The following is a 141834-nucleotide window of genomic DNA, read 5'->3' on the forward strand; positions in this document are numbered from 1 at the left end:
GTGGATATGTAGGGGGGTGGGGGTGCGTATGCAGAAGATGGGGCTCCAGCTCTGAGGCAAGTGGCTAACCCCCTCCCCAGCTCCTCATAGGAAGTCAGCCAAAGACCCCATCCTGGCTGGGTCCTCAGGCCATTATTCCAAAGGAGTCCAAGAAGAGGTGATGCATGCAGGGTTACATACAGAGCCCATAGCAGCTCGGGGGAAAGCTTCTTGTCTCCAAATGGACGCTCGCTCCAGCTCACCCCAACACCATGCTGCCTGGTGGTGACTTGGTCAAGAATGCGAACTGAACCTGAATCCCTTGTATCAAAGCCCTCCCTGCTGGGCTGGCCCCAACCCTGAGCAAGAAGGAAGGGCACAGGGAGGTGTTCCAGCAATTGCCTTTATTCCTTATTTTGCTGGGGAGTGTGGGGTACAACATTTGCACATTGTCACCGGGAACTGGTAGTGGGCAGCATGGGAGCCCCTCGCTGGGCCAGGTTGGGTAGGCTTTGGGCCCTCAGCCATCGTCTTCTCTGGAGGGGAGGGGCAGGGAGCGATGGCTAAACCCGTGCAAAGAACGGGAGAGCAGCCGCGGCAGAGCCCAGGATGAACTTGCTTGACAGAGAGAGTCCAGTGGCTCCTGGGGAGAGACGAGGGATGAGCAGAGCAGCACAGGAAGGCCTGGGCAGCAGAACTGTGGGGTCAGAGGCTCCAGGGCCCCTCAGGAGGACCCACAGCCCAGAGATTCCTCCCCTCACCCCAGCTTCTCCGTCTCCCAAAACCCCAGGATCTCTGCTCTGGGGAGGGCAGACAGCTGCATGGGGACATGACCCTGCTGGTGCATCTGAGAGCAGGTGCTGCCTCCCATTCCATGGAAGAAGGCTGAACCCCAAGTGGGGTGGTCAGGCCCCAAGTGACCCAGCAAATCCAGTTCAGGCAGAGTCGGCCTGAACCGTCTCCAGGCGCCCCAGGCCGGGCTCCTTCCCTCCTTCTCTGTCCTCCTCAGGGAAACCCAGTGCCTGAGAGTTGATGTAGAGAGGGAGAGATGGGGAAGAAGAGAGCCCTCCCAGGCGTCAGCTGGATCTCTGTGCTCTGATCCTCCCCACACCCTCCTCCTCACCCTCCACAGCAAGCCCGGCCCCGGCACTCACCCAGTGACTGCAGAGTGGCCACCAGGCTGCCCGCGGCAACACCACCCCCGTTGGCAATGGCCGCAGCGGACATCATCTTGGCAGCGATGGAGGAGGCCGCGATTCCTGTGCTAGTGAAGCCCACGGCGCTGAGTACCACGGGCACAGCCCCCACGGCTGCAGCTGGGGGAGAGGAGTATTGATATTGGGGGATGTGCTTAGGGGAATGGACCCCTCCTTCCAAAAACACTGTCTATCAAACTTGGGGGACCCCAGGGTGTCTGGTGGAGGAGGTGAGCTCTGTTCTTGTGAGGGCCAGGAAATGGCCAGAAGCCCCGTGTCGAGGGGGTGGGGCTGGGAGGGTTGGGGAGGGCTGGGAGGGCCCTGAGGACAGGGCAGCAGGACGGGCTCAGTTTGCAGCAGGGCCTTCCTTGGGCAAAGTCACCTGCCCTCAAGGCGTCATGTCTGCCTTGGTAAAGTGCTGGAACAGGGGAGAGTCTTCCCGGAGGAAATCTCACCAAGGGGCCTGACCTGAGCAAATGCTACATCCAAGCTCTGCGGGAAGCAGTGGCAGGCTGCCGTCCTCCAAGTGCCTGTGGCACCTCAAGGCTCCGGGGCAAGGCCACAGAACACTCTGGAAGCCAGTGGCTCCAGGGGTTTGAGCGATGGCCTCTCTGTAAAGATCCCACTGTGTCAAGCTCTGCCCCTCATCCCAGAGGGTCCTTGCAGAACCCTGAGTGGTCTGATTGCCTGGTCTTCAGGGGAGGGGCCAGGGCCCAGAGGAGTTCACAGACACCCCAAGGCCACCGACAGAAGGTTCTGCCCTGGCTGCCTCCCTGGGACCCTTCTTTAGCTCCTTATCCCCAAGTCTCTGCTCATCTCTACTATTCTCTCCTTGCCTTGCCCATTTTCTTGAGGTCTGGGGGAAACTGTGCATGGACAGGGCCGGGGTCTCCCCTAGACCCAGGGTTCCAGGACAGATGGGGCTTGAGCCCCTTCCGTGCGGCCACTCACCTCCTCCGATCACAGCTGCAGCAGCTCGGGCTGGAGACCAAGAGAACACTCAGTGAGCAGGTCCACACTGGCTTCCCCTTCCCTTCCGCGCCCTGAGTCCGTCACCCCAGTGACCCCTGCCCGACCCCTCCCTTCTTCACCCAGAGAGGCAGGAGATCCTGAGCAGGTGATGCCCCCGTCCCGAGTTGGTGATGGTTGCTGGGGAGTCTGACCCCAGAGGCAAAAGAGACCTGCCCTGAAAGGATTTGCATGGCCCAGTCCAGCGTTATTTGGACTCAGTGGGACTGAAAGGTATTACTCAAAAACTCATCCATTAGATATGAGTGACTGGGGTTTTTATGGGGGAAGATCAGAATTAAACCATCCTTCTTTTCCTTCCCTTCTCCTAAGGCAAGTTTGGTTACAAAATGAAGAAACCAAACCCTAGATGAGGGAAGGAAGGCATTTGGCTGCTGTGGCGTCCATTGTCGGTGAAGGCGGGGTATTGGGAAGGTCACTGGGGCATGGTGGATGGAGTGGGGCAGGGGGAGGCGAAGGAGAGGGTGGGCGCTGCGCCCCGAGCTCAGGTGTTCCTGCAGTTTAGCAGGGCCCAGGTAGTTACTGGGGGATATGTGAATTTCTGCAGTAGCCCAGAAAGAACTCATCAGGCAGCAATAAATCCTCATGGGGGAGAGAGGCCTTCCTTTGGCACCTCCTAGCTGTGCCAAATGTTCCTGATTCTTTAAGACCCAGCTGATTGCCTCCTCCTCCAGGAAGTCCCCCTGGATCCTCCCCATCAGAACCCATGCCTCCACTCCCGCCCCCCACCTTTGGATGGAGCTGCTTCCAGCAGGGGACCACATTTAGTTGTGCATGGTCCTGGCTCCCCAGCACTGTGAGCCCCTGGGAGGCCAGCACCGCAGCCCGGGATCAGGACTGCAATCTTGGTGGCCACTGAGGGCCAGGAGTTCCAGAGAGAGCAAGAGGCACAGGAGGGAGCTCAGCCAGCTCCCCGGGGACAGAACTTTGGGGCGGCATTAGGGACAGGGAAGGGGTAATGGTGTGAAGGCCAGATACAGGGACTCAAGATCAACACCTGCTGAGAAAGAATCTGCCTTTCAACTTTGCAGACAGGAGAGGGGATGTCCACACGCTGGGCATTGGGGTGTGCCAGGGCCCCAGCCCACACAGGATACAAATAAAACCAGATGTGCAGTAAAGATGTTAGAACATTTGACTTTGTGGGAAGTGAAATGAGAGGGAAAGTGGGGAACAAACAGCAGGGTGAGTAAATAAAACCAGAGAAGGGCTCTCAGGAACTAGTGAAGGCAATGGGCCTAAACTGAAGTGTTTTGTGAAAACTCAGCCCTCAGGATCTGAGCTCCAACAGGACAATCTAGGAAAGGCTGGTCGATAAGAGGACACTTAGGTAAACACCCAAAGGAAGTGAATTCTGGAGGCAAAGCCAGGGAAAATGAGAGATCCTGAGAGAGAGAGAGAGAGAGAGAGAGGGACCTAATGAGAGTGAGACCCATGCACAGACAAAATCATCAGTTTATGACTGAAGACATTTATCAAATTTAAATAACAGCTAAGTTTCATCAAGGGCCTTATGTCCTCACACACCTGGCACTGAACTTTATCAATTTGTTTAGTTCTTTTAGCCCAGTGAAAGGTAATATCGACCCTTATTTACAAATAAGGCCACCTTTGTCCAGCTCCCCAGGACAGGCAGGAGGACCCGGGTCCCTGGCCCAGAGCCCAGGACAGGAGGTGGAGTATAATTGCCGTGCGCCCAGCACAGCGGAGGCCCTGGGCTTGGAGGAGGCCTCACGGCAGGACAGGGCTGAAGAGCACAGGAGACGGCAGGGCCCCTTCCCCAGGGATGACCGTCTGGCCAGCCTGGCAGGCAGGATCCCACAGACAGCACCCAGCACGGACGAGAGCGGACAGACCCCCTGTGTCTATGCAGGAGGAGGCCGCGGCCCAGAGTGGGGACCTGCCCAGATTCCAGAAGCCACGCCCAAAGGACCCGGAGCTCCTGGGCCTCCAGCAGGGTCCAGCCTCCTTCCAACCCTTCTCAGAGCGAGGCAGGGAGGACACCGAGGTCCAGGCGTGCAGGGCAGGGTGGAGAGGTGCAGGCGAGGCCCCATCACCCCTCACACCAGCTTGGGTTGTTTTCTGGTCCCTGGTCCCTCGGCAGGGTCCTCGGCTCTGCCCCTCCTCCAAACCAGCCCATAGAAGGATCTCTCACCTGCTGCCGCTGCTGATGGAAGGGCAGTCAGGGCACCGCCAGAGATGATCCTACTCACGCTGGCCACGGCCACGCCTGACAGCACATTGGAGGCCACGGAGTAGGCCGCGATGCCTGCCCTAATCAATGCCATGGCAGCCTGCTGGGGTGGAAAAGGTGGATGGGGTGAAGCTTTGATGGGGGCTCCCTGCCCACTACCCGGGAAGACTTGGGGACTCCTCGGTGCTAGAAAGTCTTCTCTGACCTTGCGTGGACAGTGGGGATGGGACGGGTCCCAAGGAGACGGAAGAAGGGATGTGGGTCTTGGGGTCACAGGAGGATCCATGTGACAGGAGAGGCCTGGGGAATTTTACTTTCCCAGATGCTCTGCTTCCTTCCTCCTGAGAACCCCAGCACCAACTTCTTTCACTTCTGGGACTCCCTTAAATCTCCACCAAGCAGAATCAGGAAATTGGAGCACATTACATTTTTAGACACACACCACAGTCGAGTTGCTCTTGGAACCTATCTTACATAATCTCACTAACTGCAGAAAGGTGGGGTCCATCTCCTCATTTTAAAGATGAGGAACATGGGCTCAGAGAGGGAAAGTGATCCCTCCAAGGTCCCGAGGCTTTGCCTGGCAAAGGGAGAGCAGGCCCCGGTCCAGCTGCCCCCGAAGCTCAGGCCTGTAGCCGCCCTGATTTGGAGCATCCTCACACTTCCCTCCTCCCCCTTCCCACCCTCCCCTTCCTCTCCACACCCCTGCCTTGAAGCTGCAGGAGCACAGGGCATGGCCCGAGCTGATAGCTCCCACCCAGGGTCCAGAAGCAGGTGGGCTGCAGCCGCTTCCTGCCCAGGACGCACTCTCTCTAATACAGCTGCAGCCGCCCACTGGGAAACAAAGCAATGGCCACTGGGTGTCCCTGCATTGCCCCCCCCCTCCACTCCCTGAGCCCTCCGCCCTCCTGAGCTTGGGGTCCAGAGAAAGGAGTAGCCCCTGAACACCCCTCCCTCCTTACCTAGAGGAGCAGAGGCTGAGGGAGCTGGAGATGTGCCTGGAGGGTCTGGCTCTGAAGCCTATTATAGTCCCCCTTGACTCGGGCTCCGCCCACAGGGACACAGGTGGCCAAGGGGACTGGTTTGGTTTTCTAGGAAACTGAAACTGTAGGCATTTTACTCCTCCCTTTGTTGAGCAAGGGGGAAATCTGTTGTTAAAGACATGGGATTTTGGCCAAGAGTCCTTAATTGTAAGCTGGTATAAGATGCTGAGTCATTTAATTCGGGGATGAAGACATGCTCCATACCTAGTAAACTTCATAAGAGCCATCATCACAGACAGATACACAATGGATAAATTTGATCTCTAATGAAGACAAGAGAGTGATTTTCAGAATTTGAATCCTTGCATTGGACAGATGGTCAGTTATTCCAAAACTCTAGACTGAAGGCCCACCATGCCAGGCCCTGATCTAGTGGGATAGAGCTGGATCTAGTGATGCAGTCGATGAGCAGGGAACAAAATACAGCAAAGCATCTGCCTCCTGAGGTTTCCCAGCTCGTGGGGGGAAAGTATCCAAGATCACTACATATATAGTATATTAGATGATAAAGCGCTGAAGCAAAAGGTGGCAATGTACTGAGCTGGGCAGAATTATGTGGGGAGCCGTCCCGGGTGGAGGGACCATCATTGGCAGAGAGCCCAGGTGTGGGGGCAGCAGCAGAGAGGCCAGCGTTCCGGAGGCAAGTGTGCAAGGGAGAGAAATAGGTGCTGACGTCAGGGGGTAACGGGAAGCCAGGCTGTGTGAGGCCAAGCCTCTTCCGGGACCTGATCTTGTGCCCTAAGCGAGGTAGGAAACTACTCCAGGGCTCACCATAGAGGAACAACATGACCTGATGGCAAATCTCCTGCCTCTCCCTCTGGCCCCAACTGAGGAGTCTGGCACCCAGGAAGGACCTCTGTTTCCAGACTTGACTACTTTTAAAATGGCCTGGGGTAGGCCCAAGGGCTCCTTCCCACCCCTTGGGGACAGAAGGCCAAATGCCCGAGTGCCTGTAAATTTGGGAGCAGTGAGCAAACCTTTATGGCGCTTTTGATACAGGCACCAAGTCACCTGTGTCCCGGGAGACACAGAGGGGAAGGGGTAAAGGATAGCATGGCGAGATTCTGGACTTTCCACACTGGCATGGGGTCCGGAGGTGACCGCTACCCTGTGGATGGTCCCTTGACCCTTTGGCTGCACCTGTGGTCGTCTTTCCCACTGAGGGACGCATTACGGGATTTGATAACCTGCCCTACTGCACATCCCAGTGGTGACTGCAACACCCTCCCTCGTCTTGATAAATCCCGGCTATCTCTATTGAGTGTGTGACAGATGGCACTCCCCTTGTGGCCAGTGAAAAAAAGGTAAGTGGGGCATAGCATCTGAGTGTAGGCCATCGGTGCTTGAATGCAGCAGTGCCTCTTTTGGCACTATGGTCCCAGACATTGTGACTCTAACAGAAGCCATTATGGCCTCCATCTGCATTTGGTATGTGGTCATTGACCTGGCAAACACATTTTTTGCTGTCTACACCGGGAGAAAGACTAGGATCAACTGGCTTTCTAATCACATGGCCTTCAGGACACCCATACTGTCCAGCCTCAGGGGTACTGTAACTCCCTCACTATCTGCCACCAATAGGTGAGCTAGCCGCCCATGCCCGAAGGTCTCATGTGCTCCACTACATGCATGGTCTCATGTCGATGGGGCAGAGCGGGGAGGAGCCTGCCTGGGGATTGCACACTTTGCTAACTGGGCTTCTACAGTGTTCTGGTTTGCTAATTGTGCCATTTTGCAAAACACCAGAAATGGATTGCCTTTTATAAAGGGGATTTATTTGGTTACAAAGTTATAGTCTTTAGGCCATAAAGTGTCCAAGGAAATGCATCAATAATAGGGTACCTTCACCGGAGAAAGGCCATTGGCATCCAGAAAACCTCTGTTAGCTGAGAGGCACGTGGCTGGCATCTCCTTGCTCCCAGGTTGCATTTCTAAACGTCATTCTCCAAAATATCAGCTTTCAATGGCCATCTTCAAAATGTCTCTCAGCTGCAGCACTAAGCTCATTCTGCCTGAGCTTGTATATAGTGCTCTAGTAAACTAATCAAGCCCCACCCTAAATGGCCAGGGCCACACCTCCATGGAAATTATCTAATCAGAGTTATCACCTACAGTTGGGTGGGTCACATCTCCATGGAAATGACTTAATCCAATGATTCCAACTTCATCAAGACTAATACATCTGCACCCACAAGATTGCATCAAAGAACATGGCTTTTTCTGGGACACATTATATATACAAACTGGCACAGACAGTCTGTCTGGGCCATAAATCCCAATAAGATAGAAGGCCTAGCCCAGCGGCTCACCTTCTTAGTCGGGGCATCCTGGGGACCCCGAATCAAGGATGTCCCACCAGATGGTCAGCACTGGTTCACTGATGGATCAGCCAAGCTGAAGCCCTTGGGTCTCTAGTGGGCAGGAGCCGCTGATTCCCTTGCCTTGGGGAGAAAATGTACCACTTCTGGCACTGGAAAAAGTGCCCCATGGGATGAACTGTGAGCAAGACTCTTAGCCCTGGAACACTCAGACCCAATTACTACCATGTACCTGTTTAGTGACTTAAGCCAATGGCTTAGCAGTCTGGACAGTTTCATGGAGGGAACATGACTAGAGAATTGTGGTGGTTGAAGCTGTTGTGATTTCAATGTTATGTTATGGCCCAGAAAAGTCCATGTCCTTTTATCCCATTCTTGTTATAGGTAGGAAATTTGGTTAGGTTATTTCAATTGAGATGTGAACCACCCCTTTCAAGGTAGGCATTAAATCTTTTACTGGAGCCCTTTATGAGAGCATAAAAGACAGAAAAAGCCCAGAGAGCCCAGAGAAAAGCCCTGGAGAAGCGAAGGAGGACCCACAGAGCTCAGACAGGAAGCCTTTGAAGCCAGAAACTGAAAGCAACGAAACCCAGAGCGAAGGACGAGCAGACATCAGCCATGTGCCCTCTGGGTGACAGTGGTGTCCTGGATGTCTGGAGCCTGTCTTCAGAGTCCAGGTATAGCCCAGTTGATGCCTTGAGTTGACATTTTAATGGCTGAAGATCTGTAATTTGTAAGTTAATAAATCTCTACTATAAATCCAACCCATTTCTGATAAATTGCATTCTGGCAGCTTTAGCAAATGGAAACAAGAATCAAAGGTCCCCAGTGTGGGGAAGGAAACAGTTGGTGGTGTGGAAAGTCACCATCGATGTTACCCATGTAGATCCACATGGCAAGGGTCCATATCACAATGAACATCATGGAATGACCTTGCCAGTAAAGGATGCACCCAGCTGCTTTTCACCCCTGATGAGGCCAGAGATCCTCCTGGGACAGGACGCCAAGGATGAGTCCTGCCCGGAAGATGAGGACAATGAACTTATCATTGGTGACCTCTGTGAAATTCTGACCCCAGGAAATGATGGTCCCAGGAACATGGAGTACCTCTCTAATTACATAGGCCCAATCTGCCATTTACCAGTGTGAGTGATGTCAACTACAAGCCAAAACCCCTAAAGGGCACATTTAGGACCTATTCCCAGAGTGGCTGCACCAGGCTGCTAATGACAAGGGGACTAAATCGGCTCTCTCCCACCGTCACATCTGTCCTATGCCTTGGTTGAGGTGGACACCTATTCAGGCTATGGCCTTATCTTTCCAGTTCATTGTGCAGACATGGTACATACATGGGATTCCTTAGATATGCAGCTGTGCCAGCCCTTCTGGTACCCAAATGATGTCTCCTCTGACCAGGGATCAGATTTTACTGCACAATCCACCCAACAATGAGCCCAGACTAACAGAATTAGATGGACATCACCCACATGCAGCCATTGTTGTAGAGAACTTTAAAGGCATCCTGATGAAGGAGCTTCAGCGTCTGTGCCCTGACAATTCTCTTCCTGGATGGACTGTCCACCATACATGGGCCCTCTGGAAGCTAAACTCATCAGTTCACTGCAAGAAAAACCCAGCCTTATCCTGCTTCTTAGTGCAGGGAGAGGACAGGTTGGGGGAGGAACCAGGCTTTGCTGCATGCCTGCCCTTACACCCACCAAGATGAGGATTGAGCCTGAAAGGGGGACCTAGAATACAACACTTAGGACTCTCCTATCCAGCCACTGTTAGGGACTCAACCCGCTTGTACTCCATTATAATTTCCATGTTATTTCCAAGGTGGTGGAACATTGGTCTGGTAGATGAAGGGGTGGATTGACAGAAGGGGGCCTAAAAGTACTTACACACATGGGTGAAAATAGAGTGTGTTGGACCTGTGCAGCCACTAGAATGTGCAGCAGCATTGGTTATCATCCTCTAAAGCATTTCCCAGTGGTAAACAAGAGCACAGGGGCAGCCAAAGGGCCAACGGATCATGTACAGGGGAGGCTTTGATACAAGGGATTCAGACTCAGTTTGCATTCTTTTTTTTTTAATTCAGTTTTATTGAGATATATTCACATACTATACAGTCATCCATGGTGTACAATCAACTGTTCACAGTACTGTCTTATAGTTGTGCATTCATCATCCCAATCTATTTTTGAACATTTTCCTTACACCAGAAAGAATCAGAATAAGAATAAAAAATAAAAATTGAAAAACAACACCCAAATCACCCCCCCATCCCACCCTATTTTTCATTTAGGTTTTGTCCCCATTTTTCTACTCATCCATCCATACACTGGATAAAGGGAGCGTGATCCACAGGGTTTTCACAATCATGCTGTCACCCCTTGTAAGCTACATTGTTGTACAATCATCTTCAAGAGTCAAGGCTATGGGGTTGGAGTTTGATAGTTTCAGGTATTTACTTCTAGCTATTTCAATATATTAAAACCTAAAAAATGTTATCTATAGAGTGTGTAAGAATGTCCACCAGAGTGACTTCTCGACTCCATGTGAAATCTCTCAGCCACTGAAGCTTTATTTTGTTTCATTTCGCATCCCCCTTTTGGTCAAGAAGATGTTCTCAATCCCAGGATGCTGGGTCCAGATTCATCCCCGGGAGTCATATCCTGCATTGCCAGGGAGATTTACACCCCTGGGAGTCAGGTCCTACATTGGGGGAGGGAAGTGAGTTCACCTGCCAAGGTGGCTTAGCTAGAGAGAAAGGGCCACATCTGAGCAACAAAGAGACACTCAGGGGGAGACTCTTAGGCAAAATTATAAGCAGAGTTAGCCTCTCCTTGTAGCAACAAGCTTCCTAGGGACCAGCCCCAAGACAGAGGGCTCAGCATGTCAAGCCATCAGTCCCCAATGTTTGTGAGAACATCAGCAGCAATCCAGGTGAGGAAGTCCAACACCTCTGCATCCTCCTCTAGCTCTTCAGGGGCGGCCCAAATACATATTTTTATTCTCCACCCAAATTACTTTAGGCTGTGTTGCTATTTCACTCTAATCTTTACAGACCTACCATATCTCACTTCCTATTCAAAGTTCCATGTAATTGTAGTGTTTGAGCAAACTGACTGTAGAAGTTATATTGTTTAGATGTTTGCGTTCTTGACCAAGTCACCACTGGGCAGCGTGGTTTTGGGGTGAGCTGGAGTGAGTGTCCATTTGGAGACAAAAAGCTGTCCCCTGAGCTGCTGTGGTCTCTGTATGTAACTCTGAGCGCATCACCTCTTCTCAGATTCCCTTGGAATAATGGCCTGAAGACCGCACTTATGATGGGGTGTTTGGCTCACTCTCGTGATGGGCCGGGGATGAGCGGGGCCACATCCCTCAGAGCTGGAGCGCTATCTTCTTGAACACTCACCCCTACCCCCACCCCGCTCCATATCCACGACATTTCCCAAACGCCCTGGCTCAGGGTCAGACAGCACAAGACACAACATTCCTGCCCTGTCCAAAGTCAAATCCACTGCCCAGGGCCTGACCTTTTCCTCCTCAACAGCCAGCTGGAAAATTTCATTTTTCAGGGGGCTCTGACCTTTCCTAATGAGGACCGTGCTCCCAAATTGTCCTTCCCCTCCCAGAATAGAGCTGTGTAGGAAATCCTCTTCTTTAGGGCCAAACGCACATTCCCAACATGAAGCCTGCAGTCTCAGGGCTGTGGGGTCTGGAAGGCCTCTCTTCCCTACTCGGCCAGCAGACAGCCCCGGGAGCACCCATGTATCTGGGCTTCCTGTGTGTCCTGTGCCCTGACCTGCCTCTAGCATGACAAACCTGCCCCCACCCTCATGCACCCATGAAGGTGAGGCCTCCAGGTTCCCCAAGGGCTTCTTTCCATCCTGCCATGGAGCTGCTGTCCCCACCTCTGGCTCTCTCCTGGGTCTCACCTTGGGCCCCGCGGATTTGCCCTGCGTGGTGGTCCTAGGCAGGATCTGAGGATGACCCCCGGGAGCCTTCCCTTTGACTGTGGATGGATCCAGCATCTGTGAAGATGCTGACATATCCCTCCTGTGAGTTCCTTACACTATTGCCAGAAGGAAGGTTAACCAGTGGGCTTCACCCAAACTCAAGCCCTTCATAGGCAGAGCTTTCTTGCTGGTAGCAGAAGAGGATTCAGCGACGTGAAGCACAGGGGAGTGGGTAGAGATTTGATCTGCTGTTGATGACCTTGAGGATGGAGGGAGCCACAAGCCAGGGAATGTAGGTGGCCATTAGGAGCTGAGAACAGGCCCTAGCTGACAGCCAGCGAGAAAATGGGGACCTCAGTCCTACAATCCCGAGGAATGGAATTCTGCTAACAGCACAAATGACCTGGAAGCTGATTCTCCCCAAATTCCCGTTGGTGACACCTAGTTTTGGTCTGTGAGACCCTAAGCTGACTTCTCACCTACAAAACCATGAGATAATACATAGGTGCTGTTTAAACCGCTAGGCCTGTGGTCATTTGTTTTGCAGCAGTAGCACTCCAATACAGCCCTGATGCCTGTATTCCTTTACAAGCTGAGGCTCCTTGCCCTGCGGAGCTGGATGAACTTACTCCAGCAACCCCAGGATTCCGGGAACTCCTAGCCCCTGTTGGCCTCAGGACTCCAGGTCCTGCTCCTGTGGGGAAACAAAGGTCCCACCTGCCCTTGGGTGCTTCCTCTGTCAGGGGACGCCGGGCACCTTCACCTCCAAACGTGCTCTGGGCCTCGGTGCCTCAGCGTGCTGCCGGGGAAAGCTCAGGGAGGCAGAGCTGACTCCTCATCGTGGGGATCCTGGGCACTTCCTGTTGAGACGGATGTGTCCATCCTAGTGGCGGAGGCGGCCGGTGCTCACCGAATGTCTGCTCTTACCTTCTGGCTTAAGTGAGCACAGATTTTTGGCTGGGCAATGCCCCCTAGCAAAAGCCTGAATTCCCCGTCTCCCTTTCAGCTCGGTATGCTCACAGGGGTGAGTTCTGAGCAGCAAGAGGTGAGCAGAGATGAGGTGTGCATTTATAGGGAGCAGGTGTGCCCGCCTTTGCTCCCCAGGTGGGGGACTGGCTGATTTACACCCTGCAGATGGGAGCAGCATGTTAAGGGTGGCCATGCAAGAGAACTACAGTAGCATGAAACCGCCAGAGCAGAGTCACCATCCCAGCGGAGGCTTACACCCCAGAGAAACAGAGAAAGTTCTCTTGGTGAAGCCAAGGGGGTTCCCTGTACAGCAAAGGAACATGTATTATAGCACAGCAGGGACTCTTTCAGTTGCAAGCCACAGAAAAACCAGGTCAAAAAACCAGGTTTGATTTTACCTGTGTTACCTCTCAAAACAGTGAGGGCAGGGCAGAGAAAGCTTTATTTTGTGTGATTCAGATATTGGCGAAATTACCACCTGTTCTAGTTTGCTAATGCTGCCGTTAAGCAAAACACCAGACATGGATTGGCTTTTATAAAGGGGGGTTATTTGGTTACAAAGTTGCAGTCTTAAGGCCATAAAGGGTCCAAGGAAAGGGGGTACCTTCACTGAAGGATGGCCTGAAAATGGCAAGTGACTCAGACATCTTTCCCCAAGATAACCAGTGACTCAAAGGGTGGGCTGTACCTCTCCAGGGTTTATCTTCCCTTGTAGAAAGCAGAAAAACCCCACTGTGTCAGTTTGGATGTATTATGTCCCCCAAAACTCCCTGTTCTTTGAGGCAATCTTGTGTGGGCAGATGTATTACTGTTGATTAAGTTGGAATCTTTGGGTTAGGTTGTTTCCATAGAGATGTGACCCACCCAACTGTAGGTGATAACTATGATTTGATTATTTACATGGAGGTGTGCCCCTGCCTATTTAGAATGGGCCTTGGCTAGTTTACTAGAGCCCTATATAAGAGCTCAGACAGAAGGAGCTTGCTGCTGAAGCTGAGAGACTTTTTGAAGATGGTCATTGAAAGCTGATATTTTGGAGAACACCATTTTGAAAGGCAACCTGGGAGCAAGCAGATGCCAGCCTAACAGAGGTTTTTCTGGATGCCAAAAGCCTTTCTCCAATGAAGGTACCCTATTTTTGATGCCTTAGCTAGGACACTTTATGGCCTTAAGATGGTAACTTTGTAACCAAATAAACCCCCTTTATAAAGGCCGATCCATTTCTGGTGTTTTGCAAATGGCAGCATTAGCAAACCGGAACACCTGCCATTTAGTTCACTTCCTGCATAGGTCATTGGAGCGATGGGAGAATGCACCCTCAGATTTCTGACCCTCCCCTTGAAACAGGCCCATTGGGTTCAAACTGTAAAAAGAAATTCTATGTAGGACCTCTTCTGCTAGCTCTGGGGGCTTGGGGAAAAGAATTTAGTCCTTTCTACAGACAGGCCTGATCATCCTGCATAGAATAATGGTCTGTATAGGAACCACCAAAGCCCTCCTGATGTGTGGCAGCCACTAGTATTCCCAAACTTTTACCGTCAACCTTGTTGAGAGCTACAGGTCGATAGGCCTGACCTGTCTTCAATTTCATGTTCAAGGCAGGAGATGCGCTAATGTTGTGAAAGCTAATGAGGAGGAGCAGAGGCTAGGTTTGGTAGAGAGGCCAAGGGTGTAATGTCGGGGAAGACAAGGACACACTCTGAGACCATGTCCCAGCCCTTGTTCACCCCTCTCCTTTTCTCTCTTAATGTATGTGTGCAGGTGTTTATGATGCTTCCACTCTTGTTTATTTGAATGCACATGTTTAATTTGAGTCCTTTTGTTCATATTCGTGTGCAAGTGTTCGGTATGTTTCTATTTTGCATGAGGCCACAGGCAGCTGGGGAAGACATTAAATCTTTACCAGCCAAAACTGCTTGCCAGGGCACAAAGGTTGCTCATTGGCAGAGCTCCTCCCCCTGGAGTGTACAAAAGCTCGGCACTCAGTCAGTCCAGTGTCCCTCATCTCTGACATGAAGCGAGGCAGACAGAGCTGCTGAACAGCTGGCCTCCCTGAGGCACCAGCCACCAGTTTCCCCCCATCACCAATGTGGACAAAGGCATATGGAGCTGCTCCACTGACACTGACCTGAGTATTTGCTTCCCTGTGGGAACAACAAAGGTGGGATCTTTTTCCTTACTCTTTTGGATACTTTGTGCTGAGTAACCAATAAAGCATTCATTTGCTGGGAACCTCCATTGTGCCTGAGCCTGTACTCCTATCAGACACTGTGCCAGTTTGAATGTTTTATGTCCCCCATTAAAAGCCATGTTCTTTAATGCAGTCTTGTAGTGGCAGACCTATTAGTGTTGATTAGGTTGGAATCCTTTGATTGAGTGTTTCCATGGAGATGTGACCCATCCAAATGTAGGTGATAACTCTGATTAGATAATTTCCATGGAGGTGTGGCCCTCCCTATTCAGCACAGGCTTTGATTAGTTTACTAGAGCCTTATATAAGAGCTAAGAGAGGAGCTTGCTGCAGCTAAGACAGACATTTTGAAGACAGCCATTGAGAGCCGACACTGACATTTTGGAAAACACCATTTTGATTTGCAACCTATGAGCAAGCAGATGCCAACCACATGCCTTCCCAGCTAACAGAGGTTTTCTGGATGCCAGTGGCCTTTGTCCAGTGAAGGAACCCTATTGTAGATGCCTTACCTTGGACACTTTATGGCTTTAAGACTGTAACTTTGTAACCAAGTAAACCCCCTTTATAAAAGCCAATCCATTTCTGGTGTTTTGCAAAATGGCAGCATTAGCAAATCGAAACACACACCATATAGCAACTTGCTTCACATTTCTGTAACTTAAATTGAAACAATCATCAAGGGTAGTGTGTCATGAGCATGTCATTTTAGTTACTTTAGGCTACCCTCTGATGGCAGTCTGTAGCCCTACTCAGAATCCACAATCCCATGTGGCTACTTCATCAACACCAGAGGATTTCCCAAAGCATAATGAATGTCAGAAATGGGAAGAATTAATAGCTTGTAATCAACATAATGAGTATTGGAAATGACTTTTATTAGTAAGATAATTAAAATCCATGCAAATTGAATAAAATGTTGTTGGACAAATGCCCCACATTTTCAAAAACAGAGCATAAAAATCCAGAGGACAATGTCCTCCACTTGATAAAGAGCATTTACAAAGCCCTGCAGCTGACATCAGGCTTAATGATTGGAGATTGCCTTCTTTCCCCCTAAGATTGGATATAAGGAGTCCTCTCACTCTTCCTATTCAATGTTGTAATGAAATTTCTAGCCAGTGCAATAGGACAAGGAAAAGAAATTAAAAGTGTACAGACTGGAAAAGAAAAATTAAAGTTGTCTTTATTCACAGGTGACATGATTGTCTATGCAGAAATTCCCAAAGAAACGACAAAAAACTCCTGGAACTAATAAGTGTGTATAGCAAGGTTGCAGGATACAAGGTCAATACACAAAAGGCCATTGCTTTTCTAAGTAGCAGCAATGAATAATTGGAATTTGAAATGTTAAAAAAAAGAAACCATGTACAGTAGCACCAAAAAGAAAATCCATTTATGCTCAGCAGAGAGATGCTTGGAGAATGACACTGGCAAGACCCTGAACACTGGACCAAAGTAATGAAGCTATAATAGAGTCAGATGCCACTGTGAGCTATTTTCTGATGGCTTTTAAGTCTAACACTCCCTCCTCCTCTTCTGCCCCACATGTAGGCAAAGTGATAAAGAAGCCCAGAGCTCCTGTCTTGGTGCTGGACAAACCCTGTGTGGAAATCCTCAGCCCAGCCTCTCCCTGTAAACGCCATAAAATCCCCAAGCCAGTTTCCTTTCCTGGCTCTCTCAAGCCATTTTCAGATATGCTTGCAAACCACCTTGATCACCCTGAAAGCCTCATTATATGAGTGTTCTAGTTTGCTAATGCTGCAAGAATGCAAAACACCAGAAATGGACTGGCTTTTATAAAGGGGGGTTATGTGGTTACACAGTTACAGTCTTAAGGCCATAAAATGTCCAAGGTAATGCATAAACAGTCGGGTACCTTCACTGGAGGATGGCCAATGGCGTCTGGAAAACCTCTGTTAGCTGGGAAGTCACATGGCTGGCGTCTGCTCCAAAGTTCTGGTTTCAAAATGGCTTTCTCCCAGGACCTTCCTCTCTAGGCTGCAGTTCCTCAAAAATTGCATTCTTAGTTGCTGTTTGGGTGTTTGTCTTCTCTTAACTTGTCTGGAGCAAGAATCTGCTTTCAATGGCCATCTTCAGACTGTCTCTCATCTGCAGCTACTCTCTCAGCTTCTGTGTATTCTTCAAAGTGTCCCTCTTGGCTGTAGCAAGCCTGCTCCTTCTGTCTGAGCTTATACAATGCTCCAGTAAACTAATCAAGGCCCATGCTGAATGGATGGGCCATATCTCCATGGAAATTATCCATTCAGAGTTATCACCCACAGTTGGATGGGGCACATTTCCATGGAAACAACCTAATCCAAATGTTCCAACTTAATCCCCACTAATATGTCTGTACCCAAGAGATTGCATCAAAGAACATGGCTTTTTCTGGGGGACGTAATATATACAAACCATTACAATGAATAAGAAATATTTTCCTGCTATCTTGGGGTTCTTGTGGTGTTATCTTGACATCTGATCCAAACTTTGGGTTGGGGTCCTTCCTCCTTTTGTGGAGTGACTAGAACAGATACCGAGACTCAAATCATGCCTGTTGGGTAGATGGGCACATGGCCAGCTTGTGGGCTTGGTTTTTATCCAGCAATTCTACAAAATTGCAACAGTAATTGCAACTTCTCTTCCCTCAAGCTTCCACCAAGCTTACTCTCAGATGATCACTTCTTATTTCATCAAGGAGTGAGAAACATTCTGAAAAGGATGATCTTCCCAATGTCAAATCCACCAAACCCCAGCATCGAAACACATACACTCTGCCTTCTCTCCATTTCTATGGATGAACTATCCCAGCTCCTAGAACTTCATCCCCTCTTGCTACACATAGACTTTGATCTTGCAGCTATCCACGTCCTCTCACAAATCATCATTTTTCCAATAACTTCCTGGATCCCAACACCTCTCCAATTGCCATTCAGTTTCTTGGCTGCCATTACAGTAAACTGTTTAAAGAGATGTGTATGCCTGCCCTCCTCTTTCTTACCTTACAGGCTCTCTTAAAATTATGCACTGTATTTAACAAAGAGATACTTTGAGGCAGCCAAAGAACTATAGATAATATAGCAAATGCTCATGTGCCCACCACTTGGATCAAGAACCCAAACAACCAGATACAGTTAAAACAACCTGAGAATCCCTCCCCAAACCCCTTTCTCTGCTTCCCACCCCAAGGTAACCATTCCCCAGAAATTAGGGTTGATTATCCCCAGGCATGTATTGTAGTTTTAACATAAATGAATGTTAGTGCAAAACTTCCTGTTCATTGGCGTTTCAGCCTCAAGTTCAAAAGCCATGACCAGTTCAAAAATGTGCCAAGAAATTCCACCACTGAATATCAGAAGTAGAGGATTAATTAGGGAGTTGACATTGGAGAGGAAGGAGAGAGAGGGAAAGAGTGTGGGAACTGGTATGCTGTGCTTTTCCCTAGCCCCGCAGGTGAGAGGAGGAGCTGTACTTCTGCCTAACAGAAGCTAAGTGCTACCTCCTGGGAAAGCATGCCATGAACCCCATGGAATTTGAGGGAAGCAAGGGCAGGTGTCTGGAAGCTGCCCATAAAGTGCAAAGGCAGGAGACTCTGGGTGGGGACAGCCCTGGGACAGGAGAACTAGGGGCCATTTTGGGGATGAGGTGCCCCTTTAGAGCTTGGCACTGTGTTTCCCAGGGGCCAGTGTGACACCAGCCCAATGGAGCTAAACTAGCTGAGGACCTGGCCGTGAGCACCATCTGGAAGATCAAGGAGAACACAAGAGGAGTGGACAGTTGGAGAGAAGTGTCCGAGGACAGAACCGGAGGTGTCCACCCAGGGAAGGCTTCCCTTGGCCAAGGACACTGTGGCTCCCTGCTGAGAGGAGGTCCCTCTCAGAAGTGACAAAGGAGCTGGCATTTCGAATCTGCCCACCAGAGGGCACCAAAGACAGACTGCAACAGCATGGTGGCCTGTTCATGATGATGGCGGACTCTTCCATGCCAGGCACTCACTAAGCACTTCACATATATTATTACCCCATATTCAGATGACATAATGAGTCACAGAGAGGGTTCTTTGCAGACTCTCCATGGGGCCTCCCACCACACCATATGCTGGGGTAGGCAATGCCCTCGATGCCCAAGTTCTCTGGACCTTCTCTTTCCCTGCTCCTGCCTCCCTGACACACCCACCCCTCCACCCAGTACCCATTGTGGCTTTCTGCTGGATTCTCCACACAAGGCAGGCACCCCTCTTGGGTGGGTCCTTTAAAGACAGCGCAAGCCCCATTCCCCTTCCACAGCTTCTGTGCCACCCTCAGGAACTCAGGCTTCCTCGTGCTGCCTCCCAGCTGTCATACCCACGTCCACTCTCCACATCTTATCTGCAAACGGGAAGCCCTGGACAGATTCCAGCAGGCTTCAAGATGCAGGTCTCGAAGCTCTTTCACACCACCTAGTACTTTGGGGCTCCAGATAGGAACTGAGAAAATCAAAGAACCTGTCAGTCCCACTATGAAATCTCCACCAGAGCATGCCTGACACAAAATGGACAACCAGCATACATCTGTAGAATGAGTTCTTTCAAACCATCTTTTCCAGTGAAACTCATGCCCTCTCATATACATGCAGGATGTAGCTGCTAGGGGATGAGAGTCACAGGATTTGTTCTGCTGTCTTATATTCAACCCTGAAGGAGCATGTCCACACTCTTTGGAAGTGGTGTTCATATCCCCCACTGTTCTCAGCTTTGAGTCTGAAGCTGGTTTCTCCAAAATAGAAAGTTTCTTTAACATCCTGCTCTAAAGGACTACTGAAATAAGGAAAATGCTAAATAAAATGTGGCATAATATTACCATAGAATACTAAGTAGCAATTTAAAAAAATGAAAAAGACCTGTAGAAAAAAGCTGGCTACAGATCAATACATAGATTTTTTTAAAGTATCAATAAAAAGGCCAATAACAACGCTACATAAAATGTTATTAGAAGAGACACGCAAGCAAAAGATACCATTTTCAATAACAAATAAAAAAATCAAGTACCTAGGAATAAACTTAATCAAAGATGTAAAATACCTATACAAAGAAAACTACATAACTTCTGCTAAAAGAAATAGAAAGGGACCTTAAAAGATGGAAAAATATTCCATGTTCATGGATAGGAAGGCTAAATGTCATTAAGATGTCAATTCTACCCAAACTCATCTATAGATTCAATGTAATCCCAATCAAATTTCCAACAACCTACTTTGCAGCTAGTAATCAAATTTATTTGGAAAGGAAAGATGCCTCGAATTGCTAAAGACACTCTAAAAAAGAAAAACGAAGTGGGAGGGCTTCCACTCCCTGACTTTGAAGCTTATTATAAAGCCACAATAGTGAAAACAGCATGGTACTGGCACAAAGACAGACATACTGATCAATGGAATCAAATTGAGAATTCAGAGATAGACCCCCAGATCTATGGCCAACTGATCTTTGATAGGGCCCCCAAAGCCTGGGACATAACAGTCTTTTCAACAAATGGGCTGGGAGAGTGGGATATCCATATCCAAAGAAGGAAAGAGGACCCCTACCTCACACCCTACACAAAAATTAACCCAAAGTTGATTAAAGACCTCAGTATAAAAGACAGTACCATAAAACTCCTAGAAGATAATGTAGGGAAACATCTTCAAGACCTTGTATTAGGCAGTCACTTCCTAGACCTTACACACAAAGCACAAGTGACAAAAGAAAAAAATAAATAAATGGGAACTCCACAAACTTAGAAGTTTCTGTATCTCAAAGGAATTTGTCAAAAAGGTGAAGAGGCAGCCAACTGAATGGGAAAAATTTTTAGAAACCAGGTATCTGACAAAAGACTGATATCTTGCATATATAAAGAAATCCTACAACTCAATGACAATAGTACAGACAACCCAATTATAAAATGGGCAAAAGATATGACAAGACAGTTCTCTGAAGAGAAAATACACATGGCCAAAAAAAAAATCATGAAAAAATGTTCAGCTTCACTAGCTATTAGAGAGATGCAAATTAAGACCATAATGAGATATCATCTCACACCAATTAGAATGGCTGCCATTAAACGAACAGGAAACTACAAATGCTGGAGGGGATGTGGAGAAATTGGAACTCTTATTCATTGTTGGTGGGACTGTATAATGGTACAGCTACTCTGGAAGTCAGTCTGGCAGTTCCTTAGAAAACTAGATACAGAGATACCCTTCGATCCAGCAATTGCACTTCTTGGTAAATACCTGGAAGACCTGGAGGTGGCGACATGAACAGATATCTGCATGCCAATGTTCATAGCAGCATTATTCACAATTGCCAGGAGACAGAAACAACCCAAATGTCCTTCAACAGTTGAGTGGATAAATAAAATGTGGTATATAAACAAGATGGAATACTACACGGCAATAAGAAGGAGCGATGTCATAAAACATGACAACACGGACGAACCTTGAAGACATAATGCTGAGTGAAATAAGCCAGGCACAAAAAGAGAAATATTATATGCTACCACTAATGTGAACATTGAAAAATGTAAAATAAATGGTTATAATGTAGAATGTAGGGGACCTAGCAATAGAGAGCAATTAGTGAAGGGGGAACAATACCCTAATAAGAAAAGGTAAGCTATCGTGCGTGAATTTAACATTCTGGGAATGCCCAGGAATGACTATGGTTTGTTAATTTCTGGTGGGTATGGTAGGAACAAGTTCACAGAAATGTTGCTATATTAGGCTATTTTCTTGGGGTAGAGTAGGAACATGTTGGAAGTAAAGTAGTTATTTTAGGTTAGTTGTCTTTTTCTTTTTCCCTTGTTTTGGTTTGTTTGAAATGTTTTTTTTTTTTATTGTTTTTTTTTTAATTTTTTTTATATAGTTTGTAGTTAATTTAAAAAAAAAAAAAAAACAATGAAAAAAATATGCAGAGCCCGCCTGAGGAGCTGGGGGAGAATGCAGGGGTGTTGGGCTTCCCCACCTCAATGGTTGCTGATGTGCTCACAGACATTGGGGACTGGCAGTTTAATAGGCCAAGCCCTCTATCATGGGACTTGCCCTTGGGAAGACTGTTACTGCAAAAGAGAGGGTAGGCCTGCTTATAATTGTGCCTAAGTGTCTTCTCCTGAATCCCTCTTTGTTGCTCAGATGTGGCCCTGTCTCTCTAACTAAGCCAACTTGGCAGGTGAAATCACTGCTCTCGCCACTACATGGGATCTGACACCCATGGGTGTAAATCTCCTTGGCAATGTGGAGTATGACTCCCAGGGAGGAATCTAGACCTGGCATTGTGGGATGGAGAACATCTTCTTGACCAAAAGGGGGATGTGAAATGAAATGAAATGTTTCAGTGGCTGAGAGATTCCAAAAGGAGCCGAGAGGTCACTCTGGTGGGCACTCTTACACACAATATAGATAACCCTTTTTAGGTTCTAATGAATTGGAATAGCTAGCAGTAAATACCTGAAACTATCCAACTACAACCCAGAACCCTTGAATCTTAAAGACGATTGTATAACAGTGTAGCTTATGAGGGGTGACAATGTGATTGGGAAAACCATGTGGATCACACTCCCCTTTGTCCAGTGTATGGATTGATGAGTAGAAAAACAGGGGCAAAAAAAAAAAAAAAAAAAATGTTTGCTAAGGCAATATTTCTATCTCTGTATCTCTCTACCATACATCCATCCTTCCATCTGTGGTGGTTGAAGCTGTGTGTACCACAGAAAAACATGTTCTTAAATTTAATCCATTCTTGTGGGTGTAAACCCATTGTAAGTAGAAACTTTTGATGAGGCTACTTCCGTGAAGTTGTGACCCACCTTATTCAGGATGCATCATATCTGACTACCAGAGTCCTTTTTAAATGGAATGAACACACAGAGAGAGAATGAAAGCTATGGAGGTAAGAAGCTGAGAAGGAAAAGACCAGAGGACACCGCCGTGTGCCTTGACATGCGGCAGAGGAGCCAAGGTTCGCCGGCAGCTGGACTTCAGGATGAAAGCATGGTTTTGAAAAGGACTTGATTTGGACATTTTCCCGGACTTGAACCTTAGGCGAATAAATTGTCATTGTTTGAGCTGGGCCATTTCATGGTGTTTGTTTGGAGCAGCTGTGGGGATCCATGGCCTGAGCCCCCTCCACCCCCATAGTGAAAGGAAGTTACTGCACGTAGCCACCTACTTGACCAGGAGAGACATTAAAGGTCATGAGCTCCCTGGGGTGAGGAGGAATGCACAAATGGTATCATAAACAAAGCACTAAAACTCTCCTCCCGGATCACTGTTGATAACAAATCTCCACACCCGTGTCACGAGACCCTGCCAAAACTCTGTTATCACACCCTATGGAACGTCTTTGTCCTAACCCTTATAAACCACCCCATCGCCCCCTGCTCTTTGCAGAGCGCTCACTTTCATCTTTCCTGGCCAGCTGCCACCGTGGAACCATTTCCTGTCTGTAAGTCCTAATTAAACTCATGTCTAACTCCGTGCTTGGCATGTTCTTCTGTCTTGGGGCTGAGCTGGGTTGGAACAACAGCCTAGGCAACTAAAACGCCATCTATCTGTCTATGGCTAGAAATAACGGTCAAGGGGCATGGACAGGTATGTATCCAACTGACAGCAGTGCTTACTTCTGGGAGTGGGAGGGAGGGGCAGCGATGGTGGGGGAGGATGGTTATCAGAGGCAAAGAGACTTGAGCCTTATCTGTAATAATTCAGATTTTTAGGAGCAGAATGCATTTGAGGATTTCTTAGGTATTTTAAATGCAAGAAAATGTTGGCTTTCATTAGAATATAATATAATCATAATCACATTTTGTAAAACTATAAAGCAAAAAGACCTACCAATCACCTGCCTTCAGACCCAATGGGCCTTTCCCTAATGGCGAAGAAGTGGGAGGATAAAAAATCAGAGAAAGGAATAGCACTCCTGGTGGGTGGACTGTTTTGGTTTTCCCCACAAAGGCCCTGGAAGCCCAGGCTTCCCTCAGAGCACAACCCCCACACTGTCTGTAGACAGCATCTGTCTTCCGCCACCCAGTGTCATTCACCCCTATCTGCTTTGAAACAGAAACCTACTTCTCTTTCATGTATTTGAGCCCCACCCTGGTTTATGGGAAAGAAGACTCTCCTCCCAGCCCCCAAAGGTGGGCTCAGACTGACTTAAGTCAATCATTACATCCTGTTCCACGGGCCAATGTAATAGCTTTAGGATGAGTCCATGACTTCACTTAAAATGATAACTTCAATGGAGGCATTTTCCAGAGGTGTTTGGAAAAGAAATTTTCCTGCTCTTCAGCAGAAGGTACTTGGGAAAATGATCTCATCTGGGACACATGAATAAAGACTCAGGTAACCTCCAGAGCCTGCTAATAACCAGCCTTGTAACCATGGAGCCACAGGGTGAAGCCGGGATATCAGAAAGCAGGAGGGAGGAACAGAAAAAAACAGGTCCTTGGCATCAGTGTCAAGCTGCTGAATCAAACTGCTGTTGCGCTGCTGAATCCTGAAGCTCACTTATCCTCGGACTTTTTGGGTTCCGTAAGTCAATAAAAGTCATTTGGGGGACTGTCATCTGGAGGCCCTAGAGGGTCTCCTCCAACCTGGAGCCCCTCCCTGATTCAGTAGTGCGTCCAGCTGGGGGAGAGGTAGTGGGAGCCTTTTTTGAACCCCATAGGCAGGCCCCAAGAGCTGACCCCGCAGAGCCCAGAATGATGTTGGATGACGTGGAGAGTCCTGCTGCCCTTGCAGGAGAGGGAGGGTGAGTGTGTCAGGGGAGCCAGAGACCCTAGGGCCCCCCAGGAGGCCTGAGGCCCAGATATCCTAGTCCCATTTGCTCCCCTACTTTCTGAAAGCCCCAGAAGCTCTGCTCTGGGGAGGGCTTAGCAGGCTGCATGGAGAGGAGACAGGAACTCTGCGGTGACCCCCCAGTGAAGGGCCAGGCCCTCTGGGAACTGGCAGGCTCCTCCCTTCCACAGGATGGGGCTGAGGCCCAGGGAGAGGAGGGGACCTGCCCAGGTGCAGCAGGGTTGACCAGAATGTAGACCTCCTGGGCTGCACCCCCGGATCCCCCAGTCCCTCCCCAAGCCAGAGTGGGGACCTGAAGGAGAGACAAAGGGCCAGGGATGCTGAGGGTCATGGAGCTTGAGGAAGAGGAGAGAGCCTCCCTCAGGCTCAGCTGCTGGGCTGGATCCTCTCCCAGCTCGGGTCCCCCTCTTCATCTTTCCTTCTCCTGCCCGGGTCACTCACCCATTTACTGCAGAATGGCCACCAAGCTGCCCGCGCTAATGCCACCCTCATTGGCGATGGCCGCAGCAGACATCATCTTGGCAGCAATGGAGGAGGCCGCGATTCTTGCGCTGGTGAAGCCCACGGCGCTGAGCACCATGGGCACAGCCCCCACGGCCACAGCAGGGGAGAGGAGATTTGGGGTTGGCCCTGTGGGGCAGTTCCCCAGGCCTACCTGACTTCTCTGGGGAGATGAGGAAGGAGGGGTGTCTGCTGGCTGTTGGAAGACAGGGTCCCAAGCCAAGGAGAGTGACCACAGGAGATCCTGGATTCCAGGCCTGCGTCTGCCTCTATTTTGTTGTGTCACTTGCAAAGGCTCCTCCCCATTCCTGGACCTCAGTTCCCCTTGTAGAAAATCAGTAAGTTGATATATGCAATGGTTTTCAAACTTCCTCTTTTAACTTCCTCTTTTAACAAATAGAGTAATATCTCTCCCCGAAGCACAAAGTTGACAGAAGATAACAATGGAGCTGCTCTAGAAGATGAGGTGGGGGTTGGAGGGCTTCTGCACTCTGTCCCCCTGTCCTGCCTGGGGGGCCACTGAGGGCTCCCTTAAATCTCTAAAGCAACACAGTCACAGAACTTGTTCTGTATCTGTACTCTCCGCTACAGGAGCTCCATGTGGCTACTGAACACTTGAAATTTTATGGCTGGTGTGACAGAGAACTTTATTTATTTTCTTTATCTTTGGCCACCATAATTGAGGGTAGATCTAGGTCACAGCTTGAAAAGTTCTGGGCTCAGCAGATGAGCTACCAGGGTTAGTAAAGCAGTTCCAAAGCAACAGAAACATCTCAGCGTACACATTCCCTACAACCATCCGGAAGGACATCATTGGTTCTGCTTGACAGAGGAGATTCATAGACACAGATAGGGGAGACGACTCGCCAGGGTCACACACTTTATACTTAGTAAAAGCTGAGCCTGGACCCCAGGTCCAGCTGCTTCCAAAGCCAGTGCTGTTAATGGCTTTGCTTTGGTTCCTGTACCCCAAGGTTTGCTTTACCTCCCCTATTCCATCTCTGTCCTCCTGCTCACACACCCCTACCCACTCAGGAATGAGGGGATCCTGGGCTTGGTCAAGGTCACTTGTTCTCAGAGACCCAAGGGCAGGTGGGGGCCAGAGCTCCTCCCCAGCAGAGGCTCACCTCCTCCTATCGCAGCCACAGCAGCCCTGGCTGGAGACGAAAAGAAATCGCGAGTGGATGCACGATGGCCTCTCTCTACACTCCTGGCTCTGCTCACGGTGGGAAGGGCTCTCGGAGGTTGGGATCAGAGAAGGGATCACCCAGAGAAGCCCAATTTCCCAAGGATGCAAAGCTGGGCAGAGAAGAGTCCAGGGCTCTGTGAGACTCCCCGCACCCCCCCACCTTTGCCCCAGTGGTGAAGGGCACCCACCTTGAAAAAAGCTCCATGCTGCTCTTTGAAGCCAATACATTTGGTATACTTTTCTCACAAAAAAAAAAAAAAAAAAAAAAAAAAAAAAAGAACATGAAAAGCGTGCTGTTTTTATCTGCAGTGGTGTAAATCAAACTTTTCTATTCTCTCTTCCAGAAGCCTGAAAGCTATCCCAGGCCATGGGTCAGAGTGGAAGTCCTCCACCCTTCAGAGCTTCTGCAGGAAGCCTTCCCCATGCCCCCCATCAGAAGTCACCCGGCCTCCTCTGTGCTCCCTGCCATGGGGCTAGAGCCCCCTGAGCATGCCTGGACCACACTGAACTGCTTAGAGCTCCCAGGGCTTCCAGGGACATCTGACAATGGCTGCTACAGGGACTGGTGTGCTTGGGCAGACGGGACCAGGAGATTTCCGGGCCTGCTGGTATGAGCTCAGCCAGAGCCCCAAGAGCAGCTCCCATCATTTCTTACAGATTTTGGCTCATGGCTCATCACCACCCCCACCCCCCTCTCCATCACTACTCTGGGTCTATTAGGTGATTTCAATATCCGCTTACATGACATTTCTGATAAATTGTCTTTCACTTCAATCTTACTTTGAAAGACCTGTACTCTATGTCACACATCCCTGTGGACACACCCAGGGCCCAGGCTGCCCACTATGGGCATTAAAATGTTTAAATTTTAATGAAATTAAATGAAGTAATGTTAAAAACCCCGTTTCTCAGCTGCACTGGCCACATCTCAGGTTCAACAGCCATGTGTAGCTAGTGGCTGCTGTTCTGGGGAGTGGAGAGTGTGGTCCATCACCCAGAAAGTTCTGTTGGACAGCCCTGCCTTCAACCTTGTTATTAACAAAAACTGCACCCCTCCTGACTGATCCAGTCCAGCACCCCCTAGAGCCCTCCACCTCCTCCCTTTCCAGATTTCTGATTCTAATACAAGCCCTGAAGTGTGTCCACGTTCGGAAGGTGTCCCTGCCTGCACACAGCCTCCTGTGACCCACTCGGCCGGCTGCCCTCAGTCCTCCCCACACTGGCCTCGCAGCAACGTTGTCACATGAGCCACCATCCCCGCCCGCTTCCTGGCAGCATCCTTCTCGCCTGCCTCCAGGGAGCCATCCTTTCCCTCTTCCCTTGCCCTGCACTCGCCTCTCCTGCTCAAGTCAGCTGCCTCCCTGACCTGCAAACCTCGGGGTGTCCACGGCTCTGTCCTCAGCCCTCACCTCGTATTCAGACGGGCAGATCGACACCACCTCGGCTGAACAAAACCAGCTCTCCCCTACCTTACTGGGGTCCTCACCCCTTCCCAGAGCAACAGGAAGCAGAGCAGCAGGCAGCGGCCTCTGTGAGCACAGGGGTGTGCTCCACCCAAGACCCCTGTGTGGAAGGACGTGTGCCCGCTCAGAGCTCTCCGCTGCCTCCTGCGGTGAAGGCCCGTGTTCGCACCCACCGGTAGTGAGATTGAAGGGCGCCTCTTCCTCACACCCTGTGTCAGCAAAGCCCGCCTTCCCTCGCCCGCAGAGACATGCAGCCCCCGGCCCTTCCTTGCACCTCTGCCTTCCCATCCTGGCCCGGGCCCCCCAGGTCTCTGGCTGGGATGACTGCAGGGGGTTCCTCCCTGGTGCCCCGGCCTCTGCTCTGGCCCCCTCCTCGCTGCTCCAGCCGGCAGCCACTCTGTCAGCAGCCCAGCCCGGAAACCTCGACGTCGTCGGTCATGGGCTGAATCGCGTCCCCCAAAGAGACAGCTGCAAGTTCTAATTAGCAGTAAGTTAAGACGGGGTCTTACTGGAGCAGGCTGGGCCCTTGGTCCATGGAAGAAGAGGGGAGAGAGTCAGAAAGAGACCACCAGGTGAGGATGGGGACTGTGCCAGTTTGAGTGTGTGTCCCCCAAATGCCATTATCTTTGTGGTCTTGTGTGGGGCAGAAGTTTTGGTGCTGGTTGGATTTGCTTGGAGTGTGCCCCACCCAGCTGTGGGAGATGATTCTGATGAGATGTTCCCATGGAGGCGTGGCCCCGCCCATTCAGGGTGGGCCTTGATCAGTGGAGCTATATAAATGAGCTGACTCAAAGAGAAGAAACTGAGTGCAGCTGGGAGTGATGTTTTGAAGAGCAGCAAGCTAGCTAGAGAGGAGCGTCCTGGGAGAAAGCCGTTTTGAGGCCGGAGCTTTGGAGCAGACGCCAGCTGCCTTCCTAGCTAGCAGAGGTTTTCCGGACGCCACTGGCCATCCTCTGGTGAAGGTACCCGATTGCTGAGGTGTTACCTTGGACGCTTTGTGGCCTTAAGACTGTAACTGTGTAGCCAGATAAACCCCCATTTCATAAAAGCCTATCCATCTCTGGTGTTTTGCATTCTGTAGCATTAGCAAACTAGAACAGGGACACACGGAAGGAAGAGGCCACGTGGACATGGCAGCAGAGATTGGGCTGCGCTGCCACCAGCAGGAATGTCGAGGACTGATGGTAACCGCCAGAAGCTGCAAGAGCAGGGAGGATCCTCCCCGAGGGCCTTCAGAGGAGCGAGGCTCTGCTGAGCCCTCGACTGCAGACTCCCAGGCTCCAGGACTGTGAGAGGACACATTTCTGCGGTTCTCGGCCACCCAGTTTGTGGTACTTCATCACAGCAGCCCCAGGGAACACACACACCATCCCTGACTCCTCTCTTTTTTGTCCCACTCCACATCCAATCTGTGAGCAAATCCTGTCAACTTCACCTTCAGTGTGTGACCAGAGCCTGGCCTCTCTTTGTACTTCCACCGCGACCACACAAGTCCGCCATTGTTGTCCGTGATCAGACATATAAGAAGTCACCCCACATGGAGACATGAGAGTAGGCTGCTGGGATACACAGAGGAGCATGGCACTGCCCCATCTGTCTGCTGACAGCCCCTCGGCATCCCTGGGCCCTGAGGGTAAAGCCCGAGCTCTTCCAGGGGGAGGAATAAGCCGCCCACGCTCCATCTCGGCCTCTCTCCCCAAGCTCACTGCTGTCAACACCCACTCTGGGCTCCCGAGGGAAAGAACAGAAGCCGTTCCCGGCTCTTTGAGGCCTCTGCTCCTTTGCTGGCCAGATCCAGGCAAATGTTAGGACCCTGCCTTCTGACCCTTCCTCCAGGAAGCCTGCCCCGGCCACGCATTCCAGCCTCCCTCAACCATCCGTACTTCTGCCCACAGAGCTGGATGTGCGTCCACTGTGCGCCTTCTGCCACGGCACTGTCCTCAATGCGGTGTCCTTCTCCATCTCTTCTGCTGGATTTCGACCTCTCTAAGGCCAGGGCCTTGACTGATACGCCCCCCAGAGCCAAGCACAGCCTGGGAGTGAAGAGGTACTGAGTATTTCAGGGAAACAGTGGCTCGGGAGTGCACCTCTCGCTGCCTGCCCCTTCGCTGGCCCCATGTTGGAGGTGAGAAGGCTCTGGGAGGAGGAGGACATTAGTAACCAAGGCCTGGGAGAGTAAGGGAGGAAAACCTTGGAGAAATGAGACTCGCCCAGGGGCTTTGGTGAGGCCAACAGGCCAGGGGACGGGCAGTGGTATCTGCCCGGCAGTAAAGCCAGGGCTGAGCCTATGCCTGCTGGCTGCAGGAAGCCTGAGCCACAGACCATTTGCAAAGAGCCCAAGACCAGCGTGAAGGGTCCCTGGACCACCCAATCAGATGCAACCTGTGCCCAAATGCTGCTGCTGGGAGACACCTGAGAACCACCTCCTCCTACCCCTGCATTTGAGGACTGGGAAAATTCATCCTCCTCTGGAAAAGAAGCAGAGGGGAGCATGTGGGGGGCATGGCAGCTGTGGGGTCAAAGGCCTCAAGCCCCCTTGGGAGAGCCTGAGGCCCAGAGACCCCACCCAGTGTCCTCTTCCATTTTCTGAAGCTCTCAAGAACTCTCATTGTGGAGGGGACGTTAGGGGCAGCTGCCCTGAGAGGTGACTGACCACTTGGAGGTGACCCAAGGGAAAGACAAAGACTGAGCCCAGCCTTAGCTAAGGGCTGGCGGGGCCCCTCACTTAGAGAGGAGGCTGAAGCCGAGAGGGAAGGAGACCTGCCAGGACACATGCAAGTCAGTGGCAGCTCCCGGCCCCCTCTGCCCCGGGCCAGGGCTCCTGCTTCCCGCCACCCCAAGCCCTGAGCCAAGGAGCCTCCCCAGAGGGCACTCGCCATCAGACTGAAATTCCTGCAGGATGGTGTCAGCGGCAACTCCATCACCGTTTCCTATGGCTTGTGCTGACATCTTGGTGGCAGCGCGGGCAGCACCAGGTACACAGAGCCTATGGCCTTCCCCAGAAACACAGCGCACGAAAGTCAGCCCATCGCCCGACTGCCCGTGGCCTGGGGTGGGGACAGAGGCTCATCTCTGTGCTCTCAGCCCTGCCTTCGCTCCTATAAGCAGTTTGTGGACCATGTGCAGGTTGCCCGCAGATCTGCACAGCTTTTAAAGACAGTGACTGCTTGGGTCCCTAATCTCCTCAGTTCTGCTTATTTCTAACACTCCATCTCTGATCCCCGCCCACCATACCCGCTGCCAGTCCAGGTTTTAGGGCTTGAGGGAAACCGGGGCTGGGGCACAGCCAGTTACTCCCAGCCTCAGAGTAAGGGTGCACTCGAAGTCCTGGATGGGGGAAAGGGGTTGCTGTGAGCTCAGGGTCCCCGTGGCTCCCTCACCTCTCATTTCCCAGGCTCCTGCCCACCTCGGGGAGGGAGCTGCCTGAGAATGGCATCCTGAGAGAAGAGAGGTGGCTGAGGAGCCCAGCTCTCCAGATGGGTAAACGGCCCCACCCAGAGTGAAGTCCAGCTCCAAATGTCCAATAGAGCCAACAAGTCCCGAGAGAAATTAAGTACAGTTCAGGGCCAGTTAGACCTTACCTAGGAGTGGGTATCTTCTTCGAGATAATCTAATTCCAACACATTCAAAACCAGGAGCATTTTTTTTTTCCTCTCAAAATCCTCTTCTCACATATGTGGGCAATTCATTATCCTTGTCATAAAACTTTGACCCCATTTCTTAGGAGCTTTATTTTGTATAGAGAGAGCAAGAAAGGCAACCTATGGGATGGAAAAGAGTAGGACAATCAGTAAAACAGTAAAAACACCGTGAACACAGTTAAGAGACAAGGGACTGACTGAGGGGGAAAAAAATCCCCGGACAGCATTAGCACGTCTAATTTAAAGAGAGTGCTTTTGAATCAAGTTTTAAAAAGAGCTGTCTTTAAAAAGAAACTTAAAAGATGAGGCAGTTTCTAAAGGGAGAAATACGGATGGCCGAGAAATGTTTGAGAGGATGTTCAAACTGATTTAGATCAATCTGATTCCCAATGCCAAAACCCTCCCCAGGTAGAGATGACCGTCAACAGACAAAAATCCGCAGGAAGTTAAATGTTCAGACCTCTCAGCTTTACTAAGCATCTCATGAAATAGGCAACATCCAATCCATAAAATGGATGGTGGCTCTGAAAGAGGGAGGCTTATACAGGAAGAATGGGGAGTCCCATGAGTCCATCTTGGGCTTATTTAATTTCTAAAATGAGTCACTTTCTTATTAGGAGTTTTAGGAGCCCAGCTGCTCCAACCACTCCAAACACCTTCGTGACAATTACCCATGGCTGTTACGGGTTGTCTTTTTTTTTTAATTCAATTTTATTGAGATTATTCACATACCATGCAATCATCCAGGGTGCGCAATCAATTGTTCATGGTACCATTATACAGTTGTGAGTTCATCACCACAATTAATTTTTTTTCAATTTTAGAACATTTTCATTACTCCAGAAAAGAAATAAAAAGAAAAAAGAAAACTCAAATGCTCCCATACCCCTAACTGTTCCCCCTCCATAATTGACTCATAGTATTGGTATAGTACATTCGTATAGCACAATTGTATAGTACATTTGTTACTATTGATGAAAGAATGTTAAAATATTACTAACTGTAGTACATAGTTTGCAATAGGTACATTTTTCCCTACATATCCCTCTATTATTAACTTCTAGTTACAGTGTCATACATTTGTTCTAGTTCATGAAAGAAATTTCTAATATTTGTATAGTTAATCACGGACATTGTCCACCACAAGATTCACTGTGTTATACATTCCCATGTTTTAACCTCCAACTTTCCTTCTGGTGACATACGTGACTTTAAACTCTCCCTTTCCACCACATTCACACACCATTCAGCACTGTTAGTTATTCTCACAATAACGTGCTACCATCACTTCTGCCCATTTCCAAACACTTAAGTTCAACCTAGTTGAACATTCTGCTCATATTAAGCAACTGCTCCCCATTCTTTAGTCTGTTCTATATCCTGGTAACCTATATTTCATGTCTATGAGTTTACATATTATAATTAGTTCCCAACAGTGAGATCATACAATATTTGTCCTTTCGTGTCTGACATTTCACTCAAGGTTCATTCATCAACCCATTTTTTTAAAAGACAGTTTCGTTCATGCACCATACATTCCAACCTAAGTAAACAATCAATGGTTCCCATAATTATGCATTCACCACCACCACCACCACTATCTATATAAGGACATTTCCATTTCGTCCACAAAGAAAGAGGAAGAGTCGAAAAAGGTAGAGAGACAAAAGAAAAAGAAAGAAAAAAAGACAACTAAAAAGCAACAAAGAAAAGATAAAAATAAAGTGCAATAAAAGAGTCAGACCACATCACCAATGCAAAGAATCCCATACCCCTCCCTTATATCTCCCTCTTACAGGCACTCAGCTTTGGTATTTTGCCTTTGTTACATTAAAGGAAGCATAATACAATGTTTCTGTTAACTATAGACTCTAGATTGCATTGTTTGTGTTTTTCCCCAACACCATCCCTTTTTCAATACCTTGCAAGGTTGAAATTCATTTGTTCTCCCTCATATAGAAACTTATTTGTACACTTTATCATAATTGTTGGCCACTCTAGGTTTCACTAAGCTACACACTCCCAGGCTTCACCTTCCCTCTTTCCTTCTGGTGTCCCACATGACCCCAACCTTCCTCCTTCAACTGTACTCACAGTCATCTTTGTTCAGTGTACCCACATTGTTGTGCTACCATCACCCAAAATTGTGCTCCAAACCTCTTACTCCTGTCTTTTCCTATCTGTCTGTAGTGCTCCCTTCAGTATTTCCTATAGAGCAGGTATCTTGTTCACAAACTGTCATTGTCTGTTTGTCAGAGAATATTTTAAACTCTCCCTCATATCTGAAGGAGAGTTTTGCCAGATATAAAATTCTTGGTTGGCAGTTTTTCTCTTTCAATATCTTAAATATATCACACCACTTCCTTCTTGCCTCCATGGTGTCTGTGGAGAAATCTGCACATAGTCTTATCAAGCTTCCTTTGTATGTGATTGATTGCTTTCCTCTTGCTGCTTTCAAGATTCTCTCTTTGTCTTTGATGTTTGATAATCTGATTATTAAGTGTCTTGGCCTAGGTCTATTCAGATCTATTCTATTTGGGGTATGCTGGGCTTCCTGGATCTCTAATTTTACATCTCAACTTGTTGATTTGAGTTTTGGAATGTTTTAGGAGATTTGTTTGATTAATAATTAGTTGCTTCAATTCCTGCATCTTAGTTGAAGTGTAAGTTTGTTCCTTTGACTGGGCCATATCTTCATTTTTCCTAATGTGATTTGTAGTTTTCTGTTGTCTAGGCATCTGGTTTTCCTTGATTACCCCAATCAGATTTTCCCAGGCCAGAATGGGCTCAGGTCTCAGAAGGGGACAATATTCAGTATCAGGTTTCCCTGAGGGTGTGTCTTAGAAGATTGACAGACTTTCCTGTGAGGCCTCTGGCGACTGTGCTTTTCCTAACCTGCCCAGCAGGTGGCACCTGTCAGGCTGTCACTCCCAACTGGTGTAAAGAGGTGTGGCCTCTTTAATTCTCAGCTTAAATTGTTTCTGGTTTGATTGTTTCCCCCCAGGCCCTGGGGTCTGAGTTCTGAAGTGAGAGCGGGCACTTGAGCTGGGCCCTCCATTTAGGGAAGATACACCCCCTAGGGAGTTATCTTCTGCACTTGAATTAATCCTTTGTCTCTCTGACTCTGTTAACTCCACCCCTGCCTGGGTCAGAGCACTGAGAGCTGAAAATGCCTGAGGCTTTCTCCACTGAGCCACTCAGATTGAGACATGAAAAAAGGGGAAAGAAAGCCCCTTTTCAGAGCCAGTCTCCAGTCCCACAGTTTCGCCTGTTGGCCAGATAGTGCCCGGTCTTCTGTGCTCCTTTTCTTGGGGCACACACTTTTTAGAGTATTCTAAACACAGTCGTCTCCAAAAGCCTCTGTATTTATTTTTCCACCAGCCTCACCTCCTCTCCACTAGGAGTGACCTCACGGTACTTTGCTGCTTCTTAGGGGTTTGTCTGTGTTTGCAGCTTGTATTCAGCAGTCCACATTTGTTAATTAAAAACCTGGTTGGAGCTAGGTTGAGCTATATTCACTTGCTCCCAACAGGGAATGCTGCTTTCTCCCACAGCGAGCTCCTGCAGCTCAGCCTGCTATGGGGGTGGGGGTTCCCAGCACAGGTCCACAGCTTTTACTTGCAGCTTTTATGCTGCAGTCTCAGCCATTCCACCCATTCCAGGCTGGTGTGTGATGTATGGACAGTCACAGTTGTCCCCCAGCAGTTGTTCCAGACTATTTAGTAGTTGTTCCTGGCTGTTTACTAGTTGCTCTAGAGGACTAACTAAATTCCACACCTCTCTATGCCATCATCTTTTTATATGTCAAACCTGTGATCTCCGTTAGAAAAGGCTTGAGCCTTATTAGGTCGTGATTCAGTGAGTTTGGGCCTCATTCAAGCAACCTCTCACTTGAATAAGAGCCTAGGGACAGACAATAGTTTGAAAGTAAAGAGCGCTCAAGACAAGAATGTAAATTCAACACATATTTACTAAAGAAGCACTTAAGGTAAAAGGAACAAGTTTACGATGTAAAAATAAATTGATATATTTCTAAACCCAGGGAGTTTTGCCCTTTCCCGACGCAGCTGGCTAAGAGATCAGAAGACCCTTCCAGTCTAAGTTACAGAGTATTTCTAGAGCCTTTGATTTAGAATACATTCAACTAAATCATATTCCACTTTTATGTTTGAACCAAGGGTGGTGAATTATAGGTGATGAACCACCAGTGAATTAAAAACAAAGGACGGTATTTACAGCATTATCAGAGATTTAAACTTAACCTTGAATGTTTGCAAAACTTTACTGAAAATATTTCTACTAATTAAGGTATGAGTTTTGTAGGAGCAATATAACCCACCTTTTACTTATATAAAAACTAAAAATTAGAAGAGAGATTACTATTGCTTATATCTAACTTATTAGTATAGTTTTCTTATTTCATTCTATAATGAGTTTAGCCATTACATCACTTCTTCATTTTTTTACTTGGGCCTGTTTAGCCTCTCCCTCAGTACAGTCTTCTAATATAGAACTCAAAGGATATGAATCATCTGTACCAGTCATTATAGAGTAAGGCCTTTCCACTTTCTATAATTTGGAAATTGTACTTGAGTATTTTGGGGTAAATATTCTGTTAAATATGCTTCTATATCAGAAGGAATAACTGGTCTTTCATTATCAGAACAGAAAGTGTCAGTGGTATATGAGAGCAGCAAAGCTCCTCAGCTATCTGATCCTTACATAATGAGGAGGCAGCATCCATATTTTCAGATTCAGTAGTGGTATTATCCTACAACATGGCCCAGATCCACTTTTTTATCTTTTTGGAAAACCAGTCTACACATTGGCAAGGACATCCACTCCAGTTACTGGCAATGGAAGTTTCTGGAGGGGCTTTTAGCAACTGGGACCCATCCCTTTGATGGGTTTTCTAGATCTTAGTTACCTTTATGAACAACAGGAACAAAAAAGCAAATCCTCTGTTCCAGTTTGCTAATGCTGCCTTCTGCAAAATACCAGAAATGGATTGGCTTTTATAAAGGGGATTTCTTGGTTACAAAGTTATAATCTTAAGGCCATAAAGTGTCCAAGGTAAGTCATCAGCAATCGGGTACCTTCACTGGAGGATAGCCAGTGGTGTCCAGAAACCCTCTGTTAGCTGGGAAGGCACTTGGCTGGCTTCTGCTCCGGAGTTCTGGTTTCAAAATGGCTTTCTCCCAGAACGTTCATCTCTAAGTTGCAGCTCCTCAAAAACATCACTCTCGGTTGTTCTTGGGGCATTTGTCCTTTCTTAGCTTCTCTGGAGCAAAAGTCTGCTTTCAAAAGCCTGCTTTCAAAAGCTGTCTCCAAAATGTCTCTATAAGCTAAAGCTCCTCTCTCAGCTCCTGTGTGTCCTTCAAAGTGCCCCTCTTCACTGTAGCAAGCTCACTCCTGTCTGAGCTTATATAGTGCTCCAGCCAACTAATCAGGGCCCATGCTGAGTGGGTGGGGCCACAATTCCATGGAAATTATCTGATCAGAGTTATCACCTACAGTTGGGTGGGTCTCATCTTCATGGAAACACTCAGTCAAAGAATTACAATCTAATGAACACTAATAAATCTGCCCACACAAGATTGCATCAAAGATAATGGCGTTTTTGGGGACATAATACATTCAAACTGGCACAGCCTCCATTTCCATTAAAATAAATTATGTTTTTTATTTTTTTAGAAAAATAACTATTTTAAAATTGGAATATTGAGAAGGACAAGTACCCATATTTTCAAATTTACATATTTTCAAAATGTACAAATAATTCAAATTTTCCTAAATGACTTCAAAATGCCATTTATAGGTGTATTCTTTCCCTCCCCCAATCCAGGATCCAATCAAGATCATGCATTTCATTCAGCTGCCATGTCTCTTTGATCTCTTTTAGTCAAGAGCAGTGCCCTGGGCTTTTGGTTTTCATGACTTTGACTTTGTCAGAGCCCAGGCCAGTTGTCTTGTAGAATATTCCACAGTATGGATTTGTCTGATTGTTTCCTCATGATTAGATTCAGATCAAATAGTTTAGAATACCACAAGAGTGATGTTATGTAGTTGGAATCTTTTTTTCCTCTTTGACTTTTTATTTTGAAATAATTAAAGATTCACAGTAAGTTGCAAAGACATTACAGAGAGGTCCCCTATACACTTCAACCAGTTTCCTCCATTGATTACATCTTATGTAACTAGAGTACAGTAGCAAAACCAGGGAATCGACATTCGTATAGCCTGTGTGTGTAGGTCTATCGTTGTATTGCATGTGTGACCACCACTGCTAGCAAGATGCACAACTATTCCACCACCACAAAGATACCCCTCAAGATGCCCCCCAATTCCCAGCCTTTCCCTTTACCCAGCAAAGAACCTGGTTAGGCAAGGTTCTTTCAAGACAACCCCACAACCCTCCAAGGTTTGTATCCAGCCTATAGGAGACAAGATCCCTTGTCCAGCCATCCAGGGACGGGCCACCCTTTCTCCTCACACCGCCATCAGGGACCGCTCCGAGGCTCTTATAGTGAGACTTCCTCAGGTACCAGTCTAGCACTGGCTCTGTGTGACCCAATCTGTTGGGTACACACTGGAACTTCTCCCAGAAGATGAGGTGAGCTCTGTCCCACTGTGGCTTCACAGACCCCCACTGTGGGGTGAGGTGGAAGCTCCCATGACCTAAGCATGGTGGGCACTGCCCCCCTCTCCACCTCCTGGCCAAAACACACACACTTCATTGTCTCTTGGGACTTCCCAAGGTCATCCAGAACAGAAACAGTGTATTAAAAAGGGATACCTGAATGTCCTATGATAGCAATATCAAAAATATAATTATCTACTATAAAGCTGATGCCCCTGCATAAAACAAAGGAACAGTATAGTTAGTGATTAAAGCTTGGGCTTTGGAGTCAGGCAGACCTGCCTTAAGTATCAGTGTGCAACAGGTGAGGCATCAAATGCTGGGGAGCCTGTCAACCAAGATGGCAGTGTACGATGCTCCAGGATGCCATTTCCCCACAGAATCTTTGAACGACTAGCAAAACCCGGCAGAGCCATCTTCCTCAAAACTCCAGAAAACAGTTAAAGGGTTGCAGTAACTGGGCAAGAGCCAAATCAAGAAAACACAGGTTTTAAAAGGAAGGAGGTTGGGTCAGGGGCTGGGAAAGGAGGAAGGAAAAGCACCCGGTGCTGGCCCCACTCCACCCACACTTGGTGCAGTGTGGAGCCAGCCTGTGCTCCCATTGTGGGTCCCTCGCCATGTTCCAGAGGTAACAGAGTAAACCCTATGCCCCTTCTGGAGTGTCTGTATGTCAGTGACAATCTATCCAGTGGCAACCTAAAAGTCCGGGAACCCTCCCTGAACTTCCCTGTAGGCAGAAGCAGCTTGCTGACAGCTAAAGCAGTGCAAGAAACAATTCAGTCAGCAAGGTCTGGGGCAAAGGATCCCTTGCTTTACTGTATGTGCTGGTTTGAATGTCTTGTGTCCCCCAAAATGCCATTATCTTTGATGTAATCTTGTGCAGGCAGATGTATCAGTGTTGATTAGATTGTAATTCTTTGAGTGTTTCCATGGAGATGTGACCCACCCAACTGTGGGTGATGACTCTAATTGGATAATTTCCATGGAGGTGTTACCCCACCCATTCAGAGTGGGTATGAATTAGATTACTGGAGTGCTATACAAGCTCAGACAGAAGGAGCAAGCTTGCTATAGCCAAGAGGGACACTTTGAAGAATGCACAGAAGCTGAGAGAGTAGCTGCAGATGAGAGACAGTTTGAAGATGGCTGTTGAAAGCAGACTTTTGCTCTGGAGATGCTAAGAGAGGATGTTCCAGTTTGCTAATGTTGCCAGAATGCAGACCATCAGAAATGGACTGGCTTTTATAAAAGGAGGTTTATTTGGTTATACAGTTACAGTCTTAAGGCCTGTGATGGTTGGGTTCATGTGTCAACTTGGCTAGGTGGCCTAGCTGTCTGGTCAAGCGGGCACTGGCCTGACGATTCCTGTGAGGCTATTTGAGGCTGGTTGGTTTGTCGGATCATCAGTCAATTGACTGCAGCTGACTGATGACTCATCAAGGGGTGTGCTTCCACAGTGAGAGAATGCAATTGGCTGGATTTGGTCCAGGTGATCAGTTGGAGGCTTATAAGCCGGACGGTTAGAGAACCTTCACTTCTTCTTCAGCTGCTCAGTGAAGCTTTTCCTGGGGAGCTCGTCGAAGTTGCCAGTTCGTTTCCTGAGGAGTTTGTCAAAGTTGTCGGTTCGTTTCCTGAGGAGTTCTTCAAAGTTGCCGGTTCGTTTCCTGAGGAGTTCGTCAAAGTTGTCGGTTCGTTTCCCAAGGAGTTCGTCGGACGTCTTCCTTGGAGTTGACAGCTTGTTGACGGCTCTGCAGAATTTGGACTCGTGCGCTCCCGCAGTTGCGTGAGTCACTTTTACAATTTGATAATAAGAGACATCTCTCATTGATTCTGTTTCCAAGGAGAACCCTAACTAACACAACTTGGTACCGAGAGTGGTTCTTGAGAAACGGAATCTTAAAATGGGCTTTTACAACTTGTTTTCTACTCTGATTAGATTCAGAGGCACTAATGACTCTATTTCCAATAATCAAGAGGGTACTAAGAGTCCATGGCAGGGGTTGGCAAAGGAAATACGCAAAATAGCACCATTTGATTCTCCTAATTGTGCTCTAGTACGAAGCAAGGCTCTGGGTGACAGTGTTTTCGACACTTTCACGGAGTTTTGCAGTATTAAGAAGTATAATGATGTTGGCTGGCTGCTCTTAGATACCTTGGATACAGTTGTAAGAGAAAGGGATGAGCTAAAGGCTTCAAATTCAAAACTTGAATGCCGTATAACAGATGTAAAGAGTTCCATCTGTGCCCTGAAAGAAAATCTTATTCCTGTGCCCGCAGACTGGAGGTTTCTGAAAATCAGATGCAGTCTCTTATTGTGCGAGTAGCACATTTACAGCATAAACTAAAATCTCAACCTCTCAGGGTGTCTGCTGTTAAAGTAAAGGCATTGATTGGAAAAGAATGGGACCCAGAAACTTGGGATGGAGACATATGGATTGATAATAATGACAGTGAGGACATTGGAACCCTGGATTCTGCTGGGTCATTGTTAGATTTACCTGTAGAGGGCTGTCCTGGGGAAACAGCTTCTCTGCCTCCAGTCTGCCCTAAGGAGCCTGCCACGCAACTCCCACCTAAGGAGATTGACCCTTCAATGCCTGCTAATCTTGTAATCACCTCCCCTGAGGAAGCAGCCCTCACTCTTTTGTCTGGAGAGACTAATCCTGTTTTAAGAGATGAAAATGCAACAGAGTGCCCTGAGGTGAATGGCTTGAGAGATAATTCTAACTCTTTTCTTGACCCACCCCCACCACCAGTTTTTGCTTCAAGACCTATAACTAGGCTCAAGTCCCAACAAGCCCCAAAGGGTGAGGTACAAAGTGTGACCCATGAGGAAGTACGCTATACTCCAAAAGAACTGTATGAGTTTTCCAACTTATACAGACAGAAACCAGGGGAATATGTGTGGGAATGGATATTGAGAGTGTGGGATAATGGTGGAAGGAATATAAGGTTGGATCAGGCTGAATTTACTGATATGGGCCCACTAAGCAGAGATTCTGCATTCAATGTTGTAGCTCGAGGGGTTAGAAAGGGTGTTAACAGTTTGTTTGGGTGGCTGGCTGAAACATGGATCAAAAGGTGGCCGGCATTACCAGAAGTTGAAATGCCAGAACTGCCCTGGTATAACGTGGAGGAGGGGATTCAAAGGCTTAGAGAGATTGGAATGTTAGAGTGGATTTATCATGGAAAACCTGCTCACACAGCCCTGGAATGTCCAGAGGACACACCTTTTACCAGGACTGTAAGGAATAAATTTGTGAAACTAGCTCCATCATCCCTGAAGAGCTCTGTAGTCGCCCTTCTCTGTAGGTCAGATATTACTGTAGGAACTGCTGTCACTGAACTGGAATCCTTAAACACAATGGGGATAATCGGGTCCCGAGTCAGCAGAAGCCAAGTGGCTGCAGTTAATCGCCACAGACAAGGTGGACAGGGCTACCATAATGGAAAACAGGCTCAAAGCAGCAATCAAAATAATATGACTCGCAGAGACTTATGGCGTTGGCTAGTGGATCATGGAGTACCAAGTAGTAAAATAGATGGGCAATCGACTAAATTCTTGTTTGAACTATATAAGCAGAAGAATTCTAGGCCACGTGAACAAAAATCTCCCTTGAATTACAAAAACAGAGAGTCACGGCCCCTTAATCAATTCCCAGACTTGAGACAGTTTACAGATCTAGAGCCTCTTGAATGAAGGGAAGGCCGGGTACCCTTGGAGAAGGACCATGTCACACTGCCAAAAATTTACACTGTTAATCTTCCTCCCAGCCTTCCCCAGGGGGACCTACGGCCTTTTACCAGGGTGACTGTGCATTGGGGAAAGGAAATGATCAGATATTTCGTGGATTATTAGACACTGGGTCAGAAGTGACATTAATTCCCGGAGACCCAAAACGTCACTCTGGTCCACCAGTCAGAGTTGGGGCTTATGGAGGTCAGATGATTGATGGAGTTTTAGCCCAGGTCCGTCTCACAGTGGGTCCAGTGGGTCCCCGGACCCATTCTGTGGTTATTTCCCCAGTGCCGGAATGCATAATTGGAATAGACATACTCAGCAACTGGCAGAATCCTCATACTGGTTCCCTGACTCCTGGAGTGAGGGCTATTATGGTGGGAAAGGCCAAGTGGAAGCCACTAGAGCTGCCTCTGCCTAGCAAAGTAGTGGACCAGAAGCAATACCGGATTCCTGGAGGGATTGCAGAGATTAATGCCACTCTTAAGGACTTGAAGGATGCAGGGGTGGTGATTCCCAACACATCCCCATTCAGCTCTCCTATTTGGCCTGTGCAGAAAACAGATGGGTCTTGGAGGATGACTGTGGATTATCGTAAGCTTAACCAGGTGGTGACTCCAATTGCAGCTGCTGTCCCAGATGTGGTATCATTGCTTGAGCAAATCAACACATCCCCTGGTAGCTGGTATGCAGCTATTGATCTGGCAAATGCTTTTTTCTCAATTGCTGTCAGCAAGGACCACCAGAAACAGTTTGCATTTAGCTGGCAAGGCCAGCAGTTTACATTCACCGTGCTACCTCAGGGTTATATCAACTCTCCAGCCCTATGTCATAATATTGTCCGCAGGGATCTTGATCATTTCTCCCTCCCACAAGACATCACACTGGTCCGTTATATTGATGATATCATGTTGATTGGACCTAGTGAGCAAGAAGTAGCAACTACTCTAGATTTGTTGGTAAGGTATTTGCGTGGCAGAGGATGGGAGATAAATCCAACAAAAATACAAGGCCCTTCCACCTCAGTAAAATTTCTAGGTGTTCAGTGGTGTGGGGCCTGTCGAGATATTCCTTCTAAGGTGAAGGATAAGCTGCTGCATCTGGCCCCTCCTACAACCAAAAAAGAGGCACAACGTTTAGTTGGCCTTTTTGGGTTTTGGAGACAACATATTCCTCATTTAGGTGTGCTACTCCGGCCCATTTACCGAGTGACTAGAAAAGCTTCTAGTTTTGAGTGGGGACCGGAGCAAGATGAGGCTCTGCAATAGGTCCAGGCTGCTGTGCAAGCTGCTCTGCCACTTGGACCATATGATCCAGCTGATCCAATGGTGCTGGAAGTGTCAGTGGCAAATAGAGATGCTGTTTGGAGCCTTTGGCAGGCTCCTATAGGAGAATCACAACGCAGGCCCTTAGGATTTTGGAGTAAAGCTTTACCATCCTCTGCAGATAACTACTCTCCATTTGAGAAACAACTGTTGGCCTGCTACTGGGCCTTAGTAGAGACAGAACGCTTAACCATGGGCCACCAAGTTACCATGAGACCTGAGTTACCTATCATGAGCTGGGTGTTATCTGACCCACCAAGCCATAAAGTTGGGCGTGCACAGCAGCACTCCATCATAAAATGGAAATGGTATATACGAGATAGAGCTCGAGCAGGTCCTGAAGGTACAAGCAAGTTACATGAGGAAGTGGCCCAAATGCCCATGGCCCCCACTCCTTCCACCTTACCTTCTCTTGCCCAGCCCACAGCTATGGCATCTTGGGGAGTTCCTTACAGTCAGTTGACTGAGGAAGAGAAGACTCGGGCCTGGTTTACAGATGGTTCTGCACGATATGCAGGTACCACCCGAAAGTGGACAGCTGCAGCACTGCAGCCCCTTTCTGGGATATCCCTGAAGGACAGTGGTGAGGGGAAATCCTCCCAGTGGGCAGAACTTCGAGCAGTGCACCTGGTTGTTCACTTTGCTTGGAAGGAGAACTGGCCAGAGGTGCGTCTGTATACTGATTCCTGGGCTGTTGCTAATGGTTTGGCTGGATGGTCAGGGACTTGGAAGGAACATGATTGGAAGATTGGTGACAAAGAAGTCTGGGGAAGGGGTATGTGGATAGACCTTTCTGAGTGGGCAAACAACATGAAGATATTTGTGTCCCATGTGAATGCTCACCAGAGGGTGACTTCAGCAGAAGAAGGTTTTAATAACCAAGTGGATAAAATGACCCGTTTGGTGGATACCAATCAGCCTCTTTCCCCAGCAACTCCTGTCATTGCCCAATGGGCTCATGAACAAAGTGGTCATGGTGGTAGGGATGGAGGTTATGCATGGGCTCAGCAACGTGGACTTCCACTCACTAAGGCCGACCTGGCCACAGCCACTGCTGACTGTCCAATTTGCCAGCAGCAGAGACCCACACTCAGTCCCCGATATGGCACCATTCCTCGGGGTGATCAGCCTGCTACCTGGTGGCAGGTTGATTACATCGGACCACTTCCATCATGGAAAGGGCAGCGATTTGTTCTTACTGGAATAGACACATACTCCGGATATGGGTTCGCCTTCCCTGCACGACATGCTTCTGCCAAAACTACAATACGTGGACTTACAGAATGCCTCATCCACCATCATGGTATCCCACACAGCATTGCTTCGGACCAAGGAACCCACTTCACAGCAAATGAAGTGAGGGGATGGGCACATGCTCATGGAATTCTGTGGTCTTACCATGTTCCCCATCATCCAGAGGCAGCTGGGTTGATAGAACAGTGGAATGGCCTATTGAAGACTCAATTACGGCGCCAACTAGGTGGCAATACCTTGCAGGGCTGGGGCAGTGTTCTCCAGGAGGCTGTGTATGCTCTGAATCAGCGTCCACTCTATGGTGCTGTTTCTCCCATAGCCAGGATTCATGGGTCCAGGAATCAAGGGGTGGAAACAGGAGTAGCACCACTCACTATCACTCCTAGTGATCCACTAGGGAAATTTTTGCTTCCTGTCCCTGCAAGTTTAAGCTCTGCTGGTCTACAAGTCTTGGTTCCAAAAGGAGGAGTGCTTCCACCAGGAAACACAACAATAATCCCATTGAACTGGAAGTTAAGGCTGCCACCTGGCCACTTTGGGCTTCTTATGCCTCTGAATCAACAGGCAAGTAAGGGGATTACTGTACTGGCTGGGGTGATTGATCCTGACTATCAAGGGGAAATAGCACTGCAACTACACAATGGAAGTAGAGTTTTCCTGGCATACAGGAGATCCCCTGGGGCGTCTCTTAGTACTACCATGCCCCATGATTCAAGTCAATGGAAAACTGCAACAACCCAATCCAGGCAGGACTACCAATAGCCAAGAAACTTCAGGAATGAAGGTTTGGGTCACCCCACCAGGCAAAGAACCACGGCCAGCTGAAGTGCTTGCTGAGGGTAAAGGGAACATGGAATGGGTAGTGGAAGAAGGTCGTGATAAATATGAACTATGGCCACGTGACCAGTTACAGAAACGAGGACTATGATGATATGAATATTTCCTCCTCGTTTTGTGATGATTATGTTGGTATTTGTCTGTGAAGAAAATATTTTTGCTTTCTTCTCTGTCTTATCCCCTTATCATATGGCATAAGCTGTAATGTTCATTTTGAAGATATGGTTTTAGGTGATGTGTACGACTGCCAAGTTGACAAGGGGTGGACTGTGATGGCTGGGTTCATGTGTCAACTTGGCTAGGTGGCCTAGCTGTCTGGTCAAGCGGGCACTGGCCTGACGATTCCTGTGAGGCTATTTGAGGCTGGTTGGTTTGTCGGATCATCAGTCAATTGACTGCAGCTGACTGATGACTCATCAAGGGGTGTGCTTCCACAGTGAGAGAATGTAATTGGCTGGATTTGGTCCGGGTGATCAGTTGGAGGCTTATAAGCCGGACGGTTAGAGAACCTTCACTTCTTCTTCAGCTGCTCAGTGAAGCTTTTCCTGGGGAGCTCGTCGAAGTTGCCAGTTCGTTTCCTGAGGAGTTTTTCAAAGTTGCCGGTTCGTTTCCTGAGGAGTTCGTCAAAGTTGTCGGTTCGTTTCCCGAGGAGTTCGTCGGACGTCTTCCTTGGAGTTGACAGCTTGTTGATGGCTCTGCAGAATTTGGACTCGTGCGCTCCCGCAGTTGCGTGAGTCACTTTTACAATTTGATAATAAGAGACATCTCTCATTGATTCTGTTTCCAAGGAGAACCCTAACTAATACAAGGCCATAAAGTGTCCAAGGTAATGCATCAACAATCAGGTACCTTCACTGAAGGATGGCCAATGGTGTCCGGAAAACCTCTGTTAGCTAGGAAGGCACGTGACTGGCATCTGCTCCAAAGTTCTGGTTTCAAAATGGCTTTTTCCCAAGACACTCCTCTCTAGGCTTCAGCTCCTCAAAAATGTCACTCTTAGTTGCTCTTTTGCCCTTTGCCTTTGCCTTTTTGCCTTTGCCTTTTTGCCTTTGCCTTCCCTTTGCCTTCCCTTGCCTTTTCCCTCCCTTCCTCCCTCCCTTCCTCCCTCCATTCCTTCCTGTCTTTCTTTCTCTTTGGTTTGTTGTTTTTGTTAGCTCCTAGCACTCAAGGAAAAATTGAAGAGTCAATACTCCCTAATTCATTCACACCCTCAAACCAAAGCCAGATGAAGATAACGCAACAAAAGAAAATTACAGACCAATATCCCTTATGAATATAGATGCAAAAATCCTCAACAAAATACTAGTAAGCCAAATCTTACAGCACATTAAAAAATTATCCATCCACCATGATCAAGTGGGCTTTATCCCAGATATGCAAGGGTGGCCCAACATAAGAAAATCAACTAATGTAATACACTACACTTTAGAACAAAGGAAAAAAACCACATGATCATCTCAATTGGTACAGAAAAGATATCTGACAAAATCCAGCACCCCTTCCTGAAAAAAACACTTAGAAAACTAGGAACAGAAAGAAACATCCTCAACACAATAGAGGGCATGTATGAAAAACTGACTGCTAACATCATACTCAATAGTGAACGCTTACCCTCTGAGGCAGGTAACAGCAGTCACGGGACAAGGATACCCACTGCCACTACTGTTATTCAGCAATGTACTAAGAGATCTAGCCAGAGCAATCAGGAAAGAAGAAGACATAAAAGTCATCTAAATTGGAAAGGAAAAAGTAAAACTTTCCCTATTTTCAGATGAAATAATATTATATTAAAAATCCTGAAAAATCACAACAAAAGTACCAGAGCATATACAAGAATTCAGCAAAGTGGTATGGTACAAGTTCAACATGAAATAATCAGGAATGCTCTATACACTCATAAAGAACAATCTGAAGAGGAAATAAAGAAAAAATTCATTTATAATAGCAAATAAAAGACTGAAATACGGCACAATAAATTTAACCATGGATGTAAAGGACTTGTATGTGGGAAACTACAAAATATCGCTAAAAAGAAATCAAAGAAAATGTAAATAAATGGAAGGACTTTCTGTGTTCATGGATTGGAAGGCTATAAATATTTTTAATAGGTCAGTTCTACCCAAAGCAATCTACACATTCAACACAATCCCAATCAAAATCCCAGCACCGTTCTTTGCTGAAATGGAAAAGCCAATCATCACATTTATATGGAAGAGCAAGGAGCCCTGAATAGCCAAAACCACCTTGAAAAACAATAATGAATTTGGAGGACTCACACTTTAAAATATTAAAACTTATTACAAAGGCATAGTAATCAAGACAGTATGCTATTGGCAAAGGAGAGTCATGCACACCAATGGAATCAAATTGAGAGTTCAGAAATAAACACTCACATGTATGGCCAATTGATTTTTGACATGGGTACCAAGTCCACTCACCTGCGAACTGAAGAAAGGCGGCTCTCTTTAACGTATGATGCTGGGAAAACTGGACATCCATATGCAAGAGAACGGATGTTTGTAACCCACACTATGTATAAATATTAACTCAAAATGGATCAAAGACCTATATATAAGTATGAGAAGTATAAAACTCCTAGAAGAAAGCATAGGGAAACATCTTCAGGATCTTGTGTTAGGCAATGGATTCTTAGAGTCTTCACAAAAGAAAAAATAGGTAACTGGGTCTTCATTAAAATTTATAACTTTTGCATGTCAAAGGACTTCATGAAAGTAAAAAAGAAAAGCTACAGAATGGGGGAAATATTTAGAAACTGCTGATCTGGTAAGCATCTACGATCCAGAATATATGAAGAATTCTAAAACCCAACAACAAAAAGACAAACACCCCATTTAAAAATGGTCAAAAGACTTAAATAGACATTTCTCCAAAAAGATACTGTATACAAATGGCCAATAAACACAGGAAAAGATGATCAGCATCATTAGCCTTTAAGGAAATGCAAATCCAAATCACAGAGATACCATCTCAGACCCACTAGAATGGTTACTACAGAAGGACCTTGTTTTAGGTGACCAATACATTCCAAGACCCTTTGCATAAGTTGAAAATCTCATATAATAGTGGACCCTATTACTTAATAAGTATTTCTTATACTAACATACCTACTAAATTTTTATAAATAAGGCAAGTAGACACTCTAGTAACAATAAGTAAACAAAATCAACCACAGAAGTAATTTTTAAAATTTCAAATCTCTCTCTCCATCTATACATTTATTGTAGTGTCCTTCCTCAAATGTCTCTTGAAATCATGATGGTGATGATGATGAGAATAAGAATGCTCATTGCTACAAGGAAATGACTGGCTGACTGTAAGTGTCTGGGCATTGTGTAGTAGCAATAGGCTACTCTTATCCTTCTGACTGTCCAACAGAAAGATCATCAGCTTCAGAAGACACAGGCTGATCAGATGGTCATCTTAAAGATGGTTGGAGAGGAGATGAGGACAATGGTTGGACATCAGAAGTGGAGGATGACAAGGGTTGTGGATCCTCTAAAGTGGAAGGTTTTGCTACCCTTTTGAAGACCATCATGGTTGGAAGCTGCTGTTTTTGTCTCTTCAATTCATCAAAGACTTGCTGCCAAGGCTGAATTACTTCAATTATTCCCCTGGTGACTTTAATTGCACATTCCATCTGTTCTGGTTTATTAAAGCTGCTGTTATGCAAAATACCAGACATGGGTTGGCTTTTATAAAGGGGATTTATTAGGTCACAAATTTATAGTTCTAAGGCCATAAAAGCATCCAAACTAAGGCATCAACAAGAGGATACCTTCACTGGTGAAAGGCCGATGGCGTCTGGAACACCTCTGTCTGCTGGGAAGGCACGTGGCTGGTGTCTCCTGGTCCTTTGCTCCTGGGTTCTGGTTTCAAAATGGCTTTTGCCAAAATATCTCTGGGCTTCTGTCTCTCTTAGCTTCTCTCTCTCAGCTCCTGTGTATCCTTGCTTGTTCTCCCAGGGTGTTTCTCTCTAAGTGTCTGGAGGTCCTCTCTTAGCTTCTGTGGGACAACTCTGGGCTTCATCTCTTAGCTTAGCATCTCCAACTGTCCTTCTGTCTTCATCTCCCAGTGTCTCCAAGCATCCTGGTCTGTGTCAGCTCTTAGCTTTCCCAGGGGCAAACTTTGGATTACATATCTTAGCTTGTCTCCAAAATGTCTCTCTCAGCTTCTCTTAAAGGACTCCACTGGTCTAATCAAGACCCACCCTGAATGCACGGGGTAACACCCACATGGAAATAATCTAATCAAAAGGGTTGCCCATAGTTGGGAGGGTCAATCTACATGGAAATATTAAATCAAAAGGTTCCACCCTGCAAGACTGGATTAAAAGATCATGGCTCTTCTGAGGTCCATAACAGTCTCAACAGCATACCATCTGATGATCATATTCCGTGATTGAATCTTTCAATTACTGTGCATTTGGGAACACTTCCGCATACTTCTGTAATGTCTGCACTTGAGATAATGATTTATTTTCTTCTTCATCCTCTGTCAATGACCTTACAAGTTCTCCCAAATCATCAGGTGTCAATTCATCACATGCTCTTCTATATGACTCGCCACTTCATCAGGCAGCACATCCTCCATGCCATCTCCAAGTTGTTTCACTGCTTCTGTGATTTTCCTAACCTTACCATCAATGCCAGGGAAGCCTTTAAAATCAATTACAACATCACTCCATTAGAGTTTCCAACAGGCATTCACTGTTTCAGGCTTAATTCATCCATTTGAGCCTTGATTAATGTTATTGCATCTGCAATGGTGAAGGACTTTCAGCACTGCATTAGTTCAATATTTGGGTCTGCATCTATTGCTCATCTAATGTGATTGAAAACCAGAGGTGTGTACCTAGCCTTCACACAGCAAATTATGCCCTGGTCTAGGGGCTTAAGCAGTGAGGTCATTTTAGGTGGTAAAAATACAATCTTGACAGTTTCATCCTCGGCACCAATGGATTCCTGGTGGCCAGGTGCATTGTCAATAATTAAAGGGACTTTGAATGATAGCCCTTCCTTCTCAAAGTATTTTTTCACCTTTGATATGAAGAACTGATGGAACCATTCACTAAAGAATAGTGCTGTGACCTGTGCTTTTGGTTGTCTTGCCAGAACACAGGCAGACAATTTTGGGTTTTGTTCCTGAGTGTGAGGATTTTTTGCTCTGTACACCACACCTAGCTTGATCATGTGACCCTCAGAGCTGCCACATAGTACCAGAGTCAGCCTGTCCTCCCACGCTCTCTGTCCTGGTTCACACCTTGCAGTTCTGTGAATGTACATTCTAACAGGCATTTTTTTCCTAAAAAAGCCCAGTCTCATCACAATTGAAGACTTGCCTTGGATTGTATTCCCCTTCTTCAATGATTTCCTTTAGTTCTGCAGAAGTGTGGTGGCAGCTTCTTCAACTGCAGATGCTGCCTCTCCAGTAATTTTGAGATTTTTTCAGTCCAGTCCTTTCTTTCAACCTGTACAACCAGACTTTGCTTGTGGTAAATGGCTTTGAATTAGGATCATCCTTGCTAAATTGTTCATAAAGTATCTTAGCTCTTTCACATAACACTAGGTCATCATTAGGAGCAAGTTTTGGATCATGTCTTCTATCCACACATTTGATGCTTTCTCTATTTTCACTAAGGTTTTGTCATGTACCATGGATGTAACTGTAGCAGTTTTAGATGCTACACTTGCACGAATTTTTCTCTAAATATTATGGAATGTATGGAAGATTCATTCTTCCCTAACCTTCTTGCAACCTCAGAGGCAGACATTTTTGTTCCTTCACTAAACCTGAAATTTTAATTTTTTCATCTAACATAGGTACTTTATCACTTTTCTTAGGCTTATCAGAGCTATCAGCATCACTACTCCTATACTCTGGGGCCATTATTGGTAACTAAATAGAGTTAATGAAACAAAGAGCAGCACTGCTCTAACCAGGACAGAACTCGTTACAAGCAAGAACCCCAGACAAAGACTGATGTGGCACAAAACAATGTAATGACTCACACTAATGCTTCTCAGAGTGAGAATGAGCATGATTGGGTGAGATTATCTGAGATTTTATGCCGCTTGGGAAAATGGCACGGATTTAGAAGGCAATTAAAATTTTTTATTTTATGTGTTTTTCTTCCTTTATTTTTTTCCATTGGTAATCGTGTATACCCGAATTTGTGTATGTTGCATTTGTGTAAAATGAGGTTCTACTGTATTACAAAAACAAGAATAACAAGTGTTGGAGAGGATGTAGAGAAACTGGAACATTCATACATTTTACATTGCTCATATGAATGTAAAATTGTGCCGCCACTGTAGAAAACATTTCAGTAACTCCTCAGAAAGTTATATATAGAATTGCCATATGACTTGGCCATCTCACGTCTAGGTATCTACCCAAAAGGATAGAAAGCAGGGACTTGAACAGACATTTGTACACTGATGTTCTCTGTGGCATTATTCACAATTGCCCAAAGATAGAAGCAACCTAAGTGTCCAACAAATGATGAATGGATAAACAAAATGTGGTCTACACATATTATGGAATATTATTCAGCCACAAAAAGGAATGAAGTTCTAATACATGCAATACCACGTATGTACTTTGAAGACATCATGCTGAGTGAAACAAAACCAGAAATGAAAGGACAAATGCTGTATGATATCACTGATAGGAAATAATTAGAATACGCAAACTCAGGGCAGGAATTAAAATTCAGTTTACCATGGGCCCGGGAGGGGGTAAAGAATGGGGGTCCATGCTTATTTGATACAGAGTAAGTTTGGAGTGATGAAAAATTTTCGGTAATGGATGATGGTGAAGGTAGCACAACGTTGTGAATGTAACTAACATCATTGATTTATACATTTGAAATTACATATGTGAAATTGGTTAAAGGGGTGAATTTTAGGCTGTAAATATATTACTAGAGTAAAAATTTCAAAAAGAAACAACTACAGGGCTGTGCAACACATACGGTGAACTCCAATGTAAACTATGGACAATAGTTAATAATATAATTATAATATGGGTTCATCAATTGTAATAAAGGTACTACACTAAAGCAATGTGTTAAGAATAGGGAAAATACGTGCGGAGGGAGAGTATATGGGAACTCTGTATTTTCTGTATGATATTTCTGTAAACCTACATCTTAATCTAATAAAAAAGAAATACACTGGGGAAATAGCACCTCCAATACAGAATGGCTGGGTTGTGAATTAAATGCAAAAACGCGTTTAAAGCTCCAGGCACACAGTAGGTACTTAATTTACGGGCAGCTACTACCCTAAAATAAGAGAAATAATACAACAAAACTTGCGTTGCAAAGCTTTACGAGCTCCCAACATCCAGCAGAAGCGCTGGCGAGTCCAGCGTGCTCTACACTCTCTCCAGGCTCGCACTACAGAACGCCAACGTGCCGCGGGGCAACGAATCAGGTTGCAGCGTTTACAGTGGGGCGGGACTTCCTCCTGTAGTTCGCACGCATACGTACCTGGAGGCCCCGCCCCGGAACTGCAGTCGACTCGACTGCTGAGGGGTGGTTGTGGCGGCATCTGAGGCAGTTAGCGTTGAGGTTAGAGGGAACTGCGGCGGCGTCTTCACGCGGTGAGTACCGTGGTTGGTGCTGCAGCGGGAGTGGTGCCGGCACAGAGCGGAGTTGGGGCGGTCCGGGCTCCCATTGCGCGCCTCCCGGGGTTGCTTGGTGTCTCGGGTCCTGAGAGGGCGGCCGCCGGCACAGGCCACCCAGGCATGCTGCCTGCCTTCGCCCAAGGCCCCTTCTTTGGGCATCAAGGCCCGTCTTTCTCCGCTTCGTGCGCTCCTTCGTACCTGAGGCGAACGCCCCAGTGAGAGCCATCCTCTCCCCGCTCCACTCCCAATCGCGGGATCCGGGTTGTTTGTGATCCTGACGCAGTTTGGGCGGTGGGCAAATCTCCTGAGTGCGTGCGTGCTTACCTTGTGGTAGGCGCCATGCTCCACGGGTTTTAACCTGCGTCATATATTTGTATTTCGTGTAACGATCCAGTGAGACTCGTACCCTCACCAGCCTCTTCTTACAGACGAGGAAATTGAGGCTCGGTTCTTCCATACAGATCCAGAACTGGTGAGTGGTGGGATCGGATTTGAACCAAGATTTACACCAGGTCTTGGACTTCTGATAGGGAGAACCCGGCATCTGCCCTCTTGGGGCAAGGCTTTTGTACTTCTAATAGCGGTTACTCCCTCACCCCCAAAAAGATCCCCAATTGCTTATAATAAGCCTGCATTTATAATAAGCAAGCATTTATTTGTGTAAGATGGTTTGTGACTTAGGTATTATTGGCCTCCACTCCTTCTTAAAAGATGAGCAGATTGACGTTCAGAGAGGAGTAAGAATAAGCCTTAGCACTAGGTCAGACTAGCAATAAGTGTTGGGTCTGGAATCCGAAACAGGTCTAGCTCAGTATGTCTTTGCTGTATCTCCCATGCCTCCTCTGTTGCAGGCCAAAGTGCCTGTTCTGTGGATGTGTTTCTTTCCCTTTTTGATGTTCTTCTAGTTGAGAGCATCAACTTTAGAATCATCTTTGTGTTCTTAGATCTTTGAATGGCCAGGTGCTTGATAGGCTGCTTAGAAAATATCTGTTGCCTCAGAATCCTATGCGTCTCTGTTGCCAACCTAATAGAATAGTTTACTCCTTTTCTTTTTCAGCAACCATGAAGTTGAAGGAGACAAAATCAGGGCCAAAGCCATCAATCTTGGGTAAATTTAAGACGAAGGGAATCAAAGTTGTGGGAAAATGGAAGCAGGTGAAGATTGACCCAAATGTGTTTGTAGATGGACAGATGGACGACTTGGTATGCTTTGAGGAACTGACAGATTACCAGTTAGTCTCGCCTAAGAATCCCTCCAGTCTCTTCTCAAAGGAGGAGCCCAAAAAGAGAAAGGCACAAGCTGTTTCAGAAGGAAAGGAGGAAGGAGGAGAGTCCAGCTCCCCAAAGAAAAAGGTCAAGTTGAAGAAGAGTAAAGATGTGGAAACAGAAGGAACCAGTGCCCAAAAAGAGTGTGAGGACAAAGATGCTGAGCCAGGGTCTCAGGGAGATGGCATCGTTTGTCCTGATCCAGGGGTAGAGGAGATGGCATCCGGAAGCCTGGCCCAGAAAGTTCCAAAAAAGAAGAAAAAGAAAGGGAAAAAAGAAAGGGAGCCTTCCCAGGGCACTGCCCCAAAGTTGCCCAAAAAAGCAAAGACATGGATGCCTGAAATGCATGACCAGAAGGCCAATGTGTCAGCTTGGAAGGACCTGTTTGTGCCAAAGCCAGTTCTCCGAGCGCTCAGCTTTCTAGGCTTCTCTGCACCCACGCCGATCCAAGCCCTGACTCTGGCACCCGCCATCCGTGACAAACTTGACATTCTTGGGGCTGCTGAGACAGGTAAGGGCTTCTCTGTCTGGCCAGGGCAGGCTTGCTCTGGATTGATCCTGTAGCTGCTAACAACCAGGATGAATAGAAGAGGAATATTGGGAACATAAACACAAAAGCAATGTTGAATGAAATTGTTGAGAAGTCAGTCAGCTCTGGATTTGAATCTACCCTTTCCTGAGGGGTACCCTAGGCAGATCACTTGTCTCTTTAAGCCCTACAGGCCCCATGGTAAAGTGGAGTTAACAGCAGTATCTACTTGGGTTGCTGTGAGGGTTAAATGCCACAGTGAACTGTAAAGTTTGTATTGTCCTTGGCACATTGTAAGTGATCTGTAAATGGGAGTTTTTCCTTTTCTTGAGCCTTTTTTGAAGGTCCCAAGGATGAAGATAGGGCTAATATCAACTTTCTGGAGAGTTAGATCTTCATCAGTATAAAGAAGAACTGTCTAATTCTCAAGAGTTGTCCAAAGATAAAAAGGTCTGCTATAGGAGTTGGTAAGTTTCTTGTCATTGGATGGATTTGAATGTATGGTAGATAAACACGAGGTTGATTTTGTAGACAGATTTAGGCATGGGATGGCCCTTAGGACTAAACAGTGTTTACAATCCCCTCATTCCCTGGCCCGGCTAAGACTTCGTGAAGCAGTGACAGGTTGACTGGCTGTATAGACTAGACTACTGAGCTTGTACTACCTGGAGCTATTGGTCCAACTAGACCAGCACCATCCTATAAAAATGTATATAGACGTGAGCCATATATATACTTTAAAATTTCCTAGGAATCACATTAAAAAAGGGTAAAAAGAAATAGATGAAAGTTTTAATAGTATACTTATTTAACCAATGACATTGAAAATATTTCAGAATGTAGTATAAAATTACTGAGATGTTTTGCATTCTTATTTTTGTATTAAGTTTTCAAAATCTAGTGTGTATTTTGAACTTAACAACACATCTCAACCAGCCACATTTTAACTGCTCAGTACCCACATGGCTAGTGGCTATTATATTATAGTGTAGGACTAGACCATTTAGACTTTGATTCCTGGAAATGTGATCAGGAAACTTGGGGAGATCTGTATGAGAGAGTCACATAGATGGAGGAGTAAGGAAACCCTAGGAATGGGGAATGAAGGTAATAATTATTTAGAACATTTCCTGGGCACTTAAAATGTGTCATGTTGTTGTGTTATGTTCTTTATATTGAACTCAATCTTTACAACCACCTTGAGTTAAGTATCATTCTTATTCCTGTGTTACAGATAGGGAAACTCAGCTTCACAGAGGATAGACAACTTCCCTAAAATTACACAACTGGAAAGTGGTAGCGCCTGGATTCTAAACCAGTTCTTTGTACTTCTAAGCATTCTTCTCCGTTACTTTGGTATGTGCCAAGGCCTTGAAGTGGATTTCTGGAAGGCAGAGAGAAGATCTGTGTGAGCCACTGTAGCTGGTGTCTAGCATTTGGATTCATAGACCAGCTACTGGCAGACTATCCTCAATAGAATGCTGTGAATCTGAAGGCCCAAGATTTCAAAAAGAATTGGGACAGGCCTTGCATTTAGCGCTATGGAAAAACTGCTGCACTATCGGCCCAAAAGATTCCTAGGGCCCCTTTGTAATTTCTCCTTCCCCATTCCCTGTCCACTTCCTTTGTCCATCCCCAGGCAAACCACTGTTCGGTTTAGCATTGCTATAATTCTATTGCTAGAATTTTATATAAATGGAATCATGTAGAATGTACTTTGGGGAGAGTTCTGACTCTCATTCAGCACACTTTGAGATTCCACCATGTTATTGGAATTATCAGTGGTTCGTTTCTTTTCATTGATGAACAGTGTTCTGATGTACCACTATCCATCTACTGATGGACAGTCATATTCAATTTGTGTACAAATAGTGGTGTACAGTTCTTTATGTGGACATAATGCTTTATTTTCTGTTGGGTAAATACATGTGGAATGGATTGGGCATATGGTAACTGTATGTTTAACTTTTTACAAATTTTCCAAAATGATTATACCACTTTACACACCAGGAGTTACAAGAGTTTGAGTTGGTCCGTATTCTTGCCAGCACTTGGTATGGTCAGTTATTTAATTTTATTTTAAACTTTTACAATCTTAGTGTTATTTCCTTGTGATTTTAATTTGCATTTCCCTATTAACTAATGTTGTTGAATATCTTCTCATCCATATTATCTCCTTTGTTGAAGTGGCTACTAAATTGTTTTGCCCATTTTTTAATTGATTGTTTTCTTTCTGAGTTTTTAAAAAAAAAAATAGAGTAGTTATAGGTTTACAGAAACATCACACAGGAAGTGCAGAGTCCTCATATCCTCCCCTCTCACATGCAGTTTTCCCTTTTTTTAACATTTTGCATTAGTGTGTTACCTTTTAAAATTTATGAAACATTATAATTATGCTGGTAACTTTAGCGCACTGTTTACGTTGTGTTGTACTATTCTGTGGGGTTTTGGGTTTATGGTAACTTGATACAACCTAAAATTTCCCTTTTGTTATCTTCTTGAATATACATTTCAGTGGTGTTGATTACATAAAGTTGTGCCTCCATCCCCTTCAGTCATTGCCCAAACTTTTCCATTACCCCAAACAGAAACTCCGTAGTAATTGAACATTAACTCCCCATTCCTTTCCTCCACTTGGTCTCTGGTAACTTGTATTCTAGTTTCTAACTTCATGAATATATTTATTCTGCTTAGTGCACGTAAGTGAGACCATACAGTGTTTGTTCCTTTGTGTCTGGCTTATTTCACTCAGGAGGATGTCCTCATGATACATCCGTGTTGTCGTATGCATTAGAACTCATTCCTTTTTATTGGTTAAATAATATTCCATTATATGCCTAGACTGCATATTGTTTATTGATTCATGTGTTGTTGGACACAGATTGCTTCTCCCTTTTGGCCATGGTGAATAATCATGCCACTATGAACGTCATTGTGCAAGTGTCTTGAGTCCCTGCTTTCAATTCTTTTGGGTGAATACCTAGAAGTATGATTGCTGGGTCATATGGTAATTCTATTCTTAACTTGTTGAGGAATTGCCATAGTTTTCCACAGTGGCTGCTCCATTTTACATTCCTACCAACAATGTACAAGTGTTCCTGTTTCTCCACATCCTTTCCAGTACTTGTTATTTTCTGCTCTTTTAATAGTTCCCATTCTAATAGGCTTGAGGTGGTATCTCATTGTGGTTTTGATTTGCATTTCCCTGATGACTAATGAGTTTGATCATCTTTTCATGTGCTTAATTGCTATTTATGTGACTTCTTGGGAGAAATCTTTTCAAGTCTTTTATCTATTTTTTAATAGGGTCGTGTGACTTGTTGAGTTGTAGAAGTTTTTTATAAATTCTGGATACTAAGCCATTATTAGATGTATGGTTTCCAAATAATTTCTCCCATTCTGTTGTTGTCTTTTTACTTTCTTGTTAAAATCCTTTGCACAGAAGTTTTTAATTTTGATGTACTCTCATTTATCTGTTTTGTTCTGTGGCTTATGCTTTTGGTATAAAGTCTAAGAAACCACCACCTAACACATGGTCCTGAAGAGGTTTCCCTATGTTTTCTTCTAGGAGTTTTGTAGTTTTAGTTCTTACATTTAAGTCTTTGATACATTTTGAGTTATTTTTGTATATAGTATGAGGTAGGGGTCCACCTTCAATCTTTTGCATACGACTGTCTAGTTCTCCCAGCACCACTTGTTGAAGAGACTAATCTTTCTCGACTGAGTGGACTTGGCCCCTTTGTCAAAGATCAGTTAGCCAAAGGTGTGAGGGTTTATTTCTGAACTCTATATATGTCTGTCCTTTTGCCAGCACCACACTGTTTTGATTACTGTAGTTTTGTAATAAGTTTTAAGATAAGGAAGTATGGGCGCTCCAACTTTGTACTGCTTTTGCAATACGGTTTTGGCAATTTGGTGTCTCTTACCTTTCCATGTAAATTTGATGATTGGTTTTTCCATTTCTGCCAAGAAGTCTGTTGGAGTTTTAATTAGGATTGTGTTGAATCTGTATATCACTTTACGTGGAATTGACATCTTAACAATATTTAGGTTTTGTTTCAGTGTGCTAAAGCTGTTGGAATGCAGTATAACAGAAATGAGTTGGCTTTTTCAGTGGGGATTTATTAGGTTATGAATTTAAAGTTCCAAGGCCATGAAAATGTCCAGATTAAGGCATCAAGAGGAAGACATCTTTTCTGAGGAAAGGCTGCTGGCCTACAGGATTCCTCTGTCACACAGGAAAGCACATGGCGACATCTGCTGTACCTTCTCTCCTGGGTCCTGGTTTCAATGGCTCTTTCCAAATGTCTCTGGACACTTTCTCTCTTTTATCCTCATAAAGAACCCCAGTAAGGCTTTGATGAGAAACCATCACCTCTGAGACCGTGTCCAATCCCCAAAGCCCAGGACTCCTTGATCGCCACCAGGCTCTGGCTGCCACTGAGTGATAGGTTGTCTGACAAAGAGTCAAAGAAAAGTAGATGCCTGGTTGTGAAACACAACCTGCTGTTCAAGCCATCTTGGCAACAAAGCAGATGAGGAGGCCCTGGCTCATTCGTTCACTCAGCAAGTAACTATTGAGGGCCTACTATGTGCCAGGAACATCTCATCCTGCAGACAAGATGGTGAACTAAAGAAAAAGGATCGCAAATAAAATCACTCCTATTACTTAAAAAAAAAAAAAAAAAAAAAAAAGAACCCCAGTAAAGGGATCAAGACCCACCTTGAGTGGGCTGGGTCACATCTCAATTGAACCAAAAAGTCCCACCCAGAATAATTCTGCCCCCACAGAGATGGATTAAAAAAACATGGCCTTTAGTGGGGTACATAACAGCTCCAAACCAGCACAGGTTTCCAAAACATGAACATGGAATATCTTTGAGAGTTCATTATATATTCTGGATGCAAGTCCTTTATCAGATATGTTACTTACAAATTTTTCCCCCAGTCCATGGCTTGTGTTTTCATTCTTTTGTAACAATGTCTTTCAAAGAGTAGAAGTTCTTTTTCTGATGTTCATATTATCAGCTTTTCCTTTTGTGGATCATGCTTTTGGTATCTTATTTACGAACCCTTTGTCTACCCTAAAGTCACAAAGATATTGTTTTCTTCTCGAAGTGTTAATAGTTTCAGGCTTTATGTGTCACTCTGTGATCCTTACTGAGTTAACTTTTGTTTATGCTGAGAAATATGGATCGGAGTTCATGTTGTGTTTTTTAATTTTTAATATGACTGTTCTAGTTTGCTAAAGCTGCCGGGACGCAAAACACCAGAAATGGATTGGCTTTTATAAAAGGGTGTTTATTTGGTTACAGAGTTACAGTTTTAAGGCCATAAAGTGTCCAAGGTAACACATCAACAATTGGGTGCCATCACTGGAGGATGGCCAGTGGTGTCCGGAAAACCTCTGTTAGCTGGGAAGGCATGTGGCTGGCGTCTGCTCCAAAGTTCTCGGTTCAAAATGGCTTTCTCCCATGACGTTCCTCTCTAGGCTGCAGTTCCTCAAAAATGTCACTCTTAGTTGCTCTTGGGGTGTTCGTCCTCTCTTAGCTTCTCCAGAGCAAGTCTGTTTTCAACAGCTATCTTCAAACTGTCTCTCATCTGCAACTACTCTCAGCTTCTGTGCATTCTTCAAAGTGTCCCTCTTGGCTGTAGCTCCTCTTCAAAATGTCACTCTCAGCTTCACTGAGTTCCTTCTATTTGTCAGCTTATTTATATGGCTCCAGTGATTTAATTTAGACCCACCTTGAATGGGTGGGGTAACACCTCCATGGAAATTATGCAATCAGAGTCATCACCCACAGTTGGATAGGGCACATCTCCACAGAAACACTCAAAGAATTGCAGTCTAATCAACACTGATACGTCTGCCCACACAAGATTACATCAAAGATAATGGCATTTTGGGGTACATAATATATTCAAACCGGCACAATGACTATCTAGTTATTCCATTACCATTTGTTGAAAGTCTGTCCTTTCTCAACTGAATTGCCTTTTTGTGTTTATTGAAAATCAATGACCATATAAATGTGGGTCTATTTTTGGTCTGTTCTTTTACATTGATCTACTCATCTATCTTTACACTAATACCCCATTATCTTGATTACAGTAGCTTTATAATAATCTTAAATTCAGGTAGTGTTAGTCCCAAAATTTGTTCTTTTTCAAAGTTATTTTGGTTATTCTTGGGCCTTTGCATTTCCGTATGCATTTTGTAATCAGTGTGTCAAATTCTACAAAAAGAGACTGCTGGCATTGGATTGGTATTGCATTGACTGTAGTGCAGTTTGAGGACAGTTGCCATTTTAAGTGAATCTTCTAATCCATAAACACAGTATATCTCTCCATTTCTTTTGGTCTTTAATTTTTCTCAGCATTGTTCTGTGGTTTTCAGTGTACAGGTTTTGCACATCTTTTGTTACTTTTATCTCTAACAATTTCATATTTTTTGATGCTATTGTGTTCTGGTGTGCTAAAGCTGCCAGAATGCAATATACCAGAAATGAATTGGTTTTTATAAAGGGGATTTATTAGGTTACAAATTTACAGTTCTAAGACACTAAAAGTGTCCAAACTAAGGCATCAACAAGAGGATACTGTGATGGTTAGGTTCTTGTGCCAACTTGGCCAGGTGATGTTACCCAGGTGTGTCTGGTCACGCAAACACTGATGTAACGTTACTGTAACGACATTTGTAGCTGGTTAATAAACCAGAAGGCTGGTTTATTAAATCATCAGTCAGTTGGCTGCAGCTGTGACTGATTATATCAATGAAGGACGTGTCTTCCACAATGAGAGAATGCAATCAGCTGGATTTAATCCAATCAGCTGAAGACTTTTAAGCGAGACAGAGGACCTTCACTTCTTCAGCTAACCAGTGAAGCGTTTCCTGAGGAGTTTATCGAAATTACTAGTTCGCTGCCTGAGGAGTTCATCGAACATCTTCATTAGAGTTGCCAGTTTGCTGCCTGCCCCGAGGAATTTGGACTCATGCATACCCACAATTGTGTGAGACATTTTTATAGAATCTTGTATTTATAGATATCTCTTGTTGATTCTGTTTCCCTAGAGAACCCTAACTAATACAGATACCTTCCCTGAAGAAAGGCCTATGGCATCCAGAAACACCTCTGTCACCTAGGAAGGCACATGGGTGGCGTCTGCTGGTCCGTTGCTCCCAGGTTGGGTTGCTTGCAGCCTTCTGATTCCACTGGCTTTCTCTTTTAGCATCTGTGGGTTCTCAGTTTCTCTGGGGCAAACTTTGGGCTTCATCTTTTAGCTTAGCATCTCCAAGCATCTAGGTGTGTTGGGCTCTGAGCTCTCCTCTCTCTCCCTGAGCTCTCTTAATGACTCCAGTAAACTAATTCAGACCCACCTTGAATGGGCAGGGTCATATCTCCATGGAAGTAATCTAATTAGAAGGTCTCACCCACAATAGTCTGCCCCCACGAGAGTGGATTAAAAGATACTCTTTTATGGGGTACATAACAGATTCAAACTAGCACATATTGTAAAAAGTAATTTAAAATTTTCTGTTTCTGATCGTGTAGTAAATAAATAGAAATTGTATGATATAACAGAAATATGGTGGATTGTTGCATATTGATGTTGTATCCTGCAACTTTAGTTCTACTGGTTTTTTGAAGATTTCACAGGATTTTCTATAAAGGTGATCATATGATCCAAACTGGATGCCTGTTTATTTTTCTTGTTGCACTGGCTAACACCTCCAGTACAATTTTGAATAGGAATGATAGACATCATTGCCTTGTTCTGATTTGGAGGAAAACATTTCATCTTTCACCAGCTAAGTATGATGTTAGCACAGGTTTTTTTCTAGATGCTCTGTATCAGGTTGAGATAAACTAGTTCTAGTCTACTGAGAGTATTAGGAACTTATGTTGGATTTTTTTCAAGTGCTTTTTCTGTATTTCTTGAGATATGTGGTTTTTCAGTTTGTTTATTGGTATGGTGAATTACAATGATTTTCAAATATGAAACTAAACTTGCATTTCTGGAATGAACCTAACTTGGTCACAATGTTTTATTCTATTTGTGTATTAGTGGATTTAATTCGCTAAAAATTTTTTTCAGAATTTCTGTCTTTGCGTTCATGGGATATTGGTCTGTAGTTTTCTTTATTTGTAATGTCTGTCTAGTTTTGGAATCAGTAATGCTGGCCTCTGAATGATTTATGAGAAGTGTTCTCTCTTTTCTGGAAGTTTGTGTAGAATTGGATTTCTTCTTCCTTAAATATTTGGTAGAATTCATCTGGGCCTGCACCTTTTATAAGAAGATTTTTTAAACCTTCAAATTCAGTAACTTTAATATATTTGAGATATTTATGTTATTTCTTTCTTTCTGGAGTGATAGTTTTCTATATGCCATTTTATCAGTTCTTGTTCCATGTATTGTAAAGCTCTGTTATTAGGTACATAATATTTACCATTGTTATAGCCTCTAAATGAATTGACTCCTTTTCATTATGAAGCAGCCCTCTTTATCCCTGGTAATATTCTTTGTTCTGAAATCTACTCTGCCATTGAACCTTCATCTTGGTTAATGTTAGCATGGTGTGTCTTTTTCCACACTTTTACTTTTGACCTATTTGCTTCTTTATATTTAAAGTGGGGTTTTTTGTAGGCAGCATATAGTTGTGTCTTGCTATTTTATCTGACAGTTTCTGCCTTTCAATTGGGAGTGTTTAGGTCTTGAACATTTAACGTGGTTTAGTAAAATCTTTTGTCTAGCTATTTGTTTTCTGTTTGTCTCATCTGTTCTTTCTATTTGTTTCATCTGTTTCCTCTTTTTCTACTTTCTTTTTGATTATTTTTTAATGCTACCATTTTATTTCCTTTATTGTCTTATTAACAGTAACTCTTTGTTGTGTCCTGTAGTTGGTTGCTTTGGGGTTCACCAGTATTCATCTTTAATTTGTCATAGTATACCTTCAAGTGATATTATGCTAGTTTACATTTTGAATAGTTTCTACTGCTATGTTTCCAAGTTCACTAATTTTTTTCTATTATTTTTAATTTGCTGTTAGTCCCTGTCAGTGTATTTTTCCTCCCCAAATTGTAGTTTAAATTCTTGAAGTTGAATTTGTCTCTTTTTAACATGTTTGGTCTTTCCTCTAATTTATTGAACATGTGGAATACTGTAATTGTTTCACTACCCGTGTTTGCCAATTCTGTCATCTGTCACCCCGTGGTCAGTTTTGACTTTTTGCTTTGTTATCCTCATTATGGGTCATTTTCCTGCTTCTTTTTAGGATTGGATGCCATAAATTGTGAATTTTACTTTGTTGGGTACTGAATATTTTTTTGATTCTTATAAATATTCCTGAGCTCTGTTTTGGTTCCATGAAGTTGATAGGGAACAGTTTGATCTTTTTGGGTCTTGTTTTTAAGCTTTGCTAGGCAGGGCCAGAGTAGTGTTTAGTCTAGCACTAATTTTATTCCACCACCAAGGAAAATCCCTTCATAGTATTCAACTTGATTTGCATGAATTATGACTTTTCCAGTCTTTCTGGTGGGAATAGTCACTATTCCTGGCCCTCCATGGGTTCTGGTTATGTTTTGTTCTCTTTGATCATTTTCGATGGTTCTTTCCCTGGCCTTAAGTAGTTTTCTCTCTATCACACATGTACATACAACTATAGTATATAGATTTTTATAAGTGCATAGCTTGATGAGTTTTGACAAATGTATACACTCCAAATAACCACCCCAGTCAAGATAGCGAACATTTCCATCACCCCAGAAAATTCCCTCCTGCCCTTTTCTAGTCAGTCACCCTCCTCCCAACCCGACACAACCACTATTCAGATTTCTGTCACCACAGATTATTTTTCCCTGGGGTAACATTTTTAAAAACACTGTTTAAATTTAATTTATTTATAACAAATAGTGTGTTACTCATATCCCTCCTTCCTTTTTTAGAGATATGATAGGATACCACAAACACTTGTCTCCACTTTGCATTTTTGAAGCATTTAAGTATGTCTGAAGATTACTTCACAGTTCTCATTTCTTTTTTAGAGGTGTTTAGTACTCCATTGTGAAATGAGCCATAGTTTGTTTAACCTGTCCTTTATTGATGGGTATTTGTGTTTTTTCATCTGGTGTAGTTGCAAAAAAAAAGAAAAAAAAATGCTAAAACAGATAGCCTCATGCCTATCTGTATTTTTGCCATATCTGTAAATTTGTATATATTGTATTTTCACTATAGTTCAAAATATTTTATATTTTCATTCTGAATTCTTTGACCCATGGGTTATTTAGAAGTGCTTTTTAAATTTCCATACATCTGGGGATTTTCTAGTTATCTTTTTGTCAATTGAGTTTTAGTTTAACTGCCTTGTGATCAGAAAACATGCTCAGTATATGATCAATTAATGTAAACATTCTGTGTGTGCTTGAAAATAATGTATAGTCTATAATTTTGGCCAGAGTTCTATAGTCCACTTCGTCCTGTTTGTTTAAATCTTCTATATCCTTAGTACTTTTCTCTACTTATTCCATAAGTTTTAGGGAAGTAGAAAATGTTCCGCCATGATTGTATACTTGGAACCCATGTTTTTGATGTATTCGAAGTTTAAGTTTTTTTTTCCTTCTGGTGAATTAAACCTGTTATCCCGAAGAGACCTTTCTTTCTCTAATAATACTTTTTATTTTAGTCTATTTTTATTAATATAGTCTGACCAGCTTTTTGTTAGAATTTGTATGGATCATATATTTCTATCTGTACACTATGAGCCTTTCACTGTTCTTTTATTTTAAATATATAAACAGCATATGGATTTTTTAAGTCCAGTTTCAGATCTTCTGTAAATGGAACATGCAGACAAACTACATTCCATGTAATTTTTGAATTATTTAGGTTTATATCTACAATCTTATTTTGTGCTTTTGTTAATCCCCCTCAATTTGTGGCTTATTGCTATTTTGTATTTTAATTCTTTCTTTCTTTACCCTATAAGAAATTGTTGTTTTAAACTGTGTTTTTTACCCTGTAGTAATTGCTTTCTTTGCTTTTTATTTCCTTTGTGTCTAAGACTTTCTACTGAGATCACTTTCCTTCAACCTAAAGTATGTCTTTTAGAATTTCCTTTGGTACGCATATACTGGTGGGGAATCCACTCACCTTTTTTTTTCAACTTTCTGAAAATATCTTAATTTTTATATTGTTACAAGATATTTTCATTAAGTGTAGTGTTCTAGGTTGCCAACTGTTTTCTCTTAAGACACTGAAGATATTCTGTGTTCTGTGTCTGTTAGTGTTGTTGGATCCTTTGTAGGTAAACTCTCTTCTCCAGCTGCTTTTTAAGATTTTTTCTTTGGTATTCCGTATTTTCTCTATGAAGTGGCTAAGTGTGGATTTACTTTTCTGTATCCTGCTTAGGATTCACTGGGCTTCTTGTACCTATATATTGGTGTCTTTCATAAATTCTGGAAAATCCTTAGCCATTATCTCTTCAGATGTTGCCTCTACCACATTCTCTCTTCCCTTCCCTTCTTGGAATTCTGATTAAATTTATGTTAAATCTTCTTGCTGTTTCTGTATCTCTTAACCTCCTGTCTTTGTGCTGTATTCTGGATAATTTCTTCTTAACATTACAGTTCATTGATTTTCTCCAGCTGTATTAATCCATTAGTAAACCCCACCCCACCCCCTTTTTTTTAAATCTGTTTGGTCATTCTTTATTGTTTTCTGTTCCTTGCAAATGTTTACAAGTTTCTTTTGGGTTTTTGTATAGTAAACATGGTTATTTTGTCTTCTGGGTCTGGTTATTCCATTATCTGAAGTCTCTATTGGTCTGTTTTTGCTCTTTTCTCTTTTAGTTCTTATTTATATACGTTGTTTGCCTTTGTGATTATTTTTTGCTAAAAGCTGCCCATTTTCTATTTTCTTTTTTTTTGAGACATGAGCCTTTATTGTGGGGCTTACCGACAGGGTGGGAAGTTGAGTCATTTTGCCCTGAAATCAGGATGCCCATTTTCTTTTGACAATTACTTGTGAGAATTCTTTGAACCCTACAATAAATATTTCTTCCATCAAAGAGCATTTATTTGTCTTCTGCCTCTGGCATTCTCAATTTGGAACTACTTTAAATTCTCAGTTTCAAGTGTTTTCTTTTGGTTTGTTTTGACCACACAAATGATGTGAATTTGGTCTCTGTATATATTTCAAGGCCAGTATGTAAATTTTCAAACATAGCAGAAGTGCTATTTTTAAATTTTCTGAGAAACTAAAAAATTGTTCTTTACTTCTTCCTCTCTCACCAAAAAACTTACTTTCCTCCTGACGTTTCACATGTTTGGTCAGTATCCTAAACAAAGAAAAATGTTTATTTTGCAGATTTCCATTCTCAAAAAAACAAACAAAAAAATCCACAACTTCATTCCTTTATAGTTTCATTGCCTGGATGTTTATGTTTAATTCACTAGCAACCTCACACCTTGATGCCAGTTTGTAGGATATATATGGCTTGACCATAATTTCCCTCAGGTTCCTTCTTACAGGTTCCCTCTGGTTGCAACGCCATGGTAATTTGTACAGGGTGGAGGAGCTTTGGGTTCATTACTGTCACTTGGCTGTTTCAGGATCCCTTATTCTGTGCAGAAGAAAAGAACCCAGACAAAAGTATTTGCACCTGTTGATTCACACCGATTTTTGTTTGTTTTACTTCTAAGGAAGTGGGAAAACTCTTGCCTTTGCCATTCCGATGATTCATGCTGTGCTGCAGTGGCAGGAGAAGAGGAAGCCTGCCTCAGCTCCAAGTAACACCGGAGCACCACCTGAAGAGACAAGAATCGAGACTAGATTTGAGAGTGGATCACCAGGCAAGGCTGGAACTGAGTCTGGAGCATTTCCTGATGAGACTGGAATTGAAAGTGAAGCACTGCCCAGTGAGGCTAGTGTTAAGGCTAGCACTCCCCACAGCAAGGCCAGAGGCAAGACTGGAGCTACTATCTCAGAGCAGGGTCTGCTCTTCTGTGATGATGATGCTGGTGAAGGACCTTCTTCGCTGATCATGGAAAAACCAGTCCCCATACAGGATGAGGATGAAGAGGAAGAGCTCGGTGAAGAGCACACTGAAAAGTTAAAACAAGAGTTGGGTGGCAAAACTACCACCTCTAAAGCATATCCAGAATGTCCTCTGCTTGGACTGGTTCTAACTCCCACTAGAGAGCTGGCTGTCCAGGTCAAACAACACATTGATGCTGTGGCCAAGTTTACAGGTGAGGTTTGGTTCCATTTGATAAATATTTCCTGAGGACATCCTAGATGCTACAGTAGCAAAGATGAAAGACCTGTGGCTCCTGGTCTCCAGGGTAGCCTTTCTCATCTGCCAGAAAAGCCCTACAGAAAATTGAGTGACTAATTTCTCAGTTCTCCCAAGGATGATACATAGCTGGTACCATGCTGGATACATAAGAAATTAGTTAATTTATTGTCTACGATGAATGCTTAGGGCAGGAGTTGGCAAATTACCTGATTTTGTAAATAAAGTTTTACTGGAACACAGTCACGCTGATGTGTTTACATATTGCCTGCAGTTGCTCATGCACTGGAAAACAGAGTTGAATAAAGTTAGTAGTTGTTACAGAACAAATCTGGCCTGCAAAGCCAAACATATTTATTATCTGACCCTTTAAGAAAATGTTTGCCAACCCCTGCCTTAATTTGCATTAGAACTTAATTCTCTCAGGGAATTCCTCTTGGAAAGGGCTGCACAGTAGAAGTTTTATTTTTATAGTAAGAGCAGTATTTATTGAGCTCTTACTGTGTGTGTAGTATTTGTGTTTATTCTCACACTGGAAACCATGACAGGACAACAGAACACTGGGCAATAGGGGAGATTCAGATGAATTCTAATGGAGGGGAATGGGAAGGGCTTCTTAGGAGTGGTGGGTCACATAGCTGCAAGGAACATCATTCCCAGCAATGTGATGCACCACTGTTCAGGTTTTTTCTGGGGCTTTGGAGGTTAAGCATGTCTCAGTTTGAATCCAGTCCTCTGTTGCTGTTGAGGGGAGGAAGTAAAAAGAAATGAGGTTGGGGATGAAGGTAGAGCCCAGATCATAGAAGACTTGGTAAGACTTACAGGAGTGGCACCAACAGTCAGGCTAGGTCAGCTCTTTTAGCATGCTTCTGGAGAGGGGAGTTGTGCTAGAACTGCCTTTACTGATCTGGGGCCACCTGTGCCAATTGTATAAGAGAATAAGCGGCCAAACTGAATAACAGTGTCCCTTTTGTTTTTTGTTTTTTTTTTTAATTCATTTTATTGAGATATATTCACATACCGTGCAGTCATATAAAACAACGTACATTCAATTGTTCACAGTACCATTACATAATTGTGCATTCATCACCAAAATCAGTCCCTGACACCTTCATTACCACACACACAAAAATAACAAGAATAACAATTAAAGTGAAAAAGAGCAATTAAAGTAAAAAAGAACACTGGGTGCCTTTGTTTGTTTGTTTTTTTCCTTCCCCTATTTTTCTACTCATCCATCCATAAACTAGACAAAGGGGAGTGTGTCCATATGGCTTTCCCAATCCCATTGTCACCCCTCATAAGCTACATTGTTATACAATCTTCTTCAAGATTCATGCATTCTAGGTTGTAGTTTGACAGTTTCAGGTATTTACTGCTAGCTACTCTAATTCACTAGAGCCTAAAAAGGGCTGTCTATATTGTGCATAAGAGTGCCCACCAGAGTGACCTCTTGGCTCCCTTTGGAATCTCTCTGCCACTGTAGCTTATTTCATTCCCTTTCACGTCCCCCTTTTGGTCAAGAAGATGTTCTCCATCCCATGATGCCGGGTCTGCATTCCTTCCTGGGAGTCATATTCCATGTTGCCAGGGAGATTCACTCCCCTGGGTATCAGATCCCGTGTAGGGAGGAGGGCAGTGATTTCACCTGCCAGTGTGGCTTAGCTAGAGAGAGAGGGCACATCTGAACAACAAAGAGGCATTCAGGAGGAGGCTCTTAGACGCAATTATAGGGAGGCCTAGCCTCTCCTTTGCAGCAACAGTCTTCCCAAGGGCAAGTCCTGTGGTAGAGGGCTCAACCCATCAAACCACCAGTCCCCTATGTCTATGAGCACAGTAGCAACCATCAAGGTGGGGAAGCCCAATACCCCTGCATTCTCCACCAGTTCCTCAAGGGGGCTCTGCATATTTTTTTCATTTTTTTTTTTTTTTAATTAACTCTTTAAAAAAAAAAAAATCAACTATATAAAAAATAAAAAATAAATTTTAAAAACATACAATAAAAAAACATTTGAAACAAACCAAAACAAGGGAAAAAGACAACTAACCTAAAATAACTACTTTACTTCCAACATGTTCCTACTCTACCCCAAGAAAATAACCTAATATAGCAACATTTCTGTGAACTTGTTCCTACTATGCCCATCAGAAATTAACAGAGCATAGTCATTCCTGGGCATTCCCAGAACGTTAAATTTACCCATGATAGCTTATCTGTTCTTACTGGATTATCATTCCCCCTTAATTGCTCTCTATCACTAGTTCCCCTACATTCTACATTATAAACCATTTGTTTTTTTCAATGTTCACATTAGTGGTAGCATATAATGTTTCTCTTTTTGTGCCATGCTTATTTCGCTTAGCATTGTGTCTTCAAGTTTCATCCATGTTGTCATGTTTCACGACATTGTTCCTTCTTACTGACACATAATATTCCATTGTGTGTATATACCACATTTTGTTTATCCACTCATCTGTTGAAGGACATTTGGGTTGTTTCCATCTCTTGGCAATTGTGAATAATGCTGCTATGAACATTGGCATGCAGATATCTGTTCGTGTCACTGCTTTCAGATCTTCAGAGTATATACCAAGAAGTGCAATCGCTGGATCGAAGGGTAACTCTATATCTAGTTTTCTAAGGAACTGCCAGACTGACTTCCAGAGTGGCTGAACCATTATATAGTCCCATCAACAATGAATAAGAGCTCCAATTTCTCCACATCCTCTTCAGCATTTGTAGTTTCCTGTTTGTTTGATGGCAGCCATTCTAATTGGTGTGAGATGGTATCTCATTGTGGTCTTAATTTGCATCTCTCTAATAGCTAGTGAAGCTGAACATTTTTTCATGGTTTTTTTTTGGCCATTTGTATTTCCTCTTCAGAGAACTGTCTTTTCATATCTTTCACCCATTTTATAATTGGGCTGTCTGAACTATCATCATTGAGTTGTAAGATTTCTTTATATATGCAAGATACCAGTCTTTTGTCAGATACATGGTTTCCAAAATTTTTTCCCATTGAGTTGGCTGCCTCTTTACCTTTTTGACAACTTCCTTTGAGGTACAGAAACTTCTGAGCTTGAGGAGTTCCCATTTATCTATTTTTTCTTTTGTTGCTTGTGCTTTGGGTGTAAAGTCTAGGAAGTGGTCGCCTAATACAAGGTCTTGAAGATGTTTCTCTACATTATCTTCTAGGAGTTTTATGGTACTGTCTTTTATATTGAGATCTTTGATACACTTTGAGTTAATTTTTGTTTAGGGTGTGAGGTAGGGGTCCTCTTTTGTTCTTTTGGATATGGATATCCAACTCTTCCAGCCCCATTTGTTGAAAAGGCTGTTATGTTCCAGTTCAGGGACTTTGGGGGCCTTATCAAAGATCAGTTGGCCATAGATCTGGGGGTCTATCTCTGAATTCTCAGTTCTATTCCATTGATCAATATGTCTGTCTTTTTGCCAGTACCATGCTGTTTTGACAACTGTGGCTTTATAATAAGCTTCAGAGTCAGGGAGTGTAAGCCTTCCCACTTTGTTTTTCTTTTTTAGCGTGTCTTTAAGCAATTCAAGGCATCTTCTCTTTCCAAATAAATTTGATAACTAGCTTTTCCAAGTCTGCAAAGTCGGTTGTTGAAATTTTGATTGGGATTGCATTGACATCTTAATGACGTTTAGCCTTCCTATCCACGAACGTGAAATATTTTTCCGTCTTTTAAGGTCCCCTGCTATTTCTTTTAGTAGAGTTATGTAGTTTTCTTTGTATAGGTCTTTTACATCTTTGGTTAAGTTTATTCCTAGGTACTTGATTTTTTTAGTTGCTATTGAAAATGGTATCTTTTTTCTTGAGTGTCTCTTCAGTTTGTTCATTTCTAGCATAATGAAACATTACTGACTTAATGTGCATTAATCTTGTATCCCGCTACTTCGCTAAATTGGTTTGTTAGCTCTAGTAGCTGTATTGTCAATTTCTCAAGGTTTTCCAGATATAAGATCATATCATCTGCAAACAATGACAGTTTTACTTCTTCCTTTCCAATTTGGACGCCTTTTATTTCTTTTTCTTGCCGGTTTGCCCTGGCTAGCACTTCCAGCACAACATTGTTGAATAACAGTGGTGATAGTAGGCATCCTTGTCCCTTATGTTTTGTGTGCCATAGGAATTAAAACTGCTATTTTGGTTGGTGGAATGTCCACACAGAAACAGCAGAGGATGCTGAATCGCCAGCCTGAGATTGTGATCGCCACCCCAGGCCGGCTGTGGGAGTTAGTTAAAGAAAAGCACCCTCATTTGAGCAATCTTCAGCAGCTCAGGTGAGAGACTGCACCCCTCCTTTCCCCTTTACCCCTTGTTCTGAAGTGGGTGTGAGGTGATGTAGTAGTATGTGCAATGCCTTCTTTCTGTCACAGAGTGCTGTGGTGCCAGCCAGACCCGACCTTTAGAAAGCAAAGCATGCACAAGAGAGGTTAATTGAGGCCCGGGGTGGGGGGAAATGTAGGAGTAGGGTGTGCTGTAGGTGGCTTCTCTTACCTGCTACTAACCAAGGCTATGTGGGTCTGTCTGGATCTGTAGGTGCCTGGTGGTGGATGAGGCTGACCGGATGGTTGAGAAAGGCCACTTTGCTGAGCTCTCACAGCTGCTAGAGATGCTCAGTGATGCCCAGTACAACCCAAAGAGACAGACACTTGTTTTTTCTGCTACACTGACCCTGGTACATCAAGCTCCTGCTCGAATACTTCATAAGAAGCACACCAAGAAAATCGACAAAACTGCCAAACTTGACCTCCTCATGCAGAAGATTGGCATGAGAGGCAAGCCCAAGGTCATTGATCTCACAAGGAATGAGGCCACAGTGGAGACACTGACAGAGACCAAGATCCATTGTGAGACCGATGAGAAGGACTTGTACCTGTACTACTTTCTGATGCAGTATCCAGGCCGCACCTTAGTGTTTGCCAACAGCATCTCCTGCATCAAACGCCTCTCTGGACTCCTCAAAGTCCTGGACATCATGCCACTGACCCTACATGCCTGCATGCACCAGAAGCAGAGGCTCAGAAACCTGGAGCAATTTGCTCGTCTGGAGGAGTAAGTCAGGCCTGTCCCCAAAAGCTCAGCCTTTAGCCACTGGGCCAAGGGGGCCAGGATGGTAGGGAGACAGTAGGGAGTCACCTTCTGTCTTGGGAACCCTTATCAGTAGAAGGTTGCCTTTTTTTGCACAGCATTAGACAGGCTTACCCCCATTTAGTGCATTTGCCCAACAGAAAACTTCTATAATAATGGGTAATGGTGACAGTAATACCCACTGTTACTAAACTTCTTCAATAGAATAAGTCCTGTGCTGGCATTTTAGATACATATTCATATTCAGACACTTCTAACATCCTTGAGAAGCAGCAGACTAGATTCATGGTTGAGAGCACACACTCTGGAAGCAGACTATGAGAACAAATCCTGGCTCCACCACTTCCTGACTGGTCAAATTACTCATCTCTCTGTGCCTCAGTTTTCTCATCTGTAAAATTGGGGTAATAATAAAAACTACCTCATGGGGCTATTATGGGGATTAAATGATTGAATTCATACACGTAAAGCATTTAGAGTGTCCTGCACATAGTAGGTGCTTCATAAATGTTAATAGTACTAGTCCAACTACTACTGCTTATCATTATCAAGTTCTTTTTTTTTTTTTTTTTTTTTAAAGAAAGTGGTGTCTAGAATAGCTATTCAGCTTGCCTACAGTTTCTCAACGTGGAAGTGACAGAGCTGGGGTTCAGACAAGTCTATCAGACCCAGAGCCCAACCTCTGTACCACCATGCTGTCTTTGTCCATCTGCTTTTGGACTAGACTGATACTCAGAGAGCAGGGTACATATTGTCCAAATGATGGCCAGGGAAGTTGAGGCAGACTAGGAATTAGCTTTTGCCTGCAGTGTTTTTTGAGGTCACAGAATGATTGGTTTCTAGAACAAATGTCTGGTTTATTTCATTTCGAATGTTGCTAGGTAATATGAGTGGTTTATTGGGACTAGCTTAGAGCAGGGGTTGGCAAACTATGGTTTATGGGCCAAATCTGGCTTTTTTTTTTTTAATTATTGTTTTTAATTATTATACTTCTTCTTACTTGTAGTTGCATTTCTATGTTTTTTAATTCCATTTCGCTCCACCCTTCCCCCCATCACTGTTTGTTTTTAAAAGTGAAGTTTTATTGGAACACAGCAGTGCCCTTTTATATATTGTCTATAGCTGCTTTTGCATGAAAATGGCAGAGTTGAGTAGTTGTGACAGAGACTGGCCTGCAAAGTCTGAAATACTTACTATCTGGCTCTTTATAGAAAAACTTGGCAGTGGTCTAATATTTTCCAAACTTTAGTTTACATTGCATTGGCCAGCCCTACCTCACAGATATGGAGAGTGGGAACCCTGAGGGGCCCAGAATTTTAAGTTTTTACATATGTCTCAAGTCCTTTGTTCTCCAATCCCACAGTAAGAAACATCACCCAACACATATTATTGAAGGCTTGCTATGAACCATACTCAGGTGCTGGTGATACAACAGTGAATAATGCAGAGTCCTTGCTCTCATGGAACTTACATTCTTAGTGGAGAGAGATGATAAATTGACAAGTAAATATATAGTATGTCAGGTGGTGCTAAGTGCTAAGAAGTTAAGTAGAAAGGAGAATGGGGGAAAGGAGACTTGGCATATGGTCAGGAAGCCTTCTCTTATAGGTAGAGATTTGAACAGAGAGCTGAAGAAGGTGAGGGAGTGAGTCATGTGTGTATTTGAGGGAAGAACCTTCAAAGCCTAAGGAGTAACAAGTGCAAAGGCTTCAAGGCAAGAGCATGCTTGGCATTTTTGAGGAATAGCCAGGAAGTCTTATGTGGCTGGAGGGAAGTCCTAGGGTGAAAAGAGAAGAGGTCACTGACCCAGAAAATGTATGATAGCCTTAATTAATTCACTTGAGGTGGTCTTTTGTTATTGCAGAGGATGGCTTGTTGGTTGGGGTCAGTCAGGTTTAGGTTGGGATCCTATTGTCACAATGTAATAGCCATGTATGTATGTACCTCGGAAAGATAATCTCCCTGAGCCTTAGTTTATCTGCAAAAGGGTGTTTGTAAGGATTGTGAAGTGTTGAGAAAGCTTGGCAGGTGGCAAGAGTCTGATCAGTGATAGCTATTAGTTGTGATTATTAATGAGCTTTCTCTCTCCAACACAGCTGTGTTCTCCTGGCAACAGATGTGGCTGCCCGAGGCTTGGATATTCCTAAAGTCCAGCATGTCATCCATTACCAGGTATGGGCGTCTGGGAACTTGTAAGCACCTCCCAGCATTGAATGGGGATATTTTAAAGCAAAGAGAGTGGTAGGGGAAGAAGAAGGAGAGGGAATTGTAGGTCCCAAGACCTCGTGCCCCAGAGAATACCACTGGTGCCTAGTGCCCAGCTACTGCACCTTTTGGAACATTGAGATGTGTAAACAATGAGATGTATTCTCAGAAATCCTCTTGGCCTTGTCGGAGGCCCAAATGCTCCTCTCTCTGATTTGAAGCAAGTAACTTAAAACCCCTCGTACAGTTTTGAATTGTTCAGTGAAATGGACATAATATGTTAGCTATATAGAATAGCTCCCATGGTGTAGATAGGTGGAAGAGTATGATGGTTAAGAACCTGCCTGGGCTCAAATCCCAGCTGTGTAACCTTGAGCAAGTTATTTAATATCTCTGTACCTCAGTTTTGGTGTTTTATTAAATGGGGGTAATTATAGTACTTGCTTCCTAGGGTTGTTATTAGGCTAAAATAAATTAGCACACTTAAAGAGCTTAGAAGGCCACCTGGCATGTTGTAAACACTTACTAAATGTTAGCTGCTGTTCATAAGTAGCATTCTCATGAGTGCACACACCTAGGAAATACAAACATAGGGTGGTGGTTAGGAGTATGGACTCCAGAGCCAGGGTCTACTGCTTCCCTGGTCTGCTACGTCATAGCTGTATAGCTTTGAGCAAGCCGTTTAATACCTGTGGGTTGGTTATCTTGAGACATAAATGAGTTAACGCTGATGAATCACCTTGCACAGTGTAAGTAGTCAATGAATGACAGTAGTTATTGTGACATTATTTCTCTTCTTTAATTCTGTAATTCAGAGTAGCAAATATTCTTTGGGGGGGTGGGGGGTGTCTGGGCCAGTCTTTGTGGGGAATAGCAAAATAAAATATAGTCCTAGTCACCAAGAAGTATCAAATCCAGTAGAGTTAGTGAGATGACCACAGCCATAACTTAAGGAAGAAAATATTAGAAAGTTACAAAATGTAATGGGAGGGAGAGGTAACTTCTAGCTTGGGAGGTTGGAATGTGCTTTCTAAAAGGTGCTTGGTGTTTAAGGATGGGGAGGATTTGGACATGCAGAGGTAGGAAAGGAAGGAGGAAAGAAACTGGGAGCCAGGATGTGTAGGCAGACAGTGTTCGGGGCAGGTGGCTAGGCATGAGAAGAGAGGGGTTTTGGGGAGGGGAGGTACTTGCTGAGGCTGCAGAGTTAAATTGGAGCAGGTCATTGATAGTCCAGTGTGTCAGGTTGAGGAGTTGGGGCTTTATCCCATATGTGAAAAATGACAAATAGATCTCATTTCTAGCAGCATTATGAACAGTTTATAATGAGTGCTTAGGGCGCTGTGTTGGAAAAGATACCCAGATGTTATCTAGGTTCAATGGAAAAGACTGTTGTATTTGATTAGTGGTATATGCCATGGTTGTTGGGGGAGGGAGGGGTTGTCAGCACCCATGCCACATTATCTCACATTACAAGGCAGTGTAGCTTGTGATTAGCATAATCTCTGAAGCTGAATGGTTTCAGTTCAGGTTCTGGCTCCACCACTTCTTTGGATGACCTAGAAGAGGTTGCTTAACCTCTGTGAACTTCAGTTTTCTGAAACTTTAGTTTCCTGGTCTGTAAAGCTTAGACAATCATAAAAGTTTTTATTTCCTATTGTTCTTTTGAGGATTAAATGGAATAACACACACATACAGAGTGCTTAGAATTGCTTGGCATGTTGTAATCATTCAGTAAATGTTGGTTATGATTACGAACATCACCCTTCTAGATTTAATGAAGAACCAAGGAAACTTCTTTGGCCAGAGGGGGTGTTACAGTCAAAGTTACGACTCAGGAAGATGACACTGGCAGCTTTGGGCTGTGGTAGGGGGAGTGGAGAAGACAAGAGACAAATAAGAAGGGACTGCAGTTGTCCAGATGTCCAGGATGGCCTGAACCAGGGCAGGTGTATGGGACGGCAGAGCCTGCACAGTGAACAGACTAAACCTGGGGTTACTTTGAATGTGGGACCATGGAAGAAGGGCTGGATGGGTCCACGATGATGGAGAGGTTTCTGCCTGTCTGGCTAGGAGGAGGACATCCAGTATTTGGACACTAGCTCTCAGGGGGAGAGCAGTGTTAGTGATTGCCATAGATTGACCAACCACTTCCTCCTTTGGCAGGTCCCTCGCACCTCGGAGATTTATGTCCACCGAAGTGGTCGAACTGCTCGTGCCACCAATGAAGGCCTCAGCCTCATGCTGATTGGGCCTGAAGATGTGATCAACTTTAAGAAGATTTACAAAACCCTCAAGAAAGATGAGGACATCCCACTGTTCCCTGTGCAAACAAAGTACATGGACGCAGTCAAGGTAAAAGAAAAATTAAAACACTACTCCAAATGAGGGGGTTGTGCCACTTCCTCGTGGAGCACCTCACTGTGAGACTGACAGAAGTATGACCCTTGGAAACTAAGTAATGGCTCTGCCAACAGCAAAACGGAGATTTTTTAAAAAGGATTGGGAGGGTGGAAAACTGGAGAAGCCTCATTCACTTCCACCATACCTCACCCTCTGCCCATTGAGGCTTTGGGGTGGTAGCCGAGGGAAGGAATGGTGCTTATGCTTGCCTTAGAACAAGGATCAAAGTTAATTTTCCGAAATATGAAGAGTTAATCACTGAACCCTGCCCAGGTCAATAGTATGAGACACTTTAGGGCTTTGTCACATCACAGAAACTTTGAGCAACTAGCAAGAACTAGCAGAAACACCTTTCTAAAAATTCCAGAGAACAGTTAAAGGACTGCAGTGACAGGGCAAGTGCCAAAACAAGAAAGTCAACTTAAAACTGGTAGGATTTTGTGGCACCCTGGTTGGCCCTCCTCACTTGCTTGGTGTGGTGCTGGCCCACACTTCCAGCACAGGTCCCTGGTCCCAGTTGTGAGGGAGCAGAGTAACCCTCATGCACATACTAGGGACATACATGTCTGGCCCAGTCTGTCTGCTGGTGGCTTGAGGGAATCGCTGTCCCAGAACTTGCCCTATGTGTAGAAGGTGGCTCAGAGAACTCTCCTGCAGAATGCTGTAGGAGAGCAATCAGTTGTGCTGCATGGGGCAAGGGATTGTTGGCTGTAGGCATATCCTGCAGTGCCCAAGAACATGAGGAAATTGTTTCCTAGTGAAGAGGGGACATTTGGAACAGTGTAAACGGGAGTTCCTAGGGCCACAAATGCATGCCCAAGACAAGAAAAAATCAGGAAGGTCTCTATGCTTTGGCCTGGCGCTATCTTCTATCTCATATGGATAAGCTCTGGTGGAGAGCACTCTCATCAGGGTTAATCAGGGTTAATCTGCAAGATGAACAGGTTAATCTGCAAGGACTGGACTGGGAAAGGTGTGGGATTTTTTTTTGTTTGTTCGGTTTGGTTTGGTTTGGTTAGCTCCTGGCATTCAAGGAAAGTTGTCATAACACTAGCTGGATACACGTTTAAGGAGCAGACACCTCAGAAACCAGCAATACCACACTAAAATACTAAAATTTCCAGGTTTCAACAAAAGGTTACAAAGCATACAGAGAAACAGGGAGTGATGACCAAGGCAAAGGAGAAAAAGCATTAGAAATCAACAGTGAGGAGGATCAGCCTTGGGGCATTCCAGACAAAGTTTTTAAAAATGTTTCTGACTAAAGACGTTCAAAGAGCTAAGGGAGAAACACACAGAGAACTAAAGGAAATCAGAGAAATGGTAGGTGAACATAAAGAGAATATCAATAGAGAGATAAAAATTACAAAAAGGAACCAAATAGAGCTGAAGACCACAGTATCAAATTTAAAATTCCCTAGAGGGTTCAATAGCATATTGGAGTTGGCAGAAGAAAGAATCAGTGAACTTGAAGATAAGACAAGTGAAAACATCCAGTCTGATGCACAGAAAGAGAAAAGAGTGAAGAAAAGTGAACAGAGCCTGAGGAACCTATGGGACATCACCAAGCATACCACATATTGTGGGAGTCCCGGAAGAAGAAAGAGGGAAAGGGGCAGAGAGAATATTCAAAGAAATAATGGCTGAGAACTTCCCAAATTTAGAAAGACACAAATAACACATCCAAGATGCTCAGTGAACTCAAAACAGGTAAACCCAAATAGACACACACCCCAGACCATGTTAAATGTCAAATGCCAGAGATATAGAGAGAATTCTGAAAGTGCAAGAGAGAAACAACGTGACACACACAAGGGAGCCTCAATAAGATTAAGTGCCACGGTGGGCAGTGGGCCCTACAGCTGGATCTGTGGGCATTCCTTTTCCATGTAGCTGTGCTGGCGCCAGTGGGGGTTGGTGCAGAGGTGGGCAGTTGGTGCCTTGAACCATTTCTTTGCTGGCTGCCCCTGAGGTCTCCATTGAACAGTGCAGTGAGTGTAGCTGCCTGGACATTCTGCTGAAAGACTGTAGGGAAATGAGGTAGACATCTTGCCGAGGCAGACACTAAATGTCAAGTCCCTGAGGCAGATGCCGGTAAATTCTACGTTTGGGGGTTTAGTTTAATTCAGCAGGCTTTCACTGGGTGAGTAAGCCACAATGTGCTAGGTACCTAGGAGGGGAGGTTTTCTTCCCCAGAGGTTCACGGGCTTGTGAGGCAGGCCAAGTCCATGCTTAGGTTTATGTACAAATGCAGTACCATGGAACTTGTGGGCATCTGGTTATATTGGGAGGACATGAGGTTTCATATGTTTCCTGCAGGCAGAGTTGTGGAGGAGTGAAGAGGTGATGGAGTTCTAGGCATTGAGGGAGCAAAAGCATGGAGTCTGGGACTTGGTCAAGGACTATGGGTTCCTCCGGCTTGAAAGGAATATTAACCATGAGGGGAAATGTGGGAGATGAAGATGGAAAAGCAGAGGTCGAAAGAATTCTCACTAGCAAGGAGGATTGGGGAAGCCCTTTTGGTTTCCCCCCACACCACAAGATCTTTCCCAGTCTCTTAAGTGTGTGCTGTCACTGCTGTCCAACCCCAAAACCTATGAAAGGGAGAGTTGAAATGTTTTTGCAAAGGGCAACATGGAAGAAAGGAAAGGCGTTTCTGTGAGGTTGTTTTCCCTATGACTGAGAACTCACTCAGGGTACTTGGAATATTTCAGGATCTCAGCTCAGCTGTGGTAGCCACCTGTGATAGATGCTTTTACAACAGCTGAAAATCTGAGTGCACTTTCAGGTTGAGTGATGCAGAATGCCTTTATTCCTTCATTCAGCAAATATTTATTAAGTGCCTACCACATGGCACCTATTTTAGATGCTGAGGGTGCAACAGTGAAACAAAATCCCTAACCTTTTGTAGCTGACAGAATTCTAGAGCTGTAAGGGATCAGAAAGAACATCTTATCCAGCCAACCCTTTGTTCCAGTTTGCTAATGCTGCCGTTATGCAAAATACCAGAAATGGATTGGCCTTAATAAAGGGGGTTTATTTGATTATAAATTTACAGTCTGAAGGCCATGAAAATGTCTAAATTAAGGCATCAATGTGAGTATACCTTGACCTAAGGAAGGCCACTGGCATCCGGAAAACCTCTGTTACTGGGATGGCATGTGGTTGGCATCTGCCATTCCCGGGTTGTGTTCCAGCTCCGCTCAGCTCCTGTGAATTCTTCAAAATGTTGCTCTTTGGGCGTTTTGTCCTCTCTTAGCTCCTCCAGAGCAATCTATTGACTACCATCTCCAAAGTGTCAGCAAAAGCCTGCTTTTAATGGCCGTCTCCAGATGTCTCTCTCAGCTGCTCTGAGATCCTTCTGTTTGTCAGCCCTTTTATAGGACTCCATTGATTAAATCAAGAACCACCTTGAATGGATGGGGTCCATATCTCCATGGAAATAAATTAATCAAATGTTTCTCCCACAGTTGATTGAGTCACATCTCCATGGAAACACTCAAAGGATTCCAACCTAATCAACACTAATACGTCTGCCCCCGCAAAATTGCATTAAAGAATATGTTTTTTTGGCAGGACATAATATATCCAAACTAGCACACCACTCAATTTGGTAGAGCAACAAAGTGAGGCCTAGACAGGTTACAGTGGTTTGTCACCCAGCTAAAGGGTAGTAGATGTAAGAGATAAGAGTGCAGGTATGATAGCGTGGAATAAATCAGACCTAGTTCACGTTCTGGCTCAACTGTTTCTTAGCTGTGGACCCTTAGAGAATTTTATTCATTCATTCATTGAACAGATAGTTGTTCAAATTCCATTATGTGCCAGGCATTATGCTAGGCATTCGGCTTTCCTGGAGACTCAGTCAGTTCCCCTTCATGGGCCCAAGGTCTAGAATTCTTACTATACAACTGATTATTTTTTTCCTCTCAGGAAGCAAACTTGACTTAGCTCTTTCACTGGAGTAAGTAACTTTAGTACCTGTGTGGACTTCACTCAGAACGCGAATTTACACAAATCAGACAGGTTTGCATTGTTCCTGTAAAACATCTGTCCAAGTTTATGCCTGTCTGCTATTTAATTGTGATTCAGAATAACTAAGGTGGCCTTGCCCAGTGCATGTACTCCCCACACCTCAAGACTGGACCTTAACACACCCCATAGTCATGCATCAAGGGAAGTGGTAAAAGGGACAGAACATTTTTCCCCTTTGTCTGCTTCTCCCATAAGTAAGAATAAGGATGTTCTAGTTTCCTAATGCTGCTGAAATGCAAAACACCAGAAATGGATTGGCTTTTATAAAGGGGGTTTATTTGGTTACACAGTTACAGTCTTAAGGCCATAAAGTATCCAAGGTAATGCATCAACAATCAGGTACCTTCACTGGAGGATGGCCAATGGTGTCTGGAAAACCTCTGTTAGCTGGGAAGGCACATGGCTGGCATCTGCTCCAGAGTTCTCGTTTCAAAATGGCTTTCTCCCAGGACGTTCCTCTCTAGGCTGCAATTCCTCAAAAATGTCACTCTTAGTTGCTCTTGGAGTGTTTGTCCTCTCTTAGCTTCTCCAGAGCAAGAGTCTGCTTTCAGCGGCCGTCTTCAAACTGTCTGTCATCTGCAGCTACTCTGTCAGCTTCTGTGCATTCTTCAAAGTGTCCCTCTTGGCTGTAGCTCCTCTTCAGAATGTCCCTCACAGCTGCACTGAGTTCCTTCTGTTTGTCGGGTCATTTACATGGCTCCAGTGATTTAATTTAGACCCACTCTGAATGGGTAGGGTAATACCTCCATGGAAATTATCCAATCAGAGTCATCACCCACAGTTGGTTAGATTAGAATTACAATCTAATCAACACTGAAACTGCTGCCCACACAAGATTACATCAAAGGTAATAATGGTGTTTGGGGGGACATAATACATTCAAACCAGCATGGGTGTATAGATCTGTTCAGATTGAAGAATCTCACAAATTGACATCAGTTATAGTTCAGTATCTAAGTAATTGTTTCTGGCAGAGAATCAAGAGGCATAGAAAAAACGTTTTTTTGATAGGCCTATTTTTTGGTTTCTTGAAATGATGTTTCATTCCTTATTATAAAAGAATAATAATACCTAGTTCAGGAGAAAGGAGTCAGCTCTGATTTTTACCAAGAGCTTGATTAAACTGTGGAGATTGTTATGAGCAAAACCAAGTAGAGTACAGTTGTCATTTGTGATAATTGTTAGGAAACAAACTGAATGGAATAATGGAGAACAACCTCCTTGGATGGAGTTAATCAGGGAAGGTGACCCAAAGAAAGTGACATTTAAGCTGAGATCTAAGATTGAGAAGGAGGTGGAGGGGATGGGGGTGATCTCAAATAGGCAGAGGAGCCAGCAAGTGGAAACATTAGCAAAGGAGAGAAGGACACGAAATAAGGATAAAGAGGTTAGTCAGGGCGTGGTCTTCTGGGGGTGGGGTGGGGGGATCATTCCAGGTGTGATGAGAGAAGCCATGGAGGTGGTTTTGAGCAGGGGAGTGTCTGCTCCTCCAGAAGGTGAGCTACCATTAGCCAAAGGCCTACCGTTTGCCAGGTCTTTCTAAGTATTGAGACATTTGGTCTTCAGAATAACCCCGTATGTGTGTGTGTTATCCACACTTTTCATTTGAGTAAAACTAAGGTGCAGAGGCCACTTGCCTAAGACCACACAGCTAGGAAATGGCAGGGCACTGATGAGAATTCTTATATCCTTTAAGCATGTTTAGCTGAACAGACTCCTGGCTTAATGTCACAGACCCTCCAAGATTCGTGAATGCTTGGATGCTTATGGTGTCTGGGAAAAAGAGTTCACTTTGGACCCTGTAGAATGGCAGTAAGACAGATGGGTTTTCAAGAGGTGGGTGTCTTCAGAAGACTGGCTTTTGTGGTTGTGCATGCATATATCTACCTGTAGTGATTGCTTAGTAATGATTGCTGTCTGGGCTTTTATCAAGAACTAAAATGCATTTCCATGGGAGCGGAGCTGCGTCTCACTGGCTACTGATCTCAAAAGCTTTTCAAAAGATGACTTAAGGGAGATTTTGCTTCCCAGAAAAGTCTGAGCCCTCTGTCAGATGAATACTTTCTATTACTTTCCCTAGGAGCGAATCCATTTAGCTCGACAGATTGAGAAAGCCGAGTATCGGAACTTCCAGGCTTGTCTTCACAATTCTTGGATTGAGCAGGCAGCAGCTGCCCTCGAGATCGAGCTGGAGGAAGAAATGTATAAGGGTAAGATCTTGGGCTGGATGGGACTTGAGGAAAGGCACCCTCAGCTCTTTTTTTAATCTTTTTTCCATTCAACTTTTCTATTGTTGGAACCATCAGTGTTCAAACCCATTGCTGTGGATCCTAAATCAGCAAGATACCTTTTCCTCTTTGCTGACAGGCCCTAGTCCCAGCTGAGTGCATATCCTTTGTTCCCTTTGTCTTGTCTGTCTCCTTCTGGAGCCCTTAGTTGTTGTGCTGACAGCCCTCTTACATGGAAAGCCAGTGGAGTACAGTGTTGAAGGAACAGGCCTTGGGCCAGACCCCCCCACGTTAGAATGCTGGCCCATTCCCTTATCTGACTGTGGTGGGTCGAGTTGCTTCACTTCTGTTGTACCTCTGTGTCCTCATCTATTAAATGAGGTCATAAAGTATTTAACTCATGAGTTGTGAAGATTGCTTGACTTAGCACATGTAAAGTACCTGCAAATAGAAAGTATTTGACACATTTTAAGTTATTTATCATCATTGGTAACTACATCTGCCTTCATGCTGACAAAATACTTCCATTTCATTATCTCGTTTGATTTTCTCTTAGGCTCATGATATAATCAGAGCAGGCATGATTATCGTTTTATATGTAGGAACTAGAGGCAAAGAGGAGAAATGGTTTGTGCAGGAAAATAGCTCCACCAACATTTCCTGAGCCCCTGCTCTGTACCTAGGCCATATTGCTAAGGATTCAGTGATGAGTATGCATAGCCCCTGCTCTAGGAAAGCTCATGAGGCTAAGAAGTAGTAGAAAAACAACTAGAATGGCAGATGTCCGCATTATTGTTCAGTCTTCTTTCCACTCTACCAAATGAGCAGCTCGGCTAAGGTGTTGACATCTCAGTTCCAAAGCCATCAAAAATTTAGAGGGCATACTCACTGCTGTCCGCTCAGCATGGTTGCCAGGATCCAAACCAGTGGGGTTGATGATAGTGAGCTGGTTGTCTGTTAGCTTAGCCTTGGGCTGAAGATAATGTGAAGCCCTGGTTTCCCGTCCCAAAGACAGGCTGTGCCCCAATTTTTTTTTTTTCTTTTTCAATTTTATTAAGATGTATTCACATACCATACAGTCATCCAAAGTGCACAATCATTTACAGTACCATCGTATAGTTGTACATTCATCACCCCAATCTATTTTTTGAACATTTTCCTTATACCAGAAAAAGTGAAAATAAGAATAAAAAATAAAAGTGAAGAACACCCAAAACACCCCCCCACCTTATTTTTCATTTAGTTTTTTTCGCCATTTTTCTATTCATTCATCCATACACTGGATTAAAAGGAGTGTAATCGATAAGGCTTTCACAGTCACACTGTCACCTATTGTAAGCTACATTGCTGTACAGTCGTTTTTCAAGAGTCAAGGCTACTGGGTTGCGGTTTGATAGTTTCAGGTATTTATTTCTAGCTATTCCAATCCATTAAAACCTAAAAAGGCTTATCTATATAGTGCCCACCAGAGTGACCTCTTGACTCCATTTGGAATCTCTCAGCCACTAAAACTTTATTTTGTTTCATTTTGTATCCCCTTTTGGTCAAAATGTTCTCAATCCCACGATGTCGGATCCAGATTCATCCCCGGGAGTCATATCCCGTAATGCCAGGGAGATTTACACACCTGGGAGTCAGATCCCACATAGGGGGAGGGCAGTGAGTTCACCTGCCGAGTTGGGTTAGCTAGAGAGAGAGGGCCACATCTGAGCAACAGAGAGGTACTTGGGGAGACTCTTAGGCACAATTATAAGCAGGTTTAGCCTCTCCTTTGCAGTGACGAGCTTCATAAGGGCAAGTCCTGGGATAGAGGGCTTGGCACATCAAACCTCCAGTCCTCAGTGTTTGTGAGAACATCAGCAACAATCCAGGTGAGGAAGTCCAACAGCTCTGCGTTTTCCCTCAGCTCCTCAGGGAGGCCTTACGTATCTCTGTCCAAATTACTTCGGGATGTGTCAGTGTTTCACACTAACCTATGCAAACCTATCAGGTCTCACTTCCTATTAAAAGTTTCATGTAATTATGGTATTTTAATGAACTGTGCAAGTTAAATTGTTTAGGAAATACAGATCTTGCACCAACTAAACATCTTTTCCCTTGGTCTCAAGTGGAATTTGAAGTTTTAAAACGCATTCAGTATTGTCCTTTACCTTATGCTGTGCCCCGCTTTTGCATGTAGTCGTAGCAACTGGTCAGAGTAGTGCCAGGAGAGCTGGACTGCATTGTAGATGGTGAGCCACTGACTCCCAGGCAGCAAGTAGGTGGGTAGTAGGAATAAAACCAATCTTCGAGTTAGGAGATTTGGGTTCCAATTTCATTTTGGATCATTGACAAGTGACCTCTCTAAGCCTCAGTTTCCTCATCTGTAAAATGAAGATAATTTCTCTCTTACGGTTTTTGTGAGGAGTAAAAATAGTATAGGCCTGAGTGTATCCCTCTCTAAACTCTAAAGTGCTGTGTTAAAAGTAGCTGTTTACTGTTCCTATCAAGCCAACGCCAACACTAGCTGCTGCAGAGGATTTTTGAGCCCTGCCTCCCTAAGAGTTGCGAATCATTTTAAATTATGAGTATTATCCATCCAGGGAAACATTTTAAAAAATCATAGTAAATTTTATGTTTTGTTTCAAGGAGGAAAAGCTGACCAGCAAGAAGAGCGTCGGAGACAAAAGCAGATGAAGGTCTTGAAAAAGGAGCTGCGCAATTTACTTTCCCAACCATTGTTTAAAGATGACCTGAAAACCAAGTACCCAACTCAGTCTGGCAAGTTGCCCATGGTCATGTCTGTCCAAAGAAATGGTGAGTCTGCTTTGAGCTGCATCTCCAAACAGAGGAAGCAGCAGCAGCCAAGAGAGCAGCAGCAGCAGCGAGAACGGCAAAAGCCACAGCCAAGTACAAGTGCAAATTAACTGCCCCAAATCAAGGTTTGTTGGTAATAGCACAGCACAGTGGTGTCTGTGTCCTGTGTTTTCTGCTTATGTGTAAAAAACTTTGTTCCCACTTGTTCATTTCACTCCCCCACCAACCCCAGTTATAAAAATCACCTTTCCACCCCCACCTGCCCCATAGCAGGAGAGACCTCGTGCAGGTTTGTGTTGTTTTGCAGTAAGAATTCCACACAGCAGCTTATTCTGTATTCCAGTGTTACAGGCTTCTTTTATGTCCAACTTGACCTCATAAATTAAAAACAATGATCAGAGCCAGTGTGTTACCCTGGTTTTTTTAGCCAGAAGATAGGTGGAGTTGGGGGGCAGTGGTTGTGGTGCAGTTTGTTTCATCGTTAATTATCTGTGTAATTCCTCTGCCACCACAGTGTAGGTCCTCTGGATAGAGTGAGAACAACGTCATAGTCCTCTGGCTGCAGGATGCACATGGGGTATGCATCACCCCACTGGACAGTGTAGACGTTGCTGGAGGCAGAGAGTTTTGCTGACCACTATAAAATCATTTCTGGCCAGGTCCTTAGCATATGTTCCTGCTCTTGATTTCTTCCCAGCAGAACCCTAATAGCTTCTTTGCTCTCTACCACTTGCCCACAGCAATTGTCTTTCCTGAGCTGGGAAGTGGGCAGGTTTCAAGAAGACACAGGCTTCCCTAATGTAACGGAGCTAATTGTGGGGGAGCTGGTAACTGTATGCTGAGGCAAGCGTGTGGACCCTCGGGGTGTGGCCTCACCGATTTCCCCAGCCTCTCTCCACTTCCCCTCCCTTGAACTGTGTGGTGCAGAACTGGTTGCTGCCCGCAGCCCCAAGAACCTTTTCTTGTCTCTGAGCCTTTTTCCCTCAGCCTGGATTGCCTTTTGGCCTTTTTTATCCTGGAGCACTGCTATGTATTCTTTAGATCCAAGTCCCAGGAGGGTGAAGCACTCATCCTGGGGCTCCCGTTTTCCTGCCCACCATGCTGTTGTGTGTGCCTGTTTACCATCTGCCTCAGGCTGTGGGCTCTTTGAGGGCAGAGGGTGCTTTTCCCCTTTGCAGCCCTTGTGCTTACATTGGGGCCTGGTGTAAATATGTGCTGAGGGAATGCATGATCCCGGTACTACCCCAGTATTCTTGGATTGGTCCAGGTGAGGATAGCCACAACTGCCACAGTCTTGGGAGAAGCACACCTTCAGATTTCTGAACAGCTCAGTCTATGCTTTGAAACAGATGTTAACCAAGGCACAGTGCAGCTGCTTGGTTCAAGAGGCCTGTGAATTTGAGGAGGGTCCATATATGGACCCACATTCCCAGAGATCCAACTAACCTGGCCTTGCTCAGCTTCACAGCTGGCAAGGTTGGTAGGATGGCAGCAGTACTCTCATAGTCCCTCTGGGTAACTGCTCATAGGACATTTGGTCTCATATGCCTAAGCCCAGAGTCAGGTGTTGTTGAGTGACCACAGAGAGCCAGGCACTATGAGGCCCATTTTATGTATATATAATTTAGTCTTCCTCAAGGCCCCCAGACATAAATCTTGATATCTTAATACGCTGTTTTGTTGTGATCCTTACTTGCTCAGGATCATACAGCAGCCAAGTGGCAGAGCTGGGATTAGAGTTCAATGGTGTCTTCTGGGCTCAAGGCAAATTCAGAAATTGCTTTGGTCTTAAAGACAGTAGCATTGCCAAGAAGTTCCTCCGCCCAGATCACTGGTGACCTTGCAAGGAGGATAAGGCAGAGGAAAATGGCCAGGAGAGAAGAAAACAAGCCCCAGTCTGTGAGGTTAGCCATAGCTGCCTGTGAAAGGACACCAGGGGGACGCTCCATTTTCCAAATGATGCAGTGAAGCTCAGCAGGGTTAATAAGCAGGCTCAGGGTCCCTTAACAGTCATGGGAGGCCTGAAACCACTTATTACAAACCAGAGGCTGATCTCCTTACCCTGCTCTCTAACAGCAAGTAACAGTAAATTTTTATTTTCATTTTTTGCTGGGGTGCTAAAGGGGTAGGTTTAAAAGATAGGGCCAGTCTTTGAAGCAGTTCTGTGTTACTCACTTTGGTGAGACCTGTGGTTCCCTTGGCACCTCCATCCTAAGGACAGACTTCATGAGCCCTCTGTTCTTTTGAAGAGCCTTGAATTTGCCAGTCAACAAGGAGCTCATGCCTTACAAAGAAGCCACCCCCTCTTCCACTAATCCATACACCCAAGAGTAGTGTTGGTCTTTGGTGCATGCCAGGTTCCAAAAAAGTCAGGATACAAGTTGTTACAGAAACTATTTTAATGTAGGAAAGTATTTTCCCTAACTGCCCAGGGATGCTTGGTCCACATCCCACAGGACTAGGGGCCCCTAAGCAGCCATTCGCTGTGCCACAACTCTCTCTATACCCCCATTTCTGCTCAGGGTGGGAATGTGTTTGGTTCTTAGATCTGTCTAATGGTTTTCCTGACACTTCCACTGTTTGTGAAGCCATGGTCACTGCCAAGGAGGCATGTTTTACCTTGCAGTGCCCTTTTGCTTCCTGAAAGGAAGGACACGTTGGAGAATATCCATTTGTAGAGTACTTACTTTTGTCAGATGGCAGGTGTTTCCCCATAGACAATCTTGTTTTGTTCTAGCCAGTAATCCTATGGTATAGATATTGTCTCTGTTTCACAAATGTGGAAATCAGGACTTAGAGAGGTAAAGTGATTTGCCCAAGGCCACACAGTAAGTGGCAGGTTGGTATCTGAACCCAGGCAGTCTGGCTCCAGAGCCCCCTTTCTTTCAGTGGGCTAACAGGAACCCAGTTAAAAGAAGGAGAGTTTGTTGTGTTGCTCAATATTCCCACTGACTTAGAAAAGTTTCCAGTGGAAAGAAAATGATGTGTAATTGTAACGACAAGCTCTCAAAGCAACTTTCCTTCCAGCTTTTGGTCTGGAAAGAGATGGTGTGTGGGAGAATTAAGGAAGTGAGACTGCCAGGTGACTGGCTTCTGTAGACAAGCAAGGCAACTGCTCATGCATGACTAGATTTTAACAAGTTAAAGTGATACTAAATTCTTCCACTTCTTGTTTCTGTATTGCTTTTGTTTAGAGGTAAGATCCAAGGTCAAATGAGGACAGTGGTTTGGATTTGGCCATTGGTTTTGTGAAAAAGAGATCATGAAAATAACCTGACTGTCCTCTGCCAGAGTTCGGGCATCCTGAGCTAAACTGATAGGATCTGTCCTGGGAAAGGTGTCCCATCCAAGCATCAGTGGCTCTCTGACCTAGAAGCACAGCAGAGGCAAGTATCACAGAGGGAATTTCTCCTAACAGAAAACTCCATCCAGCCTCTGCCAAAGAGAGCACTCTGCTCTGCTTTTGAGAACAGCACACAAGCTGTGAATGCAGAGAAGTGGCAGCTAGTATGGGCTTATTCTGCTGTGCTTGAGAACTCTGTCTGCAAGGCCCAGAGCCTCATCTTCCAACCTGCAGAACAGCCTGTGGTGTTCAGTTGGGATCTCCATGTGTCCCACCTTTCAGTTTGGAAATAGGGAGTCCTTGGAGACTTGCCAAAGACGATGATATTCACAAATCACATGTGTTCTTCAACTGTCCCAGCGTAATTGTTAATGGTGATAGACCCCAACACTCCTACTCGAAACAGTGTGGAACAATGAGCAAATGAAGAGATCGGGGTCAGGTTGACATGCCTGTGGAAACGTGACAAAATCACTTGGCTTGAACCCTTGGGTCCAACTTCCACCTTAGGACAGTAGGAGAACCTGGCCCTGCCTGGAATTAAAGCACTCTGACATCTATCTCTGAGTGCTGTTGGTTTTTCAAGAAGGCAGAACAGCAATAAAAATCTTACATTTGTGTAAACAGGATTCTGATGGGTCTGCTAAACCAATCTTCCTTTATACAGTCTGGTTGTTAGCAGATTCAAGCAGCAGCACCAATAGGTTCTAATAAATCCCTGCCGAAGAAACCTGTGAGAGGAAGGCCTTAGATTGGGGAAGTACCCCAGAGGGCAATTCCATATCCCTGCATTCTCCATTTCCTCCCACAGAGGATGAGAGGTTGTAGCAGCACCTCAGCCTAGCCAGTGCTTGATTCCCCCCACTGGTGTCTCCCTTGCCGCCAGCCCAGCAGTAGGTCTCTTGGAGGTCCTGGCAGCAAGGTGAGAAGGTTAAGGAGGCATGTACAGTGGATGACTACAGAGATTGATGGTCAGGACAGTTGGCTACCAATGGGAAGTCTCCTGCCACCTGCCAGCTTCCCCTGCTTGTCTCTGGCTCTTTCCAACCGGAGCTCTTGCCAGCCCATAAATAGAGCAAAAGCTTCCAGGAAAAGGGGTGGAAAGCAAACAATAGCCTTAAAAAATGTCTGCTCTGCTCAGCTGGAGACCATGGCTACTTGTGCCCATGTTTCTACCCATCTGATTCTTGGCACCCTGTTCCTCGGATTTCTGGAGATGATGGGACAACTGCAGCTCCCTGGTCCAGATAGAAGTATGTGGATTTCAGACCAGACCCCACTCTCTGCCAAGCCTCTGTCCAGGTGGGGCTGGCAGCAGGACTCTGAAGGGCCAGCCCTCCAAAAGTCAGGCAGACCTGGCCCTGAGAGGGGTAGAGAGGACCCCTCCTGCTGGTGCTGCCAGCAACATGCGCTTCCTGCTGAAGGCCAGAGGCCCCTTCCTAGACTTTGGCACAAAAACTTTCCCACCTCCTCCACTTAAATTGGGAGTGGGGAAATTTACTCCCATCATGAAGTTTTGACTTTCACAATGAATTTTTAACATTGAAGTCAGCCTCAGCAGGCCAGTGCTTCTGTCAGCTGTCCATACAAGTCCAGTCCAACAGCTGATTGGACTTGATTCTTTTTTATAGATCTCCTAAGTCACTTGAAACAAGACAGTGTGACCTGGAGCTTTTCCTCCCCTCTTAGAGAGGCACTGTCCCCTGATGTAGAGAAACCACACAGGTCCACGTTTTCATACAAGAGAATGTCAACACTGGTAGGAACAACCTCCAAGTGAAGAAACAGGAGGCCCAATGAGGGCAGGTGACCTCCCCATGTTCTCACAAGGAACTGAGGAGCTAAGCCAGGTCTCCTGGCTTCCTAGCCCAGAGTTAGAAAGCATTTGATCCTTCATCAAAATAAATAGTAAAAATATCACCAAGTTAACATGATCCATAATGGGTAGGCCTCATTCCCAGTGGAGGCTGCCCAAAAGGCTATATGTTTTCTAGCTACAGTTTAAATTGCTTAAAAAAATTGAAAAGCCGGAATGTTCCATTCAGAATTCAGTCCCGTTAGGTGACAGGCTTCACTGTATGGGCTAAAATTAATCAGCGTTTATCAGCTGCATAAAGAATGTTGTAGTGGGATGTTTTATAGAGCAGGTAAACGGAAGGGTTGGCAGCCTCGGGGAAGACGTGGTGGTTCAGGGCGGTGTCCATCTCGTCCACATACTCCACCTGCAGGGCGATGTTGAGTGCCTGAGACAGGGCGGTGATCTGGATGTGGTCACATTCCATGGCCATTGGCTCCACTTCCTGTCAAGGCCAAAATGGAAAACCAAGCCCAGGTTAGGAGGGAAAACTGACAGAGGACAAGTCAGAGAAGTTCAACCCTGGCTTTCATGGTCATGAGTCAAATTCTCTGTGGTGGGAAGAAATCTTCACAACAACCCATGAGGTAGCTGTTGACATTCTCATTTTATAGAGAAAGAAATTGAGGCTCACGGTGAGGAAGTAACAGCTAGAAATTGCTGTAAGAAATCCATACTTTTTGATTGCAGATCCTCTTGTAGTATATGAAAAGAGAGTACTACCTTTGAGGAATCTGGACAAGGGGATAGGAACTTCTTTTCAGGCTGGGCTCCCTAATGTGCAGAATTAAAGAATTTCAGGTATGAGAGGGACAGTGTTGTCAAAGCATTCCAACTTAGTTGCTTCCAGAGATCAGGTCACTGAGTGAGGCTGGATATTGAAGAGACAGAGATGCTGGCAAGCTGGGGTATATATACCACATAGAGAAGGCAGCCACTCCTCAGCTCCTGCTGATTGCTGCCTCACAAGAATAAGGGTCTAGGGGCCTGGATCTTTTGCTTTTTAGGAGAAATCCAGATACTCATATGAAGATTACCCAATATTTCAATGTTAGCAACTCTTTTATATAAATACCATACATCTTAAACAAAGTACATTTTGGGACAAATGTGACTCTAGCTGCTGCTATGTGATTCTGAAAACTGCCAAATCTGAAGCCCTTATTTTTCAGATAAAACTGAGGCGCAGAGAGGGGCAGTGACTTGTCCTAAGCCACGTAATTCAGGCAGCTCAAGTAGGACTCATCTCCAGCTTCCTAATCTAGTTAGTGTTCTTCAAATTTCAGACAAAGTACAAACATAGTGCCCAAGGTTCCTGGCTGGGGATAGCGGTGCTACAGTCTAGGAAAGGGACATGAACGGAGTTCTGAATGCCTGAGACAGCCCCCCTCGCCCCCTCCCCACTCCTAGTCCAAGGACCTACATGAGCACAGAAGTCTTTGATGTCCATCTCCTCATCAATGAAGTGTCGGAAGAAGTCTCCTCGGTTTTTGATGAAGGCTGAGGTGAGCAGGCGCAAGAACTGCACGATTCGGTCTGAGGAGCTCTGGTCGTTGAACACTTTGAGCAGACTGGACACTGAGCCGTCTTTCTCAACCAGCTCAACCACACTGTAAAACTAGGCCCACCAAGGCTGTCAGCCAGGGGAGGTACAGGCACACTCCATCCCCCCTGCCCAGGACTCCATTACTGAGCTTTTCGTTTTTAGATAAAGTTGAGGTATTAAATCCAAGATTCCTCTAAAGCTAAGTAACTGGAGGTTAGAAATGTGTTGTAATGAGTGACTTAGCCCAGAGGCCTGTCCAGGAAACAGCAAGTGGGATTTCCCTTCATCACTCTCTTGCTTGGGATTCTGTTTGCAGATTTGGAGCTGCAAGGGTCTGGGAATGGGGGTGAAGGAGAATGCAGGGACCTTTCCCAGCCTGCAGTGACAGCCCTAGCTAGTATCCCAGAGCAGGAGCTTCCTCCCGCAGCAGGGCAGGGCCCTGGGCTCCCTGTCCCGCTGCATCCCCACAAGCAAGGTAACAGGGATCTGGGCTGAGGGGACTTCAGCCAGTGCCCACTCTCTGCCAGCGCAGAAGGACCTCTACACTCTCATAGCCTAGGTTAACTTACAGCGTTAAAGAAGTTTCGGAACTTGTGCTCCTCAAAGCCAGCAGCCAGAAGGTCATTTGGGGTCTGCAGTACACGTTCCTTGAACCTAAAGTGGGGTAGACTGGATGTTTACGGGGAAATTCAGGGCACATTCCTCTGGTTGTCAACTGTTCATCCCACCCTCATCCCACTGCACCTCCCACCCCTGAAAAGAGTATTTCTCACAACAGGTGAAGGACTTCCTCTTTTCAAAGCACTTTGCACCTGAACCCCTTACTGACCATTCTGTCCTTCTCACTGTGAACAATCCTAGGAGGTGAGCATTACACCCATTAGGACATTGAGGTGACCCCCACCCCATTCCCAGATGTTTTGATTCTACCTTTTAAACCGTGTCCCCACAGCTCCTGTCTTATCACCTTCTTTGACCTGGGCCACACTCATCCTGCCCTGTACCTTCCCATTTCTCCACAGAGATCTCCAGAGTGACCTAGTATGGCCTTCTACTCAACTACTGGACCTCACTGCCCTCAGGTACAGCTCCTCAGCAGGGAGGCCCAGGGTAGGGCCCCCGCCCACTCACCAACCTCATTTCTCATCCATCTTCAAAGCCTGCATTCACCCCCACTGCATTCCCCATTAGCATGTCACTCCATTTGCACCTCCTGCTGCTCCCTCTGCCAGGGATGCTCTTCTCAGGGGTGTCTAGAACCTACTGTTAAAATGTCAGGAGTTTTGCAAGCCAGGTGGTAAACACAGCCATTATTAAAATCCAGGGTTTGTGAACTTACAATCAAATACATTATAGTAAAAAACAAAGGTGATATTCAAAATTCAGCATTTCCTAATTATTTTACTATTATCTGTGCTCTTGAGGCTGTTTATGTTGATTGTCCCTGTATGGTGGAAATACTCTTGTTGTCGTGTGTGACTGCACCTCTTCCCAACTCCCTAGTCAGTGACTTCATGTTGGTAGCTGGAAATCGATCATGACAGGAGTATTTATACTGAAGAAATCAGCCAACACCATAAGCCAGGGCTCTTTCCCCCAGAGAGACTCTGCTGTTACACATCTGTAGCACCTAGCCACCTTTAATGACCTGGCACCCAGGCCCCGCTTTTGTGAGTCCTTAATCCCTGAAGGATTGCTGGTTGGTCTCGGTGCTCTGCTGCAATGGTCCCTTTCTGGGACCTGTCCTCGTACCCAGGGGTGTGTAGCAAGGAATTCCACCTGGCCCTTCACCCCAGAATGCTCAGAGTTTAGCAGCAGAGATGAGGCAGACACAATTAACTATGGTGTATGGAGGAAGGGATGTACTCTGCCAGAAGGACAAAGTGGAGAGGGGCACTGGTGAGCATGCCCAGGACACAGCATCCCATACCCTGAAAGTGAGGCCAGACCGGGACAAGGACACAGGAGGTGGAAGGTTGTCCAAAGGAGTTCAAAGGCACAATGAGAGGCCTGGGGTTTTTTGGAAGCTACTGCACTCTGGCAAAGAATTAGGGGCCGTGTTGCAGGAGAGGGGTAGAAGTGAGGGGGAAATGGCACTTTGAATTGTTGTCATTTTTTTTCTTGTGGTTATTGCCACCAGCACCCTCTAGGTTTCCCCTTCATGGCAGGCCTGCCTAACACCTCCGTCTCAGGGACCGCCAGCCTCTGAAGGCCGTGGGGCTGGCCCTGCAGCATCTATCTTCCTCGCTCCCCTGTATTGCCCTGGGGGTTCTGCCTTTATCTGTGGTTGGGGCAGCCCACAAGCCCTGGGCACCTGATGGTGGCACCAGAAGGCAGCTGCTATTCTCTGGGTCTGCTCTTCCAGTTGGGCTGGAAGAGCTCATACTTTGTCACTTGTCCCTGCAAGGTGGTGAATGTGCACAGCTCTACTCCTAGCTCTCCTGCCTCTACTTCTCCCCTCCCCAGGTCACCCATCCCTGCAACTTCTGCTTCACTCCCCTGACTTGGCTGTGCCAGGCACTGGGGGATCCCAGTCGAGTGGGGCCCCCACAACAGGTCAGGCCTCACTCCACCAGGAGCCAAGGGAGGAATGAAGGAAAGGATGTTATCAGAGCTGGGAACTCAAGACAGGCCAGGGTTTCAGCCTTTCGTGGCTGCAGGTCAGCTTTAGTGTGGTCTTGGGCAAGTCATTTAACTTTCCTGAGGCTCAGTTTACTCATTGGTAAATGGGGATAATAACAGTGACTTCTCTCACAGGAAGAACAAGTTCTTAAAGCCTTTGGCCCAGGAACCACTGCATAGCAGATATGCGGTCAATAGGAGCTCCAGGACTGGCAGCACTGAGCAGGGGGAATCTGCCTGCCTGGGTTGCTCTGGACAGGCTTTCCAGAAGGTGACACCAAGGGTAGGGACTGATACATGACACAGCAACTGCTGTTTTAATTCCCACAACAGCCCTGTGGTCACTGTCTAACTTGGAGAAAGGGAAGTCGCAAGTGAAGGACCCCCGGGGCCCACAGCCCTTCGTCAGTCAAGGTGAGTCAGGCAAGAGCACAGGCCTGGCGTGTGGACAAGGAGGAGTGGGTCTCTGCCTGGATCTCAGGGTGGGTGGTGAAAGGCCCTGCGTGGAGGGCCTTGGTGGGGGGGTGGGCAGGGTGTATGGGGGATTCCAGTGACTTCTGGAGGCCGGGGCATATTTCAAGCCTGGGAGTGACCTGGTCCCAGTTTGTTTAGGCAGGTTGATCCCAGTGGCCTGGTGCCATCTCATGGTTTTATTTACCATCCATGTGCCTGGCCTGAGCCCTGAGCAGCAGCCTCATACATCCCACTGCCCACTTGATCTCTCCACTTGGACGGCTGACAGGCGCTTCACACTTGTTATCACCCAGACTGAGCTCCCATCTTCCCCACAGTCTTCCCTCCATAGTGAAGGGCCTCCATCCTGGTAGATGCTCAAGCCAGAGACCTTGGGCGTCAGCCTTGACCGCTCCCTGAGCTCACACGCCTCATGCTGGCACTGCCTCCCCGTCACTAGACCCTGAACACTTGGTGCCACACCTGCTGCTTCCACCCTGGGCAGGCCGGCCATCGTTTCCTCTGGACTGCTGTCCCCGCCGTGTCGCCCTGCTCTTCCCCATCCTTCCCACTCCCATCATCCTGTACATACAGCCCCCCAGCCAGGTCCCATCTCTACTCAAACCCTCCTGTGGCTCCTGTCTCATTCAGGCTGAAAGCCAAGGTCCTGTTAAAGGCCCAGCAGGCCGTAAACTGCCTGCCCCCACCTCTCCAAGCCCTACCCCAAATCCCAGGCCTCCTTCCCTGCCTGACACATTGAATGTACTTTTTCATCTCCCATCTTTTCCCATTAGAATATAAGCTCCATGAGACAGGGAGTTTTGTCTCTTGTTTGTAGCTGTATCCCCAGGGCCTAGCTTGTTGTACCTCGTTGGATAAAGGATGGGTGGTGTGAGGGAGGGGGCCTTGGAAGGAGGGGAAAGGGTGGGGAGAGCAAAGCATATGGGGGCCAGTAAAACACTGGCAGTGGGCTTGACAGCATCACCTCTCTAGTTCTCATAACAACCCAGAAGACTGCAATTCCACTCTCCGCATATGCAAGCTAAAGCTCAGAGATGTCAGCTCACTTGCCCAAAGTCACACAACAATTGAGATGGACACTAGGCACTTTGACCTCAGGCCTCAGGGAATACAGTCATATACCCCACACTGCACTGTCTGCCCACTGTGGGGCAGTGAGGAGGTGGGGGAGGGGAGTGGCTTGATCTAGCTGACACCCCATCACAAAGGGGCTTGGCCAGTTTGTCATTTGGGAAACAACCTGAATGGGTCATTCAAAGTAAAGGACTGGTGGTTTAATTTCTAATCTCTTTGTGAAAATCTGTATTGGTTTTCATCTGGGAGTGATTTTTCTCCCAGGGGACAGTTGGCAATGTCTAGAGACATTTTGATTATCATGACTGGGGGAGGGAATGCTACTGGCATCTGGTGGGTAGAGGCCAGGGATGCTGCTAAACATCCCACACTGCACAGGACAGTGCCCCACAGAAAAGGAGCATCCAACCCAAAACAGTGATGGCACTGTTAAAATCCCGCTTTAGCTATAGGGATTCTCACGCTGGGTCCCCATACCAAGCCCGAGTGTCCCGTGGCCTGAGCAGCTCTGCTCCATGTCCGGAGTGAGTGTGTCAGTGAAGTATGCTGAGGAGAATCCACGGCTTTCATCAAATCCTTCAAGGGCCATGAGACTCCCAAAGGGTCAGGACCCCAAAGCTTCTCTTAACCCCCCACTACTCAAAGCATGGTCCACAGACCAGCAGCATCAGCATCTCCTTGGAAGCTTGTGAGAAATGCAGAATCTCAGGCCCCACCCAGACCTGCTGATTCGGAATCTCCATCTTCACAAGATCCCAAGTGATTTTCAGAAATATTAAAACATGAGAAGCCCTAAACTAAAACATGAAAGTCTAACAGCATTGTTGTGGGGAGCAGCTTCTGCAAAGACCCCCTGAAGGCACAAGCCTCTAGATCCATGCCTGACCCGGTAAACGCCTGGTGGACAAAGCAGACGGCAGGAAAGCATCTGGAAGGTCCCCTATACCATCCCCTGCCATCTCAACCACAGCAGGCATCTGGGCATCCCCCAACATTAAAACACCTCTTCCAGGCAGCCCTCCAAGCTCACACCCGAGGCTGAACAGTCTGAGCTGAGGTAAATCCCTTAGGGAGAATCAGGGCTGACCCTGCCCATAGAGCACAGCGGAAAGAACCAGGAGGGGCCCACCCCCGAGTCACTCGCCCCCCTCACCTGAGAATCTCTCTGCTCTTTCCTAGCAGAGACTCCAGGTAGGAATAGCCCAAGGCCCGGTAGAAGCAGTTCCCATCCCCTTTGGTCTTGCGGATCGCGGTGAACCTTTTGCTGAGTTCCTGAGGGGAGAGGAGGACATGTTGGACGTCTGCAACTACAGTTCCCCCAGCTCTCCCAGGAAATGCCTGCCACTCCTTTCACACCAGGCCTCACTATCTCCCCGGCTCTCACTGATTTCATTTATTCGTTCCTCCGACAAGTATGGAAATACACCAAATGCATCCTGAGAGTGGGGCCCTGAGATTGGCACTAACCCAGCGCCTGGGACCCTGCCCTCAGGCAGCCTATTGTCCAGGGCAATTGGATGATCACAACATGAGGGCAGCGGAAGCACCAGGCTGGGGACCGGGATGACTACACCGGCTTCAGAAACTGGGAAGGCTTCCTGGAGGACATGGCGTGGGAAGGAACACCAAGAGAGGGGTGTGGGCAGCAGGGGCAGCAAGTGTGAGCGGAGAGCATGCATGGCGAGGGGTGGAGCGTTGAGTTCAGGGAGGCTGGGGTGGGCCAAGCGGACCTGTGTGAAGGGCCGCCTAAGGCATCTCGAAAGATGCAGCCCTCCCCATGCCACACCCTCTCCTCCAGCTCTGCTCCAAGCAGTTTCTCCCTGAAATGGCCAAGAATACCCTTTCCTGCCTCATGGAACTATGGTCAGGGTTTTCACAGCAGAGTATGGTTTTCAAGAGGACTGGGGTGGGGGCCCTCCTCCCAGTAAGAGATCAGAAGGTGCGGAGCTGACCTGGGCCTGCCTGAGGCAGGCGGGAAGGCAGGAGGAGCACCCCAGACCCTGCTGGCATCTCATCTTGCTCCAGGGAACCACTGAGTTTGGCTGCCAGGCCTTGCCCCTGCCCCAGGAAGTGCTCCTGGGGGCTGAGTTTGGACCACATGCTGCCACCTCTGACCCAAGCAGGCCCAATCAGAGTCTCTCAGAAGACACAACTGGGAACCAGCAACTTGCTGCGAGAGACTTGAAGAGGAAAGTCCTGTAGGGCTGGGGCAGCATATTTTGCCCTGTGCCTGAGAAAACCTAATCTGCAGGAAGAGAAATTCCTGTGAGAGTGCCAGGAGAAGCAGTCGTGCTGCCCCAGTGAGGGGAAAGAGCATCCAGGCTCCCCTTACTGCCCTTGGGTTCTGTGCCTTCTCCCTGCATCCTTCCGGCAGGTCTCCCCCTTTCCTAGGCCCAGGTGGAGCAGGCTTTCACCCCTGAGGGGCACCCTGGTATGGTGGTCACAAATGTGGATATGAGGTCTGGGTGCCTGGGTTCAAATCCCAGTCTGCCACTCATTGGCTGTACGACCCTGGACCCATTATTTAAGTTCTGTGCCTCAGTTTCCTTACCTGTAAAATGAGGATAATAATAGTACTTAACTCACAGAAGTTGTAATGAGGTCTCAGTGAGTAAATAAAGCACTTAGGATAATGTCTGGCTTAAAAAAAAAATGCTCTTTTTTGCAACTGAAGGATTCCTCCCTAAAACAAATGCCCAACATCAAAATATTCTGGGAGTCCTTTAATTATTTCAGGAACTTGGTCCAAACTATAAGCCTCTCCTGCCTTCAAATTGGCACCAACTTCTTTGTTCTCAACTCTAGCCATTTAATTTAAAATCCTCTTCTCTCTACCTCTGCCTCACCTGGATTTTACGCTGGTAAATCCTGTTCTCAGGATGGTCCCGAAGAATTGATAGAATGTCACATTTTTCTGATATTAGGCTGAAAGATGTTTCACTCTGAAAGAGAAAGAAAAGCTGTGACAATTTCAGAAGCAATTGATGGGATTTCATCAAGTTAATATTCTCTAAACTGCTAGTTAAATAAAATAGTAAATGCTACCTTCCCACAAAAGGCTCGTATGAGTACATTACAGTATTCTGGATTGATGCTTGATTTTTATGTGCCCTGAACAGGACCGTCAGTGTCAGCATCAACACATAGAGGTGTCCCATTTGTAAGGAACTCATCTTGTAACTTCCAAACTGATTCATTTGTAGAATAGAATATTTCAAACTTAAGGAACCTGTATGCTGGTGTATGCTGTGTTCTTTTGTCTCCTGTTCTCCCTTTCTCATTCATTCATTCAATAATTCCTGAATATTCAGCACATGCCAGGAACCATTAAATGCTGGAAATCCAGAGGTGGTAAGACATAGCCATCCCAGCAAGGCTCACAGTCGACAGGGGGAGTCAGTAATGACACAGTGTATTAAGGTCACCAGAAGAGGCCACACTGAGTGGCACTGGCTCATGGAGAGGGGTTCCCTACCGGGAAGGTATCAGACAGAGCAAACCATCGAAATTCACGGGCACAGAGACTGTGGGTGGGCATCTTCACGCACCACCTACTGGTGAAAGTTCATATTGCAGCCTAGCTTCCTTTTTCTCGGTCAGTTCCAACCCAGAAAAAGACAAGTCTCCTAGCCCGGAGTCAGAATCTCTCCAGAGCTAAGAAGTCATCATCTGACAGGTAGCAGTTAATGGCAGAAGGAAACTCCAGGACCAGGGAAACTTAGGGAACCATCTCTGTTCTAATAGCCAACTTGCAGTGCATCTCATCTCCGCCATATGCTTTTTCCTGTCAGGGTTCAGGCAAGTGGGAGATCTACCCCTCCCCACAACCCACTCGGGGAACAGCTCTGATTTTAGCATGAAAAAATAATGTAAGAAAAATTGGTATCAAAGCCATTTATGGTTTATACTCTATCATAAGCAACACCGGCACCAAAGCTGATGAAAGGCAACGTTCTCGCCTGCATACCACCCAAGGAGACCATATTTATGCAATAGGTGCATGGCTGAAAGGCTGACATTAATTGGGATTTTTTCATCTATTTATTGCCACCATTTTTACACTTAATCGTCACTGGAGCTTGCCACTTTTACTTTATGTCTCCAACCATGGCAGCCTCCCCCTGTAGCTTCTCAGCCTCATCACTGACTAGATAATGATCTCAGTCCCATACCGCCATGCTCACAGAGGAACCTTCTGATACTAAGAATTCTTTTCTCCATCTGGAGAAGTTTATGTGGAGTTTTGATGATTAGAATTTTCCAAAGCAGAGCTGGGCCACGAGGTTATACAATGAGGCGAAGTAACATCTGAGGCCACCCACATCCCACATGGGGCAGACTCACTGATCGTGAGATTCTTTGGCCACGATTCACATACGTAGCACCCAGGGCAGAGGAGAGACACTGGGACTGTGAAGGGGCATATCTAGGGGGCTCTGAAGTCTCCAAAACCACATGGGCATCTCTCAGTGCAGGACAGCTTTTCATTCTGTCTTTGATCTTTGGTTCACTTGTTTGATTCCCCAGGGCCCTTCCCAAGGCCTGGCACAGAGGAGAGGAAGAGGAAATGTTTGTTATGTGAATGAATGAAAATCTTATTTGTGCTTTCAGACAAAGCCACCTCCTCCAGGAAGCCTCCCCGATCACCCTACCCCATTCAAGTCAGGCTAGAACTCTTTCTTGAACTCACACTTTACTCCTTTTCTCCCTTCCTGGTGGTCCCAAACATGCCCTCCCCCAGACTTGAGGAGTAAGGGTAACTTCCCCAGAGGAGAGCCTTAAAAGTGGAAAAGGAGGAATATGTTGTCTCAAAGAAGAGCACGAGGAAGTGTGTTTCCAGAACAGAGAACAGAGTGTGAGAATGCTCAGAGGTGGGGAGAAGGGATTCTTGTGTTTGTTTCTGGAAGTTTTCATTCTGTACCCCTCCTCCTTTGCAAGAAAAAGTTAGCTTCAGGCTCCTGCCTCCCTTGTGCCCTGATGCCACTATGGCAGGTGGGCAGAGTGGTGGGGAAAATATCAGGAGGAATCAAACAACCATTCTGGGGCAAAAGCTGGGGGCTGCTTTCCCATCAGCCACTAACGATGTCTTCCCCACTAATGGAACCCCGGTTTTATTCGCGGTAATGTGAAGAAAAACCACCAGGCTCAGACACAAGGATCCTGTCCCTCTTTCCCGAGCCTCATTTCTCAGCCTCCCATGCAGCAGTGGGCAGCCGAGTGGCGCTGGCCAACCCAACCCAAGGAAAGTCTGAACAGAGATGGCACATCCCATTCCTTCCTCCTTCCCCTTTCTTTTAACGCAGACACAATATGTACACTAGCAGCCATCCTGGGACGTGAGGTTGAAAGCCAACACAAGGAGGATGGTTTGATGATCTGCTGCTCACATAAGCCCAAGATGAATGAAATAAGAACAGGTGCTAGTATTGTGCATCCATTATGTTTCAAGCTCTGAGACACAGACCTACGTCTTCATTGTTTCATTTGATTCTGACCACAGCCCTGTGAAGTAGGTGTTACTGTGTCCCTTCTACTGACAAAAACAGCTTCAGGAGGTCAGGACGCTTGTGCTAGGAAGTGATTTAATGCAAATCTGTCTGACTGAATCCCATGGAGATCGTACCATGCCAAACGTCTAGAGAGGTGGAGCTCAGAGTCCAGGAGCTCTTGAAAGACCAAGGTTTCTAGACCACAAAGGAACGTTCTGTGCAGGGCAGTCTGGGGCCCTCTCACCAACACGCCAAGTCCTACCTTCCCACCCCGGCAGCTTCCCCCAGAGAGGCAGCTCGCGCAGTTATCCAGCTTCTAGTCAAGGACCCCTCCGTGGGGACCAGGTCTACAGCAGTGTTTCCCAGGCAGAGAGACACGCACCACAGCTGGTACGAGAGACAATTTGTAGGTGGTGCCCAGGCCGGGTGGTAAAAGACATTGATGAGATTTGGAGGGGAAGTTCTCTTTTCAACTTCCTTCAATCCTTATGATGATGTTACAGAGAAAGTCAGTGTCTAGCACACCTTTACCTCCTTTCTAATTTGTTAGTCTCTCTTCTGAGGAGTGGACAGACCCCTGACTCAGAGCCTAAAATTGTCCTGTTTACCTTTCATTTTTTTTTCCTTAAAACAAGTTGATTTAATTGACTCAGTAAAAAAGTTATGAAAAGTTAACACCTTTTGATCTATTCTAAATCATAAAAGATTTACATTATTATAATAAATAACAATTGCTGGCATACAGTTAATTTTGCACTTATATGTATGCTAATAAAGTAAATAGCCAAGAGGTCCCAGAAGTTTCAGAGTTAAAAACCATACCCAGTGTGATTGGATGGCGTGACAATAGGTAATATTTAAAAGCAGCAAGTGTATCCGTTTTACAACACGCCTCACTCGCTCATGTTCTTATTTCATTCCCAAACCCCATTATTTATTTTTGTTTAACTTTATAAAAGCGTTGTTGTTTTTACAGACAGCTTACTTAAAACTATGGCTTGGGTGTTTTTAAACAGTAGATTAAAAAGCAATACCACTGTATTTAATGCTGCTTGTGTTTGGACCAATCCAAACACAGGGGATATTAAACCAGTTATATTTATTTAGCAGTTTCTAGAAGGTAGCAAAGGAGGAGTGGAAAAGAGATTAAGGAATTAAGCTTAAATAGGTAGCGAGAAATACTTAATGTTGAAAACCACTATCAACAGCCAAAATAAAGAATATTAAAGGTGAATTGGGAAGGGGAAATGAGCTTCATGGCAACAGAAACACCTTTCTAGGCGTTCCATTTACCATGGGAGGATACACTTTGCATTTTTAACCGATTTAATTAGTCTGTTTAAAACAGTCAATTTAAAGAAAAATATTAAATAGCAAGCAGTTTGGGGGTGTGGGGCTTTTGGCTGCTGAGAGCTGAGCTCATCAAACTCTTGGTTAAAAAGACACTGTCAACATCGGTCTCTGCAAGGAATTTCTTTTTCCAAGATTTTCCCTTTCGTATCTGCTCCTTGTTCCCATTTCTCCATCCCCCTCACTCCCACGGGTGGCCCCTCTCATGTGTCTTCCCATATGTATCTGTCTTTTTAAAAATCTAGTGTTGTTTTATGCATGCATGTGTTTTAAATGTGCATACATTTTATTCTACAGATACCGTGGAGCTTTCTTTTGTTTGGTTTTGACTCAGTACCGTATTGTTAAGATCTACCCTGGCTGCTAAATGGCTTCAGGGTCACCTCCTCCATGCCCCAGTGACCCCAGTGGCCTGCAGGGCTGTGGGTTTCTAACATGGAGGCTTCAAGTCCCTGCTCGGCACACCCTCCTGGCACATCTCCAGATGGCCTGGTCACCCCGAAGTTGGTTCCTCACCCCCGCCCACCAGCACAGTCCGGTCACACCGCTGGCAGACCTAGGGCCTCGAGCTCCAGGGAAACGGGCACAGCCTCAACTGACTGGCCCATAAACCAGGTACAATGCTCTGGGTTTGGTCTTAGCTGACCCTAATTGGCATTTTGTTTTGTTTTCTAAACCCTGGCTGAAAAATTCCAGGATGTTATGGAGAAAGAACAGTCAGGCATGATCAGGCCAATTGAAAGGCTTTTAGCCCTTTGATTGCTGGTTTGTGAATTGATGATGTCAGGCAGATAGCACCTCTGCTTGGAAACAGTTTCTAGCAGGTTGCATGGAGGAACAGATTTCCAAGTGAGCAGAGGATATTTCTTAATCGCTGGCTTTCCCCCAGCTGTCCTGGGAACTAGCCTGATGCACTTCACTGTGGGCTTGGTGTTCAGACTGGGTTGAGCCTTTGTTTGGAGCCGGCCATGGGGCTCTCCCACGTCTCCCTACTCAGTGCTTGCAATACCGCACCTGCTCCCACAACGTCAGGTGCCCCATCCCAAATGCATATACCAGGCACCACCTTACTTATGGAAAGTCAGGTTCCCCACTCTGTTCTTGTTTTCTCTCCAGAGTCTCTCTACAGATCTAAAACCTGCCCCCACAAGCCCAAGAATTCCTCAACCACCTTGAGACCAATAAAAAGCCAGGTTCATCCCAACCCTCCACCTAAATCCCAATCCATGGATCCAGCCAAGTTGGTTATGGCATTCGAAGCTCTGAAAGCTTCTGGTAAAGATGTCTCCAAGCAGAGCCAGAGAGAGGCCCCCAATGCCAAGGTGATGCAGGCGCTCCCACCCCACAGCTGCTACCCCACACCCATGGAAACACCCACATGAACCCCCACGTGCTTAGCATGTGCAAGGGTCTCCCAAGACCCCCAGACGAGATGGGGATGGGGCAGCAGGGAGGCTGCAGGAGGGGGAGGGGCAACCCAAAGGGAGAGGGGGAAGGCAGCCGTGTCCCGCGGGCTGTGTGGCTTTCTCCCCTCCAGCCCTGCCCGCGACCCTCACTGTGCAGCCCCAGGTGAGACCCTCCCCACCTCCAGTGTGTTCTCAGTGAGGCCTGGAGTAGGTACAGCTCAAGGGCTGGAGCCAGCCTCTCAGAGCTTTCGTGAGAGGTGAAACACTAAGAGAATGATGCTCCACAAGGAAAGGGACCTCTGTCACTTTTGTCCCCAGGTGCGCCCCAAGTGCCTGGAACACTGGCAGTCATGTGGCAGGCAATCAGTAATCGTTTGTTGAATGAATAATTATTTTGCACTCAGCTTTCACTAGATGCAGCACTATGCTGAGGATACTCCATGGATTACCTCATTTAAGCCTCGCAGTACCTCGGTTTTACCAGCATGAGAACAATGAGGAGACTGAGGCAGAGAGGCCAATTCCTAACAGTTCCTCAACAGCCAACCTGGGGCTTCCATCTCTGCCGGTGAACCCCCACCAACCTACTCCTTGGTGTGCGTTTTGTGCACCCCAGCAGCCCAGGCTCTGGGGCCCAGCAGGCAATGGCAGCTCTTGGTCAGCCCACCCTGCCTTGGCGGCGGCTGCTCTAGCAGAACAGACCCCGCCTGTGAGTGAGACTCACACATCAGGTTCAGCCTGCGTGGCCTGTCCTCAGGTCACCATCTGCTTCGCTCAGTCTTACCTGCCAGGAGGGTAGGTTCAGAGCGAGCCAACCTCCACGCTCCAAAGATCCAGGCCACTCCAAGCCTCAACTGGGGTCCAGCCCTGGCCTTGCACAGTGGGAGGTTCCAGGGGCTGGAAGAAAATACCCTTGTAAAATGTTTACTTTGGGGTATGATGTATATACATGGATGGAGTGCTCACGAGATTGTATTGATGAGGTGATCAGAAGGTTTGGAGGTCATGGATTTAGCGGCGCCCTAGCGCCCTGTTTGAGTTTCCTACGGCTGCTGGAACAAATTGCCACACACTTAGTGGCTTAAAAAACACAAGTGTGTTATCTTACAGTTCTGGAGTTCAGAAATCTAATATCAAGGTGTTAGCAATGCTGCATTTCTCCTGGAGACTTTGGGGGAGAATCTGCTTTCCTCTTATAACTTCCAGAGGCCGCCTGCATTCCTTGGCTCATGGCTCCTTCCTCGCATCCCTCCAAGCTCCTGAGTCCATCCCTCACACCCCTGCCACTGCCTTGGACCCTCCTGCCTCCCTGTTTTGAGGGCCCTTGTGATGACATAATTGGGCCCACCTGGATAATGTCCCCACTCAAGATTTTTAACTTGATCACACCCAGTCCTTGTGCCATGTAAGGTGACACAGTCACAGATTCTAAGGATTAGGACCTGGTCATCTTTGGGGGCCACTGTTCTCTGCTATTCAGTTCAGAAAATAGAAAGGACCCTACATCTGTGCCCTCCTCCTCGGGTCGCAGTGAGTGGCTGGCCCTGCCGAGACCTTGAAACAGACACTGGCCCCCACTCATCTGACCTGTGGACTCTTACAGCATCTTCCCAACTGACCCTCAGATCTCTGGCCCTGATCTCTCCCTGGAGTGCCATCAGCCACTCAGATGTCTGCCTAGTGTCTTGGAATTCCCAAGTCCCTAACTGCCTCTCCCCACAGGAAGGCTGCAAGAGCACCTGCCCAACCCCCAGCTTCCACTCCTGCCCCCTCATCCCGATCATTCCCTCCAAGCAGCCAGTGCAAGCTGTTTAACATGTGCGCCTGATGAGGGCACTCCATTCCTTACTACCCTCCAGTGGCTTTCCTCACTTGGGAAAAGTCTCAACTTTTTCACGACAACCTCTGAGATCCTGCCCCATCCAGCCTCTGCTTACCGTGTCCTCCAACAAGATGAGCCCATTTCTACCTCAGGACCTTTGCACACACTGTCCTTGCCTGGAATGCTTATCTGCATCTTCATGTGACCCAGGTGGCTCATCACCTCCTCAGAGAGGCCTTCCTGGACTTCCTGACTAAAGCGCCCCTCCCCCAACCCATGGCCTTACCATTTTATTTCTCCAGGACATTATCTGGCACGTGGGTTCACTTGTTTCCTTGCATATGCCTGTCTCTCTCCATTAGAATATTAATTTTGTGAAGAAAAGGGCTTCATCTGCCTGTCATGGCCAGATCCCTGGGGCGTCGTGGCACATAGTAACGCCCCAAAAATGTATACCAAGTTAAGAGAACAAATGCATGATCTGGTCTCAGATGCCAGCTGGCTGCCTCGCCCACTCTGAACACTCCATTTCCAGAGATCTTCTAAGTCAGCCCTCTCTTACTTATCAGCGCTGTTATGGTTACGCCATGTTCAGAATAAAACCCAGACTCCATAGCGTGGCATGTGAAGCCTGCACAGCATATTCTGACCCCCACCTACTTTTCTAGATTCATCTCCTCTCCCTCCCTGAGCTCCCTGTGCCCACAAAGACTGCTTGTCTTTCCCAGAATACCCCATTCTTGATCATGGTTCTGGGCCTTTAAGCACACTGCCCCTGCCTGGAATGTACTCTGCCCCAAATCTTTCCTGAGCACTCCTTTACATACTTCAACACCCAGCTCAAAAGACCCCCACTGTGAGGCCTTCTCTACTCCTACCCCCACTCCACCCCCCATCCCTCCAGAGTCCACTGGCTTCCTGCAGGGAGGAAGTACTCTTAGGCCATGAGCATTAGCTCAGGGATCACTTGTGTCCTGGTCTGTCTTGACCAACAGGCAGTGAGCTCCTAGAGGGGCCAAGACATTGTCTGTCGCATCACTGCCCAGCATGGGACCTGGGGCCTGGCCAGGGTGCCTATGAGGGGCTTGCTTGACAGCTAAAAGAACACAGCACAGCAGGATGCTTTGGTTTTATTGTTCATGTCTGACTATGTTATTGCACTCTGAGCATGAAACCCATCAGAGTCTGCAGCCCCTGCCAGTGGTGGCCCCAGCCTGGCTCTTACCCCCCCATCCTCCCTCCCTCCCTCCCCAGGGGCTTCTACCTGAGAGCCTTCCTCAGGTCAAGCCCAGTGACTTTGAAGTGGGAAAGGGAAGAAGATACTGTATTTTTCAAGGATGTTTGTTAAACTTTTCCACCCACCACCCCTGCACTCAAACAACATGAAAAACCACCACAGAGCCCAGGGCTTAGCATAGTGCCTGGCACATAGTAGGTGCTCAAAAAATACAGCATGAGCAGAAAAGGACAGACCCTGCCCAGCCTCTGTCCCACCTGATTCCTAGGCTGACATTCTATTTAGTGAGTTAACCCTTTATCTACCTCCCAGCCTCCCAAGTTTCCCTTGATGGGTCAAGGGTTTAAGACGTCAATACTCTGTTCGTTTGACCCCATCTGTCCTCTAACTTCCCTGTCTCCTGGGTCCAGGGCGGAAGGGGAGTAGAGTCAGCGATCTCAGGTGCAGCACAAAGGGCAGAAGGGGGTCCCAGCTCCAACTGCCCCTGCCGTGCCCTCATTCCCCAGGTGGCGGTCAGAGGATATGCCAGCCTCTGGCCCCACGCCACCTGGGCCCCCTTCCAGGAGCAGCAGAGCCACGTCAACCCTTGGGCCCCAGGTGGAAGCCGGAAGCTGGAGCCTCCAGATGCCCCGGGGGCCATACCACAGCAGCTTGTCTGGACAGCCCCAGCTCAGGTGACCCAGCTGCCCACACCACACCCAGTGCATGCCAGGCCATGACCTGGCTTTGACCTATACCCAACCCAGCAGCACCCCACAGGGCTGACCCATTTCCCTGACCAGACAGGGGAGGAGAACAGGCCAACCCAGCACACAGACTCAGGCACCTGTGCACACCCATTTCCAGGACTCTGTTATCACAGGAGAAGCCGCGGCTGACTACCTGGGGCCAAGTGCTCCCCACCCAACGCCCACCGCAGTGCTGGGGAAGGACCCACCAGAGGCTCTCTCAAAGGGGTGGCGGCAAGGCTGGAGCACGGGGCCATTATGACAACCCCAAGCCAGGCGGTACCCTTACACTCCACAGGCTCCTGTGCGTCACCACATCCAGCGCCCTGCAGGCTGCCCGACCCCTATGGCAGTTCAGATCCCCTGAACTGAGTCCGATGTAACACACAGAGCACTGGACTGGGAGTCCAGAGGCTCAGGGTCAAGGGTCAAGGTCCGGGTCCACCACCATCAGTACTAGCCCCTTCCCTGCCTGGGACTCGATTTCCCCACTTGTACAAGCCTGGGAATACACCTGGCTCAGTGTCCCTGGGGACCATTCTGCTCACATCGGACTCAGTTCAGGGGATCCTCTAGTCTTTGCTTTATCTAGACCCCTAATGTATGCACCTCACAGCTTGAGGCAGCCTCTCCACGGGGTCCTAACTCTAGACCCTCTGTTGCCCGTCGAGGGACAAAGCCAATGTCCAGTCGCCCACGGGACAGGACCCCTAGATCCGCCCTGAGGGGTGCGGGGCTGGGGGCCTGGTGGCTGAGCCCTCGGGTGGATGAGGTCGTGGGCTGCCGGCAGGGGTGGGGGGAACCACTTAACGAAGACGGCCCGAGACTCCCTATCCCCGCTCCGGTCGAGGGTGCCCATCTTGCGCTGTCGGGGATACCCGGGCCCCACGCGCTGGGAGAGGGGGACCAGGTGGATCCCCTTCGCGGGGCGCCCTCGAGGGACAGCGGGGCGCGTCCCGGGCCCTGCAGGGCCTTCCGAGAAAGGACGAGGCCCCGAGCACCGCCGGGGCTCCGAACTCGCGCCGCGGCTCAGAACGCGGAGGGGACGGGGAACCGAGCCTCGCCCCCGGCCCCCGGCCCGGGAGTGCACATGCGCCCGGGCGGCCACCCCGCCCACCGCGCCCCCTCCCCCGTCCCCTTCACCGCCCCCACGACCACTGACCATAGTGACCGGAGCCGCCGGGCCAGGTCTCCCACCAGCGAGGAGCGATCCGGTGCGGGAGGGCGCCGCGGGAGGCACCGGCCCGCTTCGCCGTTGGGTCGGGCGGCGGGGGCCTCGAGGGCGTGGGGGTGTGCAGAGAAGACACCCGACCGCTCCGCAAACCAGAGGCTAGACCGCCACTGTGTCCCAGCAAGACTCACGCCCCGCCATTGACGTCCGAAGCGGGCAATCAGAAGCCGGGACGCAAGACGTCACAGAAAGTGGGCGGGACCTCACGTGCCTTCAGCCTATGCTTTAGGGGTCATTTGACAGGGTACCGCCCCCTTTTAAAGACACAAAAAGCTTGTAACTAGCAAAGGAGTTAGCCCAACCCCTAAAGACAGGTCTTCCTTTGTAAAGGCTGAAGGGCTTTTCACAGAAGCTGCAATTTGAGGTCTTCTGAGAGATTAGCTGGCCCTCACTAATTCATAAAGAAGGCCACCTAAGTAGAGTTGGCTTAAGATCAGAGGACACGGCATTTAGGGAACACAAGTCCAATAACATTTATTTAACCTCTTGCCCCTGTGCAGCTTCCAAATAATCTCCCCCTCCCCCAAACTCATGACTCAGCAGGTTGCCAGCCACCCATTAATGTTTGTTGAATGAATGAATTTCCAGGATGGTTGGGTGGGTGGCTCTGAAATTACTGAAATTATATGGATGTGTACGAGGCCCTGACAGAGAAACAGGTCGGGGTGACTCACCCGGCGTACAAGCTCATTATTACTGGGCAGCAAACATAGGAATATTTATCATCCAAAGATTCATGCATCAACCCCTGACCCCTGGAGGGGCTGCTTGGGGTGGGGGTGGTGGGTTTACAGGGAAGTGGGTGCTGGTGCATTTCACACACTCATTTTACAAGTATTAATATTTCCACCTATTAATTTCCTGGAGCAAATCCCTTCCCTACCCCCCATTCCCTTCCACCATCCCCCTACCACCCCCACCCCACCCCCTCCCCTGCCACCTGCCAGGTAGCAGGCTAACCTCTTGGAGAGACAAAACATCTGTAGCTTCCAAGTATTCATCATTTACTGGCAGGTGGGGGCTGGGAGTCATTTGAGGCTCAAGAAGCAATAACGATAGCAGCTTACTTTTATCAAGCACCTGCTATGTATCAGGCATTGCCCTAAACCCTCAACATATATTATTTAATTTTCACAACTAGTTTATAGGAATAGGCCCTATTATTAGTATCCCTACTAGCCCTATTTTACAGTTGAGGAAACTGAGGCACAGAGCAATGATGTTCACACAGCACAAAGTGTGATTCGATCCTGGGCAGTCTGACTGCAGAGCTGCTCTTGAGTCCCCTCTGCTGAGCAAGCAGGGCTGTCTGCTCCCCTGCCACTGTTTGCTTTTGGAGGGTTTCTGCTTTTTGTTTTTATAGCTAAGGAAGCCCAAGAGGTGACAGGACTGACCCAGTGTTGCTCACCTAGAAAGTGGCCCAGCTGGGCTGGGTCCTGGGACTTCTGACTCCTCGTCCAGTGCTCATTCCAGGATGTGTCAGGCTTTTCCCACGGAGGAGTGAATGAGCTGGATGTGGCCCCACGGGCCTTGGGGGTGGGGGTGGGGTGAGGAGGCTTTGCTTGGGCACCCCCTTCCAATCCCCCTGCCCCCTCTGCAGGCCTAGCCAGCCCTGGTGAGTGAAAGGAGCACTGGACCGCAGTGGGCAAGGAACTCTGGGCCCCAGGTTGGCTCTAGTCCCTGCCACTCACTGCTGTGCAGCCCCAGGCAACTTCTAGGCCCTCTCTGGGCCTGAGTCCTCACTCAATGAAAGGGTTGGACAATCTGGATGGTTTTAAAAAGGTTATTTTAAAAAAGTATATATGATTGGTAGTGAAGCCTTTAAAAGCAAAAACACAGTCTTACCCAGAATCTCAGTATATTTGTAATGGGGCTTTTCCACATCTGTAGCTTGAACTAGCCAGACAAATGGCATTTCTTTATTTAGTCTGGAACTAATCGGGCCTCTTCTTGGGCTCTCTGATTAGAAGAGAAAAAGTGTTTACCAAGAGTCTGGTCGGGTTTAAAACTGGGTGCAAGTCGAAAGTGTGAGCAGTCCCTTCAGGGACCCGCCCCACGGCTGGGGAGAAATACGTTCCACCAGGAATAAAGCGGCTCCCGCTCTTCCTGCGCCCGTCCACCTAGTGTCTAGGTGCCTGGGTGGGCAGGCCTGAGTGGCTGCTCCCCTCAACTCCCAGCGTGGGGGAGAGTGGGGCCCGGGGCGCCTTTGGGGCTGGGCTTTGCGGCCTGGGTGGCTTGTGTCCTGGCTTTTCTCAGGACTTCGAGACCCAAAGAGCCTCCCAGGCTGACCCCGCCCCACGCGCTCCCTGTGGCTCCAGCCCGCCTTTCTCACCCCCTCTTCTCCTTCACTTTTCTGCTTCTGCAACATATGGGCTTAGGACGATAGCGTCAAGTGTCCAGAACTTTCCCCAGGCTTTCCCACCTCCAAGCCTTTGCTCCCGCAGTTCTCTCTTCCCAGAATGCCCTTCTCACAGGCTCCCCTTTAAGTCCCGCCTACCCTTCAAATTCTGGCTCCTCCTGCCCAAAGCCTCTGCGTTCCCACACACATTATCAGTCCTTCTCTTGTGGTTCCCCGGCCATTGTGATTTGGAGGGGGCAGTACACGCCAGTAAGGACGAAGATGGAGAGGGAGCTCCCCAAATGATCGAGATTTAATTTTCCACTGGCCCAGGGAGGTGGCACACACCAGGAGAGCTGATTTTAGTGGGAAACAAACAAACAAAAGCAGTGGGATATTTTCTTCCTCTAGGGATTGGGGATATAAACCACACCCGCTGCTGTTCTGGGAGCCTGGTCCAGGCCGTGGCAGACCCACCCTGGGTTGCTCTGGGTTTCAGCCCAGGGTCAAGTCATGAACTTGTCTGTGCTGGCGCGACCCTCTAGTGGCACCACATGGTTGTACTTGGGCCCCTCACCCCAGGCCTCAGCCATGGGGGCACACCCCAAGGGGGCTCATGACACCCCCTATTTCCCTAACCATAGGATGGTGTTGAGGTGTCTTCCCATCACTCTAGGTCCTGTGGATGTCTCTCTGGAGTGTGTTTCTGGGGAAGACATCCCAGGAGAAGTTTTGCTTCGTCTGAAGCCCTAGCATGTTTGATCTTGGACAAATATCTTATAACCACACATATTTCCCTTTTTGGTTTGGACCTCAGGAGATGCGGACTAATATCTGCTTCCTGACTTTAGTAACTGGGTTGACCACCTGAGATCGGCCCACTTATCGACACATATCAAACATCTACAAAGAGCCAGGCCCAGCTCAGGGAGGAGGGATGGGGTCATAAAGAAAGCTGCGCTGTTCTCTGGTTGCTCCTGGGGGAGAAGCAGGTGTTCCAGCCTTCCCTGCAGGACCCCTCTCCCTGCCTGGAATTTCTGGTCTGCTTTGTGTTGATCTGGTCCTGAGTTTTTGTTACTTATCTTTTCGTTGGAGGTGTGGGCTCTTGCAGGCCACCTCGAATCCGAGATGGGACAGAGGTGGTATAAACAAACCAGCCAGCAAATGACGCGCTTTTCCCTGTGTTCTCTCCTGGCAAGCAGGTGTCAGGACTCTCACTATCCAGATGACAGGATGGAGGCTTGGAGAGGGAAGGCCACAAGGCCAGGCAGCGGGGAGGCAGGGTCTCCCCAAGATCTGCCAGGCCCCACGCATGGGCTCCTAATGTCACTGCCCACAGCTTCTCTAATCCTCGGCCAGTCCTGCCCAGAGGTGGCCGGGAGAGGGCCTGGCCCCGTGGGAGGCTGCTCTGGCCCTTCAAACGTGAGGCGAGAGAATCTGGAGGCAAAAGTCATTTTACAAACCCTGGTAAGTATCATGTTGCAATCGACTTCTCAGACTTAACCCAACCCACAGCCCTATTTTCCCAGCCAGCTGCCCATTTGTGGGCTCCCAAGGGCCTAGGAAACTTGATATTCCTTCAGTTCAGAACCCATGCAGCCTCCTAGGCTGGGAAGAAAACAATCTTTTGCTTTTACGAGAGGAGAAAGTATTGGGTGTTGTTTCCAGGAAAGTGAAGCTGGTGGGGGGATCCCTGGGCTTGGAGAGAGCTGCCTGTCCCAACCCCCATCCTCACTTCCTCCCCTGGGATGTGACAGGGAGCCTCGAAGTGGCCCCAATGCTCCCACCTCCTGGTGCTCACGTCCTTGCGTAATCCCCTCCCTTGACTGTGGGTGGGACCTTGTGACACGCTTCTAATCAGTCGAGTACAATGAAAGTTATGGACTGTCACAGCCAAGATTAAGTTACCAAAGACGGAGCCTTCTGCCTTGCTTGCTCTCTATTGAGCCCTCATTTGCTCTGGGAGAAGCCGGTTGCTGGGTTGTGAGCTGCTTGGTGGAAAGGTCCATTGGGCAAGGAGCTGAGAGAGACCCTCAGCCAACAGCCAGTGACGAACTGAGGCCGTCAGACAGCAGCCCATGGGGGACTCCATCTGCCAACAGCCACGTGAGAGAGCTGGGGGGCCAATTCTCCCCAAGTTGAGCCTTCAGATGAGACCGTATCCCTGGCAGGCACTTGACTGAAGTCTTGTGTCTGTCTCACCTTTTAGATGATAAGCTCCAATACACTGTGTACCTGGCCCAGTGCCTGGAAGATGGTAGGTGCTCAAGAAATATGCTCTGAATGAATGAGTAGGAATAAGTAAAGAGTAAGGGGCAAAGCATTATAGATAGAGGGAACAGCAATGGTGAAAGTCCTGGGGAGATGAGCCAGTCTGGCTGGAGTGCAGAAAAGAATGGGGGTGGTGGTGGTTCCAATGAGCCTGGAGAGGTGGCCAGGGTCAGATCATGCAGACCTTATAGGCATCGGGAAGGGGTTCATCTTAAGAGCAGTAGGGAGCCATGGAAGGAGCAGGAGGGAGAGTAGACATGATCAGATTTTCTCTTGGAGAGATGGCCGTGACTGCTGTGAGAAGAATGGGTTTGAGAGGGCAAGAATAGAAGCAGGAGACCAGGATGGAGGCTGTTAATAGTCGTCAGAACCAGAGACTGGCTGAGAGCAGAGTGGGGCACGGAGATGGGAGAAGGGGACAGTATCCAAGAGTGGGAGGTGACATTGGCAGCACTAGGTGGGAGGCAGTAGGAAAGAATCTAGGGTGACATTGAGGCTTCTGCCTGCCCAGCCGGGTGGATGGTGGAGCCAGACACCAAGCCTCATCAGACCAAGCAGTGCTTCAAGCCTGAATGTGTACCCCAAACACCAGCTCCCTAGGACTTGAAAAATGGAAAAGTTCAGGGCTTTGTGCTCCCCAGGCTCTTGGAGAGCAAAGCTCAGCAAAGCTTGGCCTTGGCGTAGTTGGCAAACACGTGAAACACTAGTCTGCATTTGCAGACAGTGGAGGGTGGCGTGGGGTGCGTGCTGGCTCCTCCGAAGTCCCAGGAGCCCACCGAGCTCGGCCAGGCAGGACTTGAAGTACAGGGTAATCATGGAGCACCTTCCTGGACTATGTGTTTTACTCAAAGATTTTTTTGCAGAGAGGAAACATTATTTTTCACATTGGAACAACGCATCATAAATTAGAATGCCAATTCACTTATATCAAATTTTCAGATGAAAAGTGAAACTGTAAAGATGGTCTCGGCTTCCTGTCAGTTCTGTGTGCCAGGCCCTTGAAAGCCTCAGCTCACTCTCTTCCATCATTAGGGATATTTTGGGGGAAAGTTCCAGAAGCTTTGATCAGGAAAAGAGTCCCCACCCTAAGATCAGCTGGACTTGGGCTCTGCCAGCTGTTTGTGCTGTGACCTTGGGTTACCCTTGGAAACTCTGCCTCTCCCACACAGCCTTCAAGCAGTTGTTCTCAGATGGTCTTTCCGACTTTCACGATTCTCACCTTTTTACCACTTGCTGAAGGAGAACTAAGATTTGTTCATCATCTAGGTAGCAGTATTTTGCCTAGAATAATTTCTTATGGGAAATAGGAAAATTAGAACCAATCATTGCAGGAATAAATAACCTTAGAAAGCCTCCCACCCCACGCCCTGTTCAGGATGCAATAAAATTCAAAATGTATAAGGATCTGAGATCACCTTTTTGGAATGTTAAAAAATGATGTGCTGCACCACTCTGTGTGAAAGGGGGGTGGGGTGGGGGGCATGAGAACCCCCTGAGCCCCATCAGCCAGTTTTGTAGCTATCATGAGTTCTCATTTTTAATCGGATCTTCCCAAATCCATCCTCCAGATTTGGTAACAATCTATCCAGCAGTTTGGAAATAATCTAGTAATGAAAACTCAATTAGATGTGTGTGTACACACACACACACACACATATACATATATATACACAACACAGATATATATATGGAGAGAGAGACAGGAAATCTTCCTGTTTTCTATTTTGTTCCCATCCCACCCATCCCAACGCCAAGGCCACTGGGGCCAGGGGGCCTGCAGGGCTTGAGAGGTTCCACTGGAAGGCCCTGCTGGCTCCTGGGAGATGGGCACCATCTCTGGTTTGGGTGGGGGCAGCTGTCTCGAGGTCCCGAGGTCAAGTTCTTTGGCAGCAGCCCAGGGTGAATGGTGCCTGGACTCCTGTGACTTATGACGGTGGAGAGAAGGGGAGAGAGAGAGTGCACTTCCCCAAATAACTCCCCTAGGAAACTCATAACATCTTGACTGACTTAGCTGGGCTCAACCCAGGTGGCTGCTGGCGGGGCAGCTCTCCCTGGGAGGGGCATGGCCCCAGACATCCATCAGCATGGGACATGGGCGACTAAAGGGCCAAGTGGCAGACAGGGAACATTTTCTCTGTCCCTCCCCCAATATCCCTTACTTTTGATTCCTATACTTTCCTTTAAGTTTTCACTTAGAGATTCACTCCTTTGCTTAAGACTTTCACTCACTCATTCATTCATTCATTTCCTCTGAGGATATAAGGGTACATTCATGCACCACATATTTACTGAGGGCCTATTGTGTACCAGGCACTGCACTGGGTGCTGGGATGTGTGGTTTAGACAAGCCTTTCTTCCTGAGAACTCCTCCTTCCACTGGGGAGATAAAAGTGTAAGCAACTGAGTGTTGCCTATGGAGGTAGGAGGAGGTAGGTGCTCTCAGAGAGGCTTGTACAATGGGCTCTACTCAGGGTAGCTAAGGAGGCTTCATGGAGGAGGTGAGGTTTTGAAGTGACCAGGGAGGGGAGGGACAGGGCTAGGACAGTCAGGGCAGAAAGAACCTCCCCCGAAGCACAGGCAGGACTGTAGCTTGGCCCACCCTGGGTCCTGCCACTTGAGCACAGGGCCCACTCTGGCGGGAGCTCTGGGTGGCTGACTGGCTGGCTGGACACATCTCTCCTCTCAGTCCACAGCCCCCAAAGCAGAATCCCAGGCAATGCCCTGAATGAGGAGAGCTGTGGCTACCCCTTCCCACCCACACGGCTTGATGTCCTTGGGAGTCATGCCCACCCTGGAGCAAATGAGACCAGCACTATCAACTTTGTGCTCACCCAGGGATCTTGTTAAAATGTAGATTCTAATTCAGCAAGTCCAGAGGTTCCACCCTTCTCACCAGCTCCCAAGTGCTGGTCCTTGGACCACGCCTTGAGCAGTAGGGATCTAAATAGCACACCCATCCCTTGTTGCCCTCTGGGAGCTGTTACCCGGATGTGAACGAGAGCCACCGGGTCCTGCCTCTGGCTCATGATTCACTCCTGTGCTCCCTGTAGCCTGTCTTGACCGAGGACACGGGCTCTGAAAGGAGATGGGGGTGGGACCTGTCCCCTGGGCTGGCCAACCTTGGGCAAGCCATTGGCCTCTCCAAGCCTCTGTTGCCTTATCTGCGAAATGGGGGGAAGCACCCCTGCAGGGTTGTTACAAAGGCTGCATGAGTGACAAGCTTGGCAAGGTGCCTGGCACACAGCAAGCGTCCAAAATATATTAGCCCTTGCTCTCATAGTTCTTTTTGGCTGCCAAACTGTTTCCAGTGGTAAAGTTGTTGGACTTGGAGCCAGACACAACTGAGTTGACATCTCAGCTCAACCACTTATGGGCTGTGTGGCCTTGGACAAGTCACATGCCCACACTGAGCTGCAGCTTCCCCCTTTGCAAAATGGGGCTAGAAAATCCAGCCTTTCTAGCTCCCCGGGGTGGGGATGAGAAAAGGGGTTCAGTGACCTGTAAGAAGTATTCTGATACCACACGGGGAGAACACATCAGGAACCTAACTCAGTGCATTCACACACACATGCGCCTGTTTGTCAAATCCCTGAGCGACGGCTCTGCCAGGCCTTGGGCTAGACACAGGGTCATAGAGACTTGCCAGGCAGCTCCTGCCCTCAGCATCTCCCTTTTGCACAGTGCTGAGAACCAACAGAGACTTTTACACATCCCAGGCTCCTTCTCTCTGAACTCTGAATTCAGCGTCTCACTAGATACTGACTCATACAGAGAGTTCAAGTGGCTGCCAAGAAGGGACGTGCAAGCTCTGGCTGCCAAGTGTGTGGAAACAGTGCCGGTGTCCTCTGGAGAAACGGGTTTAAGGATGTGTGAGGCTCTCTGACAGGGTGCCGTGGGTCAGGCTGACACACACTTGGAGCACAAACCACCCAAGTAACCGGGGCTGTTCCTGAGCCAAGACCAGGGACAGGGCAGGGCATCCAGCCCCCAGAGTGAGGGGGTGGGACGGAAGGCTGGGGCCTTGGCAGGAAGCCTCTTCCTGATGTTTCCTGTAATCCCTGCCTGGCCAACCTCCTTACTTGGAGAGTGGAACTCGGGTTGGGACACTGAGTTTTAAGGCTTGAGACCCTTGGGGACCCATTCAGAGTCCAGGAACCAGCGGTGAGGGGGCACATAAAAGAAGCAAAGTTGCTGAACTTTGCAGAAAGACAATACACAGGGGCAAAGATGTGGTTGAAGGACTAATAAGAGACTTGTTCTGGGGACACTAAGGGATTCCAAGGAAGAGGTGGTCCCCAGTTAATTTTTCCAGTTTTTGAATACAATACTTTTTCTGGTTATAAAAGTTATACATGCTTATTGCAGAAGCTTTGGAAAATATACAAAAGTATAAAGAAGAAAATAAAAAAGGATCCTGTGCTCCAGAGCTAATATGGTAGAACAGAGCTCGTTGCTACTTTTACACATCCCAGCATTTCTGAGGGGCACAGTTTATGCCCAGAAGGTAGACTGGCTCCCACATGCTGAGTCTTGTGTTAGAAAGCATGGAATTTGAAGACCTGCCCAGGTGTATCAGCTATCACTATAATAATACCGTGTAACAAACAATCTCAACTTTTCACTGGCTTACAGTTATGAGTTTATTTCTCAATCATGGAACTGTGGGTTGACTGTGGGAGCAGTGATTCCGGTGGGTTTGGCCGGGCTTGGCTCCAAGCTGCAGGTTGGGTTCTGCTCCACATGACTTTTCCTCTTGGAACCAGGGGGGTCCCTGGGGTACATTCTCTTTGTGGCAGAGCACTAGGGGTGCAAGTCCCACTACACAAGCATGCTTTAGGCCTCTGCACATGTCACAATCTACTGTCATCCTATTGGCCAAAGCAAGTCACATGACCAGTTCAAAGTCAAGAAGTGGGGATGCCTACTCAGCCCACCTGGCAAGGGTGCAGGTGTCTCCACCACCCCAGGGGGTGGAGACTTGGGGCTAGTAACCCCATCTCCCACCTAGAGGGCCTAGCATGCCCACTCCTGCACAGGGCCACCATCCTCCCATTTAGAAGCATTGTTTGAGTCTATTTCCTTCTACTCTTTTTTGCATATACAATTCTTATTAAATTGGATTTATAGCCTAGTTTTTTTTTGTTCACCTCTGCTTTTTTTTTTTTTTTTACTTAACTTTACACTCTATTTTTCTTTATCATTAAATATCCTTGAAAATGCACTATGTGATGGCTGCAGAATCAAAAGCATAAACCTTTGGCTTACTTTATCAAATTCTTCCTCTGGAATATTTTGGTTGCTTCCAGTTTTGGCTGTTACAAATAACAATGTGATGAACATTTTTGTGCAGAAGCTTTGATGGCATCTGTAACGGTCGTGTCTTACTTGTGCCTGCCCTCGGTGGGGTCCCACCTCGCTCTGATAACTACATCGATTTCCCTTTTGGAGAACCACCCTCCCCTCATTCCAGCCCATGTAATTCATGTGGCATCCACCAGGGGCGCCAGAGGCATGGTTTCTCTAAACATGAAAAATGTCCCACCTTACTAAAACACAAATCTCTGGCCCAGGCCTGGCCAATCAGTGATGACCCAAAGCAACCCAATCAGAATGAATCCTGGGACTTGCTCAGGAGCTACTGGAAAGGGACTTTTTTGCCCCCTCTGACTTCAACTTCAGCAGGTGCAGGGCTGAGGGCGCTGGTAGCCATTTTGTTTATGCTGAGCCTGAGAATGAAGCCAAGAGGTAGGGGAGCAGGGCCCAGAGATGAAAAGAAACTGGATTCTGTTCACATTGAGCCCCTGAGTTAAGCTAGGCCTGAAGCTAGAATCCTTGGTCTTTTCAGCTTTTATGAGCCAATGCATTATCTTTTGTTGCTTAAGCCCAGTTGAGTTAGGCTTTCTGTCACTTTGAACGAAAAGCTCTGGTTTTATCTACTTAGATTTCTTGAGCTGGAATTACTGAGCCAAAGGACATAAGGTTTTTAAGGTCCTAGATACTGCTTAACAAATTGCTTTCCAGAGAGTTTATGCCAAACAGGGCAACAGTGTTGGAGAGCTTATGTTACAAGTATTAACATATTTTTTGGACAAAATTACATGGCTTTAATTTTATTTTTAATGAGGTGAAATACTTTTCATATTTATAAGCCATTTTTATTTCTTTTGTGAATTATTTGCAGAACATGAACAATTAGTGTCTTCATATTTTTCTTTTTCATTTTAAAGAGCTCTTTAAATATCAAAAACATTGACCCCTGTCAAATTTCACACCGTTTCCCCCCAATTTATTGTCCTGAGATTTCTGAGGTAGATGAGATTTTTATTTTTTATTTAGTCGAAATTTGTTCATATGTTACTACTTTGGTTGCTTTTATGTTTTGAAAAGTCTTAGCTACTGGATATCAAGTCAATATGGACCAGATTTTCTTCTCCTTTTTTGGGATTCAGAAACCTACCTTCATCAGGCCCACCTGGGAAGCTTGCTAAAAATCCAGATTCCCAGTCCTTACCCCAGAATCAGAATCTCTAAGAGTAAGCCCCAGCTACCTGCGTTTTCAGCAAGCATCTCAGGTGGTTTTAGTCAGCTTTAAAGATTAAAAACCACTGTTCAAAGAAAAAGGTGTGAGAAAGAACCTAATTCATTTTCTCCTCAAGTAGCTCATTTTCTCAGCAATAGCCACTTGCTAATAAGCCAGTTCTTCCAGGATGGTCTGGTTTTCATGGGTTTTTTTTTTTTTTTTTTTTTAAGGCCTTTTTTTCTGTTATGTCTTAGGATGGTCTGTAGGAAGAATTTTCTCACACTTAAAGTTGCCTAAGGCTAGAATTCATTGATAGGTAGTGAGCTCTCCGTCACAGAAAAGTTCAAGACCTAAACCGCCAATGTCTTGGGGGTCTCAGGTGTTGAAAGGGAGGTCAGATGAGGTGATATTTCATAAGTTGCCTGAACCAGGGCTTTTTTCTCAAAAACACTTAAAAGCCTTTCTCCAGCTAATATGGAACCCGATAGGAATGCACTTTAAAAGTTCAAGGTCACGGCTGTTTGGCAAAAATAACAGAAAGGCTCAACCCCAGCACTCTAACAGGCTCCGGCAGCCCAAGGGACTGCTAAGCACAGGGCTCATCTGTCAATTCCGTGACCTCGCCCAGCCCTGGGAGGCCTGAGGCTCGCCCAGCCCTGGTGGCCCCCCGGCTGCAGCGCAGGTTGGTGGGCAGGCCACGGCCCCGCCCAGTCATCTGTTCCAATCGCCCTCCTCCCCCCACAGCGTGACAGTCTCCGAACTGGTCCTACCAGTGCACAGCAGATGCACAGCTGGCAGGTGCTGGGACAGAAGGACACACAACCAGCTCTCCAGAGAGCGCGCAGGCCAAGCCGCGAAGCCAGAGACCCGGGCCCCGGATATCGTGGGAAGAGAGAGAACCGAGAGAGGCATGAAGGCTGGGAGAGGATCTGGTCCGAAGTTCAAACCTCTTGGCCTGGCCTTTGGGACCCCATGACAACCCCAGCCCACCTCCTCTGATATGCATCACATTCTTGTGCTCCAGCCACTCTGGAAGCCCCGACCTGTGTGTTTTCTTTCCTTTTCTTCAGCCTTCCCCCAAACTCTCCGTTCTGAAATCAGACTCAAGCCCTACCTCGAATGCCCCCTTTTCTCCAAACTCTTATGAGATCAGAAACTGTAAACAGTTTCTTCTTCCTCAGTTCCCTTTTGTGTAAGCGGCTGTTAAGATCTGACCACACCCAGCCTTCCCCTTTATACTTAACTTCCCTCCTTAGGTCCACTCTGGTCCCTCTGTAGCCTCTCTCTCTTTCTCTCCTAACCAGGCCTGGAACACTGCAGACCCTTGGTGTTTGTTGACATAATATCAGCATCTCTTATAAAACTGCCCTTTGAGAAGTTAATTTGCTGACTCACCGCTGTTGACAGCTTATCAGATGCTCTTAGCTTTAAACCTCTACCTAAATAAATTAGCACAGGCAGCCCTCCAGTGGGGACTCATTTCTGGGGCCGTGTTGATTTTACCCCAGTGGCACAACCAAGCTGAGCCAGTGCCTGCCATGTAGCCCAAGCTTTCCCAACCTTGACCTAAGAATATCATAGTTGGGGGGGGGCTCCTTAGACATCCACTCACCTCCTAATTTCACGAGGGGAAAACCAGTCCAGAGACGGTCTCTGCCTTGCCGAGTTCTCCCCAAGAGTGGCATTCATTCCAGCCAGGCTTGGGACCCTCCAGGCGGGCAGAAGACACTCATGTGGTGCTCAGCTTCTGTCTATCAGATGCCCCCCCCCCACACACACACACACACATTCAACACTCCATTAGCTCCTCAGCCTGCTGTGGATAAGCCAAACTCCTAAGCATCCTACAGCACTGGGCAGCTCCAGTTCCCGTGACTCCTTTGTCTCTGTGGAGCCCACCTGTGATGGTGAGAGCCGCAGCCCCGGCCCCTGGGTGGGACAGTCTCCAACCCGCGGCATCCCCCTGGCTGCTATCTCCAGCCCAGGACCCCACCACCACCATCCCCACCTTCCCTGGCAGGCCTCAACTTGATCCCTGCTCATCTCCCAGAGGGGGAGCAGCAGCCCCTCAAGTTCAGCTGGCCCCAGGACCCTGCCCGCTCTCTGTGCCCTCTGGCCGTGACAGTGAGAAAAAGAGGCCGAGCAGGTGTGGAGATGGTCGTGATGTCAGCAGAGCCTGCGAGGCCACGGGTCAGGTCAGTGCAGGCTGGATGTAGCACTCTGAAATCTGGGTGCTGGGAAAAGGGGTCCTGGGGATTGAACCTCGCCTCCTTGGAGATTTCTTGCAGGGTCTGGGGTGACTTCTGAGCCCCTGGACTTTGGGGCTCTCCCCTGACCAGCACAGTCTGGGCTCCATGAGCAGCGATATGAGTCTCACAGTCTCCATTTTGTCCAAAATAAATTCCTGGGAAGGAAAATAAATCTCTCTCATCTGACAGTGCTTTGGCCCCAGAACAACACTTCCCACGAACCAAAACACTGGCAAAGCTGGCCTGTATCTCCTCTAATGCTCACACAGCACCCTGCAAATGGTGAGGTACCACTGCCCCTTGGCAAATGGGCAACTGAGGCTCAGAGAGGTTAAACAATTTTCCTAAAGCTGCACAGCCCAGTAGTAGCCGAGTTGTACGACTCAAAGTCCAGGACCTCGTGTGGTTTTCTGAATGAGGTCCCCTGCTGCTTCTCATTGCTTCCTCCAGGAAGCCAGACCTGATTGTCCCCAGACTCTCCCTCTGAGAGGCTTCATTTCTTCAGGACCAGGTGACCCTTCACGTCCCTCACCTCCACCTCTTTATCTGGCACAATGTTGAGCACATAGGGTGACTCATTAAGTGTTGGTTGAGTGACTAATTGATGTAGATCCTGATTTGATTTTTGCAGAAGACCCTTGGGACTACCTGACATCACCATGTGATTTCTTCCTTTTCTTTGGGTGCAAGGTGAAAAGAATACACTGTGACTATTTGGACAAATGTGCCCCTTGCCCAGACATTACATCATTCATATTCCAAGGTGAGTAAGTTATGCTCCAACATAACCACAGCAGTTATGTTGACATCGGTGTGGATGGCGCCTCCTGGTGGCATGCCCTGCAGCAGCCCTAATACCGTCTGCGAAGTTCCGTAGGAGTCCTTAACTAAGGCAGTGAGCAGGCTTGCCCACTGTGGACCACTGCTGTTGGACACTAGCAGGGACTTGCCCCACAGTGTGCCAAAAAAGCTAGGAATCCGGGGTTTGAACATCTCCATTAAACCCGCCTCCAATGAGATAAGCAAGTTATGACATAGGATGAAGCCAGTGCAGAAGATGGCAAGCAGGAGAGAGTGGCAAGGACTTCAGATCACACCACGCCTGAAATCCACCCAGGCTCTGAACCCACTCAGGCTCATATGAGGCAAGACGTGGTCAATTAGAATAGCCAAAACGATCTTGGAAAGAACAACAAAGTTGGAGGACTCACCCTTCCCCATTTCAAAATTTATGACAAAACTACAATAATCAAAACAGTATGGTGCTGGCATAAGGATAGATGTACAGACCAGTGGAACAGAGTCCAGAAATAAACCCTCACCTCAGGGTCAACTGATTTTCCACAAGGGCGCCAAGACAATTCAGTGGAGAGAGATAGTCTTTTCAACAAATTGTGTTAGGACAACTGGATATCCTCATGAAAAAGAATGAAACTGGACTCTTGCCTCAGAGCATACACAAAAATTAATGAAAAATAAATCATAGACCTAAACAATAGAATAAAACTATAAAACTCCTAAAAGAAAACATAGGAGTAAATCTTTGTGACCTTGGATAAGGCAATAATTCCTTAGATATAACAAAGCACAAAAAAACAAAATAAAAATTAGATAAATTGGACTTCATCAGAATTAAGAAATTTATGCTTCTAGGGGCACCATCAAGAAAGTGAAAATACAGCCCATGGAATGGGAGAAGACATTTGCAAATCATCTCTGATAAGAGACTTGTATCTTGAATATATAAAGAACTCTTACAATTCAACAATAAAAAGGCAAACAGCTCAATTTAAAAAATGGGCAAAGGATTTGAACAGACATTTCCAAAGACAATATACAAATGGCCAATAAGTACATGAAAAGATGCTCAACATCCTTAGTCAATCAGAAAAATGCAATCGAAACCACAATGAGATACCACTTCACATTCACAAAGACAGCTAAATTTTAAAAGACAGACAATAGCAAATGTTGATAAAGATGAAGAAATTGGGACACTTGTACATTGCTGGTGGAATTGAAACATTGTGCAGCCACTTTGGAAAACAAAATGTTAAACATAGAGTTACTATATGAACCAGCAATTCTGCTCCTAGCTATATACTCCAGAGAATTGCAAACATATGTCCACAAAAAAATGTATACATGAATGTGCATAGCAGCATTATTTATAACAATTAATAAATGGAAACAGCTCACCTGTCCATCAAATGATGACTGGATAAACAAAATGTGGTATATCCATCAATGGAATATTACTCAGCCATAAAAAATATTACTCGGCCACAACAAAGTTCTGATACCATGCTACAACATGGATGAACCCTGAAAACCGGATACTAAGTGAAACGGCCAGAATAGGCAAATCCAGAGAGGCAGAAGTAGATTTGGGGTTGCTAGGGGCTGGGGAGAGTGGGGAATAGGATGTGACTGCTAGCAGGTTAGATGGCTTCTTTTGAGGGTGATGAAAATATTCTGAAGTTAGATATCAGTGATGGCTGTGCAACTCTGAATATATTGAAAACATTGAAGTGTAAACTTTAAAAGGGTGACTTTTAATGACATATGAATTATTTTTCAAAAGCTAGTGTTCTTTTAAAAAGATATTCTCCATTATTGAAGCCAGTCTAATCATGTGTTTTCCGTTACTGCAGCAACTGCATCATAAATGATCTGGGGTTGGGGTCATAGTTGGGGGCAGTAAGGTGGGTCAGCTCAGTGGGCTTGACCAAGGAAGGCCCCCTCTGGGTCACTGCAGGCCCCCTCCTCGTGTGGAATGTGTGTCCATACCTGCATGTGCAATGTGCAATGTGTGTGCCACGTGATGTTTGTGTGTGTGTGGTCAGGTGTGCACGGAGCAACTGTGAATGTCTGTACAAGTGTGTATACACTGTGTGCATGCATGTGTGCACATAGATGGTGTGTGTGTTCCAGGGTGGGAGCTGCACATGATGACCAGCCGTGCAGAAGCTCCTCTGTGTCCCCTCTGCTCCTGCACCTGATGGGTTCTCACTATAAGTTTGTTGAGAGACTGATAAGGCCCCGTGTGACCTACATCCAGGCCCTGTGCCTTCGGGGAAGGGGTGACAAGGGCTAAAGCCCACACGTGTAGTGAACTCAGGAAAGCCCCCTTCAGCCTCGCCTGAATCAGGTCGAGCTTGGAGAAGAGGCCCATACTCTTGGGCAGGCTGTGGGCAGAGGGCCAGCACTGCTGGGCCATGCCGTCGATGGCCAGCCGTGCACAGTTGAGCAGCTGGTTCTGCAGGAGGAGGAGAAGGAGGGGCTCAGGCTCTCTCCTGGCACCCCCCACCCCCAGCTCACTGTGAGGCCAGAGAAGGGTCCTCGAGCCAGGAGCCGCCTCCCCGTCTGTGCTCCCCTCCAACGGGGCTTGGGCAAGTCCCTCCCCACCTCAGGGTTCGAGCTTCCTCCCCTTCCAAGTGAGAGACAGGACTAGCTCCTCTCTGAGGGTCCTCTCACTGGAGACGTGGGCATGCATGCTGGGGCGGGAAGGGGGATTGGAGAACCAGTAGCCCCCACTCCAGGCAGTGCCGGAGTCCTGGACTCCAGGTCCCCAGCGTGGCAATGGAAAGGGGAGCTTGGACAGAAAGATCCGGAAGAGGCTCTGTAAACTGTGGCCCATCCAGCTCCTACTTTAAAGCCCCTTGGTTGGGGGTCAGCACCTGGAGACCCCACCCCTCAGGTCTTGCACACTTGGATCCCGTAAGGCCAGGTCACTCTGGACCTGAGGAGGTCATATTTGCTGAGTGCACCTGCCAGGGAAGGTGCCCAGCCTGCCACCCGTGTCCTCCCAGCAGCCCCTGAGGCCAGAAGGGCTCAGACCATTGGCTCTGGTCATGTTGAGGAAAACGGGGACTCTGGAGGGCAACTGCACCACATTCTCAAGGCCGGAAAGAGCCAGCGTGAGAGCTTAAGTCCGGAAATCCTGGCCCTCGGTCAAGGACTTTGGCTGTGAGTTACTCTCTCTGAGCTTCGCTTTTCTCCTCTGTGAAATTGGCACGGGTAAGTTTCCACTGAGACTTGGGAAAGACTACTCGGGCCCGGCCATGGTCTGAGACGTGAAGGTGACCAAAGAGAGTACACAGTAACCACTCACGTCAACGCCATTATTTTATCATTTACCATACACGTTGTATAAGGACTGACTAAGCACCTGGGACTGGGCTGGGGGTTCCTGGCATGGGTTCCTGACAGAGCTCAGTCCTCAACTATCTGTGGTCTCAGTTTTCTTTCCTGTAAAGTAACATCTGCTCCATCTTAGAGAGGCCCCTTGCGAGCTAACAGTCATCAAGGAGAGGTAAGCGATGTGTGTGATCATGTGTGTGCATGCGCACACATGTGTGACTGTGTGACTGTGTGTATGCATGTGTGTGCACATGTGTTCACATGTGTCTGTGCATGTCTGTGCGTGCGTGCCTGTGCACGCATGTGCTCATTTGTGCCTGTGTGCATGTTATGTATATATGTGCCTGTGAACGTGTGTGTGCACACGTGTGCACATGTGCCTGTCCGTGTGCATGCATGCATGTGTGCGTGTGTGCATGAGTTGGGGGTGGAGGTGGTTGGGAAGACAGCCCCCCTCCCAGCCCCTGTCTTAGGCTGACAGCCTGGACTCACACTGCAGTTGCCGGTGTCTTTCTGGTAGGTGATGCTATATTCCACCTGCTGCTGCTGCTCCTGCTTGCGGTGACACTTCTTCTGCAGCTGACACAGCTGGATCTTGAGGGCCTGGGATGAGAGGGCTGGGTCAGCTCAGAGCAGCAAACCCTCCCAGGCCTCACCCCTGGGTCAGCTGTCAAGAAACCCACTGCCCAGGGTGGTCTGGGCAACAAAGGGGGTAGGACGCACAGAAGCCCCGTAGGGGAAGAGGGCCAAGTTCTGGGTGACAGGGGCCAGTCAAGGCTCCAGGAGGTGCAAGGAAAGGGCATATCCAGGCAGGCTGAGGTTTGAATCCCAACTCAGCCTCTACGGCCCTGTTTTCCTTGTCCTGACCAGAGCCAACCATCTGTGCTCTTCCAGCCTCAGTGGCTGCCGGCCAGAAGGACACAGGGTGCAAGGCAGGGAGAGCCCTTCCGGTGCCCAGGCAAGCCCAGAGCACAGGCTGTGGCGGGCACCCTGCCCTGGACAGGCTGTGGTCAGTGCCTGTAGGACGTCTTGGCCCCGTGGGGTCTGAGTTAGGAGGACACAAGGCCACATGCAGGTGTCCTCACTTCTCTGAGCCTTCGTTTCCTCACCTCGACAATGGGAGAGCAGAGTGGGGACTAAGGTGCAAAATTTAAGAGGGCGCTAAAAACCTCAGTAATCAAGATAAATAATATTTTGATGTGAGGTTTATAAATATCAAAATTAATGTCAAAAATATCCATGATACATACAATACCAAGATTTTTAAATAAAGATGGGATCTAGCCCTGCACTTGCCCAAATCGCCTCACTCCCTTCACCCTAGTCCCAACCCTGGGAATAAAAGTACTCGCCTCGAGGTGCTGGGGTGAGATTTAAATGCGATACAGTGTGGAAAGTGCGTCTCCCAGAGCCCCATCAGGTCCTCATTCGGAGGAAAAGAGAAACCCGTGGTGGGTACAAAATGGTGCAGGTTGGCGGCGCGGCCACTAGGGGGCAGGGGCTCGCTCCGCGCATCCAGCAATGGCCCTTGCCTGGAGACCCCACCCCGGGGGCCTGGCCCTTCCCCCTCCGTGGCCCCAGGCACCAGCTGCGGTGGGCATCTCAGTGAGGCCGTGCCATCGCCGGGGCAATTCCTCTGCCTAGAAAGCCCACCCACCCTGGTGAAAATTCTATTATGATAACCAGGAAAGGAAAGGCAGGGAAAGTGTCCTCTGGGGGCATGCACCACGAGACAAGCAGTTTGGGTTTGGTTGTGTCTTCACAACCCTCCTAGCTAGGTCACGTTGCCTTCCCTGTTGTTTGACAGATGAAGAAACTGAGGCTCAGAGAAGGTACGGACTTGCCCAGGGTCCCACAGCTAGGTGGTGGCTGAGCTAGGATTTGAACCCTGGTCTGTCTGAATCCAGAGCTCATGACTTTTCCACCACACAGAAGACCTGTTAAGCACAAGCTCCACCTCAGGAGAAAGCCCAAGTGGGCTGGAAGATGGGGAGGGAAAGCATATAGAGAACGAGTATCCCGAGTGGCAGCCCTGTCCCCCGGGCCCTCCTCAGCAGCCCACCACCAGGGAGCAGAGGGTACTGGCCCCCACCCCTCTCAGGACCAGGGGATGGACAGGTTTCAGGCAGCCGTTACCAGGACTAGAGCCCTGTGGCTCTGCTCTAGAGACTCCAGGCTCTGGTGGACGGCCTGGTTCATCCTGAAGAAGGCCTCCAGGAGCTTCTGGACGTCCTGGCTGGCTGCGAAGAGCCTCCCGTAGTACTCCACCATGGCCTCCAGCAGTGCCTGCTCCGGCTGCTCCCGCTCCTTGTGGCCTATGGAGACAGCACCGTGGCGGGAGGGGTGAAGTGGGTGGGGCTTCTGCTGTGGCCCCAGAATTCCAACAGGAGCCCCAAAGATGAAGGGAGCCAGACAGTCCACACGGGCTTACTCCAAGCCAGCCAGATAGTGTGGCTACTGTCTGGTCCCGTCCACCTACCACCCCATCATGGGAAACCTCAGCATTCAAAAGGTCACCCAGCGGCCGAGAACACAGAATCTGGACGGAGACTGCCAAAGGAGGAAGGAGATGGTCCCCGAGGAAAAAGAGCAGGATTGGGGGAGCCTGCAAGAAGGGGGGCCTCAGCTCTGGGGGTTGCCTGTTCCAGATGGGTCGGTCAGAGATGAACTGCAGGATGAGGAAAGCCCCAAAGCTGGAGGTGCCTGGGTCGGCTTCACATCCCATGCCTGTCCCAGTCCCCTACTTGCCCAGTGTTCAAGGCCCACCCTTCCCAGCAGCCCTGCCTGGTCCAGGAGCTGCAGCCCACAGGGGTGCTCACCACTCCTAAACCCACTTCACTGTTCCGTCTGCCTGGAATGTCATTCCCCTTTGCTGAGCTCTTGAGCATCGTCTGGGGCCCCATGAGAGGCCACCTCCTCAGTGAAGCCTTCCCTGACGCCCAGCTCCATGTCAGTACCTCCATTATCACACTTAGTGCAGTAGGGATAAAGTCAGACAGACGGAGTCTGAGTCCCAGCCCCACCACTTCCTGGCTGAGTGACTTTGGGCAAGTTCCTTAACCTCTCTGAGCCTTGGTAAAACAGTACTCAGAAGCTCATCAGGAGGGCTAAAAAGATTTACTAAAGAACTTAGTAAGTATTTAATAAATGCTCATAAGTATTTTTGATGATATTGAGGTAATAATAAAGACGTATATATTTGTCTCTCCTCACCTTTTCTACCAAGTTTCCAGCACTTGTAACAGTAGATTTCAGTAAAAATGACTTAAAAAACACAAAATAAAATAAACACCTCAGATGTCTCTTGTACTTTTAGTTAATGATAATAGGAAACCAATAAACACCCCCCAAAAACAAAAAAAGCAAAATCAAAATAGTGATGATGATGGTGGTGGTGGCAGTGGTAGTGATGGCTAACGTTTACTGGGTATCAGCTAAATGCTAAATGCTTATAAAGGATGATTTCTTCTAATCCACATAACTGCTGCAATTCCCACTCTACAGATAAAGGGATGGAGACCCTGAGAACTTGCCACATGCACACCACTAGGGATGGTGGGGCAGGACCTGGCCCAGGCTGTCTGACTCTGGTGCCCAAGCCCTTCCCAGCCACCATGGCCCGGCCTTCCTGGACCCCCATTCTGCAGAGGAGGAGCTCGAGGGCCAGCAAGGTCACGCGTCGTGTCCGAGTCCCACGATGGGGGGCCTCTGAGCCTGCTGAAGATCCCAGAGGGGACAGACCTTCTGAGGAAGCATCATACATACCCTTGGGGATTTTCTCCAGAACCTTAATCAGATAATTTTCAAAAAGCTTGTGCTTCTCAACCTCTCTCTTCAGCTTCCTCTGCCTGTAGAAACACGATGGCCAGGGCCCGGTGAGACAACATGGCTTGGAGGTCCCCGGGGACCCCTCATGAGGGCCACCATTTGTGGATTCCCTGCCTGGACCTGTACTGGGCTGGCTACTCCCCAGTTTATCTGTGACATCAATCCATCCTTCCACCCCATTTTCCTGCTGAGCACACTGGACTCAAACAGGTCAAGTCGGTGCCCGTGGCCCAGCAAGGAAGAGCAGTGGGGTGGGCCTGGGGGAGCTTGGGCAGGGGGCTTCCCCTCTCTGCATGTCTGGCTGGCCCAGCTGTGATAAGGGGTGTAACGGCGGCTGTTGAGAGTCCCAACCTTCACAGGCTTGTGGGGACCATGCACGAGGCGCCTCGTACCTCATGAGAGCTCAGCGTGAAGTCGGGGGTCCCCACACCCGGCGCCTGGCTGGGAGCTGGTGGGTGCTGCTGCCCAGCTATGCTGGACTCTAAGGCAACAGGAGTGTCCACTCGGTCACCTTCCCCAGGCCCAAAGTCAAGGGCAGGAGGAAAGAATGGCAGGAGGCTTCCCACAGTCAAGGGCAGAGGGCAGAGCCGGGCCGGCTCTGGGCAGCTGGGTGAGCCCACTCACCCCGGGGTCTCTGAATGGCTGCTGGGTGCCCCAGGGAAAGTCACTCGGCCCCTCTGGAGCCCATTTTCACTTCCTTAAATTCCTTAAATCTCCAGGAAAAAATTATTTCCCCGTAAATACCATACGAGGCCCACTGTAAGCCGTGGCGGTTTCTAACCTATTGGAGTGGTGAACCCCTTTGAGAATCTGAAAAGGCCACCCCTTTGCTTCGTGAAATTGTTCACAAACACACCCTCTGCATCTAATCCAGGCTTTTGTGTGTGGCCTGAAATTCAAGGGCCACCCAGGAGGCGAGGGCCCAGGGCCTCCACCCAGAGCCAGGGAGGCCAGCTCGTCGGTTGGCGAGGAGCTGAGCTGAGCTGACGGTCCAGAGGGATGGCCACAGGTACCTCCTTCCTCGAGGGCCTGGAACTGGCCCAAGGTTCAAGGTCAAGTGGGGGCTGCAGCCGTGGGGACTGTGAGCTAAGCCTCTGCCTCCCTCTGGAGTCACTCCCAGGCATCACTTCCCCGTGTGTCCCTCCCTGGCCTGGCCTCCTCGGGCATCTTTGGTCCGTCCCACCTCTTGTCCCCCTGGGGTTGGCATTGGACCCGGGGCTGGGGAGAGGGCACAGCGGGCCTGGCACGACTCTTACTTGGCCTGGAGCTGGTGGAGTTCCTGTAACAGCGCCTGCAGGTCCTCTTCCTTGTGGCCAGAATTGCTCGGGACAGTCCCCTGGCCCGCATACATGGCCACTGCCTCGTCACCACCCCAGGCCTCACCGGGGGATAAGGGGCCTCAGGAGAAAGACCGATGGCAACGGCGACAATCACAGCAGCAGCTTTCTCCTGGGATCCTCCCGGCAGTCCCCAGAAGCCACTTCATAGAAGAGGAAACAGAGGTTCAGAGAGGGGCTGTGATGAGCTCAAGGTCACACAGCCAGCAAGCAGCAGGACTGGATTTGGACGTGGGGCTCATTAAATCCAAAATCCAGAGTCTTCGTGCTGCACCCCCAGCCGTGGAGTGGGGGAGTGTGTCATCACGTGGCGGCGTTTTTGCCCACCTATCCGTGCCCTTGCCTACCCATCACTGGCATGCCCCCCACCCCCCCAAGTCTCAGACCGTGGACACTCCTGACAGATGCCAGCTTCCAGCAACAGTCAGGAAGGGGTTATGGGGTCAGAGGCGGGGCTGGTCCAGAAAGCACTCCACGCAGGGAGGGAGCACCTTCGTCATCTGTCGCTCTGCCCACCCCCATCTGTCCGTGCATTTGCTCATTTAACCCACCTCAGTCCTCTGAGCTTATACAGAGCTGAAAGAGCTCGAGTGGACACTGAGACGTGGACTTTGGACACACTCGTGGTCAAGGGGGGAAGAGGAGCTCTTTACACAGCCTTGAAAATAGCTCCTCGGTCACTGGCCTGGGGCTGGTTCCCACTTACGGCCAAAGGGAAAGGCGCTCCCCTGGAAGCCTGGTGCTCCCGTGCACCTGGCCAGGGCTGGGGATGGGGTGGAACAGAGAGGGAAGGTGAGGGCTGCAGGGTCAGCCTCTCCAGCCTCGGCCTCATGTGGGGTGGGGGGAGGAGGGAGGGCCCCAGTTGACTCACCCAAAGCTCCAGGAGCACAAAGCCACAGCCCGGCTGTGACGTCACAATGCTGGCTTCTGTCCTCGGGAGGTGGCCATTGCAGGATTCCCTGTGCCTCCCGCCCCTCCCCTGCCCCCCGGCTCAGATCCTGAGGAGAAGGGGTGGAGACCCCGTGGGGGACCTCATTGGAGACTTGGGGGCCATTTCTGTTCCTTCTTTCAAGGCCGGTCATCAGTGGCCCACGTGGGGGTAGCTGTTGATGTCTCCACTTTGCAGGTTGCCCACACCCACTGGCAGCCATGAGACGCCCTCCTCCACCCCTTGCACCTGATCTTGGATGCCCTCGCCTTCTGCTGGGTTCTGTCACTTGCTGCTGAACTGCTGGCCCCATGTTATGGGGGGAAGCTGGGCCTGGTGCCCACCTGTGACACCTGCCCCTGCAGTGTTCTGCTAGCCAGCCAGGCCCCCCCGACAGGGGCTCCCCTTCAAACAGAGCCAGGGCCTCCTGTCCCGGACCCGGAAGAGGCTCCACTGGGAAGAATGCTGGGGGTGGGGGAACTACAGTGACAGCAGAGGCAGAGGCAGGAGCCTGGGGCAGGGGCTGAGGCAGAGACAGGGGTGGAGACTGGGGCAGGGGCTGGGGCCAGGGTAGGGGCAGATTTGGCTCTAGAACTGGAGCAGGATCAAGGGCAGGATCAGAGGGGTTGGGCTCATGGTGATTCTGGGACAAACCCTCCAGCTCCCACTCTTCGTCCCTGCCGGCCCAGTGGCCCCTGAGCAGGTGCCTGTGTCCTACTGTCCATGGCTGCTGAGCCCATCAAACATTTGTCGAGCACCAACTGAGAAATGCAGGCAAATGGGGCCTGGTTCAGACTGGGGTGGGGGTGGGTGGACACACATGCAGGTAATATCCATTTGGTGGGAGAGAAGCCCAGGGGCTGGGGTTGCCCAGAGAAGGGGGATCAGATCCTGTCTGGGGGTGGGAGTGGGAAACGGGGTTGGGAGAAGTCGCCCGGGAGTTAATGATGTCTGAGAACAAGAATTAATGAGGAAAAGTGAGGTGGGAAGGGCATTCCTGGCAGAAGGAATGGCAGGGACAAAAGCAGAGATGCACAAAATAGCATGTGGCCTGTAGAACGGTGCGCTGGTCCTAAGAGCAGAAGGTTAAGATCTCAGTGGGGTTGGTTTGGGATGTGGCCGCGGAAGCAGACGGCAGGAACCAGAGTGTGTGTGCCAGGCTCCCCAGTGGCCTGCAACAGAGACGGGCCAGGCTACTCTGGGTTTTAAGGGCACCTGTGGAAAGCTATGAGGGAGTGCACAGAATGAGAAGAAAATTCCAAGAGGACAGGGGCACAGAGGGCCCCGGAGATCCAGGCAGCAGGAACTCAGGGTACCCCAAGGATGACCCTCTCCAGTCTCTTTCCAGGGGACACTCCATCCTCAAGAATCAAGGTTCCTGAAGCAGGCGCCCAATTGGCCGAGCTCAGGCCATGTGCCCGCCCCTTGGTCTGACTGACAGACACATCAAAATAGTGTGCATTTGGGGCTGGAGGTTTCCTAGAGCAAACCCTGGGGCTCTTCCCTGGAGAAAGGGAGATAGATGCTGGGCAGCAAAGACACAGGTGCTCACAGCAGAGAGGCTCAGGTAAGCCAGGCTAAGGCATCTGTGCTTCATCCTGAAGTTTCAACTGCAGGAATGACATGGTCGGATTTGCATTTTCGAGTGCGCTCTCTGGCTGCAGAGAGGAGATAGAGTGTTTTACTGTCATCCTCTCTTGCCCTGTTTGAGGGAGGGATTCCTGCCCTAGGGTTGTGGGCATGGCCAAGCACACAGCACCTGGCACTGGACAGACGAGTCTGGCAGCAGGTTATGAGTCACGTCTACTCATGGCCCGGGGAGGACACTGCCTGCCACGCGGGGGTTGCACCTGGAAACAGATCGAACATTCAGGGGCTGTGGGAAGCAAGCTTTGTAGTAACAGGAGAGTGGGGTGACTCAGTTCCTGCACCAGGATGCAGTTGGCTTGTTTGAATAATTCTGTGGGCTGGCAGGGAACTGAAGCCCATTGCCCAGGGATAAGCAGCCCCCCTGCTGTACCCACGAGAAGGAGGGTGGCTTTGATGTGGGGCCTTATCCACAGGAGCACAGGGGGAGGGGGTCCTGTGCTTAGGCCAGCCGGGGCCCTCCCGACTTTATCAGCTGTCAAGGCAGCACTTGATATTGAATCTGGGTCTCACGTGGAGGCAGGTAGACCAGCAGTTGCCGTGGCTACATTTGTGCAGGCCCAGTTCAAAACACTTTCCTCACGGGCTAATTTCATCCTCACCACACACCCACGAGGGCGATGCTGTTATTTCACGGATGGGGAAATGGAGGCCCAGAAAGACCAAGTTGTCACGGTTAGGAAGCAGATGAGCTGAGATGCTAATCCTGGCTGTGCAGATTCTGGAAAGGTCTATGAGGTTGGGTTGGTGTGATCCTGGATGGGAACTGGCAAGGAGGAGAAAAGGTTCAAAGGGATACTACTGGGACATATGCAAAAATTGGAATACAGACCATAAGCTTTATATCCAGCTTTGAATTTCTTGAATGTGGTAATTGCACTTAAGGTGGTTACATAAGTGAATATCCTTGTTCTTGGAAAATGTATGTGGCAGTAATAAGTGTTCAAGGAGCATGATGTATACAACTTACACTCATGTTCAGAAAATAGATTAATAAATAGACACAGAGAGAGAGAGAGAGAGAGAGATGGACAGATGGATAGATACATAGAAAAATATAGCAAATGGGGCCAAATGTTAAAAGTGGTGGATCTGGGCATCTGTGCGGAAGAGGGGCATGCTGGAGTTCACTGTATGGGGTTTGTATTATTTTTGCAACTGTCCTGCAAGTTTGAAAGTATTTCAAAATAAAAATAAAAACAAAAAAACAGAATGTCATCTTCCAGAAACCACTTGGCCTGTAGCTACAGGCATGAAGCTGCACAGATGGTGGAGCCGCTTGCTACCCTGTGAGACCCTTTTGTCCAGAAATGTTCCGTAAAGTGCCCCGAGAGCACGCAGCTGGGAGAGAGACTTCAGCTGCTCTGGAGACTTCTCTCTGGTGGCCCCTAAACATCAGTGGGCCCAGCGACCAGATGGATGCCTGTAATGGATTGGCCACTGCCTGGCTCCTTATCAGGGATGTCTTGTTTAATCCTCAAAGCCATCCTCCAGGGCGGTGGAAGCACAGGGCCGTTTTGCAGATGAGAAGACTGAGGGTCTGTGACGTGGAGCAACTCGCCCAAGGGCACAGGGCTGATAACGAGGGGGCCTGGTGCAAGGTGAAAAGGCAGGGCTCCTGGTTCAGAGGCGATTAGGAATTTCAGGACTGCGATGGTGGAGCTGAAGCCAAGCACGGGCTCTTCTGAGTGTGGGTACATGAGGCTGCGTGGTGCCAGGCTGGGGTTTGAACCCAGGTCTGGGGACTCCAGAGCCCCGTTATTTCACTCCACCCCCTCTCTCCAAACCCTGCCCCAGAGCCCCCCTCACAGCTCCGGTTCCTCCTCCTCCTCCCACCACCACCCTCGCCCTGGCAAGCTGCCGACCCCCCACCCCCACACACCTCTCTCATTAGGGGAAGACTCAGGGCTTATGTTGGGGCTGGAAGGAACTTTAGAAAGACCAAGGCCCAGAGAAAGGCAGGGGCTGCCCAGGCCACACGGCTGGCAAGGGGCCCAGGTCCCAGCCCCCCGGCCCAGCCTCTATCTCCTGAGCTTTGGGCAAGAGAAATCCAAGGCGAGTTGCTGAGAACACTGGGATCTGGACGCCCTCTTCAATGGCAAAGCTGCAATTGAAGGGCAATAGAACCTCTTTTATTTGAGCCTTAACAAGCACATGTGGGGCTGGAATTTGCTCCCATGGGTTGGGTCTCAGGACACGGCCGGGGGGAGGCCAGCTCAGGCCTCTTGCCCCAGATCTCAAGCCCAAATGCCCCAGATGGGGCCAAGGCCATCCTCTCCCCAGCTAGAGGGGAGGCTCAGGATGCACAGTGTGGGGTCAGGCAGCTGTGTGACCTTAAGAGAAGTAGATAACTCCTCTGAGCCTAGTGGGAATAACAGCACCCAAGATTAAATAAAATAATCCACATAAAATGTTGATTTAGCATCATCTCATCTCATTTTTAGAAAAATAACCTGTGTGCATGTATATGCATAGAAGAAAATCTAGCAGGATATGTATGAACTGTTTAGGCCTTATCTTAGGGACAGGGGATGGATACACTTTTACAGAATGATAACTCTTTAAGAGAGTGTCTGCCCCAAACCTTTAGAAAAGCAAGGCACATGGGGCCTGGCGCTTAGCAGGGATTCGATCCACTTCAGCCTCATTTCCTGGCCTCCCTTTGTTCTCCTCCAGAGGATCTAAGTGGCTGAGTAAATGATAGCACAGGACACTTTTCTGAAAGAGGAGGCACTGAAGCAGACAAAAAACCCTGCTGCTGGCACAGGCTGGCAAAGCTGGCTTCAAGGGGCAGGGGGGAAAGGAGGAGTGGTGCAAGGAAGACTGCGGTCGTAGTTGATTCGTCTGGGGGGGGGGGTGGCGGCCGGTAGCTAAATCCTAGGCTCCCAGGCTTGCTCTGAAGGTACCGGCGGCGGGGGCTCTTTCCCGGAGGCGAAGGCGAGGCGGGGGATTTGGCCAGGTCCCCGGCGGGGGGGCGTGCAAGGTGTGGAGGGCGGCGAGAAGGAACAGGCAGGACACGGTACTTGAGGGATGATGAAACCAAGAGAGAGAGACCTTTATTAGGCGAGAACACAAGCTTATATTGGGCGATTAGAGGGCGGGGTAGCTATAGAGGTCGAAGGCTTGGATTGGTTCAGAGAGGGCGCGGAGGTTGAATGACAAGGGGCGGGAGTAGTTTTGGTAACTGCGCATGCGCACTGACGGTGGGGGAGTTGCTCTGGCAATGGGGAGTGTCAGGGGCAAGATAAGGGGGTGGGGAAAAGGCGGTTCCCTCCGGCAAGCCTCCCCTACGGTGGTATTTTGGGTGAGGAAATGGGGCCTGCCTCCGGCCTCACTTTCCCAGGCCTGGGGGGCAGTGGAGGGCGCTGTCGCCCGTGCCCACCACCCTCCCCAGGGGCTGATCAGGTCCCCCAGCCCAGGCCCGCCAAGTCGAAGCACGTGATCAGTATCCCGCAGAAGACGAGCACGGCCCACTGATTCAGCCCCATGTTAGCTGAGACCTGCCCCATTGAGATAGAATCTCAGCCCCTGCCCAGTGCTTTAGAGGAGGCAAAACCCAAAGAGACCCCAGGGCCCAGGAAGCTGCGCCGTGACTGCCCTGCCTCTGAGGCCCCCAGCCTGGCGAGGTACACACTGCCCCTTGCTCCTACGTCCATCTTTGCCCCACTGCCCTGTGCCAGGGGAGGCTCCAGGTCCCCGAGCTGAGGAATTGCCCAGGCAGGTCCTGGGATCCTCCAGAAGCAGGGCCTTTCTGTGGGGACAGAGGCATCAGCCATGGCCTCGGAGTTCACCCAAGGGGGCAGGGCCTCCAATGTCTGTACCAGTGATGCCACCCTCCCAAGAAGGGGTGGGGAGGGGCTGCTCTGAGCCCAAAGATTGCTATTTCCTTGCTGTCTCAGAACCATAACCTCCCCCAGGAAGAACCTCATGGCACCTTGGGGAAGCACAGAGCCGTAGGGATCTGGGAAGCTTCAGAAATCGGGCAGACCTGGGCTCGAGTCGCAGCTCCTCCATGCCCCAGCGGGGTGACGTTGGCCCAGTCCCCTCCCTGCTCTGAACTCAGGGGATCCAAGGAATGAGTGAAGATGGCTGGAGGTCAGCAAGGCCTGTAAACTCTGTCTCCAGAATCTCCCTAATCCATCCACTTCTCTCCACTGGCCCACCCTGGTCCAAACCACCACCTCTCCAACCTGGACCAGTGTTCCGGTTTGCTATGCTGCCATTTTGCAAAACACCAGAAATGGATTTGCTTTTATAAAGGGGGCTTATTTGGTTACAAAGTTACAGTCTTTTTTTTTTTTTTAATCTTCATTTTATTGAGATATATTCACATATCACACAGTCATGCAAAACAAATCGTACATTCGATTGTTCACAGTACCATTACATAGTTGTACATTCATCACCTAAATCAATCCCTGACACCTTCATTAGCACACACACAAAATAACAAGAATAATAATGAAAGTGAAAAAGAGCAATTGAAGTAAAAAAGAACACTGGGTACCTTTGTTTGTTTGTTTGTTTCCTTCCCCTATTTTTCTACTCATCCATCCATAAACTAGACAAAGTGGAGTGTGGTCCTTACAAAGTTACAGTCTTAACGCCATAAAATGCCAAGGTAAGGCATCGACAATAGGGTGCCTTCACCGAAGAAAGGCCACTGGCATCCAGAAACCTCTGTTAGCTCAGAAGGCACATGGCTGGTGTCTGCTTGCTCCCAGGTTGTGTTTCAAAATTGTGTTCTCCAAAATGTAAGCTTTCAATGGAAATCTATTCCAGTTTGCTAATGCTGCCATTATGCAAAATACCAGAAATGGATTGACTTTTATAAAGGGGGCTTATTTGGTTACAGAGTTACAGCCTTAAGGCCATAAAGTGTCCAAGGTAAGGCAACAACAATAGGTTACCTTCACTGGAGAAAGGCCATTGGCATCCGGAAAGCCTCTGTTAGCTGGCATCTGCTGATCCCAGGTTGTGTTCCAGCTCTTCTCTCAGCTCCTGTGCATTCTTCAAAATGTTGCTCTTGGGCATTTGTCCTCTCTTAGCTTCTCTGGAGCAAAAGTCTGCTTTCAAAGGCTGTCTCCAAAATGTCTGTGAGCTGCAGCTCCTCCAAAATGTGCCTCTCAGTTGCTCTAAGTTCCGTCTATTTGTCAGCTCTTTATATGGCTCCAGTGATTTAATTTAGACCCACCCTGAATGGTTAGGGTAACACTTCATGGAAATTATCCAATTAAAGTTCTTGCCCACAGTTGATTGAGTCACATCTCCATGGAAACACTCAATCAATAGGTGCCAACCTAATCAACACTAATATGTCTGCCCCCACAAGATTGCATCAAAGAACATGGAGTTTGGGGGACACAAAACATCCAAACTGGCACAGCCAGTGTGGTAGCCTCACCCAGCTTCCAGAGAGAGTGCTTAACCACCTGCTGTCCAGCTGGGTGGGGGTGGGGGTGCCCTTGATTGGTGGCATTTGCCAATTTCCATGCTGTGAATACTCCCACCATGGTTGAATTCAAAGCTACAGACAGTTTAATGCCCATTTTGCAAAATTCCTGATGATTTAACATTTGGTTCTCACAAGCTGGTGTGA

At 47.4% G+C, this 141834-nt stretch overlaps 4 protein-coding genes across 11 annotated transcripts; 1 reads left to right on the top strand and 3 right to left on the bottom strand.

Moving 5' to 3' along the window:
• Positions 1–364: 364 nt before the first annotated feature.
• On the bottom strand, positions 365–25505 carry LOC119531123 (interferon alpha-inducible protein 27-like protein 2A). Of its 6 annotated transcripts, none has more exons than XM_037831986.1 (5): positions 25347–25505; positions 4360–4498; positions 2127–2156; positions 1134–1295; positions 365–622 (listed from the first exon to the last, which is right to left on the bottom strand). In XM_037831986.1, the coding sequence occupies exons 2-5, from the start codon at positions 4490–4492 to the stop codon at positions 543–545; spliced, it is 405 nt and encodes a 134-aa protein (XP_037687914.1). In that variant the 5' UTR covers positions 4493–4498; positions 25347–25505; the 3' UTR covers positions 365–542. The 6 variants fall into 6 exon arrangements, with proteins under 6 accessions (XP_037687914.1, XP_037687912.1, XP_037687910.1 ...); XM_037831984.1 differs by having other exon boundaries at positions 4360–4501; XM_037831982.1 differs by lacking the exon at positions 25347–25505 and adding an exon at positions 25133–25314.
• A 27301-nt stretch (positions 25506–52806) lies between these two features.
• On the top strand, positions 52807–87197 carry DDX24 (DEAD-box helicase 24). 3 transcript variants are annotated; one of them, XM_037831989.1, is made up of 9 exons: positions 52807–52906; positions 53988–54707; positions 67424–67972; positions 72169–72322; positions 72582–73097; positions 75230–75305; positions 77502–77690; positions 83854–83983; positions 86630–87197. In XM_037831989.1, the coding sequence occupies exons 2-9, from the start codon at positions 53993–53995 to the stop codon at positions 86905–86907; spliced, it is 2607 nt and encodes an 868-aa protein (XP_037687917.1). In that variant the 5' UTR covers positions 52807–52906; positions 53988–53992; the 3' UTR covers positions 86908–87197. The 3 variants fall into 3 exon arrangements, with proteins under 3 accessions (XP_037687917.1, XP_037687920.1, XP_037687918.1); XM_037831990.1 differs by lacking the exon at positions 52807–52906 and adding an exon at positions 52963–53402; XM_037831992.1 differs by lacking the exon at positions 53988–54707 and having other exon boundaries at positions 52815–52906.
• Positions 87198–89178: 1981 nt separating this feature from the next.
• Positions 89179–111244, bottom strand: OTUB2 (OTU deubiquitinase, ubiquitin aldehyde binding 2). Its single transcript, XM_037831993.1, has 6 exons — positions 110906–111244; positions 100558–100653; positions 98865–98983; positions 94111–94195; positions 93419–93613; positions 89179–92440 (listed from the first exon to the last, which is right to left on the bottom strand). The coding sequence occupies exons 1-6, from the start codon at positions 110906–110908 to the stop codon at positions 92234–92236; spliced, it is 705 nt and encodes a 234-aa protein (XP_037687921.1). The 5' UTR covers positions 110909–111244; the 3' UTR covers positions 89179–92233.
• A 13050-nt stretch (positions 111245–124294) lies between these two features.
• CCDC197 (coiled-coil domain containing 197) lies at positions 124295–133674 on the bottom strand. The gene is made up of 8 exons (XM_037835019.1): positions 133580–133674; positions 132261–132343; positions 130632–130810; positions 128990–129098; positions 128795–128801; positions 128500–128515; positions 127495–127611; positions 124295–124507 (listed from the first exon to the last, which is right to left on the bottom strand). The coding sequence occupies exons 1-8, from the start codon at positions 133672–133674 to the stop codon at positions 124295–124297; spliced, it is 819 nt and encodes a 272-aa protein (XP_037690947.1).
• Positions 133675–141834: the final 8160 nt, after the last annotated feature.

Source organism: Choloepus didactylus, chromosome 4 (genome assembly GCF_015220235.1).
Source record: "Choloepus didactylus isolate mChoDid1 chromosome 4, mChoDid1.pri, whole genome shotgun sequence".
Taxonomy (NCBI): Eukaryota; Metazoa; Chordata; class Mammalia; order Pilosa; family Megalonychidae; genus Choloepus; species Choloepus didactylus.

What these genes read in the sequence shown, in the direction of transcription:
- LOC119531123 (XM_037831980.1), bottom strand. Translation starts at nt 25,183, where the DNA reads ATGAGGGTGGCATTAGCGCGGGCAGCTTGGTGGCCATTCTGCAGTAAA. An exon ending in GGCCATTCTGCAGTAAATGG is followed by an intron (nt 4,502 to 25,132) that starts GTGAGTGACCCG and finishes TTTCCACCCCAG; the next exon opens with CAGGCTGCCATGGCATTGAT. An exon ending in TCCATCAGCAGCGGCAGCAG is followed by an intron (nt 2,157 to 4,359) that starts GTGAGAGATCCT and finishes CTTGGTCTCCAG; the next exon opens with CCCGAGCTGCTGCAGCTGTG.
- DDX24 (XM_037831989.1), top strand. Translation starts at nt 53,993, where the DNA reads ATGAAGTTGAAGGAGACAAAATCAGGGCCAAAGCCATCAATCTTGGGT. An exon ending in TCTTGGGGCTGCTGAGACAG is followed by an intron (nt 54,708 to 67,423) that starts GTAAGGGCTTCT and finishes TTTACTTCTAAG; the next exon opens with GAAGTGGGAAAACTCTTGCC. An exon ending in CAATTTGCTCGTCTGGAGGA is followed by an intron (nt 73,098 to 75,229) that starts GTAAGTCAGGCC and finishes TCTCCAACACAG; the next exon opens with CTGTGTTCTCCTGGCAACAG.
- OTUB2 (XM_037831993.1), bottom strand. An exon ending in AAGAGCAGAGAGATTCTCAG is followed by an intron (nt 94,196 to 98,864) that starts GTGAGGGGGGCG and finishes ACCCCACTTTAG; the next exon opens with GTTCAAGGAACGTGTACTGC. An exon ending in TCAAAGACTTCTGTGCTCAT is followed by an intron (nt 92,441 to 93,418) that starts GTAGGTCCTTGG and finishes TGGCCTTGACAG; the next exon opens with GAAGTGGAGCCAATGGCCAT.
- CCDC197 (XM_037835019.1), bottom strand. Translation starts at nt 133,674, where the DNA reads ATGTATGCGGGCCAGGGGACTGTCCCGAGCAATTCTGGCCACAAGGAA. An exon ending in GCCACAGGGCTCTAGTCCTG is followed by an intron (nt 129,099 to 130,631) that starts GTAACGGCTGCC and finishes CTCTCATCCCAG; the next exon opens with GCCCTCAAGATCCAGCTGTG. An exon ending in CCAAGCTCGACCTGATTCAG is followed by an intron (nt 124,508 to 127,494) that starts GCGAGGCTGAAG and finishes TTTCCTTCCCAG; the next exon opens with GAATTTATTTTGGACAAAAT.